The sequence below is a fragment of the Ovis aries genome, chromosome 18 (genome assembly GCF_016772045.2).
Source record: "Ovis aries strain OAR_USU_Benz2616 breed Rambouillet chromosome 18, ARS-UI_Ramb_v3.0, whole genome shotgun sequence".
Taxonomy (NCBI): Eukaryota; Metazoa; Chordata; class Mammalia; order Artiodactyla; family Bovidae; genus Ovis; species Ovis aries.
The window spans coordinates 19,273,310-19,416,707 of NC_056071.1; the positions used below are offsets into that span (position 1 = coordinate 19,273,310).

At 45.9% G+C, this 143,398-nt stretch overlaps 4 protein-coding genes, 1 long non-coding RNA gene, 1 other non-coding gene and 1 pseudogene across 7 annotated transcripts; 4 read left to right on the top strand and 3 right to left on the bottom strand.

Annotated features, from left to right (window-relative positions):
- Window positions 1-13,897: 13,897 nt before the first annotated feature.
- Window positions 13,898-16,489, bottom strand: LOC101119079 (myeloid-associated differentiation marker-like). Its single transcript, XM_027957517.1, has 2 exons — window positions 15,587-16,489; window positions 13,898-13,954 (listed from the first exon to the last, which is right to left on the bottom strand). Exons 1-2 carry the CDS (start codon window positions 16,487-16,489, stop codon window positions 13,898-13,900), a joined length of 960 nt encoding a protein of 319 aa, XP_027813318.1.
- A 9,238-nt stretch (window positions 16,490-25,727) lies between these two features.
- TRNAC-ACA (transfer RNA cysteine (anticodon ACA)) lies at window positions 25,728-25,800 on the top strand. Its single transcript has one exon. It is a non-coding gene; the product is annotated as a tRNA-Cys (tRNA).
- A 3,270-nt stretch (window positions 25,801-29,070) lies between these two features.
- Window positions 29,071-39,023, bottom strand: LOC132658110 (uncharacterized). The gene is made up of 2 exons (XR_009597197.1): window positions 38,754-39,023; window positions 29,071-36,154 (listed from the first exon to the last, which is right to left on the bottom strand). It is a non-coding gene; the product is annotated as an uncharacterized LOC132658110 (long non-coding RNA).
- A 14,096-nt stretch (window positions 39,024-53,119) lies between these two features.
- On the top strand, window positions 53,120-58,296 carry LOC121817143 (myeloid-associated differentiation marker-like; annotated as a pseudogene).
- Window positions 58,297-65,375: 7,079 nt separating this feature from the next.
- LOC101119588 (myeloid-associated differentiation marker-like) lies at window positions 65,376-75,421 on the bottom strand. The gene has a single exon (XM_060401631.1). It carries the CDS (start codon window positions 69,022-69,024, stop codon window positions 68,140-68,142), a length of 885 nt encoding a protein of 294 aa, XP_060257614.1. The 5' UTR covers window positions 69,025-75,421; the 3' UTR covers window positions 65,376-68,139.
- Window positions 75,422-78,683: 3,262 nt separating this feature from the next.
- On the top strand, window positions 78,684-81,722 carry LOC101119852 (myeloid-associated differentiation marker-like). The gene is made up of 2 exons (XM_012098447.5): window positions 78,684-79,869; window positions 80,846-81,722. The coding sequence occupies exon 1, from the start codon at window positions 78,957-78,959 to the stop codon at window positions 79,848-79,850; it is 894 nt and encodes a 297-aa protein (XP_011953837.2). The 5' UTR covers window positions 78,684-78,956; the 3' UTR covers window positions 79,851-79,869; window positions 80,846-81,722.
- A 5,537-nt stretch (window positions 81,723-87,259) lies between these two features.
- LOC101120114 (myeloid-associated differentiation marker-like) lies at window positions 87,260-94,514 on the top strand. 2 transcript variants are annotated; one of them, XM_060401629.1, is made up of 2 exons: window positions 87,260-91,589; window positions 91,731-94,514. In XM_060401629.1, the coding sequence occupies exon 1, from the start codon at window positions 87,381-87,383 to the stop codon at window positions 88,281-88,283; it is 903 nt and encodes a 300-aa protein (XP_060257612.1). In that variant the 5' UTR covers window positions 87,260-87,380; the 3' UTR covers window positions 88,284-91,589; window positions 91,731-94,514. The 2 variants fall into 2 exon arrangements, with proteins under 2 accessions (XP_060257612.1, XP_042091606.1); XM_042235672.2 differs by having other exon boundaries at window positions 87,260-89,327.
- Window positions 94,515-143,398: the final 48,884 nt, after the last annotated feature.

The following is a 143,398-nucleotide window of genomic DNA, read 5'->3' on the forward strand; positions in this document are numbered from 1 at the left end:
GACTGATTCCCCCATGTCGCTTCTTTCTTGCTCCCATTTTTCTGGCTGAATTCCCATCTGGAGCATGGATGCTATTCCACGTAATCCAAGTTATTCAGCCTCTTTTTCTCCACTAATCTTCCTACTACACTGTCCATTTCTAATTTCTCTATATCTGTGATTAAATATGTATTTTTCCAAAGATGCCGACTCTGTCCCCACCTTCGAATCACCCTGGATCCACCAGGGCTGGACCCCGGCAGTTCCATGTCCAGTTTGAGCACTCTCTACAATTTAGCTGTGAGATTATGACCACAGAAGGAGAAAGACAGTATGGCCATGATAGTAGACTCTGGAGGAAACTGGTTAAAACGGAATCTTTTGAAATTACAAAACTGGTTCTTGCATGAAAAAGCTAGCTTGTTAAACAAAATTATGCCTAGGAGAAAGTTTGAAGTTAACTCTTATCATATGCATGAAATATACAGACCACTTTGCCTGAGACTTCAACTTTGAGCAAATTAAAACTTCAAGCCAAGAAAAAAAGGTTGTACCTTTTTTTGTGTTGTGTTACTTTGGGCAAAGAGACATTTTAAATCTCAAGCAGATAACTATGAGGTCTATGTCTGTCTGTCTGGATTTATGCATGTCTCCGTGTATGTCTTTGTCTTTGGATAATATTGCTGAGGTTCGGTTGTAAATGAGCTCTAGTTTAAGTGACCTAAAGAAAAGTAAGCACTTACAAATCAAACGATTCTAAATATAAGAGAAATTAACCTGAATTAATTTCAGCTTCACATAAACTAGGAAATGTTCAGTATTAAATATCTGGTATTAATGTTTGTTTGGTGATCTAATTAATGTACACATGTCTAAGAGTCACTTATATTAAACATAACATTTTCATTATACCTAGGTTTAATATATTTAATCTTATTATATCTGTCACGAATTTGTCACCGAGGAAAGTGACTGGAGTCCAAAAAAACTCTTCAAGAAAGAAAATGTGAAAGAGATATGAGCTTTTAAATAAACTTTGTTAGGAATAATTATGCTTTAGGAATGTTGTTTGAAATAGTCTCTCCTTATTGAGGCAACTTGAATTTCTAGGGTTTTGTTAAACTAAGTGATGGAAGTTTACTAAATAACTAGGTCATCTCCAAATAAAATAAGTTTCTGAAACATTAATTACTGAGCACTAACTTCCTCTTACAGAGAAACTAGAGATTATGAACTATTAATGAATATGTGTGGTGCCATCCTGAGATGTTCTCTATAAGAAAACAAATGTTTTTAGAAATTATCACAGGTATTTATGTTCACAAATCTACAGAATGCTAATATAAAGGACAGCTGATGGTTGTTTAAGGAAGGTAGGATATATGTTTTTAATAAAGAAGGTATAAGGAATGAAATTTCATTTTATTAAGGGAAAAGAAAGTAAGTCTGACTTACAGGTAGCTGTTTCTAAATGAACAAAGTGATAGATTTTTTTTTTTAAAGGTTTATGGAAAGTGGACCCCAAGAAAAGAGTTTTGTGTATAATACAAGTTTTCTTAATATGTTGAACTGCCTTTGATAATGGGTTTTAAGTTTCTTTACCTCTAAAGTGATCTGTTCTATGTTTACCTTTGAAATCTTGTGTTACTTTGGACAAGCAAATAACTATTGTTTCAGTGACCTATATGTAACAATCTGACTGTGTGTTATAAACTCTTTAGATATTTTTGGAAAAACTTCCTAAAATTAAATTCTAATGAAGTTCTTTGGACTTCTAGCTAATTTTGGAGTGTTTCAGAGGGCCCCTGAGACATCCCAAAGAGACATTAAAGTATTTGGGTTCATTTGACATGTTAAATTACTTGGGAAGTATTATTAGAGGAGTGATGAATCTTCTCAGGTTATATTGTCTGGTTGATGTTACTAATGTAGATATCCTAGAAATCATATGGAATTCATGAAAATCTAATATGTTCTGATAAAATATCAGTTATAATTCTAGTTGTCATGTTAAAGTGTCACACGTCATAGCAATGACCAAGTTGCTTTGTAGATTGCAATTTAATTCTAAATGTGCCTTCTATGATTTCATTCATAGAGGCATTAATGGTAAATGCTTCAAAAGCATTTCTGATGCTTTTGCAAGAATACTGCTACTTCTTCAAGGTTTTAACCAGATAAACAAATTTTGTAATTAACAGTAAACTGGTGCCAGAGTGAAATTTAGTTTTGTTTTTTCTTTTTCAGTTCATAAAACAAAGTTTTCCCGAAATGTGGCTTTTGATAACAGACTATGTGAATTTATTTACCTTTATGTGATTTATATTTATTTTTAAAAGCTTTTCTTACTCTGGTAAAGTAAAAAAGCATTATTTCACAATGATCTATGAAGATTATGGTGCATATAGAAAAAGCTTATTCTGCTTCTTAAAATATTAACCCCTCACTGTCAGACTTTTGCTATCCTGATGTCCTTAAACATGGCAATAGTCTACTCCTAAATCGGGGAATTAAAAATGGGTGAACAATAGCTGTAAGTCAGTCAGGGCTGTGGGAAATCCAAGACAGCTGCTTGGGTTTCCCCTGCTCCCTGACAAACCTCATTTTTATGTGATGGGTTAAAGCCTTCCCAGACTGCAGGGTTAATACCCTCACACACACACACACACACACACACACACACACACACACACAATTATGTCTAACTAAATGTTAAGTTTTAGTTTTGTTAATTAAAGTCTGTGTTTACTTTGACTCACTTCTGAGATAGTTCCTTGTTTATGTTATACTGCTAAAAGGCTTAAGTTATTGAAGAGGACACTCTAAATTTGTTTCTAAAGCTTATCTCAGTAATTAGTCTTTGGATAAAGATCAGATGCTCCAAGATCTACAAACAGGAAATTAACACCAGTCTATAGTCTTTGGGGCTTCCCAGGAGGCACTAATGGTAAAGAACCCACCTGCCAAGGCAGGAAACATAAGAAATGAGGGCTCAATCCCTGGGTCAGGAAGACCCCCCTGGAGGAGGGCCTGGCAACCCACTCCAGTATTCTTGCCTGGAGAATCCCATGGTCAGAGAAGCCTGGCGGGCTATAGTCCATAGGGTCGCAAAAAGAGTTGGACACAACTGAAGTGGCTTAGTATACATAATCATTAACCAAACTAGGTCAGATGACCTGGGGATATACTGGGCTATATCCTATAGGTATAAGGAAATTCTTGCCTTAAATTCTTGCTTATGATCTTACTAATAATCGCTAGCTGTATTTTCTATGTTGCCTGTTTCAGAAAATTGCTTCTTACGTTATCAAACATGTGACTGAGCCTCTGATAAAATGATGATATGTAGTTCCATATGTGATCAGTAATTGTAAAAATGTAACTCTAGATATGGGAAGAAGCAACAAGAGGGAATATTTTCCTGGGCCAAGAGGCTAGAAATACAGGTATGGTCCAGAGACTTTTGCTACTTGTGAGGCCTGGTCCAGTAACAGCACATTGAGTGGCCTGCCTGCGCAATCTTTGACAGAACTGGGAATGAACATTCCTAGCACCGTAGGACACAATGGCCATGAAATGCCCCCAAACAAAAGTCAAATTTATAACACTGAAGGGGCTCTGTCAACTGGAAATTGGCACTTGCCGTTTGCCTCTATAAAGAATTAAATCATGACCACTGCAAGCTGCTGACCTTTGACACCCCCTGAAAGGAGTTCAGGGTGGAGATCAGAAATAAGCCACTCTGTGCTCTGGGAAAAACTGGAAGAACAGGCCTTCAGATAGTCAGGCATTTTCAGGTAAAGAATTTCATGAGCTCAAATTCTTGTATCTTCTCGTACCTAGAGAAACACTAACATCACAGATCAGCGTCTGGTCCTGGTTCTCCTGGCTAGCCTCGTGGCAGCTTTTCTACTTCTATTAATCTTTGGGCCATAAATCCTTAACCTTCTTGTTGAGTTTCTTTCTTCTAGAATACAACTAAGTCTCCCACTGGTAGTACAACAAGAATATCACTCAGCCCACACCCAGACAGTGGTGGAACAAGAAGCCTTATCGTTCCATGCACTCTCATCTCCCTCTGTAAATGTACCCTAACCGAAATCAGGCTTTGGGACCCAGGAACCCACAACACCCCTGTCCAGCTTGAAGAAGCCAGAGCAGTCATCAGCCCTTTCCCCGATGACCTGGGTCCCCATGGCTCAAGACAGGGATAGGTAGACAGTTATTCATGAGCAGGGTGTTAAGGGGCTAAAGATTTGGTCCATAAATAAAAAGAGAGGGAATGTGGCACTGTATACCAAGGCCACAGGTGTGGAGCCCTGTACCAAGGTCACAGGATAAAAATCTCTGGAACTGACCAAGCCCCATAGCAACCGTTGCCATGAGCCTCTGGATGTAAACTGGCTAGTTCTCTGACCCCATACTAAGAAAAATACCCACCATATTACCTACCCCATAGCAATCTAACCAATCACCGAAAGCCACCATTTCAGTAGAAATTTTCTCTGTTTTGATGCTATAAAATTTGGCTACTAGCCTGTTTGAAAGGGTTTTGCTCTCCCTTGTATTGGCTCACTGTTCTAACAGTGTTCCTCACTCTAATAAACTTTGTTCTCCTTTCATTCTGCCTCATGTCTGAAAAATCTTTTCCAATATGCACATGGACCCATGACAATTACTTTAAATCTAAATGAATTAAATGTACCAATCAAAAAACATAGACTAGCTGGGCAGATGAAAACTTGTGCATGTATGCACTTCTACTTACCACATCACGCTACTTACCCCCAAAATTGTATGTAATTATTTTATATTGTTAGGTTGATCATGTTTCCATTATGGCTGGCAATTGTAATCTTATTTTTTGCCTGGCTATTGATTGTGAAAACTGATAAACTTCTTTTACTATTATGATTATGTAACTGTTATTTACTTAATATCACTGTATCATAATTGGTCAACAGAAAATAGTAGAATTCTATGTCGTTAAAAATACCACTTAGTAGAAAAATCTGTATCACTTTTTAAAATCCAAACGCATATCAAAATTATCTGGGAATTTTTTGAAAAATACAAATGCCGACATATTGCTTTTTTCTCCAAAGCTCTAAATGTGTTTCTAACGACCAGCCATGTTTAAAAACAACCAGACTGTATGATAACCTTTTACTTTTATCTAGTGTGTTTCACTTTTTCTATTTCCTGTGCAGTACTCTCATTTCAATTAGTTTATGTTTTCCAATTTCTCCAACTCTTTGTTGTTGTTGTTCTTTCTCAAACCTTTATCAAGAGTAGTGGAAAACCTCTTGTATACAGATATATACGTGTGTGTATATATATGTAGTATGAATAATGTGATAACTATTTTTAAAAATGTATGAACTTTTTCCTAGCTAAAAAATTATTTTGATTCCACTTGTTTTACTTCATATGAGTAGAATGCTAGATTTCTAACTTATATTCACTCAAAACTTCAATAAAATTCCATGTATTTTGGCATCTAGTATTACTGCTAAAAGTCTAAAAGTTTATTATCTTAGTGATTTTTCTAAAAATTGAAAGAGGCTTGAAACTTCTAATCCAACTCTGAGAATATGAAGAAATACTATGCTGTAAAAAAAATAAAAAAACAAAACAGGAAATAAACAAATGATATAGCATTATTAACTAAAGGACAAATTTTATTCAAATTTCACAAAATTTTGTGTCTATTATTTGTTTTCATACCTTATCCAAGATTACACATTGTATTTAGTTGCATTGAGCAGCTTCAGGTTAATGCAACAGATTCTGGTAAATTCTCTTTTCATTTTTATTCTGTTACAAATATTTGCTAATTTGCCTTGTTATGGCTTCTTAGGTACACCCATCACTTAAAAGTAGACGTTTAATTTCCAAATACCTCCGTTTTAAAAAATACCTTTGATATTAATTTCTCATTTTGAGAATAATTTCTCATTAAATGCATTTTTCTCTGCAATCACACTCTGTTTTTTTCAGTCTTCTCACTTTACTGAGGTTTTCAATGGCTAAATCAAATATCTCTCTTGGTGAATGTCACATTGCACTTGAAAATATGTAGGGGTATATTCAAATCTTTTGATATTGATTTCTAACATAATTCCACAGTGATAAGACAACAGGCTCTATATGATTTCAATACCTTTATGAAATTTTTGTGCCTTGTTTTATGTCCCTGGATATGTTCCAGTATCTCCTAGTTTATAGTTTATGGGAACCCAGAGAGAATTTGTATCCTACTTTTGTGTGAAAATTGTATAAATCTTAATTATGTTGAATTGATTCATGGTGCTTTCAGGTCTACTAGAACCCTCCTGCCAGTGTAGGAGACGCAGGAGATGCTGCTTTGATCCCTGAGTTGGGGTGATCCCCTGAAGGAGGGCATGGCAATCCACTCTGGTATTCTTGCCTGGAGAATCCCATGGACAGAGGAGCCTGGTGGGCTACAGTCCATGGGGTCACAAAGAGTAAGATACGACTGAAGCAACTTAGCCTGCACACATGCATACCCTTCTACTTTTCTGGATATTCATTCTATTAATTTTTGAAAGTTTGCTATTGAAACTCCAACTAAAAATCTTAATTTATCTACTTAAAGAAATATATGTAATATATAGTGGAACTACATAAAATTTGTTCTGTATTTTCCTAGTGTTCTACAAATGTATTCTCATACTTGCATAATTTAAAAAATAGAAAAAGAAAAGGAAAAACAAGAACAAAGGATTACTGCACCTAAAAGTTTACAAAAACCAGCCACCTCCACCTCTTCTTTTAGTATTGATAAAAGAAGCCTGAGTTCTAACTCAGGTAAGATGGTTCTTTGGAACACTACCACTATCTTCTTGGTCTTCTGACTTTCCCAATAAAGTCACTATTCTTTGCCCCCAAACCTCATCTCAGTTTATTGGCCTCTCATGCAGGGAGCAGTAAGAGCCTAGATTCGGTAGTAGTGGTGGTGTAGAAAAAAATTGAATGGTAAGAATATAAGAAGGAAAATCCATGGGGAAGTTTGTGATGGTCAAGACAATGAATAGTGGTGACTAACTGGTCCAAGGAGATGGTGAGGCAGATTCAAGAGTCAGTCAGTAGGTACAATGTCAAGTTATCACCAGTCACCACAGTCACTTTAGGTCAATTTTTTATCTCTTAAAAGGACCTCCCAATTCCTACATAGTTACTTCTGTTTTATCCCTTATATTCCCCTCCCCATTTAAAATAAGCAATCAATTACTAATCCACAGAAATAAACACTTAGGACTGACTTTGACATCATTTAAGGCAATTCTCTCATTAATGACAAAATAGAGGTCACATTGTCCAAAGCCAAACAAAGAGTTGTTCCCCTGCTCTCTAATCCACTTTTCATGCCATTGCACAAGGACTTTTGTTTTCCACTCTATTTTTACTTACATAAATCCTCAAACAGAGATATATGTTCCTTCCATCATTGCTTTCATAATTTGTATTCTTTCTCCAGGGAGTAGGTAGGGTTGGAAGGATGTTAAAAGAGAGACACAAAATCCATCTACCAGCAGCAATGGCACTACTTACCCACTGAGCCCCTCCCTAGGGTCACTGGACTGTAGAACACTCTCCTGAGTTGTTAGGTTCTACACTATAATCCTGCCTGCTTCCAGCCCAATGGGTATGCCTTCCCTTGGAAAGCTCACACTTTCATCTGTTTGGGTATGGCATTAAATGGAATGTCATTCCAGTGACACAAAGCCACCTTTGTGGCTTTCCATCAATATCTCCCATTAAGAACAGCCAAGTGAGTGTCTGATGGGCTGTGTCTGATGGAAACTTCAATGGTTTAACAGTTCCAAACCCTGTCATACACGTCTAATGAAGGAACATACATATTTTCAGCTTGTCACAGAATGTGATACCCATGGTATAATAGCTTTCCGTATTTCAGTGTTTACCTTTAAAAGCTCACCTGCTACTTCCATATCACTGGCAGCTGTTGTTAAATTTCTAAGTAAAATAAAAAGATGGTAACATACAGATTGACATGTAGCATGCTATTTTTTTATGTAATAAAAAAGAGAACTAAAATTGTATATATCTGTATACGCTTGATTTGCATCAAGAAGCAAGGGAAGGGCAAGGCTACCCTGGTGATGCAGTGGATAAGGATCCACCTGTCATTGCAGGGGGACATGGGTTCAAATTCTGGTCTGGGAAGATTTCACATGCCTCGGAGAAACTAAGCCTGGTGTGCCACAACTTCTGAGCCCAAGCTCTAGGGTACATGAGCCCCAGTGAATGAGCCCCTGTGCTGCAACTATTGAAGCCTGTGCCCCTAGAGCCCGTGCTCTGCAACAGGAAGAGCCCCTGTAATGAGAAGCCAGTGTACTGCAATGAAGGGTGGCCCCTGTTCTACGTGACTAGAGAAAGCTGGCGCACAGCAGAAAAAAAAGATGCAGTCCAGCCAAAAAAAATAGATAAACACTTGAACAAAATGAAAAAGAAGAAACAAGGGAAGGGCTCCTGTGAATTCAGTGGAGCGGTCACCTGGTCCTGGAGGGGGCGAGGAGCTGAGGGGAGAGTGGATGGAGACTCAGGTAGAAGTGATGTCTCTCAGGGTGTGGCTTTTTAGAGCATTTTGGTTTCAAACTTTGAAAATGTATTACTTTTTTAAGAAAATAAATTTTAACTTTCAAAAGTATACAAGGTGAAGAAGAAGGGGTCAGGGGAGGGATAGGTGACCAGATGGTCTCCATGCTCCCTACAGGCTCGATGGACAGGCTGGGGGAGGAGCTGAGAGATGCCCCCACAGGCCTGTCTCCAAAGGCAAAGGGAAGGAGGTGGCTTGGGGTCTGGGATCTGGGGAGAGGGAGCTGTGGCCCCAAAGCCCACAGCTGCGTGGTCAGGGCCTCCCCAGCCCTTTAGCACACAAAGTTGATGGAGAAGATCCCTGGTGCCCAAGCCTCAGGCACTTTCCTTGCTCTCAGCCTGGCCTGGGCTCCCTGTCTCCTGGGGGCTTGTGGTCAGAGGCTCCATCCTGAGCTGGTCAGCCAGAGCCTCCTCCGTGCAGCGTGACTCTAGCTGACACATTTCCCCCCACCCACAAGACTGTGTCCTGAGCCACATCCAGAACAGAGCTGGGGGCCCAGATGTTCCCATTTTTGGGCTCTAGACCAGCTTAGAAAAATTACAGACCCAGCCTTCCTCAGTCCTCCTCTAAGTGGAGAGAGAATGGACTCTGCTCTTGAGAGGCCTCAGGTATTCATCCCGGGGGCCAGGCATCAACTGCCAGTCCATGTGATCCTTGTCTGTGTGGCTGTCTCCTGTGGAAAAATCTCTGTAGGATGGCTGATGGGCCCAGGAAATTAAGGCAAAGCTCCAGTCAGCCCTGCCTAGTATCTGCACCCTCTTTGTCATGTTCTGCTGGCTTGTCAACAGGAAGTGGTCTGGTTGAGATGGGGGCACTGCAGCCAGAGCAGGACAGACAGGAGCCAGGAGATGATTCCTCGACTCACGAGAAGAGAGAAGGGGCTCAGTGTTTACTGAGATTCTATTACCTGCTGAGCTTCACGGGGAGACAGACCTGTATTCAAATCTGGGCTCTGACAGAGAGTAACTGTGTGACCTTGAGCAAATGACATAATGTTCACTCTAAGCCTCAGTCTCATCATCTATAAAAGGAGGAGAATAATAATAATAGCCCTGAAGATGAATGAAATGGAGATAATGTCACCTAGTAAGTCTGTTGGTGCTGAAAAAATATTGGCCACTCTGTCCCTTTGGGTCTAAGGTACAAATCAAACCCAGGCAGATTTTAAGGTCCTGAACCCACATGACTGGGTTCAAATCCAGCTCTGCCGCCTACACCTGTGTGATCTTGGCCAGCTGACCTCTCTGTGCCTGGGAAAATGGGGACACTGAGTGCAGAGCTCAGGGGCTGCTGGGAGGAGCAAAGGAATCTGCAGTAGAGCTCAACCTGCAGTGAGCACAACACGTGTGACCTCTTGTAACTCTTGTGTCCACGCAGCCCCGCTGCAGCCCAAGTCCTCAGGGCCCCTTTCTCAGCCGACAGAACCTCTGAGCTGTCACCTGAGGTCTCTTCTGGAGCCAGGCTGGGCTGGTGAGGGTGTGCCCAGTTGGTCTTTTCTGGGTCTGCTTTTGACCAGGGATGGAGAAGTGGTGGGGGTGGGAGAGCTTAGTTCAAGCCCATCTCCTCACCCCCCACCACAATCGGTATCTGTTTCCATAAATCCCTCAAGCTCTTTGCCTGGAAGGAGGGTGAGCTTCCTCAGGGAACAAAGTTCCTCAAAACCACCCATCTGGGCCACCAAGCTGCTCATGGTGTGGGGAGTCCCTCAGATCTCTCCCCTCCCTAGATTGGCCCTGACCAGCCTTAAAGCCAATGACACCCTCTCAGCACTACTGCCAAGGGAAGGCACTCCCCTGGTCCCAGCTGCAGCGCCCCTGCCCCTCATGCTCCCAAGTGTCCACTGCTGCCTGCAGCACGCCATCCCTCAGGGCACCCAGTGACCGCAGTGATCCATGTCCATGCTGAGCTGGGGCCAGCTGCCCATCAGCCCAGATGACTGGCCCCGGTTACACCCTTGTTACTAGTCTGGGATCACTCCTTATGCAAATCCCATTAAAAAAAAGAGAGAGAGAGCTTGAGATCTCTGGTGCTTTGGGGAGAAGGAAGCACTTCCAGAACATTCTGTTTCTGGACCCTGGCAGACTCTAGCAGGGGCCCCAAATCCCTCCATTGCTCTTCTCACCTCTGCTCACTTCCCACGGGAATCTGGCACCCCATCTTTCTCCTCCCTCTCCTCCACAAACTTAATTTAAGCTTTGTTCTTGGTGTCAACCAGAAGTTGCTCAAATAATGCACAAAAGGAAACTGCTCTGCGTCATTAAGCAAATAGGGCAGGGAAGCCCACAGTCCATTAGGAGGAAACCATGATTTTGTCTTGAAATAAGCATGATATATTATGGGTATATTATTAAAAGTGCACATGTGCATGCTCAGTCATGTCCAACTCTTTGTGACCCCATGGAGTGTAGCCCACCAGGCTCCTCTGTCCAAGGGATTTTCCAGGCAAGAACACTGGAGTGGGTTGCCATTTCCTTCTCCAGGGGATCTTCCAACCCAGGGATAAAACCTATATCTCCTGTGTCTTCTGCATTGGCAGGAAGATTCTTCACCACTGAGCCATCTGGAAAATTCCAGGGTTTTTTTTTTTTAATATAACATGAGGACAGGGAAGCCTGGCACGCTGCAGTCCATGGAATAGCAAAGACCTGGACACAACTGAGCGATTGAACAACAACAACAACATGAGCTTACTGCCTCAGGCTCCAGGCTGGATCTCCTGGCCAGGATATATTCCATTTCTTCAGCCTTCAGTGGAAATGTTTGAGAATTCCTGGATTTGGTGCTATCTCATTTAATCCTCCTAAAAGCACCATGGCCTTGTGTGCTGGACATCTCCAGGGAGGGGAACCACTGAGAACCTAAACTCCCCACTATATTTGAGGATGTCCCCATTGTTTTTTGTGACAGACTGGGCTTCACCCTAATAGGAAACTTAAAAGGTCAGATAAATATTGGACCTGCCCCGCATGTGGGGCCTGGACACACACATAGGGAGCAGGTAACAAACAGACACAGGTCAGATTAGAATTCCTTCTGCAGGGCCTGAAGCAGCATCTAGTGTGTGCTTCCAATGGCGGTGGTGCCTGGACCAGCTGCCCTTGACTGTGCCCTGGCTGCCCAGCTCACTTCCTTCCTGTTCTGAGCATGGTCCCTCCATAATAATTCTCCAAGCTACCCAGCATCCTTCTAGTACAGTTGTTCTCTGCTAAAGATGCCAGGGAGAGTCTCCACAGGGTGTAATCATGTCTAAAAGCAGATGCTATTATCTCCATTTTCTGGTTGAGGAAACTGAGGCTTAGAGCGGCATAGACTGAGCACAGGTCAACTGTGCGCCAGGCTGAGTTCTGGTCTCAGTTCAGGGTTGGGGGACTTGAGACATGTAAGGGGGAAGTCCCTGAGATGACAAAGAGGGACTGGGAGAAGTTCTCAGTGGCTGGAGAGAGAGATCATGAGGCTGGAGAGGTAGAAAGGGGTCTGAGCTCACAGGGCTTTGGAGGTGATGTTTTGGAGTCTTTGTTTCTACTGAAGAGAAGCTTTCAAAGGTATCTTAGTTTGAGTTTAGTCCAAAACAGGCTTTGAGGGAAAGAATGGAAACAGGAATCAGTTAGAAGCTTATGGCAGGTGTCCAGCTGAGACGGACGGATGGATCTGGACCAGGTAGCCCTGCAGAAGAGGAAGAGTGGGTAGATTCATGAGTGTTTTGTGAAGAGCATCTGTGAAGGTGGTGCCATTGACTGAGATGGGAAAGATGAGGAAGGATCAGTGTGTCTGTGCGGAGGTGGTCCGGAGGTTCAAGAGATGTGATTGGACATGGTGAGTGTGAGGAGTCCTGAGACATCCAGAGGGAGAGATCAGGAGGCAGCTGGATTTGACTCTGGACCCCAACCGAGATCAACTCTGGAGGCAGGAATTCCAGAGTTTTCATCGTACAGCCTATTCACTTCATTCAATATCTTCATAAATGCCTACTATGCCCACTCACCCAAAAGAGCAGCCTGGCCACTCATACCCACACACTCCAGTAACTCTTCTCACCAGTTTTCCTTCAGCATTTATCAGCATTTATCATCCACTGACCTAATACTGCATACTGGTTGTACATTGTCCATCTTCTGTACTAGAGTGTCAGCTCCACGAGAACAGAGTTCTTAGTTCTCTGCTCTCTGTCCAGACCTAGAACTGTGCCTGGCACACACTCGGTGCACAAGGATGTTTGTCTATTGAGTGGAGTCTTAAAGCCATCAGACTGGATGAGAACACACACAGAACATGGCACACAGAGAAGATGTGATCTAGCTCTAAGTCCTGAGGTCCTGAGAGCCTCAGATAATGGGGAGGAGCAGGAGGAGGGAGGGAAAGGGGGAGGAGACGCTGAGCCGCAGGGGCAGCTCTTCCTTTATTAGGATCATGGTGACGGTGCTGTTTGTGGGTCCCCACCTCCCCCAGCCCAGTGCTGGGCACCCTGTCTATGGGATCTGAGTCCCCTTCTCAGCCCTTTGATGCAGGAGACCCTGATCTCACAGAGGGAGACACAGAATCAGGAGGGCTGACTGAAGCTGGGGTCTCTCTAGAGCATCAGCCTCTCCTTCCCCATGATGGGGCTTCGTCCACTGAGAGCTGGCTGTGCAGGAGGCAGGGGCCAGGGGTGGGGGCGGGGCCACAGCACACGCTGTCCTCTGGGGTCTTGACCCTCACCTCGGGGGCACCTAGGAGGTAAGGGGGGTCTCCCCAGCTTTTCCATCCCCTGGGGCGTGCAAACCCCAGAGCCAGCAGCAGGACGTCAGGTTAGAGATTTCCTTTAGGAAAGCTCTTCCTCTGGGAATCCTGGTTCCTCTTCTTTCCAGGAAGCCTGACCCTCTGGAAGGAAATTGGGCCGGGATTCGGGGAACCTGGGGGTCACCTTCCAGGCCAGGCTGCACTGCTACCCCAGCCCCCTCCCAGTCTCAGCTCAGTGGCTGAGTGAGGGCATCTAGAGGGTCCCTGGAAAGTGAGTTAAGTTGCTTCAGTCATGTTCAGCTCTTTGCGATCCTATGGAAGCAGCCCACCAGGCTCCTCTGTCCATGGGATTCTCCAGGCAAGAATACTGGAGAGGGTTGCCATGCCCTCCTCCAGGGAATCTTCCCAAGCCAGGAATCAAACCCAGGTCTCCTGCATTGCAGGCAGATGCTTTATCATCTGAGCCACTAGGGAAGCCCAAGAATACTGGAGGTCTCTGGAGCCACCCCCTAAACTTGTCAAAGACCCAGCCCCTCCCATTTCCTGCCAAAGTATGCATCAGGCTGGTTCTGCAGGCAAGTCAGCCTGGGAGGAGAGATAGTCGAAGCGCTCTCCCTGGTGGCCAGTCATAATCAGACAGGCAGCCACACCCAGCAGCTTCTGAGGTTCATGAAAATAGTTAACAGTAGAAGCCATGACCCTAAACCCTAGAGCCTGGACAGGAGAGAATCCCCAGAGGTCAGGCTACAGCTCCCTGCCCTCCAGACCAGGTTCCCAAAGGTCAGTGGTACAAATGGCAGGTATGGCCACTTTAAAGTTGAGTGGAAAGCACAGTAGTTTGATGTCATATGAACTAGGATTTAAATTCCCTGAGTTCTTAACCTCACCTGGAGAACCTCATGCATGTGGTGGGTTGTTAGGACGTATCCTGCCGGGCTGAGCCCTCTCTCTGCATGAACAGGTAGCCAAGGAAGTTCGCAGGGGCGAGGCTGGACCAGTGACCGGAGTCCCCTGGAGGTGCTCAGCCCTTAGGCCAGTGGCTCATCCATGACTGCACAGCATAGTCGTCTGGCCCTCGGGCTGAGCTTCTTAAAGTGTGGGCTCCCTGCCTGCTGCACAGCCAGCTCTCAGTGGAGGAAGCCCCACCCAGAGGTCCTACAACAGCACCCTCTTCTGCTGTTGGCAAGCTTGCCAGAAATATCCTGAGAGGGTCAAGATGCTAGGCAGGGTCCGATTGGAGCCTCCTTGCCCTTCCCCCAGCCCACCAGCCTCCCTACAGGGACCTTGGGACAGGAGCCAGCCATACAGACAAGGGCCACATGGATGGACCACCTACACTGGCCCCCAAGACAGATAGTCAGGTGCCTGAGGCTGCAGGAGAGAAGAGACCCTCTTTTCTCCACTCAAAGGTGGATAGAGGAAGGCTGACTCTATGATCCTTCCAAGAAGCTGCTCCAGGGTCAGAGAATGGACCCGGGCTCTGTTCTACATCAGGATCCTGCCACAGTCTGAGCCTGGTGTCAGCCAGGAGGCTCTGGCTGGCCAGCTGAGGAGGGAGTGTTTGGCCACTGCTCTGGGAGGCAGGGAGGACAGGCCAGGCAGGGAGCAAGGGAAGGGCCTGATGCCTGGGCACCCGGTCTTCTCCATCAACTGTGTGTACTAAAGGGCTGGAGTTGACCCTGGCCACTCAACAAGTGGGCTTGGGGGCCACAGCTCCTTCTCCCCATGTTATAGACCAGGGTTCTTGGCCTCCTTAATCAATAGAAATTGATTTGGTGCGGTCCAGGTGCAAGCAAGGGTTTCAGCAAAGGGTCCAAGATCACAGCCTGTCTTGTATCCAGAACCCTGGACCCAAGGCGCCTCCCTTCCCTCTGCTTTTGGAGACAGCCTGTGGGGGCATCTCTCAGCTCTTCCCCAGCCTGTCCATCAGGGCTGCAGGGAATATGGAGACCATCTGGCCAACAATCCCTCCCCTGACCCTTCTTTTCCACTTGGTATATTTTTCAAACTTTAATTTTGTTTTCTTAAAAAAGCAATTTGCTTACATGTTTCAAAATCAAAATGCTCAAAAAGGCCATATTCTGAGAAATCTCCCTTCTACCCATGGCTCCATCCACTTTTCCCTCAACTCCCCGACCGATACCAGGTTTCTGAGTCTAAATGAGGGCATCAGGGGACATCAGAAGTTGGTGAAGAAACTGCAGGTGAAAAGAATCCAGAGTCCCTGGGCTGAGCCTCAGTCCATACAAAAGCCTCGAGGATCAAGTACACCATGTCAGCCACATAAACCAGCAGGTTGATGGCTGTCAGGATGGCCACAACCAGTCGCTGGTCCCAGACGCAGACAAAGGTAGTGAGTTGATCACTGCATCTCATATCACTGGACCGCTGGGGCTGCCCCCCCAGCTTCTCGTGGAACTGGTAGAGGGGCCAGAGGATCACTGCGGTGGCGTAGAGGAGGACGGAGAACACAGTCTGCACCCACAGTAAAACGGGGAGGCGGAGGGGCAGCTTTTGGTCGTTGTCACAGTCACACCCATTCACAAGGAAGTTCACGACCCCCAGGATGAAGCAGATGGAGTACACGAAAACACACCACACCAGGGCCGGCTGGTCCCGGTACAGGTCAGTGTTGCTGATGAAAGGGAAGATGACACAGGCCAGATAGTTCTCCAGCCTCCTGAGCACACCTGGGAAGGTGGGCACAAAGCAGACCATGTCGCCGGGTCGGACACAGACCCAGGCCACTTCGATGGCATAAAGCAGAGTAGCAACGAAGGATAAGGCAGTGGCGGTGATGGCGCGGTTCTGGGCGGGGCCTGGAGAAAAGACCTGGATGTAGGAGGTGCCGAAGATTAGGGATGTCACGATGCAGATGATGCCGAAGTGGAAGGAAATAGCATAAAGAAAACCATCCCAGGAGAAAGGGAGGTGGGACTGCAGCCCACATAACTCCACTATGGAGGTGATGAGGCTCATGGCAAAACAGAGACACCAGATGAACATGCACCAGTTAGCCAGGCTCTCCTTCCAAATGCCCAGGCTGGCCCCCAGCGAGAAGGACACGCAGGTGGAGAGCAGCTGCCCCACGCGGAGGAAAAACCCCATGATGGGCTTGGAGGGCAGGCCTGAGGACCAGCTCATGGGCATGGTGCCAGTCAGGCAGGTCAATGTCACCGCTGTTGTAACCTTGCTTGTTTCTCAACCAAAGGATTGTAAACAGTTTAAACACAGCTCCGGATTTGATGCTCTGAGTTCAGTTTTGCTTTGCCGGTTAAGCTCTGTTTCTATCTCCGTTCTTTTTTCTCTAGAAAATATATGACTGCTGACCCCTAGAACTGAGGTGCTGATCTGAACAAAGTAAGGACCATGCTCACCTTCTCAAAATCCAGCAAGGCGGTCCAGAGGTTAATGTAAAGTCTCCCCAGATAGAAGCACAGCGCACCCCTGGCACACAGCCTGCAGCCTTTTCAGCTTCCTTCCTTGTATAAATTCCCGCTGAGCCTTGCCGTGCTGGGAGTTGGTTCTTTTTCTCAGCGATCCACCTTCTCTCCTGCTCGCCCGGCTCCTTAACATAAAGCTACTTTTCTTCTGCCCAAGACTTTTCTCTCAGTACTGGCTTCTTCAGGGACGAGCAGTCGAGCAGTCAAGCCGGAGCTGGATGACAATGTTATTTATATACCCAGGCAGCAGCCAGGTCCCCGGGGTTCCTGCCCTCCCCCTCTTCCTGGGGTGGAAGGGACAGTGCGGCTGGGAAAGTTGTGCTGTCCACTGCTCCCAGTTAAGATCTGTGGGTATTTTTCCAGGAGCTGTGAAACATACCTACCCCTCCCCACTCCTTGCTCACAGCCTGCTTTCACTTTCTGTTGGGGGCAGGAAACTGGCCTCTGCCAGAGCAGCGGAGCTCTTAACAGAGGGAGTGAAAGAGCATGCATCCTGCGAGCCCTCCTTCCCCCCTATTTGGGCATATTCTTTGCTCTTTGGACTTTGGGGTCAGTAGGATGCTGCAGGAGTGGGGAATGGCTTATCTGTGACTCTGTACCACTCTCTTCCCAAGGAAGAATTGGTTTGGTTGCTTTAAATCTGTTCTGGGGGAGCTGGTGTAGTGGGGGGAGGGGTCTACATCTGTCCCTTCTAGACGTCCACTGGCATGCATCTTGGCAGATTGGCAACACTAGAGCTATTACGCAGTAGATAACCATGAATAAAATGCTGTTTTAATTTTAATATAGCCCAAGTCGTGTATGTTTTCGATTCTGAAGAACAGTGGCCCTGGAATGGGTCTCTAAATTACTATTTTCCAGTTAGAATTCTTTTGTCAATGATCTGATAAGTGGGAGGCTTTCCTGTTCCTCATAATAAAGATTCTTCCAACAAGGGCACCAAATTAAAAGCAAAAAGAAAATGAAACTGTGAAAAGCCAGCCTCCTTTACAGGGGTGACTTTGCAGGCAAGGGAGGAAGAAGAGGGGGTCCTCTTTTTAGGGAACTGAACCCACACCAACCTCTATGGTTTCTGTCCTGGTGCCCCAGGCAGGGGATGCCCGGGTCTGTGCCCCCTCCTCCCCAGTCTCCGGAAGGAGAAGGGTTCTAGTACAGAGGCAGGGGTGGGAGGAAGAGCCTCAGCGCCCCCACAGCTTGAGGAAGAAACGTGGTATGAAGTAGTTTCTCCTTTTAAGACCCCAGAGGACACTCAATTTGCCTGGAGCATGTCCCTTACAAGGGGAGAGGGAGGGAAAGTGGATTTTCGCTAAGACAATTCCCTTAGTTTGAATGCACAAGGACAGCCAGTTGGCTGTTGTTGGACATACAATCTTTTTTTCACCTCAGACCTACTAAACTGGAAAAAAGAAAATCCTCCATACCAAGACGATTCACAAAAATTGGTGGAAATGTTCATTAGTACTTTTTTTAACCCACCGCCCAACATGGGCTGATGCAGACACGGGTGGTGATTGTATTCACAGCGGAGGAGCGGCTCCTTGTCCCAGACAAATCCTGACACTCATCTCTCGGTATTTGGCTTCTTGAGGACTGAAGACACAAGCCTGATTTCAGTAACACAGCCTCAAGGTAAGAGGCCTCCAGAAGCTAAAAGAGGCAAAGAGGGACCCTTTCCTGGGGCATCAGAGACAGCACAGCCCTGTTGACACGTTGTTTCAAAACACTGACCTCTGGAACTGTGAGAGAATACATTTCTGTTGTTTTAAGCCACCAGGCTTGTGATAATAGCCCTAGGAAACTTTCAAGATGAACTTCCAGAAATGAAAAATATATTATTTGTCACATATTTTTTATAGTTTCCAGAAAAACTTGCTGACCTCCTGCTCTAGAGCATGGTGGTCACATGGATCCCAGGATCCCTTGTCATACCCTGTGTCCCGGTGTCTGAGACTCACAGGGAAGGGTCCACTGATCTAGAGAAGGCTGGTCAGTCCAAACACCTGCAGGAGCCATGAGGGAAGGAAATAAGTAAAGGGGATGGAGAGGACAAGTGTCCCAGGAGAGGACGAGCTGCACCTGTCGGGGGTGGTGGAAAAGCAAGATGTGGTGTGTGATGATATGGTCTCATGTTTATAAAACAGGGAAAAAAGATACAGATACTCCTTACAAACATGTGTGAATGTATGCACACACATGTCTACATATGATCAGAACCTGTGAAATGTGTTGAAGGCTGTACATGAAGTTGAGGACCTGGATGCTCCCTGGATGAAGGGATGGACACTCTTGGCCACACCCAAGAGGGGGGATAGGGCACTTTTGAGATGATCACAGTCCTGCTTTATGTCAGTTAAACATGAGAAGAAGAAAATGTAGAAAATACTAAACAGAGATGAAAACCAAAAATAATATAAATGGCAGAGAATTTGCTCAGCTTCTCCCCACCCTAAAGGAACACAGCCCAGTGACACCAGATCTCCTGCGGCTTGAAAAGGAGCTGGAAATGTGGATTTTCGTGTGAAATTCAAACACTTTGCAGCTGCCAAAAGCAACAGAAATAAATAACACCAATTCTATACCATCTTTTTCTGAAAACACTGAAGGGACACCGAACACATCCTTGGATCACCTTCAATACAAAGTGGTTTGCAACCTCTGACCTGGAGGAAATCAAGCTTGTATGTGCTATGTCCAGAATGGGCCAAGGGCCTTCTGGGTCCTCTGTGAGGGAGAGAGGGAGGAGAACAGGCAGCTGGCATCGATTGAGTATGCCATGTGACAGGCCTTCTGATAAGCTGTTTACATGATTTCGTTAATTAAAGAAGGTATTGAGCCCATTGCACAGATGGGAAAACTGAGGCTCTGGTGAGTAACTTTCCCAGAATCATCCAGCTATGAAATGTCTGCCAAAGGTCCAGAGCCTCCTTGTAACTCTGGTGACCATCTCCCCTCCTCCTTCTCTGCCCTTCTGGCACCTCATTCCTTCCTTCCTTCCTTTATCGTGGCCATGACCTTCCCGGCTCCCTGTCTTCCAGTCCACACGCCCGGCTGCTGGGCAGGCAGGGCTCAGCCACATCCAGGCTGTGCTCTGACAGGGGCACCATGTCCAGGCTCACAGATTAGAGTGGAGGAAGGGCTGCTGGGAAACTCAGGCAAATCTGCTGCTTCTCAGTTGGGCAACTGAGGCCCAGATTGGGCACATGCCTTACCCAGGGTCACAGAGCAAGAACACCCATGCCTCTCCTTCCCCAAGCCCTCCTTCTGTCCCATTGTGCACAGCTGCTCAGTCGTGCCCAGCACTTTGCAACCCCATGGACTATAGTCCACCAGACTCCTCTGTCCATGGGGATTCTCCAGGCAAGAACACTGGAGTGGGTTGCCATGCCCTCCTCCAGGAGATCTTCCCAACCCAGGGATCAAACCCAGGTCTCCCGCATTGTAGGTGGATACTTAAAACGTCAGAGCCACCAGGGTAGCCCAAGAATACTGGAAAGGGTAGCCTATGCCTTCTCTAGGGGATCTTTCTGACCCAGGGATGAACCAGGGTCTTCTGCATTCCAGGTAGATTCTTTACCAGGTGAGCTACAAGGGAACCACCTCTGTCCCTGGATGCAAAGCTGTCATTTCTCCTGGGAAGGAAATTCCAGATGAGTTCTGGGAGGTTGGTGGGAATAGACTGGCAAACAGCAAGCAGGACACCCCAGCCTCCCTCACCCCAGTGCCCTCCCCACCCTGGCAGTGCCCGCTAGGAGGCCCGCAGGCTCCACGGCTCCACTGGCAATTGGGGCTCAAGGAGTTTTGCGAGTCCAGGGAGGTTCTCAGGTTTGCTCTGTGTTTCTCTTTCCAGCCTCAGCTTGTCCCAGGGTTTATTATCAGCAAAGGTGATATAATAATCCCCTGATGGCAGGAAGCTGGCTGGGGCTCAGGGTGCTGGCCCTTCCGCCCTGGGGGCCTCTCAGCAAATAGTCCCTTGGAAACAGGGCAGCTGTCCCTGAGGAGGGAGGTGGGCTGGGAGGGGCCTCACTCCCCCCACACTGGACCCTGGAGGAGCCCCTGTGTGAGCAGGACTGCAGCCCTGGCTGGCGGGACTGTCTTGGGCAGGTGACCTGGGCAATTCCATGGTCTCCAGGGTCCCTGCCACTCTGGCCACGTGTCCCTGTCACAGACCCGAAACTCCTTCAGGCCTCTGTTCTCTTGCCTCTGTTTCAGTCCAGGCCCCTCCTCCATGGGAAGGTTGTCTCCATGCCTGCATCCCTTCTGGGTTAGAGGACCCCTACTGGGCTGCCTCAGGGCCCCTGGGACCCTGGAATCCGCCCCACCCAGTCATCTCCACTCTGCCACTCCTACCCTCGTCCCAGTCCTGGGTGCCTTCTCAGGGCTGTCTCCTCCCAGGAGTCCTGCAGGGGCCTCCTGTTTCAGCTCTTGCCTTTAAAAGGGGGCCGATCATCCGTCCATCCCCACCCCTCCCTGGATGCCCTGAAAGGCTCCCCATCAGCATCAGACACAGCATCCTTGTTCATTTCCAATCCTTTCTTCCCAGCTTGGAAGCTGCTATCCAGTCTCCCAGGCCAGGAGAATCCTCACAGGTAGGACTAGTCCTAAATCTTTCCAGACTCCCACCTGGATGGCAGTTTTGGAACTTAAGGGCTCAATATTATGCTAATTTATTCTGTGTTTCTTCCATTATGCTTCTTGATGCTTAGAGTCATGCTGAGTTGGGGTCTCCCTTCCCCAATGCAGAAGAGTCACACATGAAGGCAAAATCGGGGGAGGGGATTCACAACAGCCCCTACTTCCCATGTCATCTTGTCCCCACGGCCTTGCTCTCACCCCATGGGCTCCTCCCTGTTCAGACCTGAAGCTGCCCTCCTCCAGGTGGGGCTGTGTCCTCTCAGATGGCAGCTCCTTCTAGTGATGGCTGCAGGGAGGACAGGCTGGGACACGTGTCTCCAGGTTACTGTGGAAGGAGGCCGTGGGCCTGAAGGTGGGTCCTGGATCCCAGAACTCCCACACTCAAGGGACCTGCTGACATGTGGGCTGTAGAGCAAAGTGCTCAAACCCACAGCTTTGCTATTTTTATCTGGGGTTTATGCTTTCTAGCCTTTTCACTGTGGTCCCCCAGCCTTAGTTTTCTCATCCATGAATGGATTATCAGACTTTCCTTGTGGTCCAGTAGCAGTTTCACTGAAGGGGGCATAGGTTCAAACACAGGTTGGGGAATTTCCATACACCATACAGCGCAGCTGAAAATAATTGCATTAACAATGCAATCCACTACTTCTTTTCTGAACGCATGGGCTCAGATGTGCTCGTTATTCAGAATTTTTAAGTCAGACGGGTATATGGTGAATCTACTCTATATGCCATAACACTCGGCCTTGTGTCTGAAAGCACCTTGAAATAAACACATAAGTGTTTTGGCAACTGAATTATAATCAAACATGTTAGTGTTTCAGCAACATAAATTGTCTCAACTTTGTTCAAGTCAAGTTTGTTACTAAACAATTAAACTTTTTCTTTCATTTTGGAGAGAGTTGAAATTTGGGATTGTAGAAAACTATCCCTGTAACCAGAGCTTTCCAGATAGCAATAGTGGTAAAGAATCTACCTGCCAGTGTCAAAGACGCAAGAGACAGGGGTTTGATCCCTGGGTTGGAAAAGATATCCTGGAATAGGAAGCAGCTATCCACTCCATTATTCTTGCCTGGGAAATCCCAAGGACAGAGAAACCTGGTGGGCCACAGCCTATGGAGTCAGAAAGAATCAGACACGACTCCATTCTTGTACCCTGTATGGCTGTAGATAATGGCATACAGAGCAAAGAGCTAAAAAATGTGCATGGCTTTGTGGCTAGACTCAACTCACCCTTGAGATAAGACAAGTTTCTTGACAAAGCCAAGGGTGACGGGTGGGGAGAATAACTGTAGAGCAGCTGTGCTGTTACCAGGTGTCTGGTTCTAACTCCATAGATTCTGAGCCTCAGCCATCACAGGGCCCTGTGTCATTTCCAGACGTCTGACTTAATCCACCTCCAGAGCTAGGTCTTTCTCTGGTGGGTCCTCAGCGAAGACCACTGCTGTCCTGGTGTCAGTGACATGCCTGACCATCACAGCACCATGTCCACCAACAGGACATTCACTTTGTCCATCTCAGCCTCTTTGGACACCATATGGTTCTACCTGCGCCTGCCGCAGCTGTTCTCCACTTGTGTGGCCTTCTCGCTGGTGGCCAGCATGGGCACTGGGAGAGAGGATGTAGGCAACTGGTCCATGGCCATCTGGTGCTTCTGTTTTGCTGTGACCCTCATCATCTTCATTGCTGAGTTATGTAAGCTCCAGTCCCCCTTCATTTCTTCTGGTACCACCTCAACACCTACACCTCCTATGCCGCCCTCCTCTGCCTCTTGGCCTCTGTCATCTACTCCATCACCTTTGTCCAGTTGCTGTTCAGTCACCAAGTCATGTCCGACTCTTTGTGACCCTGTGGACTACAGCACGCCAGGCCTCTATGTCCCTCACTGTCTCCGGAGTTTGCCCAAGTTCATGTCCAGCTGTGCAACATGGAATACAAGCTGCCCATCAAGCTTGTGCACACCCTGCTCATCGTGCTCCTCTACACCAGCGCTCTGGTCCTCTGGCCACTCTACCAGTTCTATGAGAGGTTGGGTGGGAAGCCCCAGTGGTCCAGTGATGAGGACTGCATTGATGGGTTCACTGCCTACTTGTGCACCTGGGACCAGCGCCTGGCTGTGGCCATCCTGACAGCCTCCAACCTGCTGGTTTATGTGGCTGGCCTGGTGTACTGGGCCCGCCAGCTCTCTGTAGGAACTAAGCGCCTGCACAGCACTCCTGACTCCCTCCGCTCATAGGAGGTATCCTCACCAAGCTCTGACATCCTCTGACATCCTTAGTGGACGTGAACTTGGGCAAACTCTGAAGACAGTGAGGGACGTAGAGGCCTGGTGTGCTGCAGTCCGCAGGGTCACAAAGAGTCAGACATGACTTGGTGACTGAACATCAACAACAGCTGATCTTCTCTTCCTGGCTCCCTGTTGCCTTAATGGTCCAGGAGCGAGTGACGAGAATGAAGACAGAACACAAAATCTGGTGCAATGGGTCAGGGGACCTGCAGCGTCTGTTGGACTGAGGTGCAGAGTCCACTCTCAGTCCAGTTTTTATTCCTAATTGCAGACTACAAGACTTTGATCTTATCTTTCTCAAGACAGCTCTGGTTTAAACACGTACTCCTAAATGTCATGGACTTCATTGACATGGTCCAGATCTCCTTGTTTTTACTCCAGGCCATTGCCTTCCAGGCTAGTCTCAGGAACAATCAGCAAGTACTAGGCAGTATTCATGCCTGGCGCTTACGCGGTGTTTCAAAGTCCGTGCTTTCGTGATCCTGGTCATACTCCCATCTGGGTCTGGCCTTGGGGTTTGTAACAGGGCTATTATTCTAAGAAAAACATGAACGATAATCATTAACTTAGTTTCTTAATATATGCTGTTTTTCCAGCTTCTATTTCTGTGGAATCTCTCAAGGCTGGGTAAGTACATTATTAGGAAGTCCCAGTAAATCTCCCCATTTTTATTTTTGCAGGCATAGATACACCAATCAAACAACTTCTTTCTTCATCAGTTCTTGGATGGTTTCTTTCGGTTTCTCTCATTCATCTGAGTATTAGACACAAAACAGTCAAAAATATATATCTTTATATTATAGTACTAAGCAATCCTCCTCCTAGAGGGGTTTAGTTTATGTAAACCTTCCTCAATTTCTTCAAATAAGTTTCTGGGAGTAGTTATAAGTGAGCATTCTGCATATTAGAAATAGTAGCCTGTAACTAAGAAATATCTAAGGACAGATTATTACAAACGTGTCCTCTCAGATGTTTAGATAATTGATCCCAAGTATATCCCAAGCACTTCGATTACACTTATGAAGTGTGACACAAAATGAAGAGATATTCCAATCACACTTCAGATGATTTTGTAATTTTGAAATTTTGTACTCTGTCCCCTCATAGGAGAACTGCGTTTTCTAAATCAATCAATTGTTCATTAATTTCTTGGTCTATGTGAGCCTGACTTCCCCAGGCAGGACCTGCATTTTGGTGCCACTGCTGTGCAGATGTTGTCCTGTGGATAGTCTGACGCAGTGCCACCCCGGCTACTGCCATGGTTGTGGCTATAGCAATGATTCTCATAATAGCTACGGAGTCCAGTAAACCTTGTGGAATGTTGCAGTACTTCTTTATAACCTTTAAAAGAGCTTGTGCTTCAAGGGAGCCTTCCCAAGGTCTGGTTTGATTTACTGGAAGCCATATCCCCAATCTCCTTCTTAATATAACAAATGAGTGATTAGAATTATAAAGTGAAGAATTTAAGCAGGTGTATAATTTTCAATCCTGGCAAGAAAGTTCCTGTACATTTTCACTGATAAAAATTGTTCCTTTCAAGAGCACATAAGGATCTCTCACGCAAGCCTGAATATAAAATGTCCAATTTGTACTGGTATTAAATGTCAATGAATAATTAGTTTTATCGGAATAATACCCATCCCAAATTTGGAATCTTTTAAGACTTAAAGCTAGTGTCCAAATCCCTCCTTGCCCTCTCCCTTGATCTAACTATGGGAAGGGGGTGACATGCCACTTCCACGCCATATAATTGGATGATCTGAAGAGTGGTAATAGTAGCATGGTTAAAGACTTTATGCACCTGCCAACGCAGCTTTTATGAGGATAGCAGAACTGCTTTTGATGAGAGCAGTTAGACACTGCATACCCCTTAGGGGACCAGTCCCGTCCAATTCCATAGGAACCAGTAATCAAAATTATTCCCTCAGTCCCACTGCAATTATCCCACTGAATACGATCTTGCTTTTCAGTCCATAGCTTGTGATGCTCGCATAAAGGTCTGTCCAATTTGTTGTCGTTATGGGGTTCCCTGGTGGCTCAGATGGTAAAGCGTCTGCCTACAATGCGGAAGACCCGGGTTCGATCCCTGGGTCAGGGAAGATCCCTGGAGAAGGAAATGGCAACCCACTCCAATATCCTTGCCTGGAGAATCCCATGGATGAGAAGCCTGGTAGGCTACAGTCCACAGGGGTCACAAAAATTCGGACACGACTGAGCGATTTCACATTGGGTTCTGAGTTGTTATAAGCAAAACTCAGACCAAAGAGAAGATGTAGCTGAACCTTAGTATAGTTACTATTTAAAGAATTAGTGGACAGCCAGGCTTGCATAGACAGTTTAAGACATCTTGTAGCTGGTCCTATACAAGTTGGCCAGAATTCATACCCATAAGTAACATTGAAGGGAGTCCCTTCCTCTTGTTTAAAAAGAGAAAGGTGTGTATCTTTAAGTCTTGGTATCCAGGAAGAATAACAAACATAAATGGGGATCATAGAATCCCCCCAGTCAATAGGTTTTAGTAATGGGAGGCTAGGTATATATGCCCAATAAGTTTAATTTTTAGATTCAGCTGTTGCTAAGGGTATACTCACTGTGGTGGTGGTAAGAGCAAACAACGCAACAGGCAGATTGTTAGGAGTGACAGGATTCACTTTATTTTCTAAGAGCTCTTCTGATTTCTGTGTTAATCTTTTAATTTTTTATCCCCAAGTGGGGATCTTGTTCCGATAAGTCAACGGGAGAGGAATCGTTATCTTTGTCTGTTTCAGACTCAGGCCTTTGAAACTCATTACTGGAGATGCAAAGTTCCACGCAAAGCGTCTTTTCCGTGGGAGTTCACTCATGATATGGTTTCAGATGATGTGAAGGGGTGTTTCTGAATCACCTGGTGAAACACAAGTGAAACCCCTTCCCCAGGTTGTCAGAGTCCCCCTCTGCCGTGAACGTGTTACTGGATCACACCACCAAACAGGTGGTTTGGGGTGAATTTCTTTTTGTTCCTTTTTAAAATGTCATTCTACTGCAGTGAAATCATTATCTTGATGCAAAAATTTAAAATAAATAATGCTTTATATAATTTTTGCGGTGGAGGAAGTGACATTCCATTTCCCACCTTTTTGTTTTTGTAGCATTTCTTTACGAGATCTGTTAGCTCATTTTACAATATCTTGTCCTTGGGGATTATAGGGAGTTCATGTATGATGCTTTATAGACCAAGCCTTTTTAAAAAATCCCTAAAAGTAGAACTAGTGTAAGCCAGGCCATTGTCTGCTTTTATATTTTGTGGGAGGCCCATTGTAGTAAAGCAACTACGCAAATGTGAAATAACATGTTGAGTAGATTCCCCAGAGCAAGCAGTTGCCCAGATAAACTTAGAGTTAGTATCAGCCATGACGTGTACATAAGCAAGCTTTCCAAAGGATGGAATGTGAGTTACGTCCATCTGCCAGATCTGATTTGGCTTCAGGCCACGGGGATTAACTCCCAAGGCTTCTGTTGGAGACGTGGTTATCGCAACCATCTGGCATGTAGGATAAGTCCATACAATCTGTTTAGCTTGAGCCCAAGGGATATGAAACTTGGTTTTTAAATATTTGAATTATAGTGTGTCAGATCATGAAGGGCTGATGCCTCTGTAAATACTGGAAATAAAAGGGCATTGGCTTGATCATTTCCGAGATGGTTGGATGGCATCTCCGACTCAATGGACATGAGTTTGAGTAAACTCCAGAAGCTGGTGATGGATAGGGAGGCCTTGGACAGGAAGGCCTGGCATGCTGCAGTCCACGGGGTCGCAAAGAGTCAGAGACACCTGAGTGACTGAACTGAACTGTTAGAGGCCCTGGTAAGTCAGTATGAGCTGGAGTATGAGTACTGTAGGAGGGAAACTGTTGGTATCTAAACTTTTTGTAAATTTATAAAAAGTGTATATAATGTGGATAGGATAGTATCCTTAATAGTTGCTGTTTCTATATGTTTAGTTACATGTACAGAATATTGAGAATCAGATGAGATGTTAACTGTTTGGGCAATATTTTGTAACGTGTGTTTAAATAACTAGCATAAACGTGCCTGTATATCCTGTTTTACCTCAGCTAGTGCCATCTGTCGGAGAAGGCGATGGCACCCCACTCCAGTACTCTTGCCTGGAAAATCCCATGGATGGAGGAGCCTGGTAGTCTGCAGTCCATGGGGTCGCGAAGAGTCAGACACGACTGAGCGACTTCACTTTCACTTTTCACTTTCATGCATTGGAGAAGGAAATGGCAACCCACTCCAGTGTTCTTGCCTGGAGAATCCCAGGGATGGGGGAACCTGGTGGGCTGCCATCCATGGGGTCGCACAGAGTTGGACACGACTGAAGCGACTCAGCAGCAGCAGCAGCAGCAGCTCTATCCACACAGGCTGATCAGTTTCCCAATTAAGAGGTATGGGTGTGGGTGGAGGAAGATTAATATGAGCAGTGGACACTAATGAAAAGGGGGCGGTTTGAAATCTTGAGTAGTCAAAGGATAAATCTTTCTTGTTGATTTGTGTCCAGTCCCAATCCTGGTATATAACCCTGACTGAACATAATTCAGCGACTGGCCTCGCTATATTGATTTGGAGGGATATGTATGTCAGCATGTCATTGTTCCAAGAGATCACAACCCCGTAGATTGACAGGTATATCAGCAACATAAAGTTGGATAGTGGCTAGTTGTTTATCAGGCCCTGAACAAGACGATACCACAGTGCTCTGCTTTAGTCCTTGTGCCTGTCCCGGACCTACAATAGATATTGGAGCAGGCCTGGTCAGCGACACTTTAGGCCGATGTTGAGAGCTGATGATAGAAACATCAGCTCCAGTATCTATTAAACCTTGAAAGTTTTTGCCACTTATATTGACTTGTTAGGTAGGTCTGGATTCTAAAATTTTTTCAGTGAGAAAAATACCAGCCTTTCCTGTGCTTCCAAATCCCCTAGAGCCCTGCTTTTTGTCCGAATGTCCTATACCCACATAAGGTAGAATTAAACGCTGAGCAATTCTATCCCCTTTGGAAACCTCCCAGGGAAGAGCAATAGAGGCCATAACCTCCAATTCTCCTTCATAATCACTGGCTATAACTCCGGTATGAATTTGAACTCCCTGGGAAGTCAGCCCTGATCTTCCTAACAATAATTCAACTGTCCCCTGTGGAAGGGGTCCCAATATTCCTGTTGAAATAACAGTTGGTGTCTCTCCAGGAGTAACAATAGTATCCTGACTACTACTTATATCAAGGGTTGTGTTTCCTTGGGTTGCTGGGGATAATTCCATGACACGGCATGGTAATTCTTGTCGTGGTCTAGGTGCGGGTGGGAAAAGAATTTCCAGACATAAGACAGAATGAGAGAGAAATAAAGTTTATTAGAGTGGGAGACACTGTTAGAACAGCGGGCCAGCTCAAGGGAGAACCAGCGTTGAACAGGGGTCCTTAGTCCACTTTTATACCCAGGGTACAGGAGCGGGATAGGGGTCTTGTGGGTCGTTTGCTGATTGGATGAGGCACGTATACTGGGTGGGGGAAGAGTAAGGCAAATACGTTCTCCCTATAGGGTAAGAGGGGAGACAGGTCATACTGCTCAGGAGGACCCAAAATCTGTTAACAGTTACAAGAAGGGGGAGGGAAAGGCAACAAGGGTCTGGTTTTTCCATGCCTGCATTGCAAGACCCTCCTTGGTTTTATCTGCTCGTTTGTCCTTGGGTCACCATATTCCTCCCTCTACTTTTAAGGCTAATTCTTTGGCCTCTTTTGATACCCTGCTCATGTCTAACTGTCTATCTATTTCCCTTCTCAGGCATCTGGGAACCCAGTCTCCGGGGAAAAGGGGCGATGACCACTCTGGCTTCTTCAGGCTGTACAGGGGCGTCGTGGGGCTCTGGGTTCCCTTTGCCTGCTCTCTGTCAGGGTGCATTTACAGAGGCAGATGAGAGTCCATGGAACGACAAGGTGACTTGTTTCAGCATTGTCTAGGTGTTGGTCAGGGAATATTCTTGTCATCCTACCACTTGGAGATTTGTTGTATTCTGGAAGAAACAAACTTAGCAAGAAAGTTAAAGGTATGTGGCCCAAGATTAATAGAAGCAGAAAAGCTGCTCAGGGGCTACCAGGGGAACCAGGACCAGACATTGGTTTATGATGTTAGTGTTTCTCTAGGTACGAGAAGATGCAAGAATTTGGGCCCATAAAATCTTTACCTGAAAACATCTGACTATCTGAAGGCCAGTTCTTCTGGGTTTTTCCCAGAGCACAGAGTGCCTTATTTCTGATCTCCACCCTGAACTCCTTTCAGGGGGTATCGAAGGTCAGCAGCTTGCAGTGGTCATGATGTAATCTTTGTAGAAGCAGCTGGCAAGTACCAACTTCCAGTCAGCTGGGCCCCTTCATAGCCACATATATGACCATGTTTGGGGGGCATTTCATGTCCAATGTGTCCCACGGTGCTGGGAAGGCTCATTCCCAGGTCTAGGGAAGATTCCACTGATAGACCACTCCGGGTGCTGTTATTGGACCAGGCCTTGCAAGTAGCAAAAGTCTCTGGACCACTGTCTTACTAGCCTCTTGGTCCAGGAAAATATTCCCTCTTGTTGCTTCTTCCCATATCTAGAGTTACATTATTACAATCATTGATCTCACGTGGAACTACATATCAGCATTATATCACAGGCTCAGTCACACATTTGTTAGCAAAAGAAATAATCTTCCGAAACAAGTGACATAGAAAATAATATAGCTATAGCTAGCAGTTATTAGTAAAGTCATAAGCAAGAATTATAAGTCAAAAACTTTCATTAGGTAGAGCATGGTATACCCCAGGTCATCTGACTTCAGTTGTTAAATGACTATAGCCTGGTGTTAATCTCCTGATTGTACATTATGGAGCATCTGATCTTTATCTGAAGATTGGTTACTGAGATAAGCCTTAGAAACAAACTTAGAGTGTCCTTTTTAATAACTTAATTAAATCTTTTAGCAATATAACATAACAAGGAACTATCTCAGAAGTGAGTCTTAGTAAACACTAGACCTTAATTAACAAAACTAGAAACTTAGTTTAACAATTTATAAGACTTAATATTCAGTGATTTTTTTCATTATGGAGGCATTAACCCTGTAACCAGGGAAGGCTTTAACCCATCAAATAAAAATAAGGTTTGTCAGGAACCTGGGAAAAGCCAAGCGGCCGTCTTGGATTTCCATAGCCCTGACTCTTTGATTTTCAGCTATTATTCACCCATTTTTAACTCCCCAATTTAGGAGTAGACTGTTGCCATGTTTTAAGGACATTAGGATAGCACAAGTCTAACAGTGAGGGGTTATTTTTTATAGAAGCAGAATGAGCTTTTACATGTACCATAATCTTAAATAACACTTATTTACTTTACCAAAGTAACAAAAGATTTTAAAAACAAATATAAATCACTTAAGGGCAAAGAAATTCATAATCTGTTAATGAAAGATTCATTCTAAGAAAACTTTGTTCTCTTAACATAGAGAGTAGACTAAATTCCAGTCTGTTACCAATTTATCAGATAGCAAGCAAACAAAACTTATCAGTTAATCTAAGAAAAGTCTTTTCCATACACCTTGAAGAACTAGCAGTATTTTTCTAAAGGTGTGAGAGTGAAACCATACAAGGCATGTTTAAAATCTAATTAAACTGTAAATGACAAAGTAGCCTGGTCATTGCTGTGACTTGTAACACTTTATCATGATAACTAGAATTATAACCGACAACATTTTACCAGGACATATCAGATTTTCATGAATTTCACATAATTTCTAGGATATCTATATAAGTAACATCAACCATACAATTTAACCTGAGAAGATTCAACACTTCTCCAATAATATTTTCCCATGCAATTTGACATGTCAAATGAACTCAGGTAGTTTAATAGCTCTTTGGGATGTCTCAGGGGCCCTCTGAAGCATCCCAAAGTCAGCTAGAAGTCAAGCTATTTAGGCAGCTTTGTCAACAAATAGCAGAAGGGTTTATAACAATCAGATAGAATTGTAAATATCATTGTGAAATAATATATTCACTTAGCCAAAGTAACAAAGATTTCAAAGGTAAACATAGAACAGATCACTTCAGAGGTAAAGAAACTTAAAATCCATTATCAAAGGCAGTTCAACATCTCAAGAAAACTTTTGTTTATACACAAAACTCTTCCCTTGGGGTCCACTTTCCATAAAGCCTTCTTCTCACTCTCATTGGTTCTCTCGCCCTGGAACAGCCAACTGTAAGTCAGACCTACCTCCTTCCCCTTCATAAAATGTAACTTCATTCCTCACAGCTTCTCTACTGAACACGCACATCCTACTTTCCTTAAGCAACCAAGAATTGGCCTTTATATTAGCATTCTATAGATTGGTGAACATAAATGCCAGTGATAACTTCTCAAAAAAATTCTAGCAAACATCTCAGGATGGCATCAAACATTATTTATTAATAGTCCAAAATCTTTACTTTCTCTGTAAGTTAGTATTCAGTAACAAATGTTTCAGAATCTTATTTTGTTTGGAAATGACCTAGCTATTCAGTAAACTTCTGTTACTTAGTTTAGCACAACCCTAGAAATTCAGGTTACCAAAATCTAAAGAAACTGTTTTAGACAGACATTTTTAATCTTAATAGAGTTTATCTTAAAGCTCATATCTCATTTACATTTTTTTTGAAGTTTTTTCACTCTAGGTACCTTCCTTGCCAACAAACCTGTGACAGATATAACAATATAACAATATTTAACTTATAATAAACCTAGGTACAATGAAAATATGCTTAATCTTAATGACTCTTAGACATGTCTATATTAGATTAGCAAACAAACATTAATATTAGATATTTAATATTGAATATTTCCCAGTTCATGTGAATCTGAAATTCAGTTAGGTTAATTTCTCTTGTATTTAGAATTGTCTCATTTGTAAGCGCTTACTTTTCTTTAGGCCAATTAAGTTAGAACTCACAACTTCAGCAATATTATTTTTAAAAAAACCGAAAGACACACATTGAGACATACATAAACCCAGACAGACAGACAGAGATCTCATAGTTTTCTGCCTGAGATTTAAAATGTCTCTTTGAACCACCCTCCCCCAGCTTTTTTTTTTTTTGCTTGAAATTTTAATTTGCCCAAGACTGATGTCTCAGGCAAAGTGGGCTGTGTATTTCAGGGACATAGAAAGAGTTAACTTCAAGCTTTTCCCTAGGCAAACTTTTATTTATTTATTTATTTTAGGGATGAATAAATTTTATTTTTTATTTTTTTAATTTAAATTTATTTTAATTGGAGGCTAATTACTTTACAATATTGTATTGTTTTTGCCATACATCAACATGAATCCACTACGGGTGTACACGTGTTCCCCATCCTGGACCTCGATCCCACCTCCCTCCCCACACCATCCCTCTGGGTCATCCCAGTGCACCAGCCCCAAGCATCCTGTATCATGCATCAAACCTGGACTGGCGATTCATTTCACATATGATATTATACATGTTTCAATGTCATTTTCCCAAATCATCCCACCCTTGCCCTCTCCCACAGAGTCCAAAAGACTATTCTATACATCTGTGTCTCTTTTGCTGTCTCGCATGCAGGGTTATGGTTACCATCTTTCTGAAGTCCATATATGTGCGTTAGTATACGCTAGTAAAGTAATGCTCAAAATTCTCCAAGCCAGGTTTCAGTAATATGTGAACCGTGAACTTCCAGATATTCAAGCTGGTTTTATAAAAGGCAGAGGAACCAGAGATCAAATTGCCAACATCCGCTGGATCATGGAAAAGCAAGAGAGTTCCAGAAAAACATCTATTTCTGCTTTATTGACTATGCCAAAGCCTTTGACTGTGTGGATCACAATAAACTGTGGAAAATTCTGAAAGAGATGGTAATACCAGACCACCTGACCTGTCTCTTGAGAAACCTATATGCAGGTCAGGAAGCAACAGTTAGAACTGGACATGGAACAACAGACTGGTTCCAAATAGGAAAAGAAGTAGTGTCAAGGCTGTATATTGTCACCCTGCTTATTTAACTTCTATGCAGAGTACATCATGAGAAACGCTGGGCTGGAAGAAGCACAAGCTGGAATCAAGATTGCCGGGAGAAATATCAATAACCTCAGATATGCAGATGACACCACCCTTATGGCAGAAAGTGAAGAGGAACTAAAAAGCCTCTTGATGTAAGAGGACAGTGAAAAAAATTGGCTTAAAGCTCAACATTCAGAAAATGAAGATCATGGCATCCGGTCCCATCACTTCATGGGAAATAGATGGGGAAACAGTGGAAACAGTGTCAGACTTTATTTTGGGGGGCTCCAAAATCACTGCAGATGGTGACTACAGCCATGAAATTAAAAGACGCTTACTCCTTGGAAGAAAAGTTATGACCAACCTAGATAGCATGTTGGAAAGCAGAGACATTACTTTGCCAACTAAGGTCCGTCTAGTCAAGGTTATGGTTTTTCCAGTGGTCATGTATGGATGTGAGAGTTGGACTGTGAAGAAAGCTGAGCGCCAAAGAATTGCTGCTTTTGAACAGTGGTGTTGGAGAAGACTCTTGAGAGTCCCTTGGACTGCAAGGAGATCCAACCAGTCCATTCTGAAGGAGATCAACCCTGGGGTTTCTTTGGAAGGAATGATGCTAAAGCTGAAACTCCAGTACTTTGGCCACCTCATGCGAAGAGTTGACTCATTGGAAAAGACTCTGATGCTGGGAGGGATTGGGGGCAGGAGGAGAAGGGGATGACAGAGGATGAGATGGCTGGATGGCATCACTGACTTGATGGACGTGAGTCTGAGTGAACTCTGGGAGTTGGTGATGGACAGGGAGGCCTGGCATGCTGCGATTCATGGGGTCGCAAAGAGTCAGACAAGAGTGAGCAACTGAACTGAACTGAACTGTATTGGTGTTTTTCTTTCTGGCTTACTTCACCCTGTATAATAGGCTCCAGTTTCATCCACCTCATTAGAACTGGTTCAAATGTATTCTTTTTAATGGCTGAGTAATACTCCATTGTGTATATGTACCACAGCTGTCTTATCCATTCATCTGCTGATGGACATCTAGGTTGCTTCCTTGTCCTGGCTATTATAAATAGTGCTGTGATGAACATTGGGGTACACGTGTCTCTTTCAATTCTGGTTTCCTCAGTGTGTATGCCCAGCAGTGGGATTGCTGGGTCGTATGGCAGTTCTATTTCCAGTTTGTTAAGGAATCTCCACACTGTTCTCCATAGTGGCTGTACTAGTTTGCATTCCCACCAGCAGTGTAAGAGGGTTCCCTAACAAGCTAGTTGTTTCCAATTGCACATGCAAAAAGAACCAGTTTTGCAGTTTCCAAGAAAAAAAAAAATTTCATTTTAACCAGTTTTATCTGGAGTCTAAAGAATATCATGGCCATCCTGTGTCAAAAAGTCATCTTTCCTTTCTGTAGTCATAGTTTTACACCTAAATTATAGACCAAATATGCTCAAATTGACTCTGATATCAGGGACAGATCAATTGATAAAATTCTTGGATTGTCCCTCTGGTGGGAAGTGAGGTCTTTGTCCATCAGAAGAATCTGAAGGGTTAAGGAAATTTGCAGAAGTGGGGGAATCTTGATCCTTCCCCACCCTGAGAAACAGGAGTAGTTAGAAGGGAACTCTTTAGGATATTAGGAGTGGGGGAAACTTGGTTCTCTCCCCACCTGAGAGATAAGCATAGAGGAGAGTTTTGATACTTCAGGCTTTTGAATATAGGAGAAAGACCTGGACCAAAGGGAACCCCAGAATTCTTTCCTAGAGATCATGTGGATATGAAAGGTCAAGTAGGGGTTGTCTAGGAAATCTGATGGAGAGAGACAGAGGGGGACAAGAGATAGGGAGGCAACAGAAAGACACACGCGGCATGAGTCCCTCAAATCCATATTCTAACTGAGGGCCATGAAGGACTGAACGTAAGGAAATTCTGGGTCCTTTCCCTGCTTTTGGCAAAAGCTAGTGTGCCATTCAGAGGCCATTTTTTGGGGGCCCCCCAGTTTGTATTGGGGCCAGGCCTTTTGCAGGGTCAAAATTTTCCAGTTTCTGAGAACATAGCCAAGGGGTGAGTCTGAGAGAGGCTCCCAAGACATACCAGAACCCATCCTTAGCCTCCATGCCATAGAACGGGGGTACTGAGAGTCACCGATGGCAAAAAGTCATCCCTTTTTGTCTCAGTGATGTCTCCATGCAACTATTGGCACAAAAATGGCCAACCATCCCAACAGTCACATACAACAGTGAGAGGTGACCTCTGAGAACTATGCAGCTAAGGCACCATGTGACCTGGGCAGAGAAAGACAGAGATCCCTGGGATCAGCTGGGTGACTCACCATTGGGCGATTCCCTGAAACATGGAAGGCACTCTTGGGATGGCTCAGCAGCAACACCGAGGCTCCTGTAAATCAATCCGGACCGAAAGGGAAAGAAGTGAAAGTGACAGGGGAGAAGGCTGAGGAATCTGCCTTACAATGCTATGGGGGAGGCGGTGGCCAGGGGCAATGGTCTGTCTCTGTTTTGCTTCAACCACTATGTGCCTGACACGGTGCATGGAAGTTGTCTTGCTGGGGGTGGATGCCCTTGTGGCCTGATCCGTTCCGCATCCCCCTTAGTGGGCCAGCTCACGGGAGTCCTCATGTGGCAGGGACCCTAATGGCTTTTAAGTGCCTGAGTCATGCCCACACAACATTGGTTGGCCTAGTCCTCAGTTGGAAAGAAGACAAAGGAGAGACCCTCACCCATTCGGGTGGCAGCTACTGGGGCTCAGTGAGCTGTGGGCCTTTGGAACACACCAGAGGGTAACCCTAGCCAGAGTCCCTCAGTTGCTTCCACAGCACCTGACTGTTCACAGAGGGTCCCTATGAGAAAGGAGAAGTGAGGATGTGGGAAAGAGACCCCAAGTCCCCATATAGGCCACAAAAATGTCATGGTCTAGGTGCGGGTTGGAAAAGAATTTCCAGACATAAGACAGAATGAGAGGGAAATAAAGTTTATTAGAATGGGAGACACTGTTAGAACAGTGGGCCAGCTCAAGGGAGAACCAACATTGAACAGGGGTCTTTAGTCCACTTTTTACCCAGGGTACAGGGATGGAATAGGGGTCTTGTGGGTCATTTGCTGATTGGATGAGGCATATATATTGGGTGGAGGGAAGAGTAAGGCAAATACCTTCTTCCTATGGGGTAGGAGGGGAGACAGGTTATACTGCTCAGGAGGACTTGAAATCCATTAATAGTTACAAGAAGGGGGAGGGAAGGACGACAAGGGTCTGGTTTTTCCATTCCTGCATTGCAAGACCCTCCTTGGTTTCATCTGCTCTTTTGTCCTTGGGTCACCACAATTCTGACTGTTCTTGTTGCTGGCAGGAGTAGTTGGGGAAGACATCTGTGGAGGCTGAACTGGACAGGCTCCCTTGTTCGATGGGGCTGGGAGCTTGCCCTGGGAGCCATTTCCCCAAAGGGGGGTGCCATCCTTATGAAATTTAGAACGACATTGATTTGCCCAGTGATTTCCTTTTTTACATTTTGGGCAGAGGCTGGGGACATTCCCCTTTTGTGAATTTCCTTTTTGAAAGTTCCCTTTTTTGAACTTACATTCAACCCTAGTATGTCCGGGTTTTCCACAATTAAAACAAGTGCTGGGGAATTTAGGAAGTTGTAATCTAGCCATAGCTTGAGCTAGTAAATCCGCTTTAAAGGATTCGGTTCCCACTCCCTGGCATAGCTTAACATAATCATTTAAACTAGCTTTTCCTTTGAAAGGGTTCATTACTTTTTTGCAATCAGTGTTAGCATTATCGTAAGCCAACAATTGTAATAGGACGTCTGCTGCCTCGGCATCTGTGACTTGCTGGTAGATTGCCTCTTGTAATCGGGCAATAAATTCAGTATAGGGCTCCTTAGGCCCCTGGACAACTTTTTGAAAGGAAACAGAGGTCTGGCTTTTTGGCTCTATTTTCTCCCAGGCCCTCAAGCAACACCTTCGCAATTGTTTTATGGCTTGATCGCTCATACGTATTTGATCTTGCACTCTCCCCCATGGACCTATCCCCATAAGTTGTTCCAAAGAAATAGGGATATTATGAGTCTGATTATGTGCAGCCAGAGTCTCAGCATGATCCTGCCACCAAGTTCTGAACTGACGAAACTCGCCTGGGGTCAAGACTGTTTTTGCTAATGCCAACCAATCTGCTGGAATGAGGCAATTGCCCTCTGCTACACTCTGAACTATTTCTACCGTGAATGGGGAATTTACACCGTAATTTTGTATTGCTTGTTTTAATTCCTTTAGGATTTTAAAAGGAAAAGGCTCACGAACAGCCTCATAGACTCCATCAGGGTTCTTAGGATCGACACCAAGAGCTACACTCTCATGAATAGTCATAGGAAAGGTAGTACAAAAAGCCTCTAAATCTCCTTCCTGTTGTGCTTGTAAAATTCCTTTCTGTATGGATGAAAGGTGAGGAGTGGGCACAGACTCTTGACTGAAAATGTTTCCTGCAAAAGCAGGTGGTAGGGATGGAGAACAATGGGAAGGAGATGGAGAAAAAAATCCATCACCCTCCTTGGGAGCCGAGGGAGCAGGTTTTGCAGATGGCTTGCCCTTTTCCTCTGGCTTCACATACTCTGGACTTTGAGGCTTTTCAGAAGAGTCATCATCACTTTCATCAAAAGAATCAGAAGTCTGTAAAAGTTCCAGTACTGACTTAATTAATGCCCACGTACTCCAAATAGAAACAGGGAGCGGAGTTCCTTTTGCATATTCTTTCTTCAACTCAGCGCCAACCTTTTCCCAGGCTTTTAAAACTAAGGTCCCTATTGATGGGAACCAGCAGCAGTATTTATCCACTGCTTGTAACAATTCTAATAATTGCCCTTCACTAATAGAAACTCCTCCCGCTTTCAAGAGCTGTCTTAATAAACAAATATACGGGCAATAGTGTTCTGCACTCTCAACATTTCCCATTTTAACCCCGATTAAATGCCTGAAAGACTTACCAGTGGAGACTTTCAGAGGCCTCTCACTCGTCCCAGGTTCTGCGTCCCTGTAGTTTCACTTGCACTCGTAGAAGTCTTTTGCTCCAGCCCCACGGTGGGTGCCAATTGTTACCTTAACAGTCCGGGAGCGAGCCACGAGAATGAAGACAGAACACGAAATCTGGTGCAATGGGTCAGGGGACCTGCAGCCTCTGTTGGACTGAGGTGCAGAGTCCACTCTGAGTCCAGCTTTTATTCCGAATTGCACACTACAAGACTTTCTTTGATCTTGTCTTTCTCAAGACACATGCTGTTTTAAGCACGTACTCCTAAATGTCATGGACTACACTGACATAGTCCAGGTCTCCTTGTTTTCACCCCAGGCCTTTCCCTTCCGGGCCAGTCTCAGGAACAGTCAGCAAGTGCGTAGGCAGCGTTCGTGCCTGGCGCTGACCCAGTGTTCCAAGGTCCATGCTTTCATGATCCCAGTCATACTCCCTTCTGCGTCTGGCCTTGGGGTTGGTAACAAGGCTATTAGTCTAAGAAAAACATGAAAGATAATCATTAACATAGCTTCTTAACATATGCTGTTTTTCCAGCTTCTATTTCTGTGGAATTTCTCAAGGCTGGGTAAGTACATTATTCGGAATCCCAGTACGGCTCCCTCTCGCCCTCCTTTCACCCTTCCTCACTCTCCTTTCTGTTTCCTTCCCTCCTTCTGCCCTGTCTCCTTCTGGTTTTTGTGGCTTCTCACACCCTGTTTTGCCTCTTTCTCTTGCTTTCTCATCTTTCCTTCATTTTCTGCTTTTTGCCCCTTTTCTGGTCATCCTTGGTTTTCTCGTCTCCTATGTCCTGACCACCTCTCCCCATTTTCCTTCTTCCAATCCATCAGGACCTGAGACTCCTTCCTTCTCTGCCCACCGCCCCTTCCCGCCTCCTAAGGTGCTGACTCCACAGCACACAGCCCTCTGTGCAGCTGTTCACACCCTGGGCCTCTGGTGGGGCCTCCTCACTGCCAAAGCGTGTCTGTCCCCCTGGCAGTGCCTTAGTTGGTATGTGTTTCTGGCTTTGAGGGTGGGGTGGATATATAGGGATTGAGGCCTGTCTCAGAGGAGAGGGATGTACCGTGTGTCTCCTCTTTAAGTTAAAATGGAATCTCTGGAGGTCAATAACTTCCAGTGGGTGAGAGTCTTGAAGCAGAGACCCTGAGTCTCTGGGCCCTACCTGGTGCTCAGCCCCACCTGAGATTGGCTCCAGAATTTTGGCAGGCTCATTAAACACTGGCTGCCTAGAGGGCATCTTAGAGGAAGCTGGAGGTGAATGTCTTCCATCCCAATACTCTCTGGGGAATCAAAAAAAAGGAGCCAGTAGAGAACCCCAAGGTCTTGAAGACACCCGTCGGCAGTGTTGGTGAGGGGCAGTGATGTAGCCCTCCTGTCTCAGTGATGGAAACATCATGTCCTGCCTCTGCAGGGAGAAGAGCATGGCCACTACAGCCTTAAAGGTGATGCTAGCCTGGAGTTCTTTTCTTTTCTCCTGTTCAAGGGGTCAAAAATTGCTGGGTGACCGTTTTTAAAGGGGAAGTCTCTTTTCAAATTTTCCTGGGCAGGTGGTTTAGGGGGTGAAGTTTGCTGCTTCCGTTGTCGTAGGAATTGCAGCGCCTGGCTGTGAGGCGACACACATGTGTTTCTGTGTGCCAGGTGCTTTCTGCTTCTGCTTCCTGTTTCTCTGAGCCTCAAGCGTAATACGATCTATATCAGTGTATATTATTTTTTAAAAATTCCCGAAGCTTCCTGGTCCCATCAGCCCCTTCAGTTAATCACAGAGAAAAACCTTGTCCCTTCTCCCATATTGATAATGTCCTTTGTAATCTCAATAGAAAGATGGAAGGAAGAAAAAAACTGCAAGACAAATTCACATATACTGATGCCCCAAATTTGCTCACAGCAGAGACAGAGGAGGTCAGAAGGGTCCTACCCAATTTGCACCCTCACCCAAACCTAGGTTTACCACTGCCACTGATTCCCCACCCACACCTGGACCACAGCCAGGGGTTGTGGCTCAGCCTGTGACTTAAAAGGTTGGACCCCACCACGTGCCAATATCCTGTCCCCCTAACTCTTAAAGGGGCCATGGCAGCACCCGGATGCCTCTCTTTAAAGGTATAGGCCTGTGTGCACACTCAGTGGGTGTTTCTGTGTGTGTTTGTATGTGTGTCTGAGTATATGTGCCCACTGCTCCCCTGCACTGAGATGGGCAGCCCTTTACAGTAACTGATGGCTATGAAGGCCCCACAAGTCTCTCATGGACAGAGCAGTCTGGTGGGCTACAGTTCTTGCAGTTGCAAAGAGCTGGACATGACTTAGTGACTAAACAACAGCAACAACTATGGATATGTGAAAAAGCAACAGGAGGGAACCATTTCCTCAGGACTTGGGCCCAGACCACTTCTTCTCTGGGAGCCCTTTCAGCCTCATAAACAGTCAGATGACTTTAAGACTCCACTTGGTCAACAAATACTATTGTGCACCGAGTGAGTGTGTGCCAGGCGCTGATCTAGGCACTGGACAGAGAGCAGAGAACAGAACCAAGAGTTCCGTCCTCATGGAGCTTGCACTCTAGTACAGGAGACGTGTACACCAACATATAACACCAAGTCAGTGAGTGATAAATGCCACATAAAAGGAACACAGGTGAGCAGAGTTATTGGAGTGCCTATGCAGGGGAGGGTGGGGGGCAAGGCTGCTAGTTTAGGTAGGTGGGCCGGGTAGATATTTAAGAAGATACTGAATGAAGTGAATAGGCTGTATAATGACAACTCCCCAATTCCTGCCTCCAGAGCTGATCTCTCTTGGGATCCACAGTCACAGCCAACCACCTCCTGATCTCTGCTTCTGGATGTCTCAGGACATATCATACTCAACATGTCCAGTCCCATCTCTTCAATCCCCCAGCCCCAACATACACTGATCCTTCCTCATCTTTCCCATCTCAGTCAAGGCACCACCTTCACAGATGCTTTTCATAAAATACTTGTGAATCCACACACTCGTCTTCATCTCTAGAGCCACCTGAGGGGATCCATCCGGCCCCTCACCTGCAGTTCTGCCATAAGCTTCTAGTTGCTTTCTCTATTTCCATCCTTTCCCTCAAAGTCTGATTAGGAGTAAAGTCAAAGTAAGATACTTTGAAGGCTTCTGTTTGCTCCCTTAGGATGGAACACAGATTCCAAAACATCACCTCCAAAGCCATGCAAGTTCAGACCCCTTTCTACCTCTCCAACCTCCACACCTCTCTCCCTCCAACCACTGACAACTGCTTCCAATTCCTCTTTGTCATCTGAGGGCCTTTCACCGTACATGGCTACACACCACCCAAACCTGAACTGAGATGAGAACTCAGCCTGGCACACAGTAGTCAGTTGGGTGCCCAGTCAATACCACTCTGAGTCTCAGTTTGCTCATCCAGAAAATGGAGATAATAGCTCCTGCTTTTAGTCATAAAGGCTGTTAACTGCACCTTGAAGAGAATATCTCTGGCCACTTAAGCAGAGAATAACTGTACTAGAAGGATGCAGGATAGCTTGGAGAATCATTGGGAGGGACCAGCCTGACTACAGGCTGAGACCAGAAGGAGGGGTGCTGGGCAGCCAGGTCACAGCCAAGGGCAGCTGGTCTAGACACCGAGGTCACTGGGAGCACACACTAGATGCTGCTGCAGGCCCCGCAGAAGGAATTCTGATCTCCTTGTTTCTGTGTATCACCTGTTCTTGTGTGTCCAGGCCCCACTTATGGGGCAAGTCAAATATTTATCTGGCCTTTTAAGATTCTTATCGAGGGTGAGGCCCAGTCTCTCACCAGGATGCACACAATGAGTTTGTTCTCAAATATGGCAGGAAGTTCACATTCTCAGTGGTTCCCCTCCATGGCAACATCCATCACACAAGGCCAAGTGTTGTTAGGAGTATTAAATGAGACAAAATATGACTCAGCGATTCTCAAAAATTTCCCCAAATGGCAGAAGGATGGACTGTCTCCCAGTCAGGAGGTTCATCCTGGAGCCTGAGCTATAAGCTTGTTATATTCATTTAACAAACCCTTGCCATGTGCCAATGGGGTAGTTATGGACATAAAAGTTATAAGAGGTATAGCATTTACTGCATATCAGGTACTGCTTTAAATTCATTTCTTCTTTCCAGCAGCCCATGAACTTTGTACTCACTGTCTCCATTTTCACAGGTACAGAGAGCTTGACTGGCCAAGATCATACACTGAGTAAGAGGCCAAGCTGGAATTTGAACCCAGGCACTTGAGTTCAGGATATTAATTTCTGATTGGCATTGACTTTGTACCTTATATACAAGAAAGATAGAGTAGTCAACATTTTCTCATCAGTAACAGACTGACTGGGTGACTTACTACCTCTATATCATTTCATCATAAGGGATATTATTAGTATTATCCCCATTTAAAAGATGATGAAACTGAAGCTCAGAGTGTATATTATATCATTTGCTCAAGGTCACAGAGTAACTTCCTGACAGTGTCAGGATTTGAGTAAAAGTCTCTCTGCCTGCAAAGCTCAGCAGGTAATAGAACCTCAGGAAATGCTGAGTCCCTTCCCTCTACTCTCGGGTCCAAGAATCATCTTCTGGCTTCTGTCTGTCCTGCTCTGATCACAGTGCCCCACTCAGAGGTCCTGCAGCACTGCCATCTCAGCCAGACCAGTTCCTGTTGACTAGCCAGCCAGAACATGCCAGAGAGTGTGGAGACCTTATATAGGCACTGATGAGAGCCTCACTGCCTTCTCCTCAGCTCACATGACTCCCTACAGGCACCTTCAGGCAGGAGCCAGCCACACAGACAAGGGCTGCATGGATTGGCAGCCAGCACTGCCACCCCCAACCAGGGTGGACAGCCAGGTGCCTGAGGCTGCAGGAGAGAAGGGTCCCTCTTCTCTCCACTCAAAGCTGGACTGAGGAAATCATCTTCCTGATTTTCCATGAAAAGCCAGAGAATGGGAACAGCTGTGCCCCTGTCTGTGTTCTGGATGCAGCTCAGGACAGAGTTTGGCGGGGCATCAGCTGGAGTCACCTTGTGCAGAGGAGGCTCTGGCCGGCTGAGGAGGGAGCCTCTGGCCGCTGCCCCAGGAGACAGGGAGCCCAGACCAGGAAGGAAGCAAGGGAAGGGCCTGAGGCCTGGGCACTGGGCAAATGGGGGATGTTCTCCATCAGCTGTTTGTGCTTAAAGGCTGGGGGAGGCCCTGGGCATGCAGCAGGTGGGCTTGGGGGCCACAGCTCCCCCTCCCCAGATTCCTGGACCCAAGGCGCCTCCCTTCCTTCTGCCTTTGGAGACAGGCCTGTGCGAGCATCTCTCAGCTCCCCCAGCCAGTCTGCTTTGGAGTCAGAACCACATGTGACTGTCACCAGGCTGTGGCCCCTGATCTACCTCGCTCTTGCTCTAGGCTTCCTAGGAGCCAAATCATCGGGACCATCTGTCTTACTAGTCCCTCAGGCTCTGGAAAGTGGCTCCCTCCTGTTGCTTCTTCCCCAGTCGAGTCACACTGTAACAGTCATGGTTGTTCTAGAACTGTATATGAGGTCAAGTGTTTCAGTTAACTGGTTAGTATCATTTTTGTCAGAGGCTCAGGGACACACTTGTTAATATAAGAAACGATGCTCTTGTAAAATGGGAGAATACAAGTAATATACCTAATGACATTAATAAAGTCATAGGTAGGCAGTATCATATAAAGATACAAGGCTGAATTTAGAGGAATAAAAATTGATCTTTATGGGGGTTCAGGTATTTCTGCCCTTAGGAGGACTGGTTAACACATACCGCAGATACACACTGCACACTAGAGGGGAGGCAGGAGGTCAAAACAGGCAGAGAAAGCTTTTAAAACGTTTCTGGTCTTGCCTGAAAATATTAATTTTATTTCATTGCTTCTTAAGATATATCTGCCATGAGGACTACCTCCTGGAGCCCTCCCCATCCACCCCACCCGCCCCTGGGTGAAGATCACATGCTTCATTCCAGAATAGGAATGAGGGGCAGCCATGGGGGTCCTTCCCCTCCCTTCCCCCGCAGCTCTGCTTGCCTGGCCCCTCTGGCCCTGGTGACACCAGGATGCTGGGCTCTGGGGGCTTTGCGGCCGAGAACAGGCGAGGAAGAAAGACTGTGGTGTTTTCCTGGCCACCAGCTCCTGTAAAGTCTGCTGGTCCCAATGCACATGTGAGCACAGACCTACAGGCACACATACAGGCAAACTCACACACTGGGCATGCATGCAGGGACAGCACCTTTAAATACAGTCATCTAGGGCGGGGCCCTTTAAGAGCTAAGGGGACAGAAAGTCTAGTGTTGGGGGCACAACTGCTAGTCATTTGGGGCTGGGCCATGTCCCTAGGTTCTGGGGAAAGGTGGGAGTAGGGAGACATTGGGAAGGGCTCCCAGAGATGGGGGTTTAGGTGAGAATAAAAATCTGCTCAGTTTTTCTAAGTTCTAAGAAAATTTGGGGCAATTAGACTACAACTGGTATGTATTTTTTTTCTTTTATATTTGTATTGAGATTTTAAAAAGAACATTATAGATATGGGAGAGAGGACAGGTTTCTATGAACAGCAAGATTTGATGGTATCCAGAAATTCCAGAGAATTTAAAAATATATGTATATTTACACTTATTTAGATGCAGTACACACTCAAGCCATGCAGTTTCTTCAACTATGGCATCAGCAATACCCACCCACCCAGCACCACCCCCTAGTAAAAACTTGAAAAGAAACTTTCTGTATAAACATATAGTCACCCAGTAACTTTTGCCCTTGAGACAATAAAATAGAAAAGAAAACAATCTCAGGCTAACATCAGCTTTAAGGCTGCAGTGGCCATACTCTTCTCTCTGCAGAGGCAGGACCTGCTGTTTTGATCACTGAGGTGGGAGGGCCACATCTCTGCCTCTCACCAACACTACAGAGAGCTGTCTTCAAGACCCTGGGGTTCTTCACCAGCTCTTTTTTTTTATTTCCCAGAAAGTAGTTGGGATGGAAAGAATTCATCCTTGGATTCCTCTAAGAAGCCCTCTAGATAGCAGGTGTTCAGTGAGCCTCCAAATATTCTGGAGCCAGTTTTAGGTGGAGCTGAGTACCAGGTGGGGTCTAGGGACCCAGGGTCTCTGCTTCAAGACTCCTGCCAGTGAAAATTATAGACCTCCAGAGATTTTAAGTTAAAAGGCAAGTGCACTGAACACTCTTGTCCTATGGAAGATGGGGGCCTGAATCTCTAGCTGCTGCTGCTGCTGCTGCTGCTGCTGCTGCTGCTGCTGCTAAGTCGCGCCAGTCGTGTCCGACTCTGTGCGATCCCATAGATGGCAGCCCACCAGGCTCCGCCATCCCTGGGATTCTCCAGGCAAGAACGTTGGAGTGGGTTGCCATTTCTTTCTCCAATGCATGAAAGTGAAAAGTGGAAGTGAAGTTGCTCAGTCATGTCCGACTCTTCGCGACCCCATGGACTGTTGCCCACTAGGCTCCTCCGTCCATGGGATTTTCCAGGCAAAAGTACTGGAGTGGGGTGCCATTGCCTTCTCCAGAATCTCTCTACCCATCCTCATCCCCAGCCCTTCCCCCCACATCTCCAAATAAGACACTGTCAGGGGGACAAACACACTTTGGCAATGAGACGTCTCCAGAGGCCCAGGGTGTGAACAGCTGCACAGAGGGCTGTGTGCTGTGGAGTCAGAACCTTAGGGGGCGGGAGGGGGCAGTGAGCAGAGAAGGAAGGAGTCTCAGGTCCTGATGGATCAGAAGAAGGAAGATGGGGAGAGGTGGTCAGGACACAGGAGATGAGAAAACCAAGGATGACCGGAAAAGGGGCAAAAAGCAGAATATGTAGAAAAGATGAGAATGGAAAAAGAACGAAGCAAAAGAGGGCTTGGGCCAACAAAGAAAACAAGACAGAGCAGAAGGAGGGAAGGAAATGGAAAGGGAAGGAGATGAACGGGGAAGGATGTGAGAAGGGAGAGAAGGAACCAGGAAGAGAACATCCTGAGCTCAGTGAAGAAACTGCAGGTGAGGAGAGAAATCGGGAGCCCCGAGGCCCATCCTTAGTCCCTACAAAAGCCTCCAAGGCCAAGTACAGCAGGTCAGCCAAGTAAATCAGCAGGTTATTGGATGTCAAGATGCCCACAGTCCAACGTTGATCCCAGATGCACACAGAGCAAGTGAGTTTTTTAATCACAGCAGCTCACACCGCTGGACCTCAGGGGCTGCCCACCCAGCTTTTCTTCAAAGGGGTAGAATGGCCAGAGGAGCAGAGAGCTGGTGTGGAGGAGGATGGAGAGCACGGTCTCCGTCTATAGTAAAGGATGGTCCACAAATACGTGTGTTTCGTTGTCATCCCTGAGCAAGAGTGGCCATGGTCCCCAGGGAGAAGCAGATGGAGCACAGCATCATCTGTCTTACCATGGCAGAACTGTACTGGAAACAGGGGTCATGGCTGACAAGGATGCTATAAGTGAAAGCAAGGCTGACAGACCAGGAAGATCAACAGGCTCCCAAGCACATCTGGACCAGCAGGCACAAAGCAGGATGCAGCACCAGTCAGGGCACAGGTCCAGGCCGCTTTGGTGGCATAAAGCACAGAACTGATGCAGGAGAAGGCAGTGGCAGTGATGGCCTGGTTCCAGGTGGGACCCTGGAGCAAGAACTGAATATAGTTGATGGTGAAAATAACGAGGCAGCAAAAGGCAAAATAGAAGGCATAGTGGTAGAGAACGTCATAGCAGGACAAGGGAAAGTGGGATTGGCGCCCACACAGCTCCACTATGAAGACGGTGAGAGTCCCACTGAAGCAGAAGCACCACAGGATCACAGACCAGTTAACTGCGCACTCACTCCAAGCGTCCATGCTAGCCACCAGCAAGGAGGGCACGCAGGTGGAGAGCAGCTGCCCCAGGTGCAGGAAGAAGCCCACAGTGGTCCTGGAGCCCAGGCCTGAGGAGGTTCTCATGGTGATGGTGACGGTCAGGCAGGTCACCCACGCTGGTGTTGTAATCTTGCTTATTTTACAATTAAATCTGTGAACTACACAGCTCTGGGTTTTGATGGGCTGGTTCAGTTTCATTTTGCCTGTTTTGTTCTGTTTCTTTGTTTTCATTTTTTTCCAGGAATATATGGCCACTCACCCCCAGAGCAAACATGCTGATTTGAACAATGTAATGACCACAAACTCAGGTTCTCAGTCCACCAAGGCACCTTATGCTTAATGCAAAGTCTCCAAAACTAGAGGCACGACACACCCCAGCACGCAACCTGCAACCTTTTCCTGTTTCTCTTGCGAAAATCCCAGCTGAGCCTTGTGGTGTTGAGCATTGGTTACCACCTTCTCCCCTGGTTGCCAGCTTCCTGAAGATAAAGTTACTTTTCTTTCATCCAACACTTGCCCCTCTGTATTGGCTTTTCAGCAGACTAATCAGAGCCTGGTGACAGTCAGAGCCTTTGTGCAACCAGGCAGGGGTCAGGTCCCCTAACCTCTGCCCCTCTAGCTACACTTGGGTTGATGAGGGGGCTGCTGCTGGGAAGGTGGGGAGGATCTACAGGTAAGTTTTACAGCTGCTAAACTCATTGTGCTCAGTCGTGTCCAACCCTGTGTGACCCCATAGACGGCAGCCCACCAGGCTCCCCCGTCCCTGGGATTTTCCAGGCAAGAGTACTGGAGTGGGTTGCCATTTCCTTCTCCAATCAATGCATGAAAGTGAAAAGTGAAAGTGAAGTTGCTCAGTCGTGTCCGACCCTCAGCAACCCCATGGACTGCAGCCCTCCAGGCTCCTCCATCCATGGGATTTTCCAGGCAAGAGTACTGGAGTGGGGTGCCATTGCCTTCTCCACTAAACTCATTAGTTTCTGGAATTTCCCTATCCCTCCCCACTCATTGTGGACAGCCTGTTTTAAGTCTCTGTTGAGAGAAGGAAACTGGCTTCTGAAGGAGCAGCTGAGCTCCTGACTGAGTGAGTAGAGGGTTGTGCACCCCAGAAGCCCCCCATTCCCACCCATTTGGACATAATCTTTGCCCTTTGGAACTCAGACATAAAGAATCTGCCAGCAATGCAGGAAATGAGAGTTTGATTCCCTGACTGGGAAGATCCCCTGGAGAAAAGAATGGCAACCCACTCCAGCATTCTTGCTGGAGAATCCCATGGACAGGGGAGCCTGGCAGGCTACGGACCATGGAGTCACAAAGAGTGGGACGTGATTAAGTGACTAACGCCTTCACTTTGGACACCGCGGGAGTGGGAAGTGATTCGCTTGCCACTCTGCACTAGTCTCTCCCAGAGAATTAGTTTGTTCGTTTGTAATCTGCTCTAGGGGAGCAAGTGACGTGAAGTGCATTGGGGGGCGGGGAAGGGGTATCTTTATCCATCCCTTCTAGAAGTTCACTGGGATGCATCTTTGACAGATTGGCAAAACCAGAGCTGTAACCCTGTAACCAAGAAAAAGAGGTTTTTAAATTATAATGCAGCCTGGCTCACATATGTTTCTGATTCTGAAAAGCAGTAGTTTCAGGTGGGTCTCTAAATTACTCCCCTATTTTGCAGTTAGAACTGATTTGTCAGAGATCTGGTTAAGTGGAAGGACATTCCAGATTTGAGCCTTCCTGTTACTCATAATACAGATTTTTCCAACAAGGGCACTAAATTAATCGTACAAAAGGGAAACTAAAGTGTGAAAAGTCTGCACTCTTTACAGAGGAGTCTTTGCAGGTAAAGGAGGGAGAAGAGGGGCCAGCTTCTTAGGGAACTGAATCCACCCCAACCTCTGGGCTTGCTACCCCGATGCCCCAGGTAGAGATTGCCTGAGGTCTGTGCCCAGCTCCCTGAGTCTCTGGAAGAAGGAGGGGCCCTGGTGTGGGGGTGAGGCACAGCCTTAGCGTCACCACAGTGAGGAAGAAAGGGGGTCTGAAGTAGTCTCTCCCTTTAAGACCTACAGGTCACTCAGCTTGGCCTCAATGTATCCTCTAGGGTGGGTTAGGGTTGGATTTCCACTAAGACAGTTCTCTGCAGGAGGACAGGCCGGTGGCTATTATTGGACTTACACTGTTTTCAACCTCAGACCTACTAAACTGGACAATTGCCTGTCCTCTTTACAGAGATTATCCACAAAAAATGGTGGAAACGTTTATTATATTTTTCAACCCGCTGCCCATCATGGGCTGATGCACAGATGCGGGTGATGAGTGCGCTCACAGCAGAGGTGCAGCACTTTGTCCCAGGCAAGGCCCAGCATTCATCTCTCAATGTTTGGCCTCTTGAGGAATGAGCAAACAAGCCTGAGTTGGGTAACACGCCTAAGCGGTCTCCAGAAGCTAAACGAGACAAAGAGGGACCTCCCCTGGGGCATGAGAGACAACACAGTCCTGCTGACACCTTGTTTCAAAATGCTGACATCTGGAAATGCGAGAGAACACATCTGCTGTTTTAAGCCACCAGGACTGTGATAATTCACTGCAGTAACCCTAGGAAATCAAGATGAATTTCCAAAAATAAAAAGTATATTTTTTGTCTTTTTTTTTAAGTTTTCAGAAAAGCTTGCTGACCTCCTGCCCTAGAGCATGGTGGTCACATAGATCCCAGGACCCCTTGTTATTTCCTGTGTCCCCCAGTGTCTGAGGCTCACAGGGAAGGGTCCACTGATCTAGAGAAAGGTGGTCAGTCCAAATGTCCACAGGAACGAGGAGGGAAGGAAATAAGTAAAGGGGCTGGAGAGGACTAAGGCCCTTGGAGAAGACCAGCTGCACCTGTCGGGTGTGGTGGAAAAGCAAGATGCCATGTGCATATTGTTTCATGTTTATAAGATGGAAAAAAAGACATAGATACTGCCTAAAACCATATTTGCATTATGTACATATGTTTCTACATATGATTGTAGAGCCTGTGAAATGTGTTGAAGGCTATACATGAGGTTGAGGACATGGATGGAAGGGTGGATGCTCGTGTGAGCAGGAGGAAGCCTGGCCATGCCTAAGAGGGGAAACCAGGATGTGGGAGATGATCGTACTCCTACTTTATATCAATTATACATGAGAAGGGACTTCCCAGGTGGTACTTGTGATAAAGAACCCATCTACCAATGCAGGAGACGTAAGAGATATAGGTTCAATCCTTGGTCAAGAAGATCCCCTGGAGGAGGGCAACACACTCCAGTATTTTTTTTTAATTTATTTATTACTCCAGTATTCTTGCCTAGAGAATCCCATGGACAGAGGATCCTGGTGGGCTACAGTCCATAGGGTTGCAAAGACTCGGACACAGCTGAAGTAATTTAGCATGCATACATACATGAGAAGAAGTAAACCACACAAAGATATGAATGGAAAACAATATAGAAGTCATCACAGTACAAGCCACAATCCTTTTTTTCAAACCCTTTTTTCTAAGGGTCTGAAAGCACCTTATAAACAAACATATTAGTGTTTTTGCACTGAACCTTTGAAAGTTCACACTAAGTGAAATAAATAGACTCTAAATTTTCTCCTACCATCTTGTTGGGGCTTCTCCTTTCCCCTTGCACGTGGGGTATCTTTTTTGGTTGGAGCCAACATTCTCCTGCTGATGGTTGTTCAGCAATGCGTTGCCAGTTCTGGAGTTCTCACAGGAGAAAACAAGCGCACATGCTTCGACTCCACCATCTTGTTGTCGACACCTGGAATGGGCAAATTTAATTCAGATGAACATTCAATTTACTACCGTGGGCAAGAGTCCCTTAGAAGAAATAAAGTAGCCATCATAGTCAACAAAAGAGTCCAAAATGCCATACTTGGGTGCAATCTCTCTCTGTTCATTTGCAAGGCAAACCATTCAATATCACTGGGATCCAAGTCTATGCCCCAACCACTAATGCCAACGAAGCTGAAGTTGAACAGTTCTATGATGACCTACAAGAACTTTTAGAGCTAACACCAAAAAAAAAAAAAAAAAAAGATGTCATTTTCATCATAGGGGACTGGAATACAAAAGTAGGAAGTCAAGAGATACCTGGAGTAACAGGCAAGTTTGGCCTTGAAATACAAAATGAAGCAGGGCAAAGGCTAACAGACTTTTGCCAAGAGAACACACTGGTCATAGCAAACACTCTGCTCTTCCAACAACACAGGAGATGACTCTATGCATGGACATCTCCAGAGGGTCAATACAGAAATCAGATGGATTATATTGTTTGCAGCCAAAGATGGAGAAGGCCTATACACAGTCAGCAAAAATAAGACTGGGAGCTAATTGTGGTTCAGATCACGAACTCCTTATTGCCAAATTCAGACTTAAATTAATGAAAGTAGGGAAAACTGCTAGACCATTCAGATATGACCTAAATCAAATCCTTTATGATGATATAGTGGAAGTGACAAATAGATTCAAGGGGTTGGGTCTGATAGACAGAGTGCCTGATGAACTATGGATGGAAGTTCATGACATTGTACAGGAGGTAGTGATCAAGACCATCCCCAAGAAAAAGAAATGCAAAAAGGCAAAATGATTGTCTGAAGAGGCCTTAGAAATAGCTGAGAAAAGAAAAGCTAAAGGCAAAGGAGAAAATGAAAGCTATACCCATCTGAATGCAGAATTCCAAAGAATAGCAAGGAGAGATAAGAAAGCCTTCCTCAGTGATCAGTGCAAAGAAATAGAGGAAAACAATAGAATGGGAAAGACTAGAGATCTCTTCAAGAATATTAGAGATACCAAGATGGGCACAATAAAAGACAGAAACTGTATGGACCTAACGAAAACAAGGTATTAAGAAGAGATGACAAGAATACACAGAAGAACTATACAATAAAAGAACTTAATGACCCAGATAATCATGACGGTGTGATCTGCTGGCGACGGAATGAAATACCAACACTGCAGAGTGGTTTGAATCTTTATATTTTAACACTTGCTTCTTACAGCTGCTTTATTTTATATCCCTTGCACAACAACCTACAGGGCAAGCTGCCAAGCACTATGATTCAGAGACTATACAGTGCGCAGGCGCAGGGCGAGATAACCTTTACCTTAACTTATTTACTGCAGCTAAGACTTTGTTTTGGGGAACTTCCTTATCAACTTAGAATCCGTTTTGTCCCTGGGTCCGTTCCTTTTGAGGAATCAGAGAAACATCCTTGTGTGCAAGAAATGTTCTTTTCCCACGGGAACAAATAGGATTCTTAGCTGAACATCTCGTTTGCAAGAATGTTCAGCCCTGGTTGACAGTCTCGTTTGCAAGCACTTCTCAACCTTCCTTATACCTAGTTCCCTACACTGGGCAGAACATCTCGTTTGCAAGAATGTTCAACCCTGGTTGAGAGTCTCGTTTACAAGCACTTCTCAACCTTCTTTATACCTTGTTCCCTACAGTGATCACTCACCTAGGGCCAGACATCCTGGAGTCCATAGTCAAGTGGGCCTTAGGGAGCATCACTACAAACAAAGCAAGTGAAAGTGATAGAATTCCAACTGAGCTATTTCAAGTCCTAAAAGGTGATTCTGTTAAAGTACTGCACTCAATATGCCAGCAAATTTGGAAAACTCAAAAGTGGCCGCAGGACTGGAAAAGGTCAGTTTTCATTCCAATCCCAAAGAAAGGAAATTCCAAAGGATGTTTAAACTACCATACAATTGCATGCATCTCACACACGAGCAAAGTAATGCACAAAATTCTCCAAGCCAGGCTTCAACAGTATGTAAACTAAGAACTCCCAGATGTTCAAGCTAGATTTAGAAAAGGCAGAGAAACCACTCTTGTGGTTTCAAATTGCCAACATCCATTGGATCATCAAAAAAGCAAGAGAGTTCCAGAAAAACATCTGCTTTTTTGACTATGCCAAAGCCTTTGACTGTGTGGATCACAACAAACTGTGGAAAATTCTGAAAGAGATGGGAATACCAGACCACCTTACCTGCCTCCTGAGAAATCTGCATGCAGGTCAAGAAAGAAAAGTTAGAACTGGACGTGGAACAATGAACTGGTTCCAAATTGAGAAAGGAGTACGTCAAGGCTATATATTATTTAACTTGTAAGCTGAGCACGTCATGTGAAATGCTGGGCTGGATGAAGCACAAGCTGGAATCAAGATTGCTGGGAGAAATATCAATAACCTCAGATATGCAGATGACACCACCCTTATGGCAGAAAGTGAAGAGGAGCTAAAAAGCCTCTTGATGAATGTAAAAGGGGAGAGTGAAAAAGCTGGCTTAAAACTCAACATTCAGAAAACTAAGATCATGTTATCTGGTCTCATCACTTCATGGAAAATAGATGGGGAAACAAAGGAAACAGTTGCAGACTTTATTTTCTTGGGCTCCAAAATCACTGCAGATGTTGACTGCAGCCATGAAATTAAAAGCCACTTGTTCCTGGGAAGAAAAGCTATGACAAACCTAGACAGAGCATTAAAAAGCAGAGACATTACTTTGCTGACAAAGGTCCATATGGCCAAAGCTATGGTTTTTCCAGTAGTCATGTACGAATGTGAGAGTTGGACTATATACAAAGCTGAGCGCCAAAGAATTGATGCATTTGAACTGTGGTGTTGGAGAAGACTCTTGAGAGTCCCTTAGACTGCAAGGATTTCAAACCAGTCAGTCTTAATATTCAGTCAGTACTGAATATTCATTGGAAGGACTGATGCTGAAGCTGAAACTCCAATACTTTGGCCACCTGATTCGAAGAACTGACTCATTTGAAAAGACCCTGATGCTGGGAAAGATTGAAGGTGGGAGAGAAGGGGATGATAGAGGATGAGATGATTTGATGGCATCTCAGACTCTATGGCCATAAGTTTAAGCAAGCTCCGGGAGTTGGTGATGGACAGGGAGGCCTGGCGCGCTGCAGTCCATGGGGTCACAAAGAGTCGGACACGACTGAGCGACTGAATTGAACTGAACTGATAAATTTTTTCATGTCTGTTCAGGTAGATTCTCTAGCCAAAGGGGTTTATAAAAGTTCTTCTTTTCTTTTTGGAGCCTTAAAATGTTGGGATTGTGGACAAGGGCCACATTCCACTGTATCTCCAAAAATAATGGCACACAGCCAAAGAGATAAAAAGTCTTTATGGCTTGAGGCAAAACCGACTGGGCTGTGAGGTTTGGAATGGGATAGTCTTGTCACAAGGTCAAGGGCGATGGGTGGGGAATATAATTCTGGAGCGGCGGTGCTGTTGCCCAAGTGATTGAGTTATTGGTTTTAACTCCACAGATCCTGAGCATCAGCAGTCACAGGCCCCTGAGACTTTTCCAGGCATCTGATTTAATCCGCCTCCAGAGTGTACGTTGGCTGGTGGGTCCTCAGTGAAGATCACTGCCATATTGGTGACGGTGACTTGACTGACCATCCCAATACCATGTCCACCGGTAGGACATCCCCAGACAAGTGCGGCTTGTACATGGTGTTCAGCTGCCTCTGCATGCCACAGCTGGTCTGCATCATCTCGGCCTTCTTCCTAGTGCTTGACATGGGGATTCAGTGGGGGGGACATATGTAGCCAGATCATGTTCAGCTGGTGCTTCTGCATCGTCGGTACCTTCAGCATTGTCATACTGGAATTATATAGGTTCCCGACCGACTTTCCTTTCTGCTGGTACAACTTCTCCATCACCTATGCCTGCTACGCTGCCCTCATCTGCTTCTCGGCCTCCATCTTCTACCCCATCACCGACATCAAGTTCTTGCCTTATGATGCCAGCTGATACCGGGCCATCGCCACCACATTGTTCTCCTGCACCGCACGTGTGGTTTATGTCATGGAAGTGGCCTGCGTATGGGAACGCTACAAGCTCAAGGAGATCCCCTGCCATGTGCACACCATGCCAGGCCTGCTGAAGGTGCTGGAGACCTTCGTGGCCTGTGTTATCTTTGTCTTCATCAGCAACACTTCCCTGTACATGGACCAGCCGGCCCTGGAGCGGTGCATGGCCGTGTACTCCATCCGCTTCATCCTGGCAGTTGTGGCCATGCTGATGGACCGGGAAGAGTGGGCGAACAGGCTGCCCATCTCCTTCCCCGTTTTTCATCTGGGACTGACCTTGCTGTCTATCCTCCTCCAGTTCACTGCTCTGGTTCTCTGGCTGCTCTACCAGTTTGATGAGAAGTATGGCGGGCAGCCCCAGCAGTCCAGCGATGTGAACTGCATTGACAGAACTACCAACGGCATGTGGGCCTGGGAGCAGCGCCTGGCTGTGGCTGTCCTGACGGCCGCCAACCTGCTGACTTACACGGCCGACCTGGGGTACTAGGCCCACCAGGTTTCTGTAGGGACTGGGAGTCAACCCACAGACTCCTGATCCTCTCTGCTCACAGGACATTTCTACTGAGCTCTGACGTCCTCTGATGCCCTCTTCCTGGCTCTCTCTCCCTTCTCACATCCTTCCCCGTTCATCTCACTCTCGTTTCTGTTTCCTTCCCTCCTTCTGCTCTGTCTCCTTCCTGTCTTATGTGATAGCCCTATTCTCTTTTGCCTCTTTCTCTTGCTTCACTCATCTTTTCTACATTTTCTGCCTTTACCCCATTCTGACTGTCTTTGTTTTCTCACCTTCTGTGTCCTGACCACCTCTTCCCATCTTCCTTCTTCTGATCCATCAGGACCTGAGACTCCTTCCTCCTCTGCCCACCACCCCCTCCCAGCTCCTACGGTGCTGACTCCACATCACACAGCCCCCTGTGCAGCGGTCTCACCCTGGGCCTCCAGAGGGGCCTCCTTGCCAAAGGATGTCTGTCCACCTGGGGGTGCCTTAGTTGGCAATTGTCTGTGTTTTTTTGGAGAGTGAAGGTGAGTGGTAAGTCACTGGACACTCTCTCCCAGTGGAGCACTGGAGGGTGGTGTACAATATGCCTCCCATTTAAATTTTAAAAAAAGTCTCTGGAGATCAGTAATTCCCACTTGGCAGGATATTTAATGCATAGACCCTGGGCCCCTGGGCCCCACCTAGTGCTCAGCCCCACCTGAGAGTGGCTCCAGAATTTTTGCAGGCTCACTAAACACCCACTCCCTAGAGGGCATCTTGGAGGAAGCCAGGGGTCAATAACTTCCATCCCAGCTATGCTCTGGGGAATCACAAAAGGAGCTGGTGAAGAACCCTAGGGTTGTATTGGTGAGGGGCAGCGATGTGGCCCTCCTGCCTCAGTGATCGAAACTGAAGTCTTGCCTCTGCAGGGAGAAGAGCATGGACCCACCAGCCTTAAAGTGATGTTAGCCTGCTTTTTTTTTTTTTTTCTGTTCTCATCTTTTTTCTGATTGGGAGGGCAAAAATTACTGGGTGACCCTGTTCTTAAAGGAGAAGCTTCTTCTCAAGTTTTCTTGGGCAGGTTGCTTGGAGAGGGGAAGGAGTTGCTGTTCCCATCGTCAAAAGAACTGCATTGCTTGAGTGTGCAGTGACACACAGTTCTTTCTTTTTTTATAAAGAATTTTTTTAAATTATTTATTGATTGCGTTTTCGCTGTGCTGAGACTTCGCTGTTGTGAGTGGGCTTTCTCTAGTTGCAGAGCACTGACTATAGTGCACACAGGTGTCAGTAGTTGTGGCACACAGGTTTAGTCACTCTGCTGCGTGTGGGAGTCTCCTGGACCAGGGATGTGCCCTGCACTGGCCGGTGTACTCTACCCACTGCGCCACCAGGGGAGGCCGCATGTGTGCTTCTGTGTGCTGGTTGCTTTCTGCTGCTGCTTCCTGATTCTCTGGGACTCAGGCATAATGCAATCTATAAAATGCATACAATATTTTTTTTTAATCCCAGAGCTTTTGGTTCCCATCAGCCCCTGCTGTCAATCATTGAGAATAACATTGTTCCTTCTTCCACATTCATAATGTAGCTTTTTAACCTCATTATAAAAGTGAAAGAAAAAGACAAAGACAAAACACTCCAGAACCAAATCCACATACTCTAATTGCGCCCAATTTGTCTAGAGCTCAGGAGGTCCTAGGCAATTCCCACCCTCACCAAAGCTAGGTCCCTGGGAGCCCCTCCCACTGACTCCCAGCCACAACTGGACCAGAGCCTGGGAGTGTGGCCCAGCCTGTGACACAAGAGGCTGGGCTCCACCCCAGTGCCAGCATCTTTTCCTCTAACTCTTAAAGGGGCCGTGACAGCACTTGGATGCCTCTCCAGAACAGTGTGGGCCTGTGTGTATACTCAGGGCAGGTAAGTGTGTGTGCATGTGTGTGTGACCATGTGCTTCCCTGCATCGAGACCACAGCCCTTTACAGTAACTGGTGGCTGTGAAGGCCCCTCAATCTCCTGTCCTCAACCACAAAGCCTCCAGCTCAGCATCCTGGAGTCACCAGGGCCAGGGGAGCCAGGCAAGCAGAGCTGTGGGGGAGGGGAGGGGAAGGACCCCCTCTGCTGCCCCTCACTCGTGTACCGGGATGAAGCGTGTGATCTTCACCCAGAGGCAGGTGGGGTGGAGGGAGAAGGCTCCTAGGAGGCCGTCCACATCACGGGGAAATCCTAAGAAGGACTGAAATAAAATTTGTATTTTAAAGCAAGATAAGAAAAATTTAAAAATAAAAATTTTCTGTCTTTTTCGGCCTCTTCCCTCCATTCTAGTATGCTTTGTGCATCTGTATTATGCGTTAACCAGCCCTTATCAAGGGCAGAAATACCCACTCAAACGTAAAGTTGAGTTTCTCTGGTGCACGCATGTAACTCCTTAGAAGATACTACTACTTACTTATTTAGGACCTTATTAATGTCACTAGCCATGTTACTTATTCTGCTTATTTTATAAGACTCTTGTTTCTTGCATTAACAAATGAGTGAGTGAGCCTATAATAAACAATCATGATGACCAAGTGACTTGAAATGATTGATCTGATGTAAAGTTCTAATAGTGTGACTCTGGATACAGAAAGGAAAGATGCAACACGAGGGAGCCATTCCCTGGAGCTGACATACTAGTAAGGCAGGTGGTCCAGAGGATTTGGCCCACCAGGAATGGGTGAGTAACAGCTCATTCGTGACCTAACAACAAAATCCTGGATTGGTTTTGGAATGAGCATTTCTAGAACCCTGGGACAAATTAGCCAAAAAAAGCCTCCCAAACCTTGTTTGAAATTAAGATCAAAAGGAAGGGAATTGTGCAGTAAAAAATGTCACCTACCACCCAGCTGCACAAGAATCAAGTCATTAGCCACTGAGGTCACTGACCTACAGTCGATCCTGGAAGGAATTCAGGGGGGAGACTAAGGATGAGGCATTTTGTGCTCTGGGAAAACCAGGAGAACCTGCACTCAGATAGTGATAGTTTTTTAGGAGAAATTTTTATGAACTCTGTTCTTGCTTCTTCTCATACTTAGAAAAGCATGAAAGCCATTAGCTAAAGTATTTTTCCTCAGGAAGAGCAGTAAGCCTCTACCAAGCCATGTGCTTATTTCCATGGTCCCCTTCCCTCAAATCACATACATACTAGTCTCCTGCCTTATGTCTTCAGAATAATTCCCATTGTTTCCTGAAAAACTGGGACCTGGGTTATAGTTGTCAGGTTGGCTTGAATAAAGTTTTCGGCTTCTTTCTTACATTGACTAGTGATTAATTTTTTTTTTTTTCATTGAGGAAAGCAAGTGTGCATTTATCCCTGTAAGTCTAGGTACAGGATTTTCACATTCTTCTATTTTCCTAAATCAAATTGAAAACAACCCTGGGACCTCACTTCCCAGGAAGATGAAGGTGCCTCTGTGCTTTAGTAAAAGAATTGCCCAGGGTGGGCTCACCTGAGGGCCTCACTGTCCAAGCCTCATGGTTCATGAGGGCGGCTGCTCCATCCCCCCTGCTGAGGGGTTAAGTGTCATTTGTCACAGTTCCAAGGCTGATCCAGTCCCCTCACTGTGGAGCTCAAAAGAGAGTGTAAAAGTCCTCTGCTTAGTCCAACCCTCTCATCATAGAGGAGGAGCAGCTGGACCCCAGAGAGGGGCAGGAATTGTCCAGAGTCACTCTGTGTGTGGCAGAGTCAGAGTCAGGACCCAGGTGTCCTGTCCCCAGGCTGGCTGTCTGTCCACGGCCCCACGCTGCTTGTGACAAGTGTGGCGGCAGCATCCTCCAGGCTGGGATTCTGCCCCGTCCACCCTCATTCTGTACAAACCTGCCCCGTCCCCAGAGGAGGGCACTCACTGCTGCTGAGTCAGTTTCCTCATCTGCTAGAGGAGGGAGGGGTGCCAGAGACCCCTGGTCCTTCCCAGCCCCCCTCTTCCCAGGGCCCCTGGACTTGCCAGTCTTGGAGACTCAGACGAGATGGAAGCCCCTGTACCTTCCCCATGACCATGCTTCCTCCACTGAGAGCTGGCTGTGCAGGAGGCTTGGAGCTCAAGATGGGACTGGTGCCACAGCACATGCTACCCTCTGCGTCCTGATGCTCGATCACCTCAGCACCTACCTGGGAGGTAAGGAGGCTTCCCTAGCTTTTACCTCCCCTGGGGACATCCAAACCCCAGAGACAAAGCCAGAGGTCGAGTTAGAGATTTCCTTCGGGAAAGGTTTTCCTTTGGGAATCCTGGTTCCTGTCCTTCTGAGGAAGCTTGAAGCCCTGGAAGGAACTAGGGGCTAGGAGTCAGGGAGCCTGGGGTCACCCTCCAGCCCAGGCCGCAGCAAATACATCCCCAAATACATCTTATGGATGAGGGGCCTGGTGCCATTCGCTGAGTTTTAAGACATTCCTTTCTTTCATTAACAGACTGCTAGTGACTATATAACACCCAGCTAAAAATTAGCAGGGAGGCACTCTTTCTGCCCCTTCTGATACATATGTCAGAAGCTTTCTCTATCTCTTTTGTACTTTAATAAAGCTTTGTTACACAAAAGCTCTGAGCGATCAAGCCTCACCTCTGGCCCCAGATTCAATTCTTCTCCTCCGAAGGCCAAGAATCCCAGTGTCTTTTCCTGGTTCAGCAACAACCTCTCACCAAGGGCTCTCCCTGGTGGCCACTCACAGCCAAGTGGGCAGCCCCACCCAACCCAACAGCTTCCAAAGTTCATTAAAATAATAATAATAACAACAACAGAGGTCATGACCCCAAACCCTAGAGCCAGAGCAGGAGAGAACCCTGAGAGATCAGGCTACACATCCCCATTCTCCCAGACCTGGTTCCCAGGTGGTACCACCTACATCACCTGGTTCAGTGGTACAAATAGCAAGCATTGCTGTTGTAAAGCAGCACCCTCTACCTCCCGACCCGAGTGAAAAACACAGTAGTTTGGTGTCATGAAAGTGAAAATGAAACTGTTAGTCATTCGGTTGTGTCTGACTCATTGCGACCCCATAGACTGTAGTCTGCCAGGCTCCTGTGTCCATGGAATTCTCTCAGCAAGAATACTGAAGTGAGTTCCGATTTCCTTCTCCAAAGTTTGAACTTGGATTTCAATCCCTTGGGTTCTTAACCTCACCTGGAGCCCCTCATACCTGCAGTGGGCTATTTAGGACATGTCCTGCAGGGCTATGTCCTCTCTCTGCATGAACAGGCAGCCCAGGGAGATGGTAGGGGTGAGGCTGGACCGGTGGCCAGAGTCCCCTTGGAGGTGCTCAGCCCTTAGGTCAGTGGCTCATCCGTGGCTGCACAGCACAGTAGCCTGATGTAGGCAGCACTCCTCAGACATGAGCTCTGTGCCTCCTGCACAGCCAGCTCTCAATGCGGGAAGTGCTGACACGTGGGAAGCACAGGCTGATGCTCTAGAGAGACCCCAGTCAGCCCGCCTGACTCCAGGTCTACCTCTGTGAGTTCAGGGTCCTGTCCATCAAAGGGTTGAGGAGGGGGCTGAGGTCCCCCATAGGCAGGGTGCCCAGCACCAGGCTGGGGTGGTGGAGACCCATGAACAGCACCATCACCCCTGTTCCTAATAAAAGCAGAGCCACCCCTGCTGCCCCTCTGGACCCCTGACCTAGCTGGGTCCCCACACACCTGGGGCTGATGCTGCAAATGCTGGGTTTTTTCGCCGAGGTCGTGATAGGAGGCATGGGAGGTGATGTTTGTTGAGGGGCTGATTTGTGACTGGTTCTGGGCTCCGTGCTTCACACATGTCATCTTTCACGGTCCTCCAGTGACCCCAGCCTGGCTCTTGAGCCCCTGCTCTATCCTCCCCGCAGACCACTGGGAGCAATTCCTCAGAGAGCAGACCTGGGACAACCCAGGAGCCCTACTGTCACCTATGGCTCTACTCATATCTGGGCAACTCCTGCCTCAGTCGTCTCCTCTGTGAAATGGGGATAATAGTCCCGACTCTGTAGCCACCATGGAAACAAGTGGGCTCATGCTGAACTCTGCTCCAGCCTGTTCAGGCATCCGCATGGAGGACACTGCCTCCTGCCCTTCTGCCCTCAGTTCTGAAAAGAGCAGGTCAGGGTCCATCCCAGGCAACAGGGAGAAGGGAGAGCTGTGCTTCTCAACACCCTTCGCCTTTCGGTCTCTTCTTCCCAAGCCCTTTAGCTGCCCCACTCTGCTTCTCCAGGTTAGTTCCCCAGCCCCTCTTCTCACCATCCGCCCCCCATCTTCTTTCTGCTCCGTTGCTTCTGCCATCCTGTCCTGGACCAGGAGAAGGATGCGCGTTCCCATGTTGTCCTTCATCTCGGCTCACAGAACACCTGCCCTTGTGCCCTTCTCAAGCCCTCGACATCCACCATCTGCTGCAGGGCAGGAGGCTCCATGAGTGACTCTGCTGTCCTGGGTGGTAGGAACCAGTCCCTGGAGACCAGGATAGACCCAGCAGGATGGCAGCTGGAGGAGAGGAAGGAGGAACAGCCTGTGGGGAGTCTCCAGTGTGTGGGGGGGAGAGGAGGGCATCTGGCATGGCAGTCCTGGCTGGGATGTGCTGTCACCTGAGCCTGTGGGAAGACATTTGTGCATCCCCTCCTGCCCCAAGAGGGCTGCATGTGAACCTAGAAATGGGGAGAATGATGAGCGTGGTCAGGACCTCTGCTCCAAGGCTCACCACCCCCAATGCCTAAGCGGCTGATCCAGGAACAAGCGAGTGACCCCAGCTTGGTGCTTGTCAGGACTGAGAATGCAGGCTGCATTGGGCAGGTGCCTCTCAGCCCAGCTGATGGTGCCTGTGAAGAAATGCTAGCCCATGGGAATACGTTCAGGGCTGTGTCTGGACCACAGGACACCAGGTTGAGCCCTGAGCCCTAGCCCACCTGCCCCCTGCCACCTAACTCCTTTCACCTGGGCCATGGACCCTGGCCCGGATGTGCCCAAGGACAGAGGAGTCTTTGTCTGGAAAGCACTGCTTGGATGGTTGAGTCTCTGGTTTATACACACATGGCTTTCCCCACTGAAGTTTCCAGCCGGGATAAATCCAGCGTCACTTCCACATGGTGACCTGTCCCCCCTCTTCACCTCATCCTCATGTCTCCATCTCAACCCTGAGTTCTTGACTGTTCAGGTTACAAGGCCCCAGTTTCTTCAATACTTTCCCCTTATGTGGAACTTGATCCCATTTCCTTCTGCCCCACCACCCACCCCAGTATTGGCCTCTTCCTCCCTTCTCTGCTCACTTTAATTTAGTCACATCTGCAAAGATCTTTTTTTTTTTCTTTCCCAAATAAATACATTCACAGAATATGGGAGTTCACAAGGTTATCTCTCCAAGAAATATTTTTCCAGCCTACCAGAGGGACTGATTGTTTTTAAGGAAATAGGTATTTTTAGACTATTTCCCAAGGGGAAATTCAATAAGAAATTAACAAGAGCAGAAAAGAAATTGCTAGATAAAAATGAAACTGACCTGAATCAACCTGTAGAATTTTTAGTGGACTGTTTCAGGAAAGTCGGTAGGCCAACTTTGTGTCAAAACCTTATTTTCTGTTATTCCCTTATCACCTCGATTAGCAAAAACACTGAAATATCTGTGTAGATTGTGTAAAGTTCAAGTGTGGCAAGGAAACAAAGTGGGAAAATATACTTTAGGTAAATGTAAATTAACTAAAGCCCAGATTGCAAACTTAGATTCTGAGAAACAGAATTTGGGGTAATAAACATCACAAGGGACAAGGAGATAGTTTATGAATTGAGAAAGTGAACAAGGAGACATAACAAGCCCAAACATATATGCATATAACTATATGGCCTTGGAATATAGGAAGCAGGGCAGTCAAGCAGAACTTTTGAAAATATTTATTTATTCACTTCTTTGGCCTCATTGGGTCTTCGCTGCATCACATGGGATCTTTGGCTGTGGTGCATGGAGTCTCTAGTTGATGCGTGTGGGCTCAATAGTTATGGCATGCCTGCTTAGTTGCTTTGAGACATGTGGAATCTTACTTCCCCAACCAGGGATTGAACCCACATTCCCTGCATTGCAAGGCAGATTCTTAATCACTGGACCATCAGGGAAGGCCCCAGTAGAACTTTCTGCAATGATAGAAATATTCTATGCCTGCCTTGTTCAATACAGTAGCCTCTAACAACATGTAGGTAAATGGTGCTTGAAATGTGGCTGGTAGGACTGAGGACTTCCATGTTTCAATCTATTTAATTTTATTTAGTTTAAAATTAGGGGACTTCCTTGTGGCTAAGACTCTGCTGTTCCACTGCAGGCAGCACAGGTTCAGTCCCTGTTTGGGAACTAAGATCCCACATGCTGCACAGCGTGGCTAAAATAAATGAATAAATAAAAGGATACGATTAAAAAAATTAAATAGCCTCATGCATCTACTGTCCAATATACTGTGCAGAAGAATTGGGTTCATGAAGTAAGTAACTCTGAAGCGATAATCACAAGTTTCTTCCCATTAATAATCTTTACCCTCTTTCTCTTTATTTCCTGTTCTGACTCCAAAAAAGTTGGACCATTCAGACTGTTTGATAACAAGCTAACATATTCACTATTTGTCTAAATGATTTCATACACTGTCACCATGCTTCACATTTTATCATGTTGTGGGCATTAAAAAATATTTTCCCCCTTTGGACCTTGAGTCAGTATTTGGATGTTCCTTTGGGTTGAAGTCAAGCAATAGTAAATGGCCTTTTGCAAACTTATCATCTAGGTTCCCTTGACCCTTGGCTCCTCTCCAACTGTGACCCTCTCTTTCCCCTCACAGACACTAGCTGCCCCAGGAGAAACCTATATTTACTGTCTTTCCTTCTCTTTCTCTGTCTCCAGTGCACTGGCTTCTGTCCTGAGAACTTCATGAAAAAGCTCTAAGCAAGATTGTCAATGACTTTCAAATGGTCACATCCAGTGGACCCTTTTCAGTGCTTATTTCATGTGATCTCTGCAGTATCTAACCAGAAGTTTATGTTTAAATCTCTCTTGTCTTTCGCCGGGGTCCAGCCCCCGCAGGATCCAGGGAAACCCAAAGGAGAAACGGTGTAGGTGATTGATTTAGGGAGAGATAAGGAAAGAATGTTGAAGATAAGAAAACAGAGGAGAGAAAGAGGCTGATATTCCTTGGTTTACATAGAAAGCCAATAAAACTCCGAGACAAGAAGTTTGCCCTGTTCACGGAGGCCACAGGTGCCCTCCCGGTCTCCAGAGGGAGTGAAGACGCAGAACAGCTTCCCGTTCAGGTGTTAGAAACCCGGGCAGATAAGTGAACGTAGGGAGCCCCTATGCTCCAAGGGATCAGCCTGAAAAAGAGAAAGAGGGAGAGAGAAAAAAAAAGAAGAAAAAACACTGGGTGACCAAGCTGTTTCGATGAGCGAGGCCCAAAAGCTTTATTTTTCAAAAGGTACTTTTATACCTTGCCTTATACATAGAGGGAAATGGAAGATGCAAGGTCATACAGAGTCAGCCCAAACATTCCAGCAGTTTTGCCCTTATCGAAACCAGGATTTTTCTGCATACCTTTCCCACAAATGATGTTGTGTAGGTATCTTCTGGCCTTGGAGGCCTGTGAACATTTTATGACCCTCTTTTGATAAAGGCTGCTCAACCAGAAAACTTATTTTCCCTCAAAGTATTTTTTCTTTATATTTCTAATCTATGTCAGCCTCAGAAAATGCCAAACAGAGTTACATTTCACAGAGCAAATGGGCAGTGAGTTACAAGAAAGAACCACTTAGCTCAAAGATCTAATATGGTTAAATTCAAGGTTACACTTGTTTTTCTTACATTCTCACTATGTTAACTGATGCATTCCCAGGTGCACAGTGGATAAGAGATATGGGACTTAGCAACAAGCATTGGCCCAATAATGAAATCCTACATCAGCACAAGCGCTACTCTAATAACTTTTAACTCTTTCAAAGGCTCTATGTTTTAGGCTTTCTGTGCCTCTCACAGTTGGGAGACTGTAAATAATCACATGCGTAGCTGTAAGAGTCTGGATATACCTGCCAAGCAAGCTAGAATGCTAACAGAGGGGGTTTGATTTGAAATATTGCTCTCATGTCCAGGAGACTTCTTAGCTATAGCCCTAAGTTGATTTTCTCCAAAGAAAGGTGGTCAGAGTTAGCCTCCTATTAATGTCAGAGGAGTTGGTGAAAGTCATGAAATAGTAAAACAGACAGATTCTGGTTTTGGGGTAGATGCTCGAGAAAGCCTAGGGAGCCCCTTGAGTTCTGAAGCCTTGCTTAACAGTTCTCTTCCACATGAACTTTGTCATGGGTTGGATCTCTCGTGACGGGGTCCCAGCAGTCTTTCCTTAAAATGTTAATTTTATTTCAATGCTTCTTAAGATTTGCTTGCCATGGAGACTACCTCCTGGGAATGCCCCCGCCCTACCCCACCTGCCCCTGGGTGAAGATCACATGCTTGTGGGGTCTTCACAGCCACCAGTTACTGCAAAGGGCTGCTGGTCTCAATACAGGGGACCACATGGGCCCACACCATGCACACACATGTGCACTGAGCATACACACAAGGACACACCTTTCTGGAGAGGCCCCTTTAAGAGTTAGGGGGACAGGTTGTTGGCATTGAGGTGGGACCCCCTCATCTTGTGTCACAGGCTGAGCCGTACCCCAAGGCTTTGATCCAGGTGTGGATGGGGAGTCAGTGGGAGGGGCTTCCAGAAACAGATTTGGGTGAGGGTGGAAATTGGCTGGACTCTTCAGTGCTCTAGACAAATTGGAGCAATTAGAATATATGAATATCTTTCTCAGTTTTTTTTATTTTGCTTCTCGCATCATTATATTGAGATTTAAAAGGGACATTGTGGATATAGGCAAAGGGACAAGCCTTTTCTCTATGACTAACATCACGAATTGTTGGGAACCAGAAGCTCCAGGGAATTTTTAAAAATTATATACACTGATCTAGATCATATTATGCCTGAGTCTCATAGAACCAAGAAACAGCAGCAGAAACCAACTGGCACACAGAAACACACAAGTGTGTGTCCCCTTACACTCAAGCACTGCAGTTGCTTTGACAATGGAACCAGCAACCCCCACCCCCACAAAGCCCCTGCCTAAGAAAATTTGAAAAGAAACTTTCTCCTCTAAGTAGAGGGTTACTCAGTAATTTTTGCCCTCCTAATCAGAAGACAGAAAAAAAAAAAATATATATATATATATATACATATATCTCAGGCTAGCATCACCTTTAAGGCTGCAGTGGCCATGCTCTTCTCCCTGCAGAGGCAGCACAAGCTGCTTTGAACACTGGGGCAGGAGGACCACATCGCTGCCCCTCACCAACACTGCAAACAGGTGTCTTCAAGATCCAGGGGTTCTTCACCAGCTCCTTTTTTTGATTCCCTGTAGAGTAGTTGGGATGGAAGGCATTCACCCCTGGCTTCCTCTAAGATGCCCTCTAGGCAGCAGGTGTTTAGTGAGCCTGCAAAAATTCTGGAGCCAATCTCAAAGGGGCTGAACACCAGGTGGGGCCCTGGAATCCAGGGTCTCTGTTTTAAGACTTCTGCCCACTGGAAATAATTGACCTCTTGAGTTTTGTTTTTTTTTAATTGAAGGGAGGGCACACTGTACACCCCCCCTCCACTCAGATAATTGAGGCCCAATGCCTAGTTACTCATGCCATCCCTGAACTCATCCAGACACACCAAGTAAGGCACTGCCAGGGGTACAGACTTGCTTTAGTAACAAGGCCCTTCCGGATGTCCAGGGTGTGAAGAGCCACAGAGAGAGGTATGTGCTGTGAAGTCAGCACCTTAGGAGGTGGGAGGGGGTGGTGGGCAGAGAAGGAGGAAATCTGATCTTGATGGATCAACAGGAAAATGGGGAGAGGAGGTCAGGACATAGGAGATGAGAAAACCAAGGATGATCAGAAAAGGGGCAAAAGCAGAAAATGTAGAAAAGATGAGAGAAGCAAAAGAAAGACAAAACAGGGTGTGAGCAAACACATAAAACAGGACAAAGAGCATATGGAGAGAAGGAAACAGAAGAGAGATGAACAGGGAAGGATGTGAGAAGGGGAGCCAGGAAGACGACATCAGAGCTCAGCACAGAAACCTCCATTGACAAGAGGGTTGATCCTCAGTCCTTGACAAAAACCTAGTGGGCTGAGATCACCAGGTCGGCCACGTAAATCAGTAGGTTGATGGCTGTCAGGATGGTCAAAGCCGGTCGATAGTCCCTGCGGCTCGAGCAGTGGGTGAGCCCCAACATGTACACGCCCCAGAATCCCTCAGGCTTATCCTTAATCTTCTTATCTACTGGGTAGAGCCAGCAGAGAACCAAAGCAGTGGAGTAGAGGAGGGTGGAGAGCAGGGTCAGCTGGACGGGCAGCCTGTACTCCCAGTTGCCCAGGTTCAGCAGCGTGGCCACAGTTGCCTGGGCGAAGCAGATGCAATAGATGGCCAGACACCACTCATGAGCTGGCTCCTTCAGATGCTGGGAAGTGTTGCTGATGAAGGCGAAGATGACACAGGCCACAAACATCTCCAGCACCTTCAGCACGCCCTGCACGGTGTACACAGCGCAGGTGAGGTCTTCGAGCTTGTAGCAGTTCCACGTGCAGGACAATTCGAGACCAAAAAGGAAACACGTAATGGAGGTGAATGTTAGGGCAGTGTTGACCCGGCTTATGAAAGGGTCCCAAGGCAAAAACTGGACTCTCTGGATAGACTGGACAAGGAACAGTGAGAGACAGACATGGGCGGCAAAGCAGGCATCTGTGAGGGGCATGTGGTACGAGAAAGGAAAGTGGGACTGGATATTATGAAATTCAACTATGACTACGATGAGGCTTATGGGCAAAGAGAGGAACCAGATGAGCATGGCGCAGGTATTTTTGGCCTCGTAACCTACGCCCCACTTCTGAAAGCCAGGAGTCACCAGCCAGAAGGCCACACAGCTGGAGAACAACTGCAGCAGGCGGAAGCAGAACCACACCAAGGCCAAGCAGTCCTGGTCTGTGCATGTGGACCTGGAGGCCATGGTGCTGTGACTGTCAGGCAGCTCCCGGGCACCAGCTGTGGCAGTGGCCCTCACTGAAGGTCCACCAGAGAAAGATCCAGATCTGGAGACGGATTGAGTCAGATGCCTGAAAACGACCCAGGGCCCTGTGACAGCCGAGGCTCAGGACCTGTAGAGTTAGAACCAATGACTCAGACACTTGGGTAACAGCGCAGCCACTCCAGAATGGTTCTCCCCACCCGTCACTGGTGGCTTTTTCAGGAGACTTGTTTTATCTGAAACCTCACAGCTGGATTGAGGGCAGCATCAAAACTGTGTATATATTTTTATCTCTTTGTGCTGCTGCTGCTGCTGCTGCTGCTGCTGCTGCTGCTGCTAAGTCGCTTCAGTCGTGTCCGACTCTGTGTGACCCCATAGACAGAAGCCCACCAGGCTCCCCCATCCCTGGGATTCTCCAGGCAAGAACACTGGAGTGGGTTGCCATTTCCTTCTCCAATGCATGAAAGTGAAAAGTGAAAGGGAAGTCGCTCAGTCATGTCTGACTCTTAGCGACCCCATGAACTGCAGCCTACCAGGCTCCTCCGTCCATAGGATTTTCCAGGCAAGAGTACAGGAGTGGGGTGCCATTGCCTTCTTTGTGCTAGGTGCCATTATCTAAAGGAATACAGAGTATGCTGCTCCTTTTCTACAATCACAAACCTTCATGATTCTCAAAACTGAAAAAGAATTAAAAAAAAAATAGTTTGGTAGCAAATTTTGACCTGAACAGACCTGAGACAATTAACGATTTTTGTTTATTTCAATGAAAGTGAATGTTCAAAAGTACAGTTGCCAAAATGAATGTGTTTGATCACAAATTGTTTTTAGACACCAGTGGGGTGTGATATTGAAGAAGGAATTCATAGGGCCTGGACTCCCTCTTAGGCCTGTTCATGCTGATCATGCTCGGCCACCTTTCCAATGGACTCTGAACTCTGTGTTTAGTGCCTGTGAAAACAACAGAAGGATAAGACCCCCTCCAGACAGGGGAACCTTGAAGATCATATCTAGGTTACTCATCACCTAAGAGAAAACATACACTAATCACCCCTTCCTCCAGACAGGTCATATATTTGTCTATATCTGTCGGAGTTTAACCTCGGGTTTATTGATTATTGGCTAATTGTTTGACTGTTTGAGCACACGAGCACATAGCACGTGAATGATGGGGTTATTGAAATTGTATTTTCCTTGGTTTATGTAAGTCTCAAGGAATTTGGAGTGGTGGGTTCAGACACGTACACATGGGGTATAAAAGATTTTCACAAATGCTGGTCGGGGTCCTTGGCTAAGAGGAGACTCTGCCTTGGGCCCGCCGGTGTAATAAACTGCACTCCACCATCTGCGTTGTCCTTCTGAGTGAGTTTGTTTCCCGGAACATGTGGCTACAACAGTGTCATATAGAGTAGATGCACTGTGTTACTAGTCAGAAGCAGAAAATTTCTGAATTCAGAAGCATGTCTGTCCCAAAGGGTTTACAGAAAAAAGACTATGGATTGTAGTCTTTTGGAGGATGTGTCCCGGCCTGTCCGCCCTGCAGCATCACTAGAAGGAGCTGCCATGAGGAGACACAGCCCCAACCAGAGGAGGGCAACTTCAGCAGTGAACAGGGAGGAGCCATGGGGTGAGAGCAAGGCCGTGGGAACAGAATGACCTGGGAAGTAGGGACTGTTGTGAATCCCCTCCACCCATTTTTGCCTCAACCTGTGACTTTTCCGCATTGGGGAGGGGAGATCTCAACCCAGCATGACTCCCAAGGACGAGTGTCTTGGAGAAATCACAGAACAAATTAACATAATGTTTGGCTCATAAGCTCCAAAGCAGCCATCCATGTGCCAGTCTGGAAAGATCTAAGAGTAGTCCTACCTGTGTGGATTTTCCTGGCCTAGGAGACTGGTTAACAGCTTCAAAGCTGGGAGGAAGGGATTGGAAATGAACAAGGATGGTGTGTCTGATGCTAATGGGGAGTCTTCTAGGGCATCCAGGGAGGGAGTGAGGATGGATGGATGATCACTGCCTTTTAAAGGCAGGAGCTGAAAGAGGAGGTCCCTGCAGGACCCCTGGGAGGGGCCAGCCCTGAGGATGCTCCTGGGAATGGGGTGAGGAGGCAGAGTGGAGATGACAGAGGGGATCCCAGTGTCCCAGGGGCCCTGAGGCAGCCCAGTAGGGGTCTTCTGACCCAGAAGGGATGCAGGCATGGAGCCAACCTCCCCATGGAGGAGGGGCCTGAACTGGAACTGAGACAGGAGAACAGGGGCCTGAAGGGGTTTCAGGGCTGTGACAGGGACACGTGGCCAGAGTGGCAGGGCCCCTGGAGACCACGGAATTGCCCAGGTCACCTGCCCAAGACAGTCCCGCCAGCCAGGGCTACAGTCCTGCTCACACAGGGGCTCCTCCAGGGTCCAGTGTGGGTGGAGTGAGGCCCCTCCCAGCCCACCCCCTCCTCAGGGAAGGCTGTTTCCAAGGGACTATTTGCTGAGAGGCCCCCAGGGCGGAAGGGCCAGCATCCTGAGCCCCAGCCAGCCCCCTGCCATCAGTTCAGTCGCTCAGTCATGTCTGATCAGGGGATTATTATATCACCTTTGCTGATAATAAACCCTGGGACAAGCTGAGGCTGAAAGAGAAACACAGAGCAAACCTGAGAACCTCCCTGGACTCACAAAGCTCCTTGAGCCCCAATTGCCAGTGGAGCCCTGAAGCTTGCAGGCCTCCCAGTGGGCACTGCCAGGGTGGGGAGGGGCACTGGGGTGAGGGAGGAAGGGCATGTCATACTCTCTGTACCCCAGTTTGATCCCATCTTAATTACCTGAACTCACCCTGAGATTCCACCTAAGACTAAAAGACAACTTTGGATCCTTCTCACGTCACAGAGGGAAGGCTTGGGGAAGGAGAGAATGAGGTTCCTTCTGTGTGACCCTGGGTAAGGCATGTGCCCGCTCTGGGCCTCAATTCCCCCACCTGGAAATCAGCAGCTTTGCCTGAGTCTCCCCAGCAGCCCCTCTGTCAGGAGGCATTTAACAGGAGGCTTCCTGTGTGCTGTTTTGGATCTGTCAGGAATTCTCTGCTCCTTATTAATTCCTGAATACTCAAGAGGCAAGCCTCTCACGGGGGCTGAAGAATCCAGGCATTTCCTTCATTAGTTTTTCTATACAGTGTTAAGTACCCTCTTCCTTCTTGTGAACCATACGGTAAAAGTGATTGTTTACAACTCTCTCTCTTTAATATGGATCGCCTATGTTTTGTAAGTCTGGAATTTTAATCTTTATCTTTGCTGAGAATAACTACCTTGTAAGACAGTATATACGCCCACACCATGTTGATTAAAACACCTTTGCTCCATCAGAGCTCTGGTCCCCGTGTCTTTCTTTCTCTTTCTTTCTCTCTCTCAGGCTATTTCTTTGGAGCACAGAGGCCCTCTGAGTTCACTTTCCTGCCTGGGCTTCTAAGACCCTCTCGAGAAGTCACTCTGCGCCTTCACCCCATCAAGAGGGCGCCAGAGGCCTCCGTGAACAGAGCAAGCCCCGTGTCAGGGGCTTTATTGGCTTTCTGTGTAAACCAAGGAATATCAGCCTCTCTCTCTCCTTTACCTTCTTATCGTCGACTCTGGACCACCAGGTTCCAGTCCATTAAAGGACTGCAACACCCCTCATTCACTCTAATCTGTGATCCTGGACATGGTGCCCCTGTCAGAGTACAGCCTGGATGTGGCTGAGCCCTACCTGCCCAGCAGCCAGACTTGTGGACTGGAAGACAGGGAACTGGGAAGGTCATGGTCAGGACAGAGGAAGGAGGAGGAGGTGCCAGAAGGGCAAAGAAGATGGAGGGTAGAGATTGTGGGAGATCCCTCAGAGCTGGATGAACCTGGGCAAGTTACTCACCAGAGCCTTAGTTTCCCCATCTGTGCAGGGGGCTTTAGCATCTACTTTACATTAATTAAGTGTATGGAAGCATGTGAAGGGCTTATCAGAGCCCTGGTGCATGGCACACTCAATCCATGCCATTTACCTGTCCCCCTCCCTGTCACAAAGGACGCAGAAGGCCCTGGCCCCACTCTGGACATCAGCACATGCAGCTTGATTTGCTGCAGACCAGGGGCTGCAAACCAGCTTGTACTGGAGGTGGTCCAGGGGTGTGTTTGGTTTCCCTTCAGAAAGTGATGGTAGAGAATCAACATTCTTTTTTTCCTTAAGTGTTTGGTAGCTGCACAGTGCTCCAGTTTCACATGAAAGTCCAGACTTCCAGCTCCTTTTCAAGCCTCAGGAGATCTGGATTCACTGGGCTGCATTCCCTGAAAAGGGGGTCACTGGAGCTGAGCAGCTGCTCTCTCCTTCATATTGTTTTTCATTCTCCATTTAATTTTCTGTATTTTCTTATTCTCATGTATAACTGAACTGACATAAATTAGGACTATGATCATCTCCCATGTGCCTGTTTTCCCCTCTTGGGTGTGGCCAGGCTCACAGAAGCATCTACCCCTCCATCCAAGGAGCATCCATGTCCTCAGCCTCATGTACAGCCTTCAGCACATTTCACATGCTCTGACATCACATTGGGCATGTGTGTACATATATGCACACAAGTGTATACGGCATATCTGTATATCTTTTCCAGCTTTATACACGTGACACCATGTCATGCACACAGCATCTTGCTTTTTCACCACCCTTTTGAGGTGTAGCTGGTCCTTTCCAGGGGCCCTAGTCCTCTCCATTCCCTTTACTTATTTCCTTCCCTCCTGGCTCCTGCAGGTGTTTGGACTGACCAGCCTTCTCTAGATCAGCTGACCCTCCCCTGTGAATCTCAGACACTGGGGGACACAGGATAGGACCAGGGATCCCAGGATCCACATGACCACCATGCTCTAGAGTAGGTCAGCAAGCTTTTCTAAAAACTTTAAAAAAATATATGACAAAGAATTTATTTTTCATTTCTGGAAATTCATCTTGAATTTGTACGGCTACTGCAGCAAATCATCACAAGCCTGGTGGCTTAAAACGATGGCAGTGTATTCTCTCACAGTTCTGGAGGTCAGAGTTTTGAAACAAGGTGTGAGCAGGGCTGCTCTGTCTCTGATGCCCCAGGGAAGGGTCCCTCTTCGCCTCTTTTAGCTTCTGGAAGCCCCTTAGCCATGTTATCCAACTCGGGCTTGTCTGCTTATCCCTCAAGAAGCCAAACATTGAGAGACCGGTGTCAGGAACTAGGTGCCGCTCCTCCACTGTGAACACAATCATCACTCATGTCTGTGCATCAGCCTACGTTGGGCGGCGGGTTGAAAAAAATACTAATGAACGTTTCTACCGTTTCTTCTGGATCACCTGTGTACGGAGGACTGGTGTTTTTATGGTTTAGTAGGTTTGAGGTGGAAAACAAAGTCCAATGATGGCCAACTGGCTGTCCCCTCGCACTCAGACCTCCTGCAGAGAATCGTCTTGTTGGAAATCTACCTTCTCCCTCCCCCTCCCCCTTGTAGTGAACACACCCTGACAAAACTGAGTGTCCTGTCAGGTCTTAAAGGAAGAAACTATTTCAGATCCTCTTTTTCTCATGCTGGGCATGGGGTGGGGGGTGCCCCGGGTTAGAACTCCCCTGGTGTTATAATAATAGAACTCTTCTTCTGTCCAGAGACTGGGGGAAGGGGGTGCAGACCTAGGCAGCCCCTGCCTGGGGCATTAGGATAGGAACCACAGAGGTGGGGGAAATTCAGTTCCATAAGAAGCTGATCCCCTCCTCTCCCTCCCTCGCCTGCAAAGACTCATCTGGAAAGGGGGCAGGCTTTTCACAGTTTAGTTTCCCTTTTGCCTTTAATTTAGTGCCCTTGTTGGAAGAATTTTGCCTTTCAGTGCCCTGTTACTGTTACTATGGAGTAACAGGAAGGCCTGCACATGGAGTTCCCTCCCACTTACCAGATCTTTGACAAATTAGTTCTAACTCCAAATAGTGGAGGAATTTAGAGACCCATTCAGGGGCCACCCTTCTTCAGAATCAAAAGCAAACTGGGCCAGTCTGTATTGCAATTTAAAAAAAGACTTTTTTAAAACAAGGTCATAGCTCTAGTTTTGCCAACCTGCCAGGATGTGTCCAGTGGACTTCTACAAAATCTAGAAGTCCACTGGATGGATGTAGCCCCACCCCCCCACTTCACTTCACCCACTCCCCTGGAACAGATTACAAACAAACATAAAATTCCCCCTTGGGTAGAGACTGGTACAGAGTCACAGAAAAGCCAGGTCCCACTCCTGTTCTGTCCAAATTGACCCCAAAGTTCCAAAGGGCAAAGAATATTCCCAAACAGGTGGGAAGGGGGCTTCCAAGGCATGTACCCCTCTACTCACTCAGTCAACAGCTACGCAGCTCCTTCGGAGGCCAGTTTCCTTCTCTCAACAGAAAGCGAAAGCAGGCTGTGAGGAGGTGTTAGGGGAAGCACGCTGATTGAAGCCGCCCACCCTGGCCAGGCACGAGCCCACCCTGGCCAGGCACCATAGTAACCATTTGCATGAGTTGTTTTACGACAGGAAGTCCTGGTAAGGAACAGGGAACTAATAAGCCTCCATCAACCAGAAGAGTTTGGGAAAGGTCAAAAGGAGACACCACCTGTCCGACCACCTCCCAGAATCCTTCTCTCTGGCATAGGAAGGACTCTGAGTCAGAATGATTGGCTAAAGACAACCCAGAAACTAATCCCATCACCATAAAACCCGAGACTGCGAGCCATGCGCCAGAACAGCCCTGGGTTCCCTTACCCTACTGCTCTCCACTGGGTGTTCTTTCCCAAGAAAATCTCTTGCTTTGTCAGCACATATGTCTCCTCAGACAATTCACTTCCAAGTGCTAGACAAGAGCCCGGTTTCGGGCCCTGGAAGAGGCCCCCTTCCTGCAACAGAAGGACTCGGGATGGACAGGGCAAGTTCGGAAACTAACATATTTGGTAGCTACTGGCCCATCCCTGTAGATCCTCGCTGGGAGCAACTGACACCTCAGCCTTCTCAGACGCACCACCCTTGTCGCCCCTGGAGGAGGGGGATGGGCCAGAGCCCCAGGGACGTGACTGCTGCCTGGATGGCCAACATTGTCACCCAGCTCAGAAGAACTCAGTATTGAGAAACAAGTGTTGAGTAAAAGAAAAGTAGCTTTATTTTAAGGAAATTACAGCTGGGGGAGAAGGCAGACCACTGTGCAAAAGAACCAGCTCGCAGCACTCCAAGGTTGAGCCGGGATTTATACAAGAGGGAAGCAGGAAAGGGATGCAGGCTGTAGGCTGCATTGCTGGGGGTGCTCTGTGCTTCTATTTTTAGAGACTTTTCATTAACCAGGAGACACCTTTCTGGCTTTTAAACTTGAGTGTGGTATTTACATTGTCCAGATCAGTGGGTCATTATTCTACAGGTCACTGGTCATATATTTCTAGAGAAAGAAGAACTAAGATAGAAACAGACAAAAACAGGCAGATCAACACAGTCCATGTTTTGGACTGATCAAACAGATCAAAGCAGATCCAAACAGTCCATCAAACTCCAGAGCTGTGTTTAACTATTCATAAGACTTTGGCTGTAAAACAAGCAAGGTTTTAACACTATTGATAGTGTCTGACCATCACCATCATTATGGCAGGAAGCTGGCTGGGGCTCAGGATGCTGGCCCTTCCACCCTGGGGGCCTCTCAGCAAATAGTCCCTTGGAAACAGGGCAGCTGTCCCTGAGGAGGGGGCGGGCTGGGAGGGGCCTCACTCCCCACACACTGGACCCTGGAGGAGCCCCTGTGTGAGCAGGACTGCAGCCCTGGCTGGTGGGACTGCCTTGGGCAGGTGACCTGGGCAATTGCATGGTCTCCAGGGTCCCTGCCACTCTGGCCACATGTCCCTGTCACAGCCCTGAAACCCCTTCAGGCCCCTGTTCTCCTGTCTCAGTTCCAGTCCAGGCCCCTCCTCCATGGGAAGGTTGGCTCCATGCCTGCATCCCTTCTGGGTCAGAAGACCCCTACTGGGAACTCCGGGAGATGGTGATGAACAGGGAGGCCTGGCGTGCTGCGATTCATGGGGTCGCAAAGAGTTGGACACGACTGAGCGACTGAACTGAACTGAACTGAACTGGGCTGCCTCAGGGCCCCTGGGACCCTGGGATCCCCCCAGTCATCTCCACTTTGCCCCCCACCCCCACCCCAGTCCCAGGTGCAACCTCAGGGCTGTCACCTCTCAGGGGTCCTGCAGGGGCCTCCTCTTTCAGCTCCTGCCCTTAAAAGGGGGTGATCATCCATCCATCCCCACCCCCTCCCTGGGATGCCCTGAAAGGCCCCCATCAGCATCAGACACAGCATCCCTGTTCATTTCCAATCCCGTCTTCCCAGCTTGGAAGCTGCTAACCAGTCTCCCAGACCAGGAGAATCCTCCCTTAGGTAGGACTACTTCTAGATCTTTCCAGACTCTCACCTGGATGGCAGCTTTGGAGCTTAAGAGTCAGACATTATGTTAATTTATTCTGTGGTTCTTCAAAGATGTTCCACTTTGGAGTCACGCTGGGTTGCGGGGCTCCCCTCCCCAATGGGGAAGAGTCACATGTGAAGGCGAAATTGGGGAAGGGGATTCACAACAGTCCCTACTTCCCATGTCATCTCATCCCCATGGCCTTGCTCTCACCCCATGGCTCTTCCCTGTTCACCTGTGAAGCTGCCCTCCTCCGGGTGGGTATGTGTCCCTCAGATGGCACCTCCTTTAGTGATGGCTGCAGGGAGGACAGGCCGGGTCACGTGTGTCTTCAGGTTGCTGCAGAAGGAGGTCATTGCCCTGAAAAGGTGTCCTGGGTCCCAGAGCCCCGAGCTTTGGTTCTGGGCTCCCACCCATGGGCCCTGCTGACATGTGGGCTGTAGAGCAAAGTGCTCAATCCATGGTTTTGGCATTGCTATCTGGGTTCTCACTCCTCAACTTTTAACCTTAGGGAAGCCACTTGAGTCCTCCAGCCTTAGTTTTCTCATCTGTAAAATGGGGTTAGCAGTATAATCCAGTCTCTTTTCTGAAAGCTTTGGAGTCAGAATTGAGATATGCTCTAGAATTGAGAAATGTTCAGCCCCAAACAGACAACCTGGTGCATCCATGTTATACGACATAATACTGAAAATTCTTTGTAATTAAATACATTAGTGTTTATCCAACTGCCTAAATTAAACTTTCACACTAAGTGAAATAAACGCATGCATGCATGCTAAATCGCTTCAGTCGTGTCCGCCTCTTTGCGACCCTATAGACTGTAGCATACCGGGCTCCTCTGTCCATGGGATTCTCCAGGCAAGAATACCGGAGTGGGTTGCCATGCTGTACTCCAGGGGATCTTCCCAACCCCAGGATCGAATCCGCATCTTCTGAGGCTCCTGCATTGCACGTGGATTCTTTACCCTTGAGCTAATGGGGAAGCCCCAAGTAAAATAAATAAAGATCGTTAATTATCTAGTGTATGTTAAGGTCAAATTCTGTTACCAAATGAATTATTTAATACTTCTTAATTTTCAGAGCCTGAAAGGCTTGGGATGTCAGATAAAGGCCATCCTACTCTGTGTTTCTGTAGATAATGACACAGCTCAAAGGGCAAAAATATGTTCACGGTTTGAAGCCAGACCCAACCCAGCTAGGAGTTTTGGGATAAGACAAGTCTCCTGACAAGGCCAAGGCTGATGGGTGGGGAGAACCATTCTGGAGCAGCTGTGCTGTTACCGAGTGTCTGAGCCATTGGTTCCAACTCCACAGACCCTGAGCCTCAGCCCTCACAGGGCCCTGAGCCTTTCCCTGGCAACTGACTTAATCCCCCTCCGAAGCTGTATCTTTCTCCGGTGGGCCCTCAGCCACGACCACTGTCATACTGGTGAAGGTGACCTGCATGACCACCGTGACCTCCATGTAATCGTCCTGAGGCCTGGACTTCTGGGCCATCATGGGCTACTTCCTCCGGACGCTGCAGCTGCTCTCCACCTGCGTGGCCATCTCACTAGTGGGCAGCCTGGACAGCTGGACGGTGCCCACAAGTAACTGGTCCTTTGTTATCTTGTGCTTCTGCTTTGTGGTGACCTTCATCATCCTCATAATCGAATCACTGGCACTTCAGTACTGCTTCTCCTTCTCTTGGGGGGATTTTCTCCTCTGCCATGCCTGCTACCTCGCCCTCTTCTGCCTCTTGGTCTCCGTCATTTACCCCACTACCTATGTTCAGTTTTTGTTTTACACCTCCTCCTGGGACCACGCCATCGCTGCTACTGCGTTCTGCTTCATTTCTACTGTGTCTTATGCCACCGAAGCAATCTGGATCTTGCGCTGGCCTCAGACAGGTGATTTCACTGGCTATATAGGCAGCTTGCCATTCCTCCTCAAGATGCTAGAGACACTGGTGGCCTGTGTCATCTTACCCTTCATCAGCAATCCCTACCTGTACATGGACCATCCATTGCTGGTGTCGTGCGTGGCTGTGTACTCCATCTGCTTCATCCTGGGGATCGTGACCATCCTGTTGAACCTGGCTGACTTAGAGAACCGGCTGCCCATCTCCTCCTCCATGTTCCATCTGATGCTGAGCCAGCTGTCTGTCCTTCTCTACATTGGTGCTCTGGTCCTCTGGGCGCTCTACCAATTTGACGAAAAGTTTGGCGGGCAGCCCGAGAGGTCCAGGGATGTGAGCTGTCAACAAAGACTTACCAACTATGTTTGCACCTGGGACCAGCGCCTGGCTGTGGCCGTCCTGACAGCCATCAACCTGCTGATTTACGTGGCCGACCTGGTGTACTGGGCCCGCCAGGCTTCTGCAGGGACTGAGGACCAGCCTGGGGACTGCTGACCACCTCTGCTCGCAGGAGGTATCTTCACCGAGCTCTGACGTCTTCCTGGCCCCCTCGCTCCCTCCTCACACCCTCCCCCCTTCATCTCACTCTCCTTCCTCTTCCCTTCCCCTCTTCTGCTCTGTCTCCCTCCTGTTTTCCTTGGTTTTCCACATTCTGTTTTGCCTCTTTCTCTTGCTTCTCTCATCTTTTCTACATTTTTTACTTTTTGCCCCTTTTCTGGTCATCCTTGGTTTTCTCATCTCCTGTGTCCTGACCACCTCTCCCCATTTTCCTTCTTCTGATCCATCAGGACCTGAGACTCCTTCCTTCTCTGTCCACCACCTCCTCCCGCCTCCTAAGGTGCTGACTCCACAGCACATAGCCCTCTGTGCAGCTGTTCACACCCTGGGCTTCTGGAGGGGCCTCATTGTCAGAGTGTGTCTGTCCCCCCTGAGGGTGCCTTAGTTAGCGTGTGGGGTGGATTTGGGGTGTGACTGGTAGCTAAGGATCAGGCCTCACTTCATCCTCGTGGAGGGGGTGGTACACAGCACCTTTCCTTTAAGTTAAAAAAAAAAAAAAAAAAAGCTCTGGAAATCAATAATTTCCCTTAGGCAGGAGTGCTAATGCAGAGACTTGGATCCTTAGGCCCCTCCTTGGGGCTCCGTCCCACCTGAGACTGGCTCTGGAATTTTTACTGACTTACTAAAATCCACTGTCTATAGGCCTTGTGGACAAAAAAAATATTGTGAATCATTTCTGTAAACGATAACGCTGCTGGCCATCAAGCCTTCGGCCACTGCAGCAGCCCCCAGTAGGGCAGCCTGAGGGGAATTCATGATGGAGACAGGGCACTGGCTTTACGATGTGTAAGAAAGGAATGATTCTAATGCGCTCAGACTCCTGCACCTTCTGGTCCCGAGAAAAACACTAAACCTTGAGATGTCTGTTTTTGTGATTAGTGATAATCCTTTGATATTTGACTACATGTTCCTTTTTTTTTTTTTCTTTTCAGCAAAAACTCCCATTTATCCTGGCCCCCTCTCACCTCTTTGGAACAGTTCTGCAGAGTGATCTGTGAGGTGTCTCCCAAGCTATAGTCTCTAGTGAGGTTTCCAAATAGAACATAACTCACAACTTAGACTGTGAGGTTTCTTGTTTTTTCTTTTCCCTTCAGTCAGCAGTTTTGGTGACTGAGGAAGGAGGAGCCCAGAGCAGACTTCTCCTAACTCTACAAGGCACTAGAGACTGGGTACCTTTTGTGCCCATCTGCCTCCTCAGAGAGTCCAGATGAATATGGGGGAAGTAATTGGATCTCCTGTTATTGGGTGATGATGCAAAGTTTGATTTGCCGATATTAAACTCTTCCCTGGAGGGGAAGGTTTTCCTTGGCACTTAGTTCAAGAAGCAGTACCTGGGTTATTCTCAGGAGAAAGACACTAGGAAGATTTTGCTCGGTGGAAACACACTGAGTGATATGAAATGAAATCCATATTTTAATGGCAAGAGGAGAAAAGATTAAATATAAAATTTTCCTTTCCCTGTTTGGGCCTCCTCCCTCCCCATATTGGGTATTGTGCATCTGCGTTAACCACGCCTCCTAAGTAGATAACATTCCTTCTTTGTCATGTCAAGGATCACAGCTTCTTAGGAGATAAACTTCTTTCTTCTCCTAAGGGGCCACAATGACCTGTACGCACCACACACTTTGTTGAGCTGATCTGGATCATGCCAAGTGTCAGTTAAACCTCACCTGATGGATAGCCCTTTGTCTCAAAAGTATAACTGTGCTTTGACCTCCTGGGTAGAACATTCACAGAGTGTTCTGAATGACTCTCTCCTAGGTTATAATTCCCAGACTGGCCCAAATAAAAGTTTCCACTTGTTTCTTAGACTGTCTGTCAATTAATTTTTTTCATCACAATGGGTTATTTTCAGATGAAAGACACAGAGAAGTGCCTACAGAATTATATCTACAAGGTCTTGCTTAATTGGAAATTAAAGGAAACATTACCCCAAAATGGCCAAATTGGTGTTCACTGGACTTTACAAAATTAATTAGTTTTGCATGTGCAGATAGAAGAACCAGCTTGATAAAATATCTTTTTAGAATTCTGACCTTAAAGGATCAAAAGCCCTTTAGAGGGATCTTACATTTCTCTTCCTGCATCTTTGATATGTAAACATAACTGAACTTCTGAGGCTTTTTTCCCCTGTATTTTAAGAGTTTTCTATATTTTAAGAGTCTCTACCATCCAGAAGGAGCACATGGCAGCCAGTCAAATAGATTAGAATTTTAAGGAGATTTTTTTGGTCTGGCTGTGTCAACACTCCTAGCCCATAAGTGCCCTTTGTCACCTTCACCTGCGAGGTATAGGTATCTGCCTACACAGTGAAGGCCCTGTACTTTTTTAGACTATTTTTGAAAGAAAGCTTTCTAGGTCTTGTGAACGCTATATCCTCTTCTAGGGGCACCTCTTGTACCTTCTTGGTTTGAGTCACTATGAAAATTATTACTCATCAATGGCCAAATGACAACAGATTTTATTTTCTTGGGCTCCAAAATCCCTGCAGATGGTGACTGCAGCCATAAAATTAAAAGCCGCTTACTCCTTGGAAGGAAAGCTATGACAAACCTAGACAGCATATTAAAAAGCAGAGACATCACTTTGCTGACAAAGGTCCATATGGTCAAAGCTATGGTTTTTTCAGTAGTCATGTATGGATGTGAGAGTCGGACTATAAAGAAAGCTGAGCACTGAAGAATTGATGCTTTTGAACTGTGGTGTTGGAGAAGACTCTTGAGAGTTCCTTGGGTGGCAAGGAGATCTAACCAGTCCATCCTAAAGGAAATCAGTCCTGAATATTCATTGAAAGGACTGATGCTGAAGCTGAAACTCCAATACTTTAGCCACCTGATGAGAAGCGACTCATTTGAAAAGACCCTGATGCTGGGAAAGATTGAAGGCAGGAGGAGAAGTGGGACGACAGAGGATGAGATGGTTGGATGGCATCACCGACTCAATGGACATGAGTCTGAGTAAACTCCAGAAGTTGGTGATTGACAGGGAAGCTTGGCATGCTGCAGTCCATGGGTCGCAAAGAGTCGGACACGACTGAGTGACTGAACAGAACTGAACTGATGTACCATGAGTTAGAGCTGAGACACTTCCCTAAAGCCAGGCCACGTGGCCTACAGGGTCGGAGTAAGGGTAGACAAGGGAAACCATGGCCTTCAGCTAGAGGAAAGGATAAGGCTGACACCCACCTTCACAGGAGTTTGGATTTTTTTTTTTTAAGTCACTACTAGAGAAATAGAAATCTCAAGTCTTCTCTTCTTGTGGGTTTGGGCCAAAATATTCTTGATCCCTGAGCTCTAAAAACTTCAACCTGGGAAATTAACTCAATTTGTGCCCAACAGGTGATTGGCCAGGAGAATTCTGAGCAAGTGCAGTTCTTCTGGGTGAAGCTCCCAACCCAGGCAATAGGATCCTCCCAGGAAAAAGGGGGTCCTGTAAAAGGGGGCTCACAATTTAATGACAAAGTACATGAGGGCTCAACCCACTGTGAGTCCCAAGAACTCCAGTGAACAGACACCAATCTGAAAGAGACAGCAAATAAATACAATTAATATAATTAATCACATTAGAAAAAGTCACCATGAACAAAGGACAGGAAGATGGGAGCGAGGAGCGTATGAATTGAAGAGTGTCCTCCAAAAGAGTCATGTCTACTCAGAACCTCAGAATGTGGCCTTATTTGGAAGTAGGGTCTCTGCTGACATATTTAGTTAAGGATTCCGGTGCGGAAGTTGTCCTGGACAGAGGGTGGGACCACAGTCCAGTAACTGGTGTCTATGAGAGAAAGGACAGAGAGATTCACATACATGTAGTTGAGAGAAGATGAGGACGTGAAGGTGGAGACAGAGAGGGAGTTAAGTAGGCACAAGCTAAGGGGTCTCCAGAAGCTAGAGGGGGAAAGGACAGACCGCCCCCTGGGGCATCAGAGACAGCACAGCCCTGCTGACCCCTTGCTTCACACTTCTGACCTCTAGAACTGTGAGAGAACAAGTTACTGTTGTTTTAAGGTACCAAGCTTACAGAAATCTGTTGTACTACTGATTTGTTACAAAACCAAGATAAATTTCCAGAAAACTTTCCAGAAATGCTTGCCTACCTCCTGCCCTAGAGCATGGTGGCCACATGGATCCCAGGACCCCTTGTCATATCCTGTGTCCCCCAGTGTCTGAGACTCACAGGGGAGGGTCCACTGATCTAGAGAAGGGTCCAAATACCCACAGGAGCCAGGAGGGAAGGAAATAAGTAAAGGGGATGGAGAGGACTAGGGCTGCTGGAGAGGACAGAGGCAGCTGCCTCTGTCAGGGGTGGTAGAAAAGCAAGATACCATGTGCATGATAAGGTCTTGTGTTTATAAAACAGGAAAAAAGGTTACAGATACGTCCTACAAACATGTGTGCATGTCTGAGCACATGTGTCTACATATGATTTCAGAGCATGTGAAACGTGTTGAAGGCTGTACATGAGGTTGAGGACATGGATGCTCCCTGGATGGAGGAGTGGATGCTCCTGTGAACAGGCCGGAAGCCTGGCCATGCCCAAGAGGGTAAACCAGAACATGGGAGATGATCATGGTCCTGCTTTATATCAATCAGACATGAGAATGAGAAAAATACAGAAAATACTAAGCAAAGATGAGCATGAGGAACAATATAAAGTAAAGGGCTGAGTAAGTGCTCAGCTCCAGGCACACCCCCCCACCCCTGACCACTTCCTAAGGGCACACAGCCCTGTGACACCAGATCTCCTGAGAAGTCAAAGAAAGCTGGAAATGCAGATTTTCACTGAAATTAAAATATTGAGTAGATAACAAACACTTAAGAAAAAAATAACACCAATTCTATATGATCTCTTCTAGAAAACACTGTATAGGGAAACCAAACACACCTCTGGGCCACCTGCAGTACAAACTGGTTTGCAGGCCCTGATCTGCAATAAATCAAGCTTGCATGTGCTAATGTCCAGAGTGGGGCCAGGGCCTTCTGGGTCCTCTGTGAGGGGCAGGGGGACAGGTAGCTGGCATGGACTGAATGTGCTATGTTCCAGGCCCTCTGATAAGCCCTTCACATGCTTTCATACATTTAATTCATATGAAGTCAATATTAAGACCATTGCACAGATTGGGAAACTGAGGCTCTGATGAATAAGCTTGCCCAAGGTCATCCATCTATGAAGCATCCTCTCCAGGCCCCACAGCCTCCTTGTCACTCTGAGTGTTCATCTCCCCTCCTCCTTCTCTGTCCTTCTGACACCTCCTCCTCCTTCCTCTGTCCTGGTCTTGACCTTCCCAGCTCACTGTCTTCCAGTCCGCATGCCTGGCTGCTGGGCAGGCAGGGCTCAGCCACATCCAGACTATGCTCTGATGGGGGCACCATGTCCAGGCTCACAGATTAGAGTGGAGGAGGGGCTGCTGGGAGACTCAGAGAAACCTGCTGCTTTCCAGGTAGGGGAACTGAGGCCCAGAGAGGGCACAGGCCTGACTCCGGGTCATATAGCAGGAACCCCCATGCCTCTCCTTCCCTGTCCAGCTCTCCTTCTGTGCCATTAAATGAATCCAAAGTTGTCATTTAGTCTTAGCTGAAATTGAAGGATGAGATCCTGGAGGTTAGTGAGAAAAAAACTGGGGTACAGAAAACATAACCTCCCCAGCCTCCCTCACCCCAGTGCCCTTTCCCCACCGCGGCAGTGCCCACTGGGAGGCCAGCAGGTTCCAGGGCTCTACTGACAATTGGGGCTCAAGGAGATTTGTGAGTCCAGGGAGATTCTCTGGGTTTGCTCTGTGTTTCTCTTTCCAGCCTCAGCTTGCCCCAGGGTTTATTATCAGCAAAGGTGATATAATAATCCCCTGATGGCAGAAAGCTGGCTGGGGCTCAGGGTGTTGGCCCTTCCGCCCTGGGGGCCTCTCAGCAAATAGTCCCTTGGAAACAGGGCAGCTGTCCTTGAGGAGGGGGCGGCTGGGACGGCCTCACTCCCCCTACACTGGACCCTGGAGGAGCGCCTGTGTGAGCAGGACTGCAGCCCTGGCTGGCGGGACTGCCTTGGGCAGGTGACCTGGGCAATTCCATGGTCTCCAGGTTCCCTGCCACTCTGGCCACATGTCCCTGTCACAGCCCTGAAACCCCTTAGGCCCCTGTTCTCCTCTCACTTTCAGTCCAGGCCCCTCCTCCATGGGGAATGAACAGCATCCTTGTTCATTTCCAATCCCTTCTTCCCAGCTTGGAAGCTGCTAACCAGTCTCCCAGGCCAGGAAAATCCTCACTCAGGTAAGACTACTCCTAGATCATTCCTGACCCACAACTAGATGGCAGTTTTGGAGCTTAAGAGCCAAACATTATGCTAATTATTCTGAGGTTCCCCCGTGACATCCCACCGTGAGTCATGCTGGGTTGGGCTCTCCCTTCCCCAACGGGAAGAGTCACATGCTAAGGAAAAGTTGGGCAAAGGATTCAAAGCAGTCCCTACTTCCCATGTCATCCTGTCCCCACGGCCTTGCTCTCACCTCATGGCTCCTCCCTGTTCACCCCTGAGGCTGCCCTCCTCCGGGTGGGGCTGTGTCCCCTCAGATGGCAGCTCTTTCTAGAGATGCTACAGGGAGGAGAGGCCGGGACACGTGTGTCTTCAGTTTGATGTGGAAGGAGGCTGTATCCTGAAGGCGGGTCCTGGGTCCCAAAACTCCCACCCACAGGGCCCCTGCTGACAAGTGGGCTGTAGAGCAAACTGCTGAAACCCACAGTTGATACTTAATCTGGGATTCCCAGTTCCTAGCCATGTCACCTTAAGGAAAGCACTGGATTCCCCAAGAGTCAGTCTTCTCATACGGACAATGGAGTGAGCAGTACTATACATAATCCCTTTTCTGAAATCCCCAGGTCAGATCTACTCCAGGACTCAATAGTTTTTAGCTTTAATCACATAACCTGGTGCATCTCCCTACATGCCATAATACCCAATGGGGCCTGGAAGCACCTTTTAATCAAACATCTTAGTATTTCTACAACTGAACTCTTGAAACATTTACACTAATTGAAATATAGACCACAAATGGTCTCATGTCTGTTCAGGTCAAATTGCTTACGAAACAAGGTTTTTCTTTTAATTTCTTTTCCAGTTTCAAAGACTCAAAGGTTTGGGGGTGTAGATAGAGACCACACTATCATGTGTCTCTGCAGATAACAGCACATAGCACAGGACGATCGAAAACGTTCGTAATTTGAGGCCAGACCCAACCCAGCTGGGAGCTTCGGGATAAGACAAGTCTGACAAGGCCGAGGGTGATGGGTGCGGAGAAAAAACTGCAGAGCAGCTGTGCTGTTATCAGGGGTCTGAGTCACATATCCTGAGCCTCAGTCATCACAGGCCCCCTGAGCCTTTTCCAGGCGTCTGACTTAATCCGCCTCCAGAGCTGGACCTTTCTCCCTCAGTGAAGACCACAGCCATATCGGTGACATAGACTTGCACCACCATCACAGCACCATGAGCTTGTTCTCAGGCCTGGACTCTGTGACCATCGTGAGCTATTTCCTCCGCCTGGGGCAGCTGCTCTCCACCTGCGTGCCCTTCTCGCTGGTGGCCGTCGAGGACACCCTGCGGGAGGGCATAGGTAACTGGTGCTTCTTCGTCTGGTGCTTCTGCTTCTCTGCATCCCTCCTCATCCTCCTAACTGAGTTATGTATATTCCGGTCCCGCTTGCCCCACTATTGGGATGGTTTTCTCCATGCCTACGCCTTTTATTTTACCTTCATCTGCCTCTCAGCCTCCATCATCTTCGGCATCACCTACATCCAGTACTTGCCTCAGGGTCCTGCCCAAAACCACGCCATCACTGCCACTGCCTTCTCAGCCTTGGCATCTGTGCTTTATGCCTTGGAAGTGGCCTGGGTGTGTGCCCGGCCCGGCAATATATACTGCTTCGTGCCCACCTTTCAAGGCGTGATCAGGAGGCTGGAGCACGTCGTGGCCTGTGTCATCTTCGGCTTCATCACTAACATTGACTTGTACCGGCACCAGCCAGCCCTGATTTGCTGTGTGGTCGTGTACTCCATCTGTTTCGTCCTGGGGGCCGTGAACTTCTTTATCAATGGATGTGACTGCGATAACGACAGAAGGCTGTCCATTCCCTACCCTGGTTTCCTGGTGGGGCAGACCGTGCTCTCCATCCTCCTCTACACCACCGCGGTGGTCCTCTGGCCACTCTACCAGTTTGATGAGAATTTTGGGGGCCAGCCTCTAAGGTCCAACGATATGACTTGCAGCAGTGACCTTCCCCCCACACTGTGTGTCTGGGACCAACGACTGGCTGTGGCCATCCTGACGGCCATGAACTTGCTAGCTTACGTGGCTGACAGCGCATACATGGCCCTGGTTTTTGTAGGGTAACGCTCTGCCCACGCGTCTCCATCCCTCTCCTTAACAGAAATTTCATTACTGAGCTCTGCCTTCTCTGACGCCCTCTTCCTGGCTCCCTCTCTCCCTCCTCACACCCTTCCCCTCTCATCTCGCTCTCTTTTCTGTTCCCTTCCCTCCTTCTGCTCTGACTCCTTCCTGCTTAGGGTGGTTGCCCACATTCTCTTCTGCCCCTTTCTCTTGAAATTAAAAGACACTTACTCCTTGGAAGGAAAGTTATAACCAACCTAGACAGCATATTAAAAAGCAGATATATTACTTTGCCAACAAAGGTCCATCTAGTCAAGGCTATGGTTTTTCCAGTGGTCATGTATGGATGTGAGAGTTGGACTATAAAGAAAGCTGAGTGCTGAAGAATTGATGCTTTTGAACTGTGGTGTTGGAGAAGACTCTTGAGAGTCCCTTGGACTGCAAGGAGATCCAACCAGTCTATCCTAAAGGAGATCAGTTCCAAGTGTGCATTGGAAGGACTAATGTTGAAGCTGAAACTCCAGTACTTTGGCCACCTGATGCGAAGAGCTGACCCATTTGAAAAGACCCTGATGTTGGGAAAGATTGAAGGCAGGAGGAGAAGTTGACGACAGAGGATGAGATAGTTGGATGGCATCACCGATTCAATGGACATGAGTTTGGGTAAACTCTGGGAGTTGATGATGGACAGGAAGGCCTGGCGTGCTGCAGTCCATGAGGTCACAAAGAGTTGGACACGACTGAGCAACTGAACTGAACTGCACTGAACTTACTGTTCCATCTTTCCTATATTTTCTACTCTTTGTCCCTTTTCTGATCTTTCTTAATTTTCTCATCTCCTGTGTCCTGACCACCTCTCCCCATTTTCCTTCTTCTGATCCATCAGGACCTGAGACTCCTTCCTTCTCTGCCCACCACCCGCTCCCACCTCCTAAGGTGCTGACTCCACAGCACACAGCTCTCTGTGCAGCTGTTCACACCCTGGGCCTCTGGAGGGGCCTCATTGCAAAGCATGTCTGTCCCCTGGCAATGCCTTAGTTGATGTGGGTGAGTATGAGGCAGTGAGGTTGGGGAGCAGGGTAGATAGGGATTGGACCCTCTTTCTCCCAGTGGAGGGAGGTGTCCACTCCACCTTTCCTTTAAGTTAAAAAATAAATCTCTAGAGGTCCATAATTTCCAGCAGCAAGAGGATTAAAGCAGAGACCCTGGGTCCCTGGGACCCACATGTTGCTCCAGGTGTTCCAGCCCCACCTGAGATTGGCTCCAGAATTTTTGCAGGCTCAGTGAACACCCGCTGCCTCAAGGGCATCTTAGAGGAAGCCAGGGGTAGATACCCTTCCATCCCAACTACTCTCTGAGGAATCAAAGTAGGAGCTGGCAGAGAAACCCAGGGTCTTGAAGACACCTGTCTGCAGTGTTTGTGAGGGGAAGGGATGTGGCTCTCCTGCCTCAGTGATCAAAACAGCAGGCCCTGCCTCTGCCGGGAGAAGAGCATGGCCACTGCAGCCTTAAAGCTGATGTTACCTGGATTTCTTTTCTGGTTAGAAGGGCACGCGTTACTGGGTGGCCCTAATTTTAAGAGAGAAGGCTCCTTTCATTTTACTTTTTCTGGCGTGGTTTGAACGGGATGGGGATTTCTGCTGCCAGTCAAGGGAACTGCGTTTGTTGAATGTGTGCAGCACACACGTGTGTGTCCGTGTGCCAGCTGCTTTCTGGTGCTGCGTCTTGTTTCTTTGTGACTCAAGAATAATGAGATCCATGTAAATGTGCATCATTTTTAAAAATTCTTGGAGCTCTTGGTGCCCATCAGCCCCTGCAGTCAATCACTGCAAGAAGCGTTGTCCAGAGGTAGTGTCCCCTGTACCACGTCTACAATGTTAGTTTTTAAACTTTTAGCTCAGAGAGTAAAGAATCTGCCTGCAATGCAGGAGCCCTAGGTTTGATCCCTGGGTCAGGCAGATCCCTTGGAGAAGGGAACGGCAACCCTCTCCAGTATTCTTGCCTAGAGAATTTCATGGACAGAGGGGCGTGGTGGGCTACAGTCCCTGGGGTCGCAAAGAGTTGGACACAACCAGCAGACACACAAGATAAAAGTAAAAAAACATATGAAATCCACAGATCCTAATTACCCCAAATTTGCCTGGAGCTCAAAGCTGCCAAGCAGACTTCCTCCTCTTGCAAGCAAACCACCCTCTCAAGGAAACCCTCCCTGAGTCTCTATTCCCCTGTCTCCACCCCTCCAGCCCACCATTTACCACCCCGGCCAAATCCTAGAGAATGGCCCAGTGTTAGGAAAGAAGAGGTGGGACCCACCATAATGCCCAGCAACTGATCCCCGAGCTCTTAAAGGGGCCCTGCCAGCTCCCGGGTGCCTCCTTTTAAAGGTGTGTGTGTGTGTGTGTCTTTGTACATGCTGAGTGTGTGTGTGTATGTGTGTGTTGTGTGTGTGTGTCTTTATACATGCTGAGTGTGTCTGTGTGTGTGTTTTGTGTGTTGTGTGTGTGGTGTGTGTGGTGTGTGTGTGTGTGGTGTGTGTGGTGTATGTGTGTGATGTGTGTGTGTAGGGTGTGTGTGTGTGGGGTGTGTGTGTGTACTCTCAGCCACAAAGCCTCAGAGCCCAGCATCCTGGCGTCACCAGGGCCAGAGGGGCCAGGCCAGCAGAGCTGTGGGGGAGGGGAGGGGAAGGACCCCCTCTGCTGCCCCTCACTCCTGTTCTGGGATGAAGTGTGTGATCCTCACCCAGGGGCAGGTTGCATAGGTGGGGAGGGCTCCCAGGAAGTGGTTCCCATGGCAGAACAATATTAAGAAGTAATGTAGTAATTTCCATATTTTTAGGAAGACAAGAAAAATATAAATTTATTCTCTGCCTGTTTGGCCTCCTGCCTCACCTCTAGTGTGGATTGTGCATCCACGTTATGTGTTAACTAATCTTCCCTAAGGGCAGAAATACCTGCTCAGCCATAAAGATGAATTTTTCTTTTCCTGGTGCAGCCATGTAACTCCTTAGGAGATAACAATGCTTATTTATGACTTTATTAATACCACAAGTTCTATTACTAGTATTCTGCCTACATTACTTTTATATGACTTTTTTCTTATATTACCAAATGTTTAACGGGGCCTAAGATAAAAATAACGATGACCAAGTGACTTGAAACAATTGACCGGATGCATAGTCTGTAAGACCCATGACTGTGACAGTGTGACTCTAGATATGGGAAGAAGCAACAGGAGGGAACCATTTCCCGGAGGCTGAGGGACTTGTACGGCAGGTGGCCCAGAGGAGCTTGCTGCTGTTTCTAGGACTGGGTGAGTAAGAGCATTTGAGTGGTTTATCAGGGAAATTCTTAACTCTTGAGACAAATTCGTCAAAGATGCCTCCCAAATTTTATTGAAAATAAAACTAAAATGGACGGGATTGTGTAATAAAGAATGTTGCCCACCACTCAGGTTGACAAGAATCAAGTCATCAGCCATGGTTGTTGCTGACCTCGTATCCATCCTGGAGGGAAATCAGAGTGAAGATCTGGATGAGGTGCTTTGCTCTCTGGGAGACCCGGCAGAACCAGCCCTCAATTAAATATTCACCAGAGAAATATTTATGGACTCAGGGACTTGCATCTTCCCATACTTAGAAAAGCACTAATATCGTTAACTAAGGTATGTGTTCCTCTCAAATAGCAGTCACCTAAAAAGACCTGGTTGCATGGACCCTCTCACCAAAATCACATACATATTTGTGTATGTATGTGGCATGTTTAAAAAGCAGAGACATCACTTTGCTGACAAAGTCCATCTCGTCGACCTATGGTTTTTCCACAAGTTGTGTACACATATGACAGATGAACCATAAAGAAGGCTGAGTGCCAAAGATGCTTTCGAATTGTGGTGCTGGAGAAGACTCGAGGGTGTCCCTTGGACAGTAAGGAGATCAAAACAGTCACTCTTAAAGGAAATCAGTCCTGAATATTCATAGGAGGGACTGATGCTGAAGGACTGAAGGACTGAAGCTCCAACACTTTGGCCACGGGATGCCTACAGTTGACTCACTGGAAAAGACTCTGATGCTGGGAAGATTGAGGGCAGGAGGAGAAAGGGGAGACAGAGGATGAGATGGTTGGATGGCATCATCAACTCAAAGGACAAGTTTGAGCAAACTTGAGGAGACAGTGAGGGACAGGGAAACCTGGCGTGCTGCAGTCCACGGAGTCGCAAAGAGTTGGACACGCCTGAGCAACTGAACAACAATGACAAATGGTATTACAAAATAATGGCTATAATTCTCCTCAGCTGTTTACTGTATCCTTGTAGCTTATTTATTTTACACATGGTGGTTTGTATCTCTTACTCCTGTTTTACCCCTCCCACCTCCTCTCCCCACTGGTAATCATCAGATCTCTGTGTCTGTGAGTCTGCTTCTGGCTCGTGGATAAGTTCATTCACGTCATATTCTGGGTTCCACACACAAGTGACACCATACGGCACTTGTCTTCGCTTTCTGACTTTCTTCACTTAGTATGAGAAGCTGTAGGTTCATGTTGCTGAAAATGGCTTTATTTTAATATTTTCTTTATTTCTCATATGGAAATAGCGGGGCAGATTTGCATCTATGAAATATGGAATATTATATATTTCACATATGGAAATAAGGGGAAGATTTCCTTCTATGAAATATGGAATTTTATATATTTCCTGTATGAAAATATGGTGGCATATTTCATATGGGAAAATAGAATTTCCCATATTTCACATGTGAAAATATAGGGGCATATTGCCACATATGAAAATAGAATTTCTTATATTTCCTGTATGAATATAATGTGGCATATTGCTATTTATGAAAATAGAATTTCCTATGTTTCATGTATAAACATATGGGGGCATATTTCACATATATAAATACAATGTTCCATGTTTCATGTATGATAATATGGGTGCATATTTTATATATGAACATAAAATTTCCTATATTTCATATATGAGCATAAAATATGGGTGTATAGTTCATATATGAAAATAGAATTTTCTGTAGCTCATATATGAGAGTATGAGCAGTTCTAAAGCTTCTGATTTAGTAAATAGCATCCAGGAACCGCAGTGAAAATCATTGTGCCTTTTGAGTAATGCTTTTAAAGACTTGTGATAACTGTTCTAACTCAAGTACACTGCTTACATCTCAGTATATACATACAAAAGTCTTAATTTGAAATAGTAAGATTTCTAAGTGACTTCTATTTTAGAGAATTGTGAAATGAAATAAAAATGTAGGCATCAAAAATAATGCTAAAGTGTTTTATCAGAGAACACTGACAAAAGCAACTCAACTTAAAAAAAAAACCATATTTATCCTCTAGTTAGATTTATTGACTTGACTAATTAGTTCTTCATGAAGCAAAAATTAAGATTAAATCTACTTCATGTGATTTTAAAAAATCTCATCAAAGTTAGTTTCTTGATAGCATCTTTTATTTTTAAAAATTTCCCATTTTTATTTTGCTAATTTTTTTCTGTTGATTATTTTTTGTATTTATAGCTAGCCTTCAACTATTTTTTAAAATGAAGTACAGTTAATTTAGAGTACTATGTTTGTTTTCAGTGTACAACATGCTCATTCATCGTTTTTACTGACTATACTTGATTTAAAGGCATTACAAAATAACGCCTTTATTTCCCTCTGCTGTCTGCTGTATGCTTGTAACTTATTCATTTTATATTTAGTGGTTTGTATCTCTTAATCCCCTACCCCTATATTGGCCCTCTCACTTCACTCTTCCCACTGGTAACCATTAGTTCTCTGTGTCTGTGAGTCTGTCTCTGTTTCACGGATAATTTTATTTGTGTCATATTTTAGGTTCCACATGTAAGTTTTCTGATATGGTATTTGTGTTTCTGACTTACTTCACCTTCTATGATAATCTCAAGGTTCATGTTGCTGAAAATGGCATTATTTTAATCTTTTCTTTATTTCATATATGAAAATATGAATGGATATTCCATACATGAAAATAGAACTTTGTATATTTCATTTTTGAAAATATGGGTGGATATTTCCACACATATAAATAGAATTTTCTACATTTCATATATGAAAACATGGGTGCATATTTCCATATATGAAAATAGAATTTTCTAGATTTCCTGTAAGAAAGTATGGGTGCATATTTCCATGTGTAAAAATTGATTTTTTATATTTCCTATTTGAAAATAAAAGTTCTTATATTTCCTGTATGAAAACATGGATGCATATATCTATACAGGAGAATCTAATTTTCTATATTTCCTGTCTGAAAATATGGGAGCAGATCCTAGGGTTAGCTTTCCTGATAATGTTTTTTTCTGGCATTTGGAGACTGTCACTGTGGGTGTTGCCATTGTCCTTTCCCAAGACAGAGGAGGGGCATTCCCTCCCTTCCCGCTGCTGTCCTGCATTTGTTGTTTGTAGATGTTTGATGGTGGCCCTTCTGACTGGTGGGGACTGAGTCCTTATTGTCACTTTTGATTGTCATTCCTGAGGTAATTACAGATGCTGACGTCTTCTGTGATGGAGATTTGGTGTTTTGGATTTTTTCCCCCCTGAAATCGTGGGAGGAAAATTTACCTGTGGCAAGTGGCTTCTAGAAGGTTTGTTGTGTTTGGAATTTATTTTGGCAGTACCTGCCCCGGGACATTTCTTGAGGATAGCTGTCATGAACAGCCCGCCAGGCTTTCTGAATTGGAGCACCGGTGGTCGAGTTGAAGTTACAGGAAATGTCCACAAGGGGGCAGCCATTTCTCACGCCCGCCTCTGGACCCTCCAGCAAGGAAAGCCTAGGGAAAGTTGGCTTCCTGGGATGTGAATTGGAGTGGACTGTGCCTGACCAAACACTTAAGGGCTGGTGGCTCAGTACTTCTCCTCCCTAAAGCTTCACAACCCTCTGTTCCACTGTCCCATCCGGGGCCACAGCGTCCTGCTGAGGGTGCTGAGGTGCCAGGAGGCAGCACTCTCAGGAAGGAGGCTTGAGTTGGGAACCTCAGCACCAGGAGACGTGGTGGCTGGGTGTCTGTTGCCCCCAAGGTCCTCCAGCCCTTGATCCCACTCGAGACTCTGGTCCCAGCCAGAACACAGCAGACGGTAGGCCTTTAAGAAGGGTTAACCGAAGGGCACCGTGCCAGGTTGGGTGGACCCCACCCCAGTCCAGCAATGGAACCGAAGCTGCTCAGCCTCCAGGGCTGGGACAGCATCCCACGTCAGGGAGGCTGGAGATAATAGAGTAGGCACCACTCTTCTTTCCTTTTCTCCAACATCTTGCCGATGCTACCTTGCAGTATAGTTGATTTGCAATGTTGCGATTGCTGCCAGGGTACAGCCACCTGGTTCAGGCAGGACGTATCCGTGGAGTGTATTTGTCCTTTTTCGGATTCTTTCGCCATAGAGCTTATTGCAGAAGGTTGAGCAAGGTGCTGAGCGTCAGGTCTTTGAGGATTATCTATCTCACGGGCAATTTTCTCTGTATATGAGGAAGGAAGCGGATAATCCTTGTGGAGTGTCTCTTAGAGACACGTATTTCTGGGTATAGGTCAGAAATAGAGATTTCTGTGTGTATGCGAAAGGAAGGAAGCTGATAATCCCTGTGTATCACTGATTACAGATACACGTTTGTGCCTGCGTTAGTCAGACAACAATAAGGAGAGAAGCTTGAACCTTCCAACAGCACTGGTGGGAATGGTGAAATGGTGCTGCCGTTTTGGAAAACAGTCTGGCAGTTCCTCGAAATATCAAACTTGGAGTCACCACATGACCCAGCAATTCCACGCTTATGGATAAACCCAAACACTTGTGCACACATGTTCACAGCAGCCCAATTTCCAACAGCCAAAAGGAGGAAGCCACCCAAATGACCATCAATAAGTGATCGAACAGATACACACAGTGAGGTCCATCCACACAGTGGAATATGACTCAGCCATGAAAAGGAGTGAAGCTCCGACACAGGCTACAATGTGGATGGACCTCGAACACACAATATTCAGTGACAGAAGCAGACAGAGAAGGACACACAGCACGTGACTCCACTTATAGGAAATGTCTCGAACAGGTAAATTCACAAAAAATGAAAGTGGGTTTGTGGTGGCTAGGGGATAGGGGAGGGGGTGGATGGCTGGATGATGGATGATGGATGTGAAAGGTTGTTGCTGAACCATGAAAGACACCAGGATTCTTGACGTCTGGAGGAGAAGAATTCAATCTGAGGCCAGAGATGAGGCTTGATCGCTGAGAACTTCGGTGTAATAAAGTTTCATTAAAGCATAAAAGGGATAGAGAAAGCTTCTGACATAGACATTAGAAGGCTGCAGAAAGAGTGCCCCCTTGCTAGTCTTTCAGTCATGTTATATAGCTACTAGCAGTCTGCTAATTAAAGAAAGGCATTATCTCAAAATTCAGAGAAAGGCACCAGGCCCCTCACCCACAACATGCATTTTGAGATAACACTGGCACCAGGTGAGTCATCCTAGGCCATGAAACGATTGACATAAACCTTGAAGAAAGGCAGATTTCCACACAAATATATCGTTTCATTAACACAGATTAGGAGAAAAATGAGTATAACATACTGGTTTATCAAGTGGGTTCTGAGCCTTTAGGCGGAATTGACTTGAAGACAGAGTCCAGGGTAAATGCATAGTTTATTAACATAGTTTAAGACAAACATTTCCATAAGAAAAATGCATTGGTTAGCTCAAGGTTTGAGAAAAGTTAAGTTTAGGTAGAACCGGGTGTCATTAAGGCAACACAAAATTTTAAGAGAAACCTGTTTTTATATTTGTATACAGACGGGGTAAATATATAGCACTAGTTTGTTTCCTCCTGGCGCTTAAGAGAGAGGTAAAAATGTCTGACACTTGCAGCCTATTTCCTCCATTTGGAGACCCCTGGCCTTCCTGCCTGTTACCTTCTCAATCTCCGCTTTTCTTCTAGGAGAATTATGTTGCCTAGGGAAAGGGGCTTCATTCTCCTTCCATAACTGCTTCCGAGCTGATAAGGGGCATTGTCCCTAAATTGGTGAGGCATATTCTCCTAATCCTCATATTGAGGGTCTCTGATCCAGGGGCCCCGAGTAGTAGATGGAGGAAGCTGCGGCAGTTGCAGGAGTCTGAGCAACCATTTGTAACTTAAAAGCCTTCATGCAACTAGAAACAAATCCAGCTACACAGTTACAGATGCAGGGAGAAAACAGCAAAAACAGAACAATCAGAATTATTGTTATTAAGATAATTTTCCACAAGATAATTTTCCACCGTGGGGAACTAGTTAACGTCCAAAGTGAGGCAGTTGAGTCTTCAGGAGTATCCACAGCCTGAGTCGTCCTGTTCATGTGTTTAGTAAAATGAGTAACGTTAGTGCTCACATCAGGTATATATGTACAGCACGGGGTGTGAATCATGGCACAAATTCCTCCCTGTGAAGGTGTCAGAATATCTAAGGCCAATCTGTTTTGTAAAACCACCTTTCTAACTTGTGCTTGTTCAGCATTAAGAGCTGAAATAGCTTTTTGAGACTCTTGCAATGCCTGTTGAGTAAAATTAGTCACAGCATCCACTTGTAGCATAACATCTGTAGTTCCCAAAGAGGGAACAAACTCTGCAGCTGAAGAGCCTGAGCTTCTCCATCTTGTAAAAGAACTCCATTTTGCAAAGGTACCGGGCAAACAGACTTAGACTTTGGATATTGCCTACACTTGCCCCACTGTGCGCGAGCCAGTCAGCCCTTAGGTTAAACCTCCTGACTTTAAGTTCAAGAATTTGTGATTTACCTTGGAAGTAATGACTTACTTTTGTGATTTACCTTGGAAGTAATGAGTTACATTTGTGATTTACCTTGGAACTAATGATTTACCGTGGAAGTAAAAAAAAAACAATTAGAAATCCACACACAACCCTATAGAAGAGGGTAACCAATCAGTAGTCCTTCAGCCTGAACACCCCCTTTGTTACCCTTTCACCTGAATATTCCCTATATAAGCAGTGTAACCCAAAACTTGGGGCTCCTCTCCTTAGCCGCTGCGTCAGTAACGGTGGGAGCCCCAGCTCAAGCTCGGTAATAAAAACTCTCTTGCTTTTGCATCCGATGTCGGCTCCCTGGTGGTCATTGGGAGATTTCGTGACTTGGGCATAACACAGCCAAATAATTACACCAGTGAAATACAGACTTTGCCCACCGAGTTTTAAGGTGTGGTAAGTTGGCTGGCTTTTCTGGAAGCTCTGAAAATATGAAGCCGTGAGTAAAAGCTAGACCTAGGGTGCATCTCACTATCCAGCCAGGGGGAAGCCATGCCCATAGGTAAGAGCCACATACCAAAAGGTCCCTTTTGGAGCAAGCCAGCATGACTGAGATATCCAGTCCCAATCAGTGCTTGGCCAGGCAGAGGGAGGACCTGAACTGGGGTTGGAAAACATGGGAATGATTACACTGCATATTTCCTGAGGCAAAAATCCCAATTTTTCCAATCATTATAATTAAGTTGTTGGCTAACTTCTGGGGATGGCTCTATTTGTTCCCAGCAAATAGGCGCACTAGATATTAAACGTCCTTTTTCAGGAGTTAGCCATATAACCTCATCCCGTATTTGATAAACGTCAGGTAAAAAGCCACCATATCTAGACCCATTTACCTTATGTGTAGTGAAATAGTCATTAAACCGAGACAATGTATAATCAAAATTAAAAGTCACCTTATGTCCATAAAGTACAAAGTGTTGCACCAGTCCATCTTAGGGTTGTTAGATGTCATCAGATTAAGAAGAGGCATCGTATATGATTGCTGTCGAAGGTATTTGCAGTCTTGGAGAAAGTCTTTTCCTTGAAATGGAGATGTCCACCAAGGGAAGCCTTCCACTGATGAAGAGAGCAGCGCTCCGCAGACCCAGCAGTTAGATCAGTTGTGAAATGCAGCGTAGGAGCCCAGGACAGGAAGGCATTGTCTTGAGGATCAAACGGCACACTCAGGACGTTTGGGGTCAGTAGAAGTAGGCTCACATAGATGTTCAGGCCCATCTGAAAAGTACAAAGTCAGAGCATAGAAAGTGAAGACATAAAATGACGTCACTTAGTTCTGGTCAGGGTGCCACCTCTTAACTCGAGTGTGAGGCACCCACGAATCAATTCCTGCCACTTTGACAGCTGTGGGAGAAGAAAGAATAACCTGGTAAGGACCTTTCCAGAGGGGCTCGAGGGACTGGCCTCCAGATCCCAATATTTTTACCAGGACCTCGGTTCCTGGCTCAAATAGAGGCTTGCTGGACTCAGAGGCTGGGTCAGGAGTCACCCCCCAGAGTTTCGTTAATGCCTGTTGAAAAGCTGAGAGCTGAGTTACATATTTAGTTAATTCTAAGGCTTCAGGGTCTATAACAATGTCTGTGCATAAAAAAGACCTTCCATAAATACATTCAAAGGGGGACAGTCCCTCCTTTTGAGGGGCAGTCCGAGCCCTCATTAAAGCTATGGGTAGGACTTTAATCCAACTGTCCTGCGTCTCTTGAGTTAATTTGCGCAGATGTCTTTTGATAGTGTCATTAGCTTTTTCAACCTTTCCTGAGGATTGGGGTCTCCAGGAACAGTGTAAGTGATATTCTATTCCTAGAGCTTTAGACACCCCCTGAGTTACAGCAGCTTTAAAGGCGGAGCCATTGTCACTCTGAAGGCCCCGTGGCAGCCCAAACGTGGGGATAATTTCATGGGTTAAAATTCTTATAACCTCCTTAGCCTGTTCACCACGACAGGGAAAATCCTCAATCCATCCAGTAAAAGCCTCCACCCAAACTTGTAAGCAAGAATATGCATTAGCTTTTGGCATATGAGTAAAATCAATTTCCCGGTCCTCGCCAGGATTCCACTTCATTGTAATCCAGATTTTGCTAGATTTTAAGCCTTTGGATTATTTTTCTGACAAACTTCACATATTCTGATAATGTTCTTTAAAGTGTTCACTACATTTTTACCTTCAAACAAACGAGAAGCCATCTGGTAAGTACTCTCTACACCTAAAAGTGTGTAAGCCCTTAAGAATTTTCCACTGAGCATTTTCAGGAATTAATCATCCATCCTCGGACTGTAACCATCCTTTAGCAGTAATCTTTGCTCCTCTTTTCTCATATCTTTCTAATTCTTCCAGTATATTGTGTTTTTTTTCTGTTTCACAGGACCTGTCCTGATCAAAGGCTTCTGCAGGGAAGGGGTTTCTTAAAGTGCCACTTTTCTGGCTTGAGTCAGCCAACTGATTACCTTCAGCTACTTTACTCCCATCCCTGCTGTGCCCTTTGCAATGCATAACAGCTACTTCTTTAGGACAATAGATAGCAGTTAAAAGTCTCTCAGTCTCTCTGAAATGCTTAATAGGTTCTTCTGTTGCTGTTTCAAACTGTCTTCCTTTCCATATTGCAGCATGAGCGTGTAAGGTCAAATAAACATACTTAGAATCAGTGTAGATATTTATCCGCTGTCCTTTGCTTAGCTCTAGAGCTCAGGTCAGAGCCACAATCTGCTAACTGAGCACTGGTTCCCTGGGGGAGAGATTTTGCTTCTAAAACCCGTTCAGCCATCACCACGGCGTAACCTGCTTCGTGCTTCCCATCCTGAACTAAAGAATTGCCATCTGTAAATATTTCAGTGTCAGGATTGCCTAATGGGGTGTCCATTAGATTTTCCTGAGCTGCATAGTTTAAAGTTAGAAATTGGGAACAATTGTGATCAGGTGTTTCATTTTCCTTCTCAGGAAGGAAAGTGGCAGGATTTAAATTTCCACATACTTTAAGCTTAGTTATCGGTCCTTCTAACAACAATGACTGATATTTAAGAAGCTGACTGTCATCCAAGTATTAACCTTAGAGTTTAAGAGTCCACTCACATCATGAGAAGTCAGTACAGTAAGATTTCATCCATTAATTATTTTGAGTTCTTCAGGTGTTAATAAAGCCGCTGCCCCAATTACTGTTAGGCAGTGGGGCCACCCACGTGAAATCACATCTAATTCTCTGCTTAGATAAGCAATAGGTTGCTGGTGAGGCCCTCAGGGTTGTGTCAAAACTCCCAAGGCTATACTTTTTCTTTCAGTGACAAACAAATTAAATTCTGACCCTGTGGGCAAGCTCAAAGCAGGATCTTGCAGGAAAGCAGTCTGAAGAGGCTTAAAAGCCTTTTGAGTATCTGGAGACCAAACCAGTTTGTCGGTTTGGGCCTGCTGAGTCTCAGTTATAAGTTTATATAAAGGCCGGGCAAGTTCCCTATAACCCAGAATCTAAATGTGTCAGTAGCCTGTGATTCCCCAAAATCCTCTCAATTGTCTTAAAGTTATAGGAAGGGAGTGCTTTAATATAGGCTTAGTTCTCTCAGGGCCTATAGTCCTAGTCCCTTCTGATATGATTAGGCCCAGATATCTACCAGATTGTTGACAAAGCTGAGCCTTTTCCCTTGATGCCTTGTAACCGCAGCCTGTCAGAGAGTTAAAGAAATCTGAGGCTCTCGCGAACAAGCTTCCTCTCTCTCAGCGCAGAGCAGAATAGCATCTGCATATTGTAGCGCCACTGCTTCGGAGCTATTCAAGTTTTGTAGATTTCCTGACAAACTTTACCCAAATAGGTGAGGGCTGTCACGAAATCCCTGGGGCAAAAATGTTCAGGTTAACTGAAAAGCTGGCTGCATAGGGTCTTCAAAGGCAAATAGAAATTGACTTTCCTCCGCGAAAGGCACTGAATGGAAAGCATCTTTTAAATCAATCACTGAGAAATATTTGCCTCGTTCAGGAATTTCAGACAATAGAGTATAAGGATTAGGCACACGGGGTATAAAGGAGCTACAGTCTCATTTATTTTTCATGAATCTTGAACTAGTCTCCATCTACTACTTGATTTCTTTATACCCAAAATAGGAGTGTTGCATGGACTGTTACAGGGAATTAATAGCCTCTGCTCCTTTAAATTCTCAATGATAGGTTTTAACCCTTCCTTAACCTCAGGCTTCAGTGGATACTGCTTCTTATATGGAAATAAGTGTGGGTCTTCTTTAAGCTCTGGGGATCAAATCTATCCCAGTTTTTCAGGATACAGTTCAAAGGAGTGAGGCTGAAATTGTTAGTTCCCATTTGTAAGAGAGAGAAAAAAGCATTGGAGACCCCTGACCTTCCTGCAAGTTAGCCTCTCAGATGGATGGATGGATGATGGATGGATGGATTTGTTGCAGGAAGGGGGACCCCTTCCAGGGCCCAAAACTGGACTCTTGTCTAACACTTGGAAAAGAATTGTCCGAGGAGACACTGACAGGACCAAACTGAAGCCAGGACAGGCTCTAAGGGGCAGGCGAGGCCTGAGGAAAGCTGAGGCTCTGGGAACTCCCGCAGGCAGTGTAGCTAGACCAATCAGAAAAATCCCCGTAGGCCCCCGCCCACGCCAGACCCGAGCCAATCCAGATAGGGATGCGAGGTTTAAAAGTCCCCCACGCGCATACGGTTTAACCAATCAGCTATGCTGTTACAGAAACAAAGAACCGTCTGTATAAAAGTATATGTGATTCAGAGCTCGGGGCTCTTGTCGGATTCCACTGTGCTGGATGAAACCTGGGCCCTGGCTCAAGCTAGTAATAAACCCCTTTATGCTTTTGCATTGCTGTGGACGTCTTATTCTCTCAGTTTGGGGGACTCGGACTCTGGGCATAACAACACGTGCTGACAAAGCAAGAGATTTTATTGGGAAAGGGCACCCAGATGGAGAGCAGGAGGGTAAGGGAACCAGGAGAACTGCTCTGCCATGTGGCTTGCAGACTCGGGTTTTATGGTGATGGGATTAGCTTCCGGGGTGGTCTTTGGCCAATCATTCTAATTCAGTCTTTCCTGGTGGCGCACGCATCGCTCAGCCAAGATGGATGCTAGCAAGAGGGATTCTGGGAAGTGGGCAGACACGCGGTGTCTCCTTTCGACCTTTCCCGAACCCTTCCGGTTGATGGTGGCTTCTTAGTTCTGTATTCCTTATCAGGATCTCCTGTCATAAAACAACTCATGCAAATGGTTACCATGGTGCCTGGCCAGGGTGGGCGGTTTCAATCAGTGTGCTTCCCCTAACAGATTGATCGGTGGGTGGATGGGTGGATGGATGGATGATGGATGATGGATGATGGGTAGATGGATGGGTGGATTAATGATGGATGATGGATGGGTGAATGGATGGGTGTTGGATGGATGGATGCTGGATGCTGGATGGGTGAATGCATGGATGAATGGATGGATGGATGATGGATGATGGATAATGGGTAGATGGATGTGTGGATGGGTGGATGGATGAGAGAAGGGGTAGACAGAATGTGGTCCACTCACACAGTGGACTATGACTCGGCCATGAAAAGGAGTGAAGCTCTGACACAGGCTACAGTGGGGATGAACGTGAACACACACTGCTCAGCGAGAGAAGCAGGCCCAGAAGGACGCACTGTTTTGGTCTGCCCGGGCAGCCATAGCAAAACAGAAGGCTGGGGGCTTCAGAAACAGGAACCCATTTCCTACAGCTCTGTAGCCCAGACGTCTGAGATCAGGGCGTCAGGATGGTCAGGTTCTGGTGAAGCTCTGTTCTTGGTGGGGGCCGGGGTTTTTACTGCATCCTCACATGGAGGAAGGGGGGTCTCTTTCATAAAAGCACTAATCCCATTCATGGGGTCTCCACTCTCATCACCTCCTCACACCATCACCTTGGGGGTTAGGTTTCAACATGTGCATTTTGAGGGGGACACCAACATACAGCCCAGAATAATCACAAACTATATGACTGCATTTATAATAAACATCCAGAACAGGCAAGTCCAGAGACAGGGAGTGGGTGAGTGGGGCCAGGCTCTAGGGGAGGGGAAGGGCAAGGGGAGGACCTGAATAAACCCTGCACCTTAGGATGTTCAGGAATAAGCCAGTTCTGACTCCATGTTGGAACTGTGTCTTTGACTTGCTCTCTCTTACTTTTGTTACTATAATCACACATAATGGCCTGCCTCAGAGAATCCCGCCCCTCTGCCTGCCTCTTAAAGTGCCTTTGTTCAGAACCCTGTCCACCTGTGGATGGCAGGAAGGAAGAGATTAACATATCCCCTGCCTGAGGCTTGGTGTTCTCCCAAGGTATTTGCAAGATTAACAACTTTTTTAGTTTGCTTCCTCACCTCCTCCTCTAATTCATAAAAGAACCTGGCATCCAGAACCCAACAACAGGGTTATTTGGAGACATTAATCGGCCGTTATTTTCATCAGCCGGCACTTAGGATACAGTCATATCCTTGCCTCAACACCCGTGCCATGTGGCGAGCATAGCGAGCTTGGACCCCTGACACCTGTCCTCGGCTGACTTTAATCTGCATCCTAAGCAGCTCTGTGCCAACTGCAGAGAGGGAGCCTGTTCACAGGGCCCTCCCAGGGCACAGGGCTCACATGAGCAGACCCCTCCCAGGGCAGGGGGCCCGTCTGGGCTGGGCTCAGCACACAGGTACCCTGCATGGAACCCTCATACAGAGCACCCCCAGCCCTCTTCCTGGTCAGAGCTGGCCCTGAACACCTCAGAGCAGGACCTGGACTAACAAACAGCCACTCCTGGGCAGGTCAGTGACCTTGGGGTTCACTCTGTGTGGCCTCCTTCCGGCAGGTCTGCCACAGGTTCCACTGCAGCCGGGGCCCTGGGCTCCTGCCTCCAACCACCACCCTTCCTCGCCCTGACTCCTGGGCTCCTCTCTTTAGGAGAAGATCTTCTTGAAATTCTCTCCCACTCGTGGGCCAGAAAAAAAGACTAGAAATGAAACCAGAGCTGCAGCCCCATGTCCATCTTGACCCTCAGGCCCACACCTGTTCCTTGCACCTGTCAGGCACAACAAGACCCATTTTCTGCAACTGTGAGCCCTGGTGGGTGAGGACTGGCTGACTGGATGAGTCGGCCAGCCCTTCCCAGCAATGCCTGGGCTGAGGTCTTTATAAACAACCCCCTCCAGACAACGGGCCTTCTCTGGTGGCTCGGCTGGTAAGTGAGATAACCTGCAATACACGAGACGTGAGTTGGACCTCTGGCTCAGAAAGATCCCCTGGAGAAAGAAATAGCAACCCAGTCCAGTATTCCTGCCTGAGAAATCCCATGGACAGAGGAGTCTGGCAGGCTACCGTCCATGAGGTCACAAGAATCTGACATGACTTAGCAGCTAAACCACCACCGCTTCCACAGTAGCTCAGCTGGTAAAGAATCCGCATGCAAGGCAGATCTGGATTCAGTCCCAGGTTGGGAAGCTCCTCTGCAGAAGGGAATGGCCACCCACTCCAGTATTCTGGCCTGGAGAATTCCATGGACTGTATAGTCCCTGGGGTCGCAAAGAGTCAGACACAACTGAGCAACTTTCACTTGGAAAAAACCACCCCCTCCAGGCAGCAAGAGTGCCTGCAGCGGCACCTAACCCCATCTTCTCTGCCCCTCAGGAGCGCAGCTGGGCTAGTGAGAAGGAGTGAGGGGTCACACATTGTGGGCTGATTTCTTATTTTGGGTTTCTTTTGCACTGTTCTAAGAGCTGGGCCCCAAAAGAACTTCCTATGATGAGTGACAAAGCTTCTACTGCCTATATCTTCCTCTAGAATTTCACAGTATCTGACCTTACAATTAGATCTTTATCTTGAATATCTGTTGCTAAGTCGTGTCCAACTCTTTTATATTCCCATGGACCATAGCCTGGCAGGCTCTGCTCTGCATGGGATTTCTCAGGCAAGAATACTGGAGTGGGTTGCCATTCTCTTCTCCAGGGAATCTTCCTGACCCAGGGATTCATACCCAAGTTTGTTGCATTGACAGGTGAGCTCTTTAATACTGAGCCATAATAAGGTGAGATCTTTATCTTTGTTGGTCAGTGACTCAGTCGTGTCCGACTCTTTGCGACCCCATGGACTATAGCACGCCAGAATTCCCTGTCCATCACCATCCCCCAGAGTTTTCTTAAACTCATGTTCATTGAGTCAGTGATTCCATCTAACCATCTCATCCTATGTCATCCCCTTCTCCCCCTGCTTTCAATCTTTCCCAGTATCAGGGTCTTTTCAAATGAGTCAGTTCTTCGCATCAGGTGACCAAAGTATTGGAGCTTCAGTTTCAGCATCAGTCCGTCCAATGAATATTTAGGACTGATTTCCTTTAGGATTGGCTGGCTTGAATCTCCTTGCAGTCCAAAGGACTCTCAAGAGTCTTCTCCTACACCACAGTTCAAAAGCATCAATTCTTTGGGGCTCAGCTTTCTTTATGGTCCAACTCTTATATCCATACATGACTGGAAAAACCATAGCTTTGACTAGATGGACCTTTGCAGGCAAAGTGATGTCTCTGCTCCTTAATGTTATCATTATGCGGCTGCCTTCTTCAGTTATGACACACACAGCATGTCTCTTTCTCTGGATTCTTTTACCACAGAGGAATTGCAGAAGGGCTAGCAAAGTTCCCTGTGCTGAGCGCCAGGTCTTTGTGGAGTATCTGTTAGAGATGCAGATTTCTGTGCATATGCTAAAGACACGGATTTTGGTACATGTGTTAGGCATGCAGGCTTGTTTATATCTGGAGGAAGCAAGGAAGCAGACAGTTTTGCAGGCTATCTCTTACAGACATAGACTTCTGCTCATGTTGGTGATACAGACTTCTGTGTATTCTTACAGGTTCTGAGATTTTTGCATTTATGGGAGGAAAGTAATAAAGAAGTGAAAGTGTTGGTTGCTCTGTCGTGTCCAGCTCTTTGCCACCCCTGCCAGGCTCCTCTCCATGGAATTCTCCAGGCAAGAATACTGGAGTGAGTAGCCATTTCCTTCTCCAGGGGATCTTCCCAACCCAGGGATCAAAGCCAGGTCCCCTGCATCGCAGGTAGATTCTTTACTGCCTGAGCCACCAGGGAAGCCCACTTCTGGGAGGAAAGTGTTATGCCCAAGTCGAGAAATCTCCCAATGGCCACCAGGGAGCCAATATCCGATGCAAAAAGAAGTTTTTATTACCAAGCTTGAGCTGGGACTCCCACCGTTACCGACGCAGTGGCTATAGGCAGGAGTCTTGGGTTACATTGCTTATATAGGGAATATTCAGGTAAAGGGGGATTTTCAGGCTGAGGGACATCTGATTGGTTACCTTCTTCTATAGGGTTGTGTGTTGATTCCTGATGGTTTTTGCCTTCAAGGAAAACCACAAGTTCCTGAACGTAAAGTCAGGAGGTTTAACCTGAGGGCCAATTGGCTCGTGGGCAGTGGGGCAATGTTGGGTAATATCCAAAGTCTAAGTCTTTTTGCCCAGAACTTTACAAAATGGAGTTCTTTTACAAGATGGAGTAGCTTAGGCTCTCCAAAAGGGCAAGGAAAGAAGAAAGGAGGTACTCCTTTGGGATTATCTGTTTTAGATACAGATTTCTGTGTATGTGTTGGTCCCGACCTCCTAATTCATCCTTGCTCTTTCAACTGTTTTGGAACCCTCTGTCTGTGTTGGAATTCTCAGCGTCTCTTTTTGTGTTGTAAATTAGTCTGTCTACTTCCTGTTAAAGTTTGCCTAGTATTCACATCATATGCTCTTTTCTCCCTCTGCCTGCCTGACTGGTGTTGACCCTCCACGGTCCACCCTTGCGGTGACCCGTGGATAATCTCATAGCTGCAGCGGCGGTTCTCGTGGCTGAGCTGCGGTCTGCTGTGTGTGCGCACCACGTCTTCTTTGAGCCTTAATGTGTCGGTAGGCGTTCTGCTGGATCTGTGTCTTGGCTACTGTGAGCAGTGCTGCAGTGAGTGTTGGGTGCGTGTGGGTTTTCGAATGATGGTTTTCTCGGGATATAGGCCAGGTGTGGGAACGTCAGATCCTAGGCTTAGCTTTCTGGAAAGTGTTTTTTTTCCCCTGACACAGGGAGGCTGTCCTTTCCAGCGGCTGTTGCCAATGTCCATTCCCACATACTGGGTCGGTGGGTCTCTCCTCCCGGCTCGCTCCTGCGTGGCTGCTTGTCACGTGTGAGAATGGCCTTCCCGAGCGGTGGGATTCGATTTGTCATTGTCACTTTGATTTGCATCCTCCCGTAATAATTAGGGATTTCAGCATCTTATCCTGGAGAAGGAAATAGCAACCCACTCCAGTGTTCTTGCCTGGAGAGTCCCATGCGCAGAGGAGCCTGGTGGGCTGCTGTCCATGGGGTCACACAGAGTCAGAGGCAACTGAAGCGACTTAGCATGCATGCATGCATTGGAGAGGCAAATGGCAACCCACTCCAGTATTCTTGCCTGGAGAATCCCAGGGACAGAAGAGCCTGGTGGGCTGCCATCTATGGGGTCGCACAGAGTCGGACACGACTGAAGTGACTTAGCGGCAGTGGCGGCAGCATCCTATCCTGTTGCAGGGTGGGAATTTATTTTCCCCCTTTATACTTTTCTTTAAAGGGTGTCAGGAAAATTTACCTGTTGCAATTGGCTTGTTGAACATCGGTTGTGTTTGGAATTTACGTCTGCAATGTCAGCCCCAGATCCTTTCCTCAGGGCAGCTGTCATTCACAGCCCCACAGGCCTTGTTCATTGGAGGGGTGAGTAAACGCGGCTGGTCAAGGTGTAGTTAAAGGAAATGTCCACAGGGCGGCAGCACTGTTTTACGCTCAACTCTCGTTTCTTGGGCAACCAGAGCCTTGGGGAATGTCTGCTTCCTGGCCTGTGAGTTAGAGGACTGTGCCTGAGTAAACACCCAAGGGCTTGTGTCCCCCTGCCTCTTCCCCCTAACGCTTCACTCTTCACCGTCCGAATCATCCCTGCCTCGCCCACCCTGCTGAGGTGCCTTGGAGGCTGCTCTCTCAGGACAGAGGATTGAGCTGGGACCCCAGCACCAGGAGACCTGCAGTCTCGGTTACTTTTCAAAGTTCAAGGCCAGAGGGTCAGGCGACCATCCTTTGGTTAAACGAAGGACTCTGGTGGCAGCCGGAGCGAACCTCACAGGGCAGGTTAAAGGCGGGGCTCAGTTAAGGGCGCCCTGCCGGGCTGTTCAGCCCTGCTCCTGGCCAGTCACGGATCCGAGGCCATTCAGACTCCAGGGATGGGGTGGCAGTCCAGGTCAGGGAGGCGGGTGGAAATCAGGCTTTGCTTTTCTTTAATCTGATGGCGATGGTATACGGGAATATAGTTGACCTGCCATTTGGTGCTTATTGTCAGTATACAGCCACCTGATTCAGTACAACATATACTAACATACAGCATATCTGTTCTTTTATGGATTGTTTTGCCCTTGAAAATCTTGTAGAATTTCAAGCAAAGTCCCCTGTGTTTGTGCAGTATCTGTTAGATATACAGATTTCTGTATAAATGTGGAATTAGGAAGGAAGGAGATAATCCTTGTGGATTACCCATTACAGGTACAGCTTTTCGGGTATATGTGAGTATCAACCTCCTAATTCATTCGTGGTCTTTCCTTTTTTTTTCTTTTTTAATTCTTTGTGTTTTGATTCTCAGAGTCTCTTTTTGTGCTGTAAACTACTTCCTCTGTATTTCTTTTTTTAATCTTGTCTAGAAGGGACATCTCTTATTCTCTTCCTCTGTTGCTGACTTCACTTAGTATATGACCCACCAAAGTTCATCCTTGTGGGAGCCATTTTCAGAATTTCAGAATTTCATTGGCAGTTTTTCATGTCTGAGTAATAGCCCATTGTGTATACATGCCACATTTCTCTAAGATTTAATCTGTCCGTGGATATTTCCTGGGTCTGCGTCTCTGCTATTTGAAGTAGCGCTGGTGGGAACGTTGCGGTGCACGTGTCATTTTGAATGATGGCTTTTTGTAATATAAGCCCAGGTGTGGGTATAAAAATCCTAGGCTTAGCTCTCTTGCATTTTTTCTTCTGGACTGTGGAGGCTGTCCTTTCTAGGGGCTGTTGCCAAAGTCTGTTCCTAGGGAAGGTGTAGGGGGATTCCATCATCTCCCTGATCTTTCCCCCTTTCCTATTTGTAGACAGCCAGAATTTCCATTCTGTCAGATGCGATTAGATATCTTGTTGTCATTTTGATTAGCATTCTTCCTGTGATAACTCAGGATGCTGAGCTTCCTGTCCTGTGGCCGTTTGTGGTTTGTTTGTTTGTTTTCATTTCTTTCTGTTAAAGGGAGTGAGGAAAATTTACCTTTGCAGGTGGCTTCTTGAAAGTCAGTTGTGTTTGAAATTTATTTCTAGCTGCCCCAGGTCCTTTCCTGAGGGTAGGGGTAATTAATACTTCCAGGTGAAAGTGAAAGTCACTCAGTCATGTCTGACTCTTTGCAATCCCCTTGGAATTCTCCAGGCCAGAACACTGGAGTGGGTAGCCTTTTTCTTCTCCAGGGGACCTTCCCAAACCAGGGATTGAACCTATGTCTCCCGCATCATGGGCAGATTCTTTACCAGCTGAGCTGCAAATAGCTCCAGAGGCCTTGTTAATTGGAGGTGCTAGTAAACACACGCAGTGGGCAAGAATGCTCAAACTACTGCACAATTGCACTCATCTCACATGCTAGTAAAGTAATGCTCAAAATTCTCCAAGCCAGGCTGCAACGATATGTGAACTGTGAACTTCCAGATATTCAAGCTGGTTTTAGAAAAGGCAGAGGAACCAGAGATCGAATTGCCAACATCCGCTGGATCATGGAAAAAGCAAGAGAGTTCCAGAAAAACATCTATTTCTGCTTTATTGACTATGCCAAAGCCTTTGACTGTGTGGATCACAATAATCTCTGGAAAAAGAGATGGGAATACCAGACCACCTGACCTGCCTCTTGAGAAACCTATATGCAGGTCAGGAAGCAACAGTTAGAACTGGACGCGGAACAACAGACTGGTTCCAAATAGGAAAAGGAGTACATCACGGCTGTATATTGTCACCCTGCTTATTTAACTTCTATGCAGAGTACATCATGAGAAACACTGGGCTGGAGGAAGCACAAGCTGGAATCAAGATTGCTGGGAGAAATATCAATAACCTCAGATATGCAGGTGACACCACCCTTATGGCAGAAAGTGAAGAACTAAAGAGACTCTTGATGAAAGTGAAAAAGGAGACTGAAAAAGTTGGCTTAAAGATCAACATTCAGAAAACGAAGATCATCCGGTCCCATCACTTCATGGCAAATAGATGGGGAAACAGTGGAAACAGTGACAGACTTTATTTTCTTGGACTCCAAAATCCCTGCAAATGGTGACTGCAGCCATGAAATAAAAAGGTGCCTACTCCTTGGAAGAAAAGTTATGACCAACCTAGATAGTATATTCAAAAGCAGAGACATTACTTTGCCAACAAAGGTCCATCTCATCAAGGCTATGGTTTTTCCAGTAGTCATGTATGAATGTGAGAGTTGGACTATAAAGAAAGCTGAGCACCGAAGAATTGATGCTTTTGAACTGTAGTGTTGGAGAAGATAATTGAGAGGCCCTTGGACTGCAAGGAGATCCAACCAGTCCATCCTAAAGGAGACCAGTCCTGAATATTCATTGGAAGGACTGATGTTGAAGCGAAACTCCAGTATTTTGGCCACCTGATGATAAGATCTGACTCATTTGAAAAGACCCTGATGCTGGGAAAGATTGAAGGCAGGAAGAGAAAGGGATGACAGAGGATGAGATGCTTGGATGGCATCACTGACTCAATGGATATGAGTTTGAGTAAACTCCGGGAGTTGGTGATGGACAGGGAGGCCTGGCGTGCTGCAGTCCATGGGGTTGGAGTCAGACAGGACTGAGCGACTGAACTCAACTGGGCAAGTTGTAGTTGTAGGAAATGTCCAGAAGGCAGCAGCACTTCTTCATGCCCAACTCTGGTTCCACCTGCAACCAGAGCCTTAGGGAAAGTGGGCTTCCTGGTCTATGAATGAGAGTGAAATGTGCTTGAGCAAACGTCCAAAGGCTTGTGTCTCACTACTTCTTCCCCTTAACGTTTCACTCAGTCTCCCCTCCAGACTTATCCAAACCTGGGCATTGCTCCTGCTGAGGTCCTGAGAGGCTGGGCTCTTAGGAAGTAGGCTTCAGCTGGGACTCCAGCACCAGTGAACCTGGATTCTTGGTGACTTTACCCTGGTCCTCAAGGCCAGAGGGTCAGGCCACCATCGTTAGGGGGCACTAGGGATTCTGGTTCCAGCCAGGGCAAACCAGACAGTGCAGGTTTATCGGGGTGTCAATGAAGGGCACCTCCCAGCCTGTCTCGACCCCACCCCAATCCAGCCCTGGGACTCAAGTCTACTCAGGTTCCAGGAACGAGATATCAGCCCAAGTTACGGAGGTGGCAGGGTATAAACTAGTAGTTCCTTTTCTTTAATCTCATGGGATGCTGTGCTGGGATGACTCCGTTTTGTGCTAGTTGGCAGTGTACAGCCACCTGAGTCAGTTGTAACATATACAGACAGCACATCTGTTGTTTTTTTCAATTCTTTTTCCATAGAGGCGATTGCACAAACTCAAGTGAAGTTCCGTGTGATGATCCTCAGGTCCTTGTGGAGTGTCTATTAGAGATACAGAGTTTCTGCACAGTGGAAGGAAGGAGATTAAAGCCTTCACTCATTTATTCTTTTGGCTCACTTTGTGTTGGAAATCTCAAAGTCTCTTTTTGTCTTGTAAATTAGTTCCCTGTATCACCTTTCTTATTTTGCCTAGAATGGACTCATGCTATGGTCTTTCTCTGTCTGGCTGACTTCACTTAGTGTGTGATCTTCCAAGGTCCATCCCTGGGGCCAGCAGTGGTGGTATTTCAGTTTCAGCGGCGGTTTCTCTGGGGTGAGTAACAGAGCACTGTCTACATGGACCGCATCTTTTGTAAGTTTCGGCCTGTTGGTGACATCTTGCTGGTTCTGTGTCTTGGCTATTGTAAGGAGTGCTGCAGTGAAGGCCGGGGTGTGTGTGCGTATTTGAATCTTGTTTTTCTCAGGATATCAGCCCAGGGTGGGAACGTCAGATCCTAGGGTTAGCTGTCTCAAGGGGCTGTCTCTTCCTCACCCTAGTCCTTCTTTCCTTTCTTATTTATCATTTATCTCTTCTTGGCCAGATGTGTGTTCCAAACTTTACCAAATTTTGGGGGGGTTGTTTGGTATAATTTGAGCACAGATCCCTTATCTGATGTGTGGAAAACAGTCTCTTCCAGTTTGTGGCTTATTTTTTGATTTTCTGAATAAGGTGTTTCATAAAGTAGAAGTTTTTGTTTTTATAAATAATTTTATAATTTTTAATTTTCTGAGGAAGTTTTTAATTTTCTGAGGAAGGTTTTAACTTTCTGAAGAAGTTTTAAATTGTATGAAAGTGAGTAATTGTATGGAAGTGAGTAGTTCTATGAATATTATTAATTATGAAAGATTTATTTTAGGAATTTTAATAATTTGTAAATTTATTCAATTTATAGAAGTTATGCAAATTTTGATATTCAATTTATGAGTTATCAATTTTATGGAAGTTTTAATTTCATAGAAATTTTCAATTTTATGGAGGTTATTAATTTTATGGAAGTTATTAATTTTGTGGAATATCTGTGTAGCGATATAAATATTTATCTACTGAGAGATATAAATATCTACCTAGACATGTAAACATCTATCTACAGAGAGATAAACAATTCTATATATTGATCTGTTTATATTTTTTGGCCAGGTGTGATTTTCAGTTCTTATCAAATTTTAAGGAGCAGTCTGATACGATTTGAGTACAGATCCTCTCTCTGATGTGTGTTTTGGAAATAGCTTCTTCCAGTCTGTGGTTCGTCATTTGGCTTCCTGAATAAGGTGTTTCCTATCATGGATGCAGTCATCATCCACAGTGATTCTGGAGCCCACGAAATAATATCTGCCACTGTTTCCATTTCTTCCCTGTGTATTTGCCATAAAGTGATTGGACCAGATACTATGATCTTCGTTTTTGAATGTTGAGTTTTATTCCAGTTTTTTCACTCTCCACTTTCACCTTCATCAAGAGGCTCTTTAGTTCCTCTTCACTTTCTGCCATTAGAGTGGTATCATCTGCATATCTGACATTGCTCACATTTTTCCTAGCAACCTCATTTCGAGCTTGTGATTCATCCAGCCCAGCATTTAATATGATGTACTCTGCATAGAAGTTAAATAAGCCATGTAGCAAGACATGTCCTTGACATACTTCTTTCCCAGTTTTGAACCAGTCCATTGTTCCATATCCAGTTCTAACCGTTGCTTCTTGACCCGAATACAGGTTTCTCAAGAAGCAGGTAAGGTGGTCTGGTCCTCCAATCTCTTTAAGAATTCTCCAGTATGTTGTGATTCACATAATCAAAGGCTTTAATTCTTCTTTAATTTAAGTTTTAAGTTTATGAAAGTTTTTAATTTTATGATATAAAAATAGATACCTATATTTTATGACATATTACCTATATTTTTGCATATGAGACATGTACCTATATTGTCATATAAGAGATATATACTAATATTTTCACATGGCATATATACCTATATTGCCATATATAAAATGTATAGCTTTATTTTCATATATGAAATACACATGGAATACTACTCAGCAGAATAGCAAAATAAAAATGGGAAAGTTTTAAAAACAGGAGATGCCATCAAGAAACAGGTTTTGATGAAATTTTTTAAAAATCACGTAAAATTGTTTTACTCTTGATTTTTGCTTTACAAAGAACTTATCAGTCAAGTCAAGCCAATTAATATAACTACAGGATAAATATGCTTTTTTAAAAACTTAAATTGCTTCTGTCAATGTTCTCTGACAAAACATTTCATTTTCGTTATTTTTCATGCCTACAAATTGATTTCAGTTTACAATGCCCTATAAGTTGAAGTCACTTAGCAATCTTCTAGCTTCAGATTAAGACTTTTGTATGTATTAAGATGTAAGACAGTATACTTGATTTGGAAGGGTTATCTTAAGTCTCTAAAAGCATTACTCAAAAGGCACAGTGATTTTCATTATGGTCCATGGACTGGTGTTTGCAAATCTACTAAATCAGAATGGAACTGCCGTCTGATGATTTTAGTAAATAAGCCGTCCGGGTGAATCTGAAGCACTGAAACAAACTGACTTTTGAGAACTTCAGTTTTCAGTTTTTGCCCTGAAAATCCTGACATATTCCAAGCCCAAGTTGTAAGAATTAGTATCATTAGAAGTTATAGTAAAATTTTCATCCTTTTGGTTAAAGAACAATAACAAAGGCGTGCAGTCTGCAAATATATGTACCTACATTTTCAAATATGAAATATGTACCTATGTTTTCTTATATGAAATATATACCTAGGGTTTCATATATGAAATATATACTGAGTACTGCTCAGCTAATAAAAAGATTAAAATAATGGCATTTTCAGCAGTATAATCCTAGAGATTATCATAATAAGTGATGTAAGTCAGAAAGACAAAGAGAAATCCCATATAATATCACTTACATGTAAAATCTAAAGTACAACACCAATGAACTTATCTATGAAATGGAGACAGACTCACAGATATGGTTACCAGTTACCGGTGGGAGGGGCAAGATAGGTGTAGGGGATTAAGAGATAGAAACTCCTATGTATAATATCCATAAGGTACAAGGATATATTATACAGCATGAGGAAATATAGCCTTTATTTGTAATACCTTAGATGGAGTATAATCCATATAAATATTGAATCACTATGTTGAATACCCAAAACTAATATAGTATTATAAATAAACTGTACTTCAACTTAAAAAATTGTTGATGGCTATCTACGAAAACAATAAAGTAGTCAAAAATAAAAAATAAGTGAAATAAAAATGGGAAATTTTTAAAACTAGAAGATTCCATTAAGAAATAAATTTTGATGAGAACTTTAAAAATCACCCAAAATAGCCTTACTGTTTTAATTCTTGCTTTTCAAGAACTTATTAGTCCAGTCAAGCCAATTAATCTGCCTAACACTAAACCTTACCAAGCTAAGGGCAGTAAGCACATTTGGTCACCGTGTTTTTCCAAGAAGCCTCTAGTTGGCAAAGGTTTTTTTAGCTTTAACCTTTCTTGTCACTAACTGTAGCTATTTCGGGAGCAGTATTGTTCTGGTGGCAATATCACGTGGTCTAACAGGTCCTAAGACCACATTACCAAGGGTTTCCTTTTTACCTGAGCAACTTTTTAAACAGTCGCGCTGTGCTTCATCTTGCCAGTGATACACTCTCACTGGAGAGGAAGTCGCCTGTGGAGCTGCTGGCCCCAGAGCCTTCTGCTCCCATCCTGAAGAGCGCCCGTGTTGCCGTATCAGGAGCCTGGGGTCTGCAAAGCGAAGAGGTTACTGTGTGGAAGGAGCTGGGAAGTGGCCCGTTTGGAGCGTCCCTCTGGGCAGGTGGAAGGGGCAGAATGATGTTCTGTTAAGGTGATCAGGGAGCGCTCCATGTCAGAAGATGAATTCTTCCAGGAGGCCCAGACCATCAGGTAAGTTTCTTCTGGGGAATCACGGTTTACTCCTCACCATGAGAGGATATTCATGTAGACAGGTCTGTCAGTAACATCTCTAAGGCCTGAATCAAGAGTCCACATATCATAGAATATACAATGGAATATTACTCAGCCATAATAAATGAAATAATGCCATTTCATCAACATGAATGACCTAGAGGTTAGCATATTAAGTGAAGACACAGAAAGACAAATATCATATGATATCACTTATGTGTGGACTCTAAACTATGATGCAAATGAACTTCTTGACAAAACAGAAATAGTCTCAGACATAGAAAACAAACTTATGGTTACCAAAGGGGAAAGAGGTGGGGGACAAATTAGGAGTTTGATATCAACAGATACATACTACTCTATATAAAATAGATAAGTCCCTATGAACAGGAAGGGGAGCTAGAATCAATATCTTATAATAACCTAATAATCTGAGAAAGAACATGTATGTGGGTATGTTTATATATTTGTATTATATATGCTTATATAAGTATATGTATTCCAAGGCCAAATTTGCCTGTTACCCCAGGTGTTTCTTGACTTCCTACTTTTGCATTCCAGTCCGCTATAATGAAAAGGACATCTTTTCTGGGTGTTAGTTCTAAAAGGTCTTGTAGGTCTTCATAGACCCATTCAACTTCAGTTTCTTCACCATTACAGGTTGGGGCATAGACTTGGATTATGGTGATACTGAGTGGTTTGCCTTGGAAATGAACAGAGATCATTCTGTCATTTTTGAGATTGCATCCAAGTACTGCATTTTGGACTCTTTTGTTGACCATGATGGCTACTCCATTTCTTCTAAGGGATTCCTGACCACAGCAGTAGATATAATGGTCATCTGAGTTAAATTCGCCCATTCCAGTCCATCTTAGTTTGCTGATTCCTAGAATGTTGACATTTACTCTTGCCATCTCCTGTTTGACTACTTCCAATTTGCCTTGATTCAGGCTAACACAGTTTTGCCAAGAGAACACACTGGTCATAGCAAACGCCCTCTTCCAACAACACAAGAGAAGACTCTACACATGGACATCATCACCGAAATCAGACTGATTATATGCTTTGCAGCCAAAGATGGAGAAGCTCTATACAATCAGCAAAAACAAGACTGGGAGCTGACTGTGGCTCAGATCATGAACTCCTTATTGCCAAATTCAGACTTAAATTGAAGAAAGTAGGGAAAACCGCTAGACCATTCAGGTATGACCTGAATCAAATCCCTTATGATTGTATACAGTGGAAGTGAGAAATAGATTTAAGGGACTAGATCTGATAAATAGAGTGCCTGATGAAATATAGACGGAGGTTCACGACATTGTACAGGAGGCAGGGATCAAGACCATCCCCATGGAAAAGAAATGCAAAAAAGCAAAATGGCTGTCTGCGGAGCCCTTACAAATAGCTGTGAAAAGAAGAGAGGCGGAAAGCAAAGGAGAAAAGGAAAGATATAAGCATCTGAATGCAGAGTTCCAAAGAAAAGCAAGGAGAGATAAGAAAGCCTTCCTCAGCGATCAGTGCAAAGAACTAGAGGAAAACAACAGAATGGGAAAGACTAGAGATCTCTTCAAGAAAATTAGAGATACCAAGGGAACATTTCATGCAAAGATGGGCTCGATAAAGGACAGAAATGGTAGGGAGCTAACAGAAGCAGAAGATATTAAGAAGAGGTGGCAAGAATACACAGAAGAACTGTACAAAAAAGATCTTCACGACCAAGATAATCATGATGGTGTGATCACTCACCTAGAGCCAGACATCCTGGAATGTGAAGTCAAGTGGGCCTTAGAAAGCATCACTACGAACAAAGCTAGTGGAGGTGATGGAATTCCAGTTGAGCTATTTCAAATCCTGGAAAATGATGCTGTGAAAGTGCTGCACTCAATATGCCAGCAAGTTTGGAAAACTCAGCAGTGGCCACAGGACTGGAAAAGGTCAGTTTTCATTCCAATCCCAAAGAAAAGCAATGCCAAAGAATGCTCAAACTACCACACGATTGCACTCATCTCAGATGCTAGTAAAGTAATGCTCAAAATTCTCCAAGCCAGGCTTCAGCAATACATGAACTGTGAACTTCCTGATGTTCAAGCTGGTTTTAGAAAAGGCAGAGGAACCAGAGATCAAATTGCCAACATCCGCTGGATCATGGAAAAAGCAAGAGAGTTCCAGAAAAACATGTATTTCTGCTTTATTGACTATGCCAAAGCCTTTGACTGTGTGGATCACAATAAGCTGTGGAAAATTCTTCAAGAGATGGGAATACCAGACCACCTGACCTGCCTCTTGAGAAACCAATATGCAAGTCAGGAAGCAACAGTTAGAACTGGACATGGAACATCAGACTGGTTCCAAATAGGAAAAGGAGTAGGTCAAGGCTGTATATTGTCACCCTGCTTATTTAACTTCTATGCAGAGTACAGCATGAGAAACGCTGGACTGGAAGAAACACAAGCTGGAATCAAGATTGCCAGAAGAAATATCAATAACCTCAGATATGCAGATGACACCACCCTGATGGCAGAAAGTGAAGAGGAACTAAAAAGGCTCTTGATGAAAGTGAAAGAGGAGAGTGAAAAAGCTGGTTTAAAGCTCAACGTTCAGAAAACGAAGATCATGGCATCTGGTCCCATCACTCCATGGCAAATAGATGAGGAAACAGTGGAAACAGTGTCAGACTTTATTTTTGGGGGCTCCAAAATCACTGCAGATGGTGATTGCAGCCATGAAATTAAAAGACGTTTACTCCTTGGAAGGAAAGTTATGACCAACCTAGATAACATATTGAAAAGCAGAGACATTACTTTACCAACAAAGGTCCAAGGCTATGGTTTTTCCAGTGGTCATGTATGGATGTGAGAGTTGGACTGGGAAGAAGGCTGAGCGCCGAAGAATTGATGTTTTTGAACTGTGGTGTTGGAGAAGACTCTTGAGAGTCCCTTGGACTGCAAGGAGATCCAACCAGTCCATTCTAAAGGAGATCAGTCCTGAATATTCATTGGAAGGACTGATGCTAAAGCTGAAACTCCAATACTTTGGCCACCTCATGCGAAGAGTTGACTCATTGGAAAAGACACTGATGCTGGAAGGGATTGAGGGCAGGAGGAGAAGGGAACGACAGAGAATGAGATGGCTGGATGGCATCACCGAGTTGATGGACATGAGTTTGGGTGAAGTCCGGGAGTTGATGATAGATAGGGAGGCCTGGCGTGCTGCGATTCATGGGGTCGCAAAGAGTCAGACATGACTGAGCGACTGAACTGAACTGAACTGAAATATATGTAATATATATTATATATATATATGTAATATATATATAACTGAATGAGTTTGCTGTACACCTGGAATTAACACAACATAAAACAACTACTCCTCAGTTAAAAATGCACCTGTTTTCAGTGGAGAACAAGTCCATACACCATGAACACAAGTATTTGGAGCGATAAGTCGATCAGCACACACTCACACAAGCCTGACCCTCTGCGAGCAGAAGCCTTTGGCTGGGGCTGGCTTCGCAGGCTCGGGCTTGCACGGTGCGGGGTCTCCTCCGCACTTCGAAGGGCTCCGTGCTTGGTTTAAGGCGGGCTGCCACCATCCAAATCCTTTATGATTCTTACACCAGGATTCCAGCATTTTCATGTTGCGCTGATCCCTCCCAATTATGTAGCTCATCCGGTCTCTGGCAATTGTGCTGTCATCAAACTGGGGGAGGGCCTTGATGTCAGAACAGAAAAATTCGGCAGAAACTCCCTCAGGCTCATGGTGTAACCCCCGGGTCCTGGTGTAACTTTAAAACATATATTTTGCTATTAGAGGGCTGTTAATCCTACAGAATCCTAAAATGTCATTAACAACTCACCTAGTCATACAGAAAGAGGTCAAGCTATATCACGAGGGCAAACTGTTACACCGCAAACGGAATGGTCAGTCTGAGGCCTGAGATGTGGGAAATGTCAGCTGACAAGGTGGTCTCACCATGTGTCCCCTGGGCAGTGACTGAATTTGCTCAAGTAACAGCATTTATTGGGAAGCAGACCTTGGTCCCAACACAAGCCTTCCCTGTATGGGGAGCAATGCAGTTCTCTAAATCTTCAAAGATGCGTGTGTCTGTGTGTGTGCATGTTAGTTGCTCAGTTGTGTCCAACCCTTTGCGACCCCAGGGACAAGAGTCCACCAGGATCTTCTGTCCATAGAATTCTCCAGGCAAGAATACTGGGTAGCCATTCCATTCTCCAGGGGATCTTCCTAACCCAGGGATCGAATCTGGGTCTCCTGCATTGCGGGCATAACCAAGATCACTGCCTTAAGTAACATGATAATGAATGTCCCCTATAGTTAGACTAGGAAGAAAGGAAATAACTAAATATTCAATAAATCCTCATCTGTGAAAATAATGGTCAAGTTGACAGGTTACACTTAACGTACTTCACATATCTGAAAACTAAAGAATCATCCTGTAATGCTCCTCATTGTTACTTATTAGAGAAATGCAAATCGAAACTTCAGTGAGGTACCACCTCAAACTGGTCAGAATGGCCATCATTAAAAAAATCTCCAAATAACAAGTGTTCCAGAGGGTGTGGAGAAGAGGGAACCCTCCAACAGTGTTGGTGGGAATGTAAATTGGTGCAGTCACTGTAGAGAACACTATGGCAATTCCTCAAAAAAATAAAAACAGAGTTACCATATGATCCAGCAACCCCACTCCCAGCCATACAGACGAAGCTATAATTTGGAAAGATGCATGCAGTATTCTAAAAGAATTTGTGCATACAAGCTGCAGATCTAAGAAACCTTTACTCTCACATCTGAGATATCAAATTTGTCTTCACATATTGCTTGCTACATGTAGACCCTTGGTTCATGCTCCGTGTGATCACATTCTGTCATAGTTTGAATCTGTCCAATTTGAATTTTAGGATGTGGTTTCTCTCCAGCAGCATAGGAGCATTCCCTTTTCTCCAGGTCCTGTTACCCTGGCATGACATTTCAAACCTCAAAAGTGTTACTTGTTGCTATGAGCATCAGTTTCATTTTAGCTCAATTTGAATAGAGAAGCAAAAAATCAGGGGGGCCTATGTTTTCTGTTTTCTTCATGGAGAAAAATGAAACTGTTAGAAGAAAAATTCCTGCAGCTCATGTGATCTTTGTCACTAATTGTTGGCAGGGGTTTACTTTTATTTTATTTTTAAGTGTGACCCTTCATTCATATAATAACAAATAACAGAAGAAAGTAGTTTGAAAAGATGGCTTGAAAATCTGAACCAAAGGAAACAATGAAAACCGCAAAGATCAGGGTGCCAAGCTTTTAAGAATATTTTAGGTGTGCAAATAGTAATTAGTACGCTTGCGATTTCAACAATATATTTTTATTCTGATAAGGAATGCATTTTTTCAGAAGGCTTCCAGTGTGGCCACCTCCTGCTGGAAGCCTGGGATGCCGGAATCAGGCCTCTTCGTGTCTGTCTTTACAGGACACTGGGCTGCACTCTGAGAAGTTCCTGTCTCTCCCCCGTATCCTGACCATCATGTGGCCGGAGGAATTGGTAGCATTGTTGTTTTGCCTGTTGAAATGTGTAATAGGGCAGATTCTTTCAGTTCCCTGATGTGGGTGAAGTGTGGAGCCCAGTGATGACTTCTTTCTCCTAGCTCCCACACGAGGGTGAGCCCCCATCCGACGGTGAGACCCCCAGCATGTGTGTGACCTGTGCCTCCTGGGAGACCAGCCCTAGACTAGTTTGAACCTGACCAAGTTCCGTCTACATGGTAGATTGAGCCCTCTGTAAGTCCTATCTACACAGATGATGTTTAGATGAGACTATGTGCTTTCTGAAAGAAAGTTACACGGCTGGAAATAGCCTGGAGTTAAACTCCCCTCCGGGTCCTCCCCACCATTCTATGCAAAACAAAGAACTCTCTTACCCGAAGGAAAAAATGGATATTATGGTTGATTACAACCAGCTCCCAGCCGGTCCCAGCCTCTGGCCGATCTCCAGAATTCCTTGCCCCAGCCATTTAAGAGATAACTACTTCTAACAACCTTGGAGAATAGGCCCCCTTAAAACAATAGATTTCCACATATATGCCTATGTATACCTGCTCTTTTCTTGGGTTAGTGCAGCAGCTCACTAATCTGACTGCTGCCCCTTTTCACCTCATTAAAGGAGATCTATTCCTGTAAAGTGTCGGTCTCCTTCTTTTTCGGAACCTTGCCTTCTCTAACTCCATTCCCTACACTTTCTGCAGTGAGGACATTTAGGCCTGACCTTGTACTCTCTGCACTGGGACATGGAGACCCGGGTGCAGGCCTGGCCTGGCCTCTGTCGGGAAACTCCGAGCCTGCATCTGAACGTCAGTGCTCAGATGTCTGGGCTCTGGGGCTGAGGAGGCCATCTCTGGGGAACCGTGCTCTTCTCTGAGTGGGGTTCCAGGCCTTCCCAGGGGGGCTCTTAATGTGGTGCAGAGGTTAAAGCGTCTGTCTGCAATGTGGGAGACCTGGGTTCGATCCCTGGGTCGGGAAGATCTCCTGGAGAAGGAAATAGCAACCCACTCCAGTATTCTTGCCTGGAGAATCCTGTGGATGGAGGAGCTTGGTGGGCTCCAGTCCACGGGTCGCAAAGAGTCGGACACGACTGAGCGACTTCATTTTCACCAGGTTTAGCTTCCCTGGGGATCCTGGAGACCCCTCAGGTGGGCTACCTGGTAATTGTTCCGATGTTGGAGCACATTCGGGTTGAGTAGGGAGGCAGGTTCATCTCGTGCACTGATTCCAGGGCACAGGGATTGGGCATAAAGTCAATGGGCAGCGGGTGAGGCTGCTGCTGTGCTCGCCTTCCCGTCGACTCTCTCCTCTGAAGAGAACAGAGCTGCCCCTCCTCTTTCAGCCCAGCTCTCCAGTGTTTTCTCAGCACCTCGGCGGCGGTGTGACAGAGCCTGCCAGAACCAAGGTACTGTGTTTAACTCTAGCATGCGCTTCCAAACCAGTAAACATCACACAGAACCGAAGTGAAAACAGGAGGGGCCTGACTTCTCAGGGACAATTGAGGGGAGAGGAGACGGACCCCACACTTCTTTCTAGGGTCCCGGGGGTCCCACAGACCTGGCTTGTTTACACACTGGGGTCTGGCTGACCACAGCCATGGAGTCCTGATCGAGGGGGCCCGTGACCCCAGGTGGGGGGTCTGGGGACTGTGTGGGTCTCACCCCACCTGCATGGGTCAGGACCCTGTGTGCACAGAGGCCACGAATCTGCTGTGTGCCTGCAGTGTGTCTCGTCACCTCGGAGATTCCCAGCATGGATTGAGGGTGTTGCCTGGTTAACCTGTGGTCCTCCTTCTCTTCACGCTGTCGCATTCCCGTGCAGTCAGGAGCCTTGGGGGGGTCGCTGCTCCGTGTTCTGCTCAGTGACACCCTTTGCTGGTGTCATATTAATATCATAGCATATCGCATGCTAACGCACGGGGTCACCCCTGCCCGGTTTCCCCTTCACCAGGCTCAGCTATTTTAATTGTTAGTGGTTCTTCATGTTATTGGTTTTCATGGTGTTGTTACAGATAATGGCCACAAGGCGGCAGCACTTCTCCAAGCTACAATGTTTATTTCTTTTATTCTGTAATTTTCTTGTAATTTTATATCGGAACATAGTTGATTTCTGATGTTTTTGCTTCAGGTGTACAAGAACTCGATTCAATTATACATAGATGTTTATCTGTTATCTTTCAGGTCCATTTTCGTATTTAGGTGATTACAATGTGTAGCCAATTATCTTCTCTGTATGTACACTGCAGGCACATAGGTGCAGGAGGGTTCCCTTCTCTCCATACCTTCTCCAACATTTATATTTTAAGATGGCCTTTCTGACAAATGTGAGCACCATCCTCATTAGAATTTTGATTTCCCTTTCTCTAATATTAGTGATGCTGAGCGTCTTTTCATGTGTCAAATTGCAGTCTGTTGGCATTCCTCAGAGAAATATCCATTTCAATACTTGGCCCATTTTTGGGGGGTGATGTATCTATTTTTAACGTTGAGTTGCACAAGCTTCTTGCGTGTTTTGGAGATGAATTCCTTGTAGGCATCTCATTGCAAATTTTTTTTCCCCTATTCTGAGTGTTGTCCTTCTCTTTTGTTCAAGGTTTTCCTTGCTATGCAAATGCTTTCAGGGTTAGTTTGGTCTGGTTTCTGATTTGTGGTTTATTTTTCTTTATTCTAAAAGTGTGGATCCACAAAGAACTTGCTGCATTTTATGTCAAATCATGTCCTGTTTATATTTTTCTCAAGGATTTCATAGTATCCGTCCTTATATTTAGATATCTATACTATTTGGTATTTATTTTTGTGTACAGATAGGGAGTATTCTAACCTCATTCTTCTTTTCATGGCTGAAGGAGACTTCATGGAGTCCTTCATGGTGGCTGTGTCTAATTTACATCCCAAGCATCGGTGGAAGCGGGTTCTTGTGTGCACACCCTCTCCAGCACTTACTGTTTGTTGAGTGTTTGGCAACGGCCATTCCTCCTGGTGTGATGCGATACCTCACCGTAGTTTAGAATTGCATGTCTCTAACATTTAGTGATGATGTATTTCCATGTGATTTTTTTTAAAGGAATTAAAATTGCTTCTTGAGGTTGAGTTCTTGAACGCCATCTTCATTTCGAATTCTTTTTCAGAGACCATTCTTAGGACATTTCTCAGGGGCAGGTATTTTTTACTTACAGGCCCTGGATCCTTGTGAATATTAAATACCCAGCAACACAGCTCTGCACGGACTTCCCTTGTGTGGCTCAGCCAGTAAAGCACCCGCCTGCAATGCGGGAATCTGAGTTCGATCCCTGGGTTGGGACGATCCCCTGGTCAAGGGAAAGGCTACCCACTCCAGTATTCTGGCCTGGAGAATCCCATGGACTACAGTCCCTGGGGTTGCCAAGAGTGGAACAGGGATGAACGACGTTCACTTTCACAGCTCTTCATGGTGTTGTTACAGAAAATAGCCACAAGGCGGCAGCACTTCTCCATGGGACAATGTTTATTTCTTTTATTCTGTAATTTTCTTGTAATTTTATATCGAAACATAGTTGATTTCTGATGTTTTTGCTTCAGGTGTACAAGACCTCGATTCAATTATACATAGATGTTTATCTGTTATCTTTCAGGTCCTTTTTCGCATTTAGGTGATTGCAATGTGTTCAATAAACTTCCCTCTGCTTTTTGGTAGTTACTTCTGGATCATCTGTCTGACACGTATTAATGTGTATATGTTAACTCCAAGCTCTCAATTTCTCCTGCCTGTATCTGGAGGCTGGGGGCTCTGCAGAAAGGAAGAGATACTCCAGGTCCGTTTTGGGGGTACACTGCCTGCCACATGCTGCCAGCTCCCTCGGCTCCTGGACTCTCCAGCCTTGGGGTGCAAGCCAGTCTGGCTCCGGGGATGTGACTCCAGCCTGGTCACTATTGCCTGCAGGGAATAGAGTTAGCGTTTTTTTCCTTTTTCTTTTCTTTTGTTTTTAATCAATTATTTGAACTAGAGTGTTTAGGTGAATTAAAATCTTGTTTGTTTGTTTGTTTTGTCCTTTCCTTTTCAATCTACCGCGGCTGGTTCACTTCCATATAGATGTATACATTTTTTGCGAGGTTTTTTTTCTATATAGGTGATTACATCGTGTGGTGTAAAACTCCTTGTGTTACACAGTGGGTCCTGGTGTCTTACTTTAGAAATGGTTATGTGCCTGTATTAGTCTGAAGCAGCTCATGTCTCCCTGCCCACATCTTACATTCTTGGTGTCTGGAGGTTTCCCTTCTAAGTCTTTGAGCTGTGTCTCTTTTGGACAGAGTTGCTTTGTATCCATTTTCAGATCACACCTAGAAGTGACGCCACGTGGCACCTGCAGCTCCCTGTCTCCCTTGCTTCACTTGGACTGGCCGCGTCCCCTTTCTTTGCTGAGGCTGGGCTTCGCATACCCTGCTTTTTCCGGTGGGGGTATGCTGCTCTGTGCATGGGCCCACCGTCTGTCTCCATCCACGTGTGCGTCTGTAACTAGCTTGCGTCCCTGTCCTGGCTGTTGTACGTTGTGGGGTCAAAATCACATGGGTACACTTCTCTAGTAAAGTTCTGATTGTCTCGACCCAGCTGCCTGGACCCCACCCAGTCCAGACGAGACCCTAGTCTGCCCAGGCTCCAGGGACGGGGTAGTAGCCAAAGTCAGGGAAGTTGGAGGGAATAAACTAGGCGTTACTTTTTTATTCCATTTCTTTCACCTCATATCTGTGCTGTGCTGGAGTATAGTCAATTTCCAGTATTTTGCTGGTGGTCAAGGTACAGCCGCCTGATTCAGTTATGACAGATACATGCAGCGTATCTCTTCTTTTTTAGATTCTTTTGCCTAAGAGCTTATTGCAGAAGGTCGAACCACGCTAAAGATTAGGTCTTTGTGGAGTATCTGTTAGAAATACAGATTTTTTTTTTGTATATGTGGATGGAAGGAGATACGTTTATATAAAATTATATAAGGTAAAATAGATTAAAATTACAGGCACAGCTTTCTGTGTACACATGGCTGCTGTTTAGCTGATAAGTTTTGTCCACTCATTTCGCCCCTACAGACTGCAGCACACTGGCTTCCCTGTCCTTCACTATCTTCTGGAGTTTCCTCAGATTCAGGTCCATTGACTCACTGATGCTATCTAACCATCTCATCTTCTGCCTCTCTCTTTTCCTTTTGCTTTCAATCTTTCCCAGCATCAAGGTCTTTTTCAATGAGTCAGTTCTTCACATCAGGTGGGCAAAATATTGGAGCTTCAACTTTAGCATCGGTCCTTCCGATGAATATTCAGGGTTGATTTCCTTTAGGGTTGACTGGTTTGATTTCCTTGCAGTTCAAGGGACTCTCAAGAGTCTTCTCCAGCAACACAGTTCAAAAGCATCAGTTCTTCAGCACTCAGCCTTCTTTATGGTCCAACTGTAACATCTGTACACGACTACTAGAAATACCCTGCTGCTGCTGCTGCTAAGGCGCTTCAGTCGTGTCCAACTCTGTGCCACCCCATAGACAGCAGCCCACCAGGCTCCTCCGTCCCTGGGAGTCTCCAGGCAAGAACATTGGAGTGGGTTGCCATTTCCTTCTCCAATGCATGAAAGTAAAAAGTGAAAGTGAAGTCACTCAGTCGTGTCCCACTCTTAGCGACCCCATGGACTGCAGCCTACCAGGCTCCTCCGCCCATGGGATTTTCCAGGCAAGAGTACTGGAGTGGGGTGCCATTGCCTTCTCCCAGAAATACCATAGCTTTGACTATAAAGACTTCTGTCAGCAAAGTAATTGTCTCTGCTTTTCAAAACGCTCTCTAGGTTGGTCATAGCTTTTCTCACAAGGAGCAAGTATAATCTGCCAGGCTTCTCTGTCCGTGGAATGGACATTCTTCTCCATCAAGAATACTGGAGTGGGTAGCCACTCTCTTCTTCAGGAGATCTTCTCAACCCAGAGATTGAACCTGTGTCTGTATTTCTGTATTTCTTATATGAACATATAGGTGCATCTACTTATAGAATTTTCTGTTTCATATATGAAGATATAACTGGTTATTTCACATATGAAAATAAAATTTTCTCTATTTTATGTATGAAAATATAGGGGTACACATTTGTAGAGTCAACTTGTTCGCTATTGTTCCTTAACCAACAGAATCAAAATTTTACTATAATTTATAATGATACTAGATCTTACAACTTGGGCTTGGTAAATGTGAGTTTTGCCTGGATTTCTAGGGCAATAGTTCTCAAACTTCAGTGTGCTCCCGTGCTTCAGAATCACCTGGAGGGCTTGTGAACTCAAACTGTCAGACGGTAGTTCCAAAGCTACTGATTTAGCAGACATGCAAATACCAGTCCATGGATCAGAATGAAAATCCTTGTGCCTTTTGAGTAATGCGTTTAAAGATGTAAAATAACTTTTCTAAATCAAGATAATCTAAATTATCGTACATCTTAATACATACAAAAGTCTTAATTTGAAACTAGAAGATTGCTAAGTGGCTTCTATTTTAGGGCGCTGTGAACTGAAATCAACATATAGGCATCAAAAATAATGGTAAAGTGTCTTGTCCGAGAACACTGACAGAAGCAACTTAACTTTAAGAAAAGCATGTTTTTTACTGTAGATTAATTGGCTTGACTTGACTAATTAGTTCTTTGTGAAGCAAAAATTAAAAATAAAATTATTATATGTGATTTTTAAAATCTCATCAAAGTTAGTTTCTTGATGGAATCTTTTCTATCTTATATTTTAAAAAATATCCCATTTTTATTTTCTAACTTTTTTCTTTTTGATTATTTTTGTGTTTGTAACCAGACATCAACTATTTTTTAAATTGAAGTATAGTTGATTTATATTACTATATTTGTCTTGGTTGTACAACATAATGACTCACTGTTTTTATGGAATATACATCATTTAAGGGTATTAAAAATAATGGCTATACTTCCACTGCTTTACACGACAACCTCAGAGCTCATTTGTTTCACGCCTAGTGGTTTGTGCCCCTAACCCCGCGTCCTGTCTTGTCCCTCCCCCTCCGGCCTCCTCTCCCCGCTGGTAGCCATGGTTCTCCGCATCCCTGAGTCTGTTTTCGTCTCACAGGTACATTCACATTTTAGACTCAACATGTAGGTCATATCACATGGTGTTGGTCTTTGTCTTTATGATTTATTTCACTTAGTATGTTAGTCTCTAGGTTCATGTTGCTGAAAATAGCATTATTTTAACCTTTTCTACATTTTATATATGAAAATATTGATACCTATTTATATGTGAAAATGAAATTTTCTACAAATCACATTTTACAGTATCTTTCATATATGATAATAAAATATTTTGTATTTCACAAATGAAAATATTGGTGCATATTTCATATATGAGAGTAGAATTTTCTGTACTTCTCATGTGAATTTATCCGTGCATATTTCAATAAGAAAACAATTTTCTAAACTTCACATACGAAAATATCACTACATATTTCACATATGAATATGGAATTTTCTATACTTCAGAATATATAAGTGCATATTTTTCTCTAATGAAAATAGAAGTTTCTGTTCACAGGTGAAAATATTGGGGCATATTTCATATATGAAAACACAGGTATATACATTTGTAGCGTGAACTCCTTTCATATTGTTCTTTATACAAAAGAATCAAAATTTTACTATAACTTATAATGATACTAATTCTTACAACTTGGACTTGGTAAAATGTGTGTTTTTCTGGCACTTACAGGGCAGCAGATCTCAAACTTCACGGTGCTTTAGTGCTTCAGAATCACCTAGAAGGCTTATGAATTCAAATTGTCAGACGGTAGTTCCAGAACTTCTGATTTAGCAGATTTGCAAATACCAGTCCAGGGGCCATAATGAAAATCACTGGGCCTTTTGAGTAATGCTTTCAGAGACTTAACATAATTCTTCTAAATCAAGTATGCTGCCTTACATCTTAATACATACAAAAGTCTTAATTTGAAACTAGAAGATTGCTAAGTCACTTCTATTTATATGGCATTGTGAACTAAAATCAATATGTAGGCATCAAAAATAACATTAAATAAAGTGTTTTCTCAGAGAACGCTGACAAAAGCAACATAACTTTCAAAAAATCATATTCATTTTGTAGTAAGAGTAATTGGCTTGACTTGACTGATTTGTGAAGCAAATTTTAAAAGACTAAAACTACTTTATATGACTATTTAAAATCTCATCAAAATTAATTTCTTGATGGAATCTTTGTTTTTAAAAAACACCGTTTTATTTTGCTAACTTTTTTTGCTGATTATTTTTTGTGTTTGTAGCTAGCCATCAGCTGTATTTTTTAACTGAAGTGCAGTTGATTTAGATTCCTATGTTTGTTTTGGGTGTACAACGTAGTGATTCAACATTTTTATGGAATGTACTCTATTTAAAGGTATCACAAGATAAGGACTATCTTTCACTCTGCTGTATACGATACTGTAGTAGCTTATTTCTTTTACAGATCGTGGTGTGTGTCTCTTATTCCCCTACCCCTATCTTGCCCCTCCCACCTCCCTCTCTGCACTGGGAACTATTAGTTCTCTGTACAGTGAGTCAGTTTCAATGCAGGAGACTTGCAGGAGACCCGGGTTTGATCCCTGGGTCAGGAAGAACCCCTGGAGGAGGAAATGGCAACCCACTCCAGGATTCTTGCCTGGAGAATCCCATGGATGGGGAGCCTGGTGGGCTACAGTCCACGGGGTCGCACAGAGCTGGACACGACTGAGTGGCTAAACAGCAGCAGCCCCTGTTCTAAGGTGCATATATTGGCCTGAACCGGCTAATCCCCCGCCCCCTCCACATTTCTTTTTTGGTAGCCCTGAGTTTCTTTTCTAAGTCTGTTCATCTGCTCTCTTTTGTAAAGAGGTTCATTTGCCTCCATGTTCTGATTACCCGGAAGTGACATCATACGATACTTGTCTGTCCCTGTCTCCCTTACTTCACGTGGAATGATCATCTTGACTTTCTTTTCTGTGGCTGGGCTTGGAATTATTTCCTGCTTCTTTATGGTTGAGAAATATTGCTTTGGGTATATGTACCCCATCGTGTATCCATTCATCTGTAATTTCATCAATCAGCTTGCTTCCCAGACTCGGCTGTTGTACCTTGTGGGGCCGAGATGGCAGGCGTTTCTCCAGATTTATGCCCGGGCATGGGCTCGCTGGGTCCTGAATTACTCCTATGTTATTTTTTAAATGAACCTGCATATGTTCTCCTACTGGATGAACCTATGTACATTACGATCAACAGTGCAGGAGGGTTCCTTTGTCTCCACACCCTCTCTAGCATTTATTTTTATAAAATAATTTTATTTATTCATTTTTCTGGTTGCACTGGGCCTTAATCGCTGAGCGCAGGCTTTCTCTGTCTGCAGCGAGCGGGCCTGCTCTCTAGCTTCACTGTGCAGCTTCTCCTTGTGGTGGCCTCTGGCTGCAGAACGTGGGCTCCAGAGCTTCCATCTCCTGCATTTGCAGGCGATTCTTAACCACGGCACCACCAGCTAAGTCCTAGCATTTTTTTCCTAGCATTTATTCTTTAAGATGTTTTGAAATGGCCATTCTGACCAGTGTGAGTGCTTAGCTCATTGGACTTTGAGTCTAATAATTAGTGATGCTGAGCATCTTTCCATGTGCCCAAGTGCTATCTGCAGGCCTTCCTCTGAGAAATATCATCTTCAATCTTTGGCCCATTTTGTTCTTAGGTTGTGTTTATTTTTGATATTGAGTTGCATGAGCTGTTTGTATGTTTTGGAGATGAATTCCTTGTGGGTGTCTTGGTTTACAAATCTTTCTTCCTGTTCTGAGGGTTGTGCTTGTCTCTTGTTTAGGGTTTCCTTTGGTAGGCAAATGGTTTTAAGGTCAATGAAATCCGATTTTCTGATTTGTGGTTTACTTTTCATTATTCTGAGAGATAGAGCCACAACAAACTTCCTGCATGTTATGTCAAATCATGTCCTGTTTATATTTTTCTCAAGAATTTCATAGTATCCATCATTACCTGTAGACATTTATACTATATTTACTTTGTGTATTGTGTTAGGAGGTTTTCTAATTTCAGTCTCATTTTCATGTCTGAGGGAACCCTCACTGTGGCCTCCACAGTGGCTGTTACCAATTTCCAGCCCAAGCATCAGTGGAGGAGGTTCCCTTGTCTGCACAGCCTCTCCAGCACTTACTGTTTGTAGAGTGTTCGGCGATGGCCATTCTGACCAGTGTGATGTGATGCCTTGCTGTAGTTCAGATTTCCACTTCTCTAACATTTAACAATGTTGACATCGTTTCATGGGACTTTTTTGAAAAGGCTGTGAGTTATACTTACATCTTGAAATTGGCTTCTTTAATGCCTGCCTTATTTTGAATTATTTTTCCATGGCCATCCATAAAACATTTCTCGAGGGCATGTGTTTAATTTTTTTGCAGCTCCTGGATCCTTGTGAATATTAAATGTCCAGCAGCACAGCTCTTATTGGGGAAGGAAATGGCAACCCACTCCAGTGTTCTTGCCTGGAAAATCCCAGGGACGGGGGAGCCTGGTGGGCTGCCGTCTATGGGGTCGCACAGAGTCGGACACGACTGAAGTGACTTAGAAGCAGCAGCAGCAGCACAGCTCTTCATGGTGTTATTACAGAAAATGTCCACAAGGCGGCAGCACTTTTCCTTGCCAACTCTGGTTCTTCAGGCAAACTGCTGCTGCTGCTAAGTCGATAATATATTTGAAACACTGGAGTGGGTTGCCATTTCCTTCTCCAGTGCCTGAAAGTGAAAAGGGAAAGTGAAGTCGCTCAGTCGTGTCCGACTCTTAGCGACCTCATGGACTGCAGCCCACCAGGCTCCTCCGTCCACGGGATTTTCCAAGCAAGAGTACTGGAGTGGGGTGCCATTGCCTTCTCAGGCAAACCGAGCCTTTGGGAAAGTTTGGGAGCCTTTGGGCTTCCAGGGCTGTGAACTAGAGAGGAATGTGCCTGGGCAAACACTCAAGGCCTTGTGTCTCACTTCTTTCCCTTAAGGCTTCACCCCTCCACTCCAGACTCGTCCCATTCTGGGGCACCGCTCCCTGCTGAGGTGCCTAGGAGGCTGCACTCTCAGGAAGGGGGCTTCAGCTGGGGACCCCAGCACCAGGAAACCTGGAGGAAGGTGACCTTTCCAAGGTCCTTGTGGCCAGAGGTCAAGCCGCCATCCTTTGGGTGCACTAGGGTCTATGGTCCCAGCCAGAGCCAACCAGATGCCACCGGCTTAGGAGCAGGCTCAATGAAGGGCACCCTGTCAGACTGTCTCGGCCCCTCTCCACCCAGTCATGGGACTCAAGCCTGGTCAGGTTCCAGGTACAGCAAGCAGCCCACGTCAGGGAGACCAGAGGGAATAAGAAAGGCATTCCTCTTTTCTTTAATATCATGCTGGTGAAATGCTGACCTATATTTGATTTGCAGTGCTGTGCTTGTAGTCAGTGTACAGGCTCCTGATTCAGTGAGGACGTATACATACAGCGTACCTGTTCTTCTTCCACTTCTTTGTCATAGACGTTATTGAACAAGGCGAGTAAGCTCCCTGTGCTGAACATTCTGCCCTTCTGGAGTATCTATTCCGACTCTGTGTGACCCCAAGCACTGTAGCCCAGCAGGCTCCTCTTTCCATGATTTCCCAGGCACAAATACAGAGTGGGGGCCATTCGCTTCTCCAGGGGATGTTTTGACCCAGGGTTGAACCTACGTCTCCCTCATTGCTTTCATATTATTTACACTTTGAGCCACCAGGAAGCCCGCAGTATCTATTAGAGATACAGATATTTATTTATGTGGAAGGAAGGAGATAATCCTTTGAATTATCTATTATGAGTGCAGATTTATGTGTATATGTTAGACATATGGATTTGTATGTACCTGTTAGACATACAGATTTCTGTGTATATGTGGAAGGAAGGAATAAGGAAGGAGGGCAGGGAAGAAAGGAGATAATCCTTGTGAATTGTCTATTACAGATCCATATGCTATTTCCTTCCTCTATTGGCTATCTATTTTCTTCCACTTAGTGTTTGATCCTCCAGCCTCCATCACTGCGGCAGACGGTGGCCTAATTGCATCACTGCAGTGCTGCTTTTCATGGCTGACTGATACTCCAATGCGTTTATTTACCACGTTGTCTTTAAGCTTTAATCTGTTGCAGGATTTTGTCACTCTGTGTCTTGACTATTGTAAGTACAGCAGTGAATGTTGGGGTGCATGTGTCTTTTTGAATGATGGATTGCTGGGGATGTAGGCCCAGGCGTGGATGTCAGACACGAGGCTTAACTCTTGAAAAGTTTATCTTCTGGCATGCGGAGGCTGTCTTTTCTAGGGGCTGTTGGCAATGTCCATCCCCACCGACCATGCAGTGGGGCTCAGTCACTTACTGGCTGCCCCCCACATTTACTCTCTGTGGGCCTTTGAGGACAGCGGGATTTGACTTCTTGCTATTGTTTCATTCCTCCTGTAATAATTAGACGCTGCATGGTTCGTCCTGTGGCCATTTTTTCTTTCTTTTTTTTCCACAAAGGATTTGAGGAAATTTACCCGTCGCAATTGACTTCTTGAGTCAGTTATGTTTGGAATTTATTTCTGCAATAGCCACCCCAGGACCTTTCCTGAGGGCAGCTGGCATTAGCCACCCCACAGGGCTTTTGAACTGGAGGTACAGGTAAGCGCTGGTGGGCAAGTTGTTGTTACAGGAAATGTCCACAAGGCGGCAGCACTTCTTCATGACAACTCTGGTTCCACCTGCAGTCAGAGCCTGAGGGGAAGTGGAGTTTTGGGGCTGTGACTTAAGAGTGGAAGGTGCCTGAGCAAACACCCAAGGGCTTGTGTCTCACTATTCTTTCCCCTGAAGCTTCACCGCAGCCCGCTACCCTCATGCCTACCTGGTGGACCGCTCCCTGGTGGGAGGCCTAGGAGGCTGGGACCCCAGCACCAGTGAACTGGAGACTAGGAGACTTTTCAAGGTCTTCGAGGTCAGAGGGTCAGGCCACAATCCTCTGGGTGCTCTAGGGCGTTAGGAACCAGCCAGAGGAAACCACAAAATACAAGCACTATAGGGGTTTAAATGAAGAGCACTCTTCCTAGAGTTATGACCCTCCCAGTCCAGGCACAGGAACCAAGCCTCCTCAGGCTCCAGGGATGGGATAGGAGCCCCGCTCAGGGAGGGAAGAGGGAAATGAAGTAGATGCTGCTTTTATTTTCTTTTCTGTAATCTCGTGTCTTTGCCGTGTTAGAATATAGTTGATCTGCGGTTCTGTGCTTGTCATCCATGTACAGCCGCGTTTTTCAGTTATGATGTATACACAGAGCATATCTGTGCTTTCTTGGATTCCTTTTCCATAAAGGTTGTTGCAGAAGGCAGGGGAAAGTTCTTGTGCTGAACTTCAGATCCTTGTGCAGTATCTATTAGAGATGCAGTTTTTGTTTGTTTTTTTTTTTTTTTTTGCGTGAATGTGAAGGAACAATGAGGGAAGGAGATGATGCACGTAGATTAGCTATGACAGATAAAGAATTCGGTGTGTGTGTTAGTGCCAACCTCTGAATTCATCCTGGCCCTTTATTTTATTAATTCTTTGTGTTTGAATTCTCAGAGGCTCCTTTTGTGTTGTAAATTAATTTCTTTTTATCTTTTTTTATGTTGCCTGGAAGGTTCTTCCTCTGCTATTTTCTTTGTCTGGCTGATTTCACTTAGTGTATGGTCCTTCAGGGTCCGCCCTTGTGGAGCCCTGGACATAATATCACAATTTCCGTGGCACTTTTTTATGAGTAATAGTCCATGGTAAGTATGTAGCACATCTTGTGTAAGCTTTGAGCGGTGGGTGGAAATTTTGTGTTTCTGTGTCTTGTCTGTGGTAAGCAGTGCTGCAGAGAATGTCGGGGTGCGTGTGTCTTTTGAACGATGGTTTTCTCAGGACATAGCCCAGGTGTGGGAATGTCAGACCTAGGCTTAACTATCTTGAAACTTTAATTTCTGGCATGCAGAGACTGTCTGTTCTAGTGACTGTTGCCAATGTGCCTTCCCACCAACCATGCAGGGGGTTCCCTCACCTCCTGGCTGTCTCCTGCATTTATTTCTTGTAGGCTCGGGTGGAGGGCCACTCTGACTGGTGTCGGGTGCTATTTGTTGTCGTTCTGTCATTCTTCCTGCAGTAATTAGGGGTGCTGAACATCTTGTTGCAGTTTGGGATAGTTTTTATTTCTTTTTTTTTTCCCTTAAATTAGGGTGTTAGGAAAATTTACCAGTTGCAGTTGGCTTCCTGAAAGTCAGCTGTTGGGAATTTATGTCTGCAATCTCTACCAGAGAGAGTGGTCAGAGAGTTGGGCACAATATTTTGGGTGCACTGGAGACTTTGTTCACAGCCAAGCAACCCTGACAGTACAGGTTTAAGCGGGGGCTCAATTAAAGGCGCCCTGCCCAGCTGTCTCTACCCCCATGCATTCCAGCAGTGGGGCCAAGCCTGCTCAGACTCCAGAGATGGGACAGGAACTCAAGTCAGGGGGGTCAGAGGGAACAAAATAGGATTCCTTTTCTTTCTTTTACTTTTCTTTAATCTCCAATTTTGTGCCTCTTGTCACTGGACAGCCATCTGATTCAACTATGACAAACAAACAGCATAACTCTCATTTTGAGGATGGGCTGAGGAAAGTTCCATCTGCTGAAAATCATGTTCTTCAGGACGATCTGTTATTACAGATGTTTTGTATTTGTGAAAGTAAAGAAGGGAGGAGATAATCCTTGTAAATTATCTATTACAGATTTAGTTTTCTGTGTATATGTTAGAGATAGATTTCTGAATACATTTGGAAGGAAGAAAGAAAGGAAAACTATAATCCTTGTTGATTACCTATTACAGATAGAGATTCATGTGTATATTTAGTCATGACCACTGAATTTATCCATATCCCTTTATTGTTAATTTTTGAGGATTGGTTGTTTGCGTTTGTATTCTCAGGGATTTTTTTGAGTTTTCAAAGAGTTTCTTCATATATTTTAGAAATTTTCGCTGTAGGGGTATCATATTCTTTTGTCTTCCTCTGGCTGACGTCTTAGTATCTGATCCTCCAGGGTCCATCCTTCTAGTGACTGATGACAGTTTAGTGATTTCAGCGGTGCCTCTTCATAGCTGAGTAGCAGCCCACTGTACACGCACCACGTTTTCTTTAGGCTTTCATCTGCCATTGGACCTTCTCTTGGGTCTCTGTCTCGGCTGCTGTGAGCGGCGCTTCAGTGAGCGTTGGGTGCACGTGTCTTTTGGAATGACAGTTTCTTGGCCCAGGTCTGCATACATTGGATCCTAAGCTTAGCTACTTTGAAAGTGTTTTTTTCTGGCACGCGGAGACTCTCCTTTCAGTAGCTATTGCCAAAGTCCATCCCACTGATTGTGCTGGGTCAGAGAGGGAGGTGTTACTTGTCTTGTCGGCTCTATACTGCATTTATTGTTTATAGATTAGTGTGGTTAGATTTCTGATTAGTGTGATTAGATTTCTGGCTATTTTCTTTGACTTTCCTCCCGTGATAATTAGGGATGCTGAGTATCTTGTCCTGTGGCCGTTTGAGGATTGTTTTTTCTTTATATTCTTCCTTAAATTGTGTGAAGAAAATGTACATGTTGCAACTGGCATCTTGAAAGTCGGTTGTGTTTGGAATTTATTTCTGCAATACCCACCCCAGGACCTTTCCCCGAGGGCAGCTGGCATTAGCAGCCCCACAGGCCTTGTGAATGGAGGTGAGGCAAAGACGTTTAAGTTGTAGTTACAGGAAATGTCCACAAGGCGGCAACAACTCCGGTTCTTCAGGCAAACTGAGCCTTTGGGAAAGTTGGCTTCCAGGGCTGTGAATTAGAGTGAAATGAGCCTGGGCAAACACCCAGGGCCTTGGGTCTCACTGCTTCTTCCGCTTAAGGCGTCACCCCTCCCTTTCAGATTCATCCCATTCTGGGCCACCGCTCCCTGCTGAGGTGCCTAGGAGGCTGCACTCTCAGGAAGGGGCTTCAGCTGGGGACCCAGCACCAGCGGACCTGGAGGAAGGTGACTTTTCCAAGGTCCTCGTGGCCAGAGGGTCGGTCCACCGTCCTTTGGATGCACTTGGGTCTGTGGTCCCAGCCAGGGCAAACCAGATGGTACATGTTGAAGAGGAGGCTCAGGGAAGGGCACCCGACCCGACTGTCTGGACCCCTCTCCACCCACTCATGGGACCCAAGCCTGCTCAGGTTCCAGGGGCTGGAAAGCAGCCCGTGTCAGGGAGATGGGAGGGGATAGAATAGACACCGCTCTTTTCTTTTCGTTAATCTCACGTGGATGCTACGCTGGCCTGCATTTGATTGGCAGTGTTGTGCTTGCTGTCAGTAGTGAACAGGCTCCTGTTTCCGTTACGACATTTACATGCAGCATATCTGCTCTTCAAGTCTTTGCCGTAGAGATTATTGAACAAGGTCAAGTAACCTCTCTGGGCTGAATATTATGTCCTTCTGGTGTATCTGTTCTGAGTGTATGCGACACCAAGGACTGTAACCCACTATGTTCCTCTTTCCATGGAATTTTCCAGGCACAAATACTGGAGTAGGTAGCCATTCCCTTCTTTTGGGGATATTTTGGCCCCAGGCATTGAATCCAGGTCTCCCTCATTGCCTTCATATTATTTACCCTTTATGTCACCAGGGAAGCCCATAGTATCTATTAGAGATAGAGTTTGCTGCTGCTGCTGCTGCTGCTGCTAAGTCACTTCGGTCGTGTCCGACTCTGTGCGACCCGAGAGACGGCAGCCCACCAGGCTCTCCAGTCCCTGGGATTCTCCAGGCAATAACACTACATATATATATATATATATATATATATGTATGTATATATGTGGAAGGAAGGAGGAAGGAGATAATCCTTGTGAATTATCTATTACAGATTCAGAGTTTTGTGTGTATGTTATACAGATACAAATTTCTATGTGTACGTAAGAGATACAAATTCCTGTGTATATGGTAGTGCTGATTTCCAAATGTATCCCTGGCCTTTATTGTTTCCTTTTTTGGGAAATTTCTTGTTTATGTTTGAATTTTCCTAGTCTCTTTCTGTGTCGTAAATTAGTTCCTTAGTATCTCTTTTTTTGCTTGCCTCAAAGGAACATCACACGCTGCTTTCTTCCTCTGTCTGGTTGATTAAATCTAGTGCGTGATCATCCAGGCTCCATTCTTGAGGAGCATAGTTTCATATTTTCAGTGCTGCTTTTTCACGGCTGAGTAATAGTGCATTATATTTATGCATGACATTCTTCTTAAGCTTTAATCTGTCAGGACATTTTCTGGTTCTGTGTCTTGGCTATTGTGAGCAGTGCAGCAGTGAATGCTGGGGTGCATGAATCTTTTTGAATGATGGTTTTTCTCTGCGCATTGACCCAGGTGAAGATGTCAGATACTAGGCTTAGCTTGTCGGAAAGGTTTTCTGAGGTTTTTTTTGGCATGTGATAATTGTCTTTTCTAAGGGATGTTGGCAATGTCCATTCTCACCAACCATGTAGTGGAGTTCAAACATCCCCTGCCCCTGCATTTACTGTTCATACACCTGTGATGATGTCCATTTGGACAGGTGGGATTTGATTTCTTGCTGTTGTTTTGATTGTCATTCCCCCTGTAATATTTCAAGATGTTGATCATCATGTGCTGTGGCTGTTTGGGGTTTTTTTTCCATAAAGAATTTAGGATCCTTAGCTGTCAGAATTGGCTGCTTGAATGTCAACTCTGTTTGGAATATATCTCTGCACCACCTGCCCAAGATCTTTCCTGAGGGCAGCTTGTCATTAACAGCCCCCCAGGCCTTGCGAATTGGAGGTGCAAGTGTGCGCTGCTGGTCAAGTTGTAATTACAGGAAATGTCCACAGGCGATAGCAGTTCTGCCTGCCCAGCTCTTGCTCCCCTTGCAAGGAGGTCCTTAGGGGAAATCAGCCTCCTGGGCTGTGAATTATTGTGGAAAGTGCCTGAGGAAGCACTCAAGGGCGTGGTCTCAGTACTTCTCCCCCTAAATCTTCACCCCTCCCCTCTAGACTCCTCCCAGCCTGAGCCACAGCACCCTCCCGAGGGGCCAAGGAAGCTCCACTCTCAGGAAGGCAGCTTGAATTGGGCACCAGAGCACCAGGAGACCTAGAGTTAGGTGATTTTCCAAGGTCCTAGAGGTCAGACGGTTGGGCCACCATCCTTTAGGTGTCCTGGGGCTTTGTTCCCAGCCAAGCAAACCAGACAGTACAGATTTGGGGGGGTCTCTATTACCAGCACCCTGCCCGCGGTCCATACCCCATCCAGTCCAGCATGGGCACCCACGCCTGCTCAGGGGCCAGGGATGGGATGGAGCCCAAGTCAGGGAGACTGGAGGGAACAAATGGGCCTTCCTTTTCCTTCCTTTACTTTTCTTTAATCTCCACTTTTACGCTTCTTGTTAGTGTACAGCTGCCTGATTCAGTTTTGACACATACATATAGCCTATAATTTCTTTCGGGGATTCTTTTGTCCTAAAATTTATTACAGAAAGTTGATCCAAGTTCCCTTTGCTGAAAATCATGTCCTGGATTATCTATTAGATAAACAGATTTTTTGTGTGTGTTTGTGAAAGGAAGGAAGGGAGGAGCTAATCCTTGTGAATTACCTATTACAGAGGTAGGTTTCTTTGTATAGGTTAGAGATACAGATTTCTGTGTATATTGGAAAGGAAGAAGGGAAGTAAAGATGATCCTTGTGGATTATCATTGTCGTTGCTGCTCAGTTGGCCAGTCATGTCCAACTCTTTGAGACCCCATGGACTGCGGCACGCCAGGCATCTCTGGCCCTGACCATCTCCCGGAGTCTGCCCAAGTTCATGTCCATCACCTTGGTGATGCCATCCAGCTATCTCATCCTCCGACATCTCTTATCCTTCTGCTCTCAATCTTTCCCAGCATTGGGGACTTTTCCAACGAGTTGATTGTTTGCATCAGATGACCAGAATCCTGGAGCTCCAGCATCAGTCCTTCCAATGAGTATTCAGGGTTGTTCTCCCTTAAGATTGACTGGTGTGATGTCCTTGCTGTCCAAGGGACCTTCAGGAGTCTTCTCCAGTGCCACAGTTTGAAGGCGTCAGTTCGCTGGTGCTCTGCCTTCTTTATGGCCCAGCTCTCACAACCACACGTGACGGATGGGGAGACCACAGCCTTGACTATACGGACATTTGTCAGCAGAGTAATGTCTCTGTAATGCCATTAGAGTGTTATCATCCACATATATGAGACGGTTGATGTTTCTCCCGCTTATCTTGATTCCAGCTTGTAACTCAGCAGCCCGGCCTTTCTCATGATGTGCTCAGCATATAGGTAAACAAGCAGGGTGACAGCAGACAGCCCTGTCATCCTCCTTTCTCAGTCTTGAACCCATCAGTTGTTTCATGCAGGGTTCTAACTGTTGCTTCTTGACCCTCATACAGGTTTCTCAGGAGAGAACTAAGTTGGTCTGGTATTCCCATCTCTCTAAGAGCTTCCCACAGTTTGTTATGATCCACACAGTCAAAGGCTTTAGTGTAATTAATAAAACAGAAGTAGATGTTTTTCTGGAATTCCCTTGCTTTCTCTATGATCCAGTGAATGTTGGCAATTTGATCTCTGGTTCCTCTTCCTTTTCTAAACCAGCTTGGACATCTGGAAGTTCTTGGTTCGCATAATGCTTTGCCTGCAAGTAAGATTTTAAGCATGATCTTACTAGCATGGGAGATGAGTATAACTGTCCGATAGCACGTCTTTATTGCTGCCCTTCTTGGGAACTGGCATGAGGACTGACCTTTTCCAGTCCTGTGGCCACTGCCGGGTTCTCTGGATTTGCTGACGCATCGAGTGCAGCACATCAGTGGCATCACCCTTATGGTTTCCAGTAGCTCTGCTGGAACCACTAGCTTTCTAAACAGCAGTTCATGAGCTTCTCACGGCAAGTCTGCTGGGGTGGTTTGCCATTCACTCCAGCGAATCACGTTTCGTCAGAACTCTCTGGTATGGCCTGTCCTTCTTGGGTGGCCCTGCACGGCGTGGCTCATCGCTTCATTGAGTTATACAAGCCCGTTGGACACGACAAGGCAGTGATCCGTGAAGGGGGGATTATCATTACAGATTCCTGCCTATATGTTTTTTGGGACCTCTGATTTTATCCCTACCCCTTTATTGTTACTTTTTCGAGACTGATTCTTTGTGTTTGAATTCTCAGCAATTTTTTAATGTTTTAAATTGGTTCCTTTGTAAATTTTTAAAACTTTGCCTATAAGAGAAATCAAATTCTTTTGTCTTCCTCTGTCTAGCTGACTTCATTCAACGTATGACCCTCCAAGATCCACTCTTCCTGTGACTGATGCCATACCTCGGTGGTGGCTTTTCGTGGATGAGGGAGGGCCCACTGTTTGTGTGCCACAGTTTCTTTATCTGTCGGTGGATGTTTTCTTGTGTCTGTCTCAGCTGCTGCAAGCAGTGCTGCGGTGAAAGTTGGGGAGCATGTTTCTTTGGAATGATGGTTTTCATAGGATAGATGACCGGATGTGGCTATGTCCTAGGCTTGGCACCTTTGAAAGTTTGTTTGTTTTTTTTTCCTGGCATAGGGAGGCTGTCCTTTCTATGGCCGTTGCCAATGTCAATTCCACTGACCGAGTCAGGTGGGGCGCGGGGGGTAGACATGGTCTGTAGATATTTTAGAATGGCCATTCTGACTAGTATGTTGTTATTTTGATGACATTCCTCCTGTAATAATTAGGGGAGCTGAGCATCTTGTCCTGTGTCCCTTTGGGGATTTTCTTCTTTACTTTTCCCTGAAAGTATGGGAAGAAAATTTACCTGTTACAGTTGGCTTCTTGAAAGTCAGTTGTGCTTGTAATTTATCTGCAATACCTGCCCCAGAAACTTTCCTGAGGGCAGCTGCCGAAAGCAGCCTAACAGCCCTTGTGAACTGGAGGCACCATAATGCAGGTGTTCAAGTTGTAGGTACAGGAAATGTCCACAAGGCGGCAGCACTTCTTCATTCCAACTGCGGTCCTGCAACCTGAGCCTTAAGGTGAGTCGGCCTCCTGGGCTGTGATTTAGAGTGGAATGTGCATGAGCAAACACTCCAGAGCTTGTGTCTCACTAATTCTTCCACCTAAAGCTTCACCCCTCTCCTCCAGACTCATCC

Excerpts from the sequence above, each read along its gene's own strand:
- LOC101119079 (XM_027957517.1), bottom strand. The coding sequence starts at position 16,489 with ATGCCCATGAGCTGGTCCTCAGGCCTGCCCTCCAAGCCCATCATGGGG. Across the intron at positions 13,955-15,586 it reads ACTTGATCCTCGAGGCTTTT|GGAGAGCGCTTCGACTATCT; the intron begins GTATGGACTGAG and ends ACTGGCCACCAG.
- LOC101119588 (XM_060401631.1), bottom strand. The coding sequence starts at position 69,024 with ATGGCCTCCAGGTCCACATGCACAGACCAGGACTGCTTGGCCTTGGTG.
- LOC101119852 (XM_012098447.5), top strand. The coding sequence starts at position 78,957 with ATGGGCTACTTCCTCCGGACGCTGCAGCTGCTCTCCACCTGCGTGGCC.
- LOC101120114 (XM_060401629.1), top strand. The coding sequence starts at position 87,381 with ATGAGCTTGTTCTCAGGCCTGGACTCTGTGACCATCGTGAGCTATTTC.